The sequence below is a fragment of the Chrysemys picta genome, chromosome 19 (genome assembly GCF_011386835.1).
Source record: "Chrysemys picta bellii isolate R12L10 chromosome 19, ASM1138683v2, whole genome shotgun sequence".
Taxonomy (NCBI): domain Eukaryota; kingdom Metazoa; phylum Chordata; order Testudines; family Emydidae; genus Chrysemys; species Chrysemys picta.
The window spans coordinates 20026839-20152599 of record NC_088809.1 but is presented as its reverse complement, the minus strand read 5'-3'; the positions used below and the strand labels follow the sequence as shown (position 1 = coordinate 20152599).

Below are 125761 nucleotides of genomic sequence, written 5' to 3'. Positions count from 1 at the left end.
GCACAACGTGATCAAAGATTTCCCTCATCTATTGGTCCAGCAGCGCCCCTCCGCTCCAAATCCCTCCGGGGGAAAGAGCTGCTGGTTCGCCTGCCACTTCCATGTTTTCCCTCTTGACGACACGGGGAAGGGGCAGCAGGTTCTGATCCGGGAGCATGGATCTGGGACAGTGCGGAGGCTGGCCAGCTGCTGCAAGACTTGCAGCAAATGTTCATTTCCTCGCCGTTGACTGATCAAACCACTATCCCCTTCAAGATCAAATCCTGTCAAACCAACCTAATAGCTTTCTTTGACACGGTAATAAGCCTAGTGGAGGAGGAGGAAGCGGTAGATGTGCTATATCTTGACCTTTGATATGGTCTCACATGATCTTCTCATACACAAACTAGGGCGATGCAACCTCGATGGAGCTACTATAACGTGCGTGTATAACTGATTGGAAAACTGTTCCCAGAGAGTAGTTATCAGTGGTTCACAGTCAAGCTGGAAGGACATAACAAGTGGGGTCCCACAGGGATCAGTTCTGGGTCCGGTGCTGTCCAATATCTTCATCAGTGATTTAGATAATGGCATAGAAAGTGCACTTATAAAGTTTGTGGACGATACCAAGCTGGGAGGGTTTGCAAGTGCTTTGGAGGATAGGATTAAAATTCAAAATGATCTGGACAAACTGGAGAAATGGTCTGCAGTAAATAGGATGAAATTCAATAAGGACAAATGCAAAGTACTCCACTTAGGCAGGAACAATCAGTTGCACGCATACAAAATGGGAAATGGCTGCCTAGGAAGGAGTACTGCGGAAGGGTATCTGGGGGTCATAGTGGACCACAAGCTAAATAAGAGTCAACAGTGTAACACTTGCAAAAAAAGCAAACCTCATTCTGGGATGTATTAGCAGGAGTATTGTAAGCAAGACACAAGAAGTAATTCTTCTGCTCAGCATTGATAAGGCCTCAGCTGGAGTATTGTGTCCAGTTCTGAGCGACACATTTCAGGAAAGATGTAGACAAATTGGAGCCAGTCCAGAAGAGAGCAACAAAAATGATTAAAGGTCTAGAAAACATGAGGAAAGATTGGGAAAAGTGGGTTTGTTTAACCTGGGGAAGAGAAAACTGAGAGGGGACATAAGACTTCAGGTACGTAAAAGGTTGTTATAAAGAGGAGGGTGATAAATTGTTCTCCACTGAGGACGGGACAAGAAGCAATGGGCTTAAATTGCAGCAAAGGAGATTTAAATTAGACGTTAGGGTAGTTAATCCAGTTACCAAGGGAGGCTATGGATTCTCCGTCACTGGCGGTTTATAAGAGCAGGTTAGACAAACACCTGTCAGGGCTGGTCTAGATAATGCTTCATCCTGACTCAGTGCAGGGGGCTGCTCTAGATGACCTCTCAAGGTCCCTTCCAGTCCTACGTTTCTATGATTCTGTAATTCCCCCCTTACGCGCTGGCTGCCAGCGGCACCCAGATGTACAGGCTGAAGGGAAAATGAAAGAGAAGCAGAATCCAAGCCAGCCCATCTGTTGGATCCTTCCCCACCGCCTGGCACGGAAGGCTGGCTTTTGCTGCGAGCGGGGGGGAAGCAGGTGTGTGTGGCTGCCCCGCACAGCTGGGAGCTGAGGGACAGCGCTTCTATTTTGAGCTCTGTTGTGAGATGGTGCCTCTGGGTTTTTCAGCCACAGACGCAGGAAGTGGGAGGGGCCAGAGACGCTGATTCCTAGGCAAAGGGAGCATTTTAGCTGAACAAAAACGAACAGCCCAGTTCTTAGAGGGGCTGAGTGGTGGTCGCTCCTATTGAAGTCAATTGGGGCTGTGGCTGCTAGACACCGAGAGAGATGAAGCCCCATAAAGTTTTAGCAGGTGGGCAAGTCACTTAATCTCTATGCCTCAGCTCCTTCTCTGTCCCCTACCTCCCAGGGATGCTGGGTGTGTGATGCGCACTAGAGGTCACATACATGCTTCGCTGGAGAAAAGGGAAGACTTTTATACACAGCACGTGTTTAGCCGGTGGAACTCACTGCTCCAAGATGTCCTGGAAGCAAAGAGCATAGCAGGATTTTTAAAAAAGGCTTGGACATTTCTCTGGAGAACATGAAGGCCCACGGCGACCAGACAAACGAAAAGGTGTATGAGAAGTAAATCCTCACACTTCAACCTCTAACGGCCTGGGGTTAGGGAGAGACTGGTCAGGTGATCCCATAACTGTCCAACGGGTTTCTGGCATTGTTCCCTGAAGCCACTGGCACGTGTCTGAGAGGGGAGGGTGGACTAGATGAGCCGGTCTGGTAGTGCCTGTGGGCCATTCCCTCTCTGATGCCATGCACCATGCAAGCTCCCTCTCCCTCAGACCCCAGCTCGATCCAAACAGTGAGTTAGCCGGCTCTCTGCTGTCCCAGCCTTGTGACTTGATTCTGTGACTTCCTTCCTCTAGCTGCCTGGCCTGACCTCCCCAGTGGGTCAGAGCAGATTGTAAGCTCCTGGGGGCAGGGACTGTATCTTTACTTGCAGTGCCAAGGGCCACACGCACGCTGTACAAAGGCTAATGGTTTTTTGGGGTGCTCTCAAATGATGGAAAATACACAGAACACTTGCAAAAAGACACCGGCAGGCCTGGGGGGAGCTCGGGATTCTGGGGGCTGAGTTTTCAGGCACCACTGGGACTGAACCGCCCTTAGAAGAGAGTTTAGAGCAGCCTCCAGGATAGGTGTAGCACTGATTGTTGCAAACCTCTCTGCTTCCTTCTCACGGGCTGGGTTTCCAGACAGGCTTGGAGAAGGGAGCTGGCAATGGGACGGCAGCACCCGGGGAGGCCTGCTTAGAATTCCGGCGGCCACAGCCAGCACGTGGTAGGAAGGCAGAGGCTGAGTACGCCGGATGATCGCGGGAGAAAGACAAACTGTTTCCTTGTGCAGAAGCCCTCGGGGAAGCATGATGGAAAATCAGAAGCCTGGTGTCTGGCGCTTGCGTCTCTGCTTTCGCTCACACGCCACAACAAAGTGAACGCGGCTGTGTGTGCCAGGACTCACTGTGGTGAAGCACTGCGGGGAGGGGATCAGGGCAACGAATGCTGATGAGACAAAGCTGCAGGTGCTAATCAAGGCGCTCGCAGGGGGAGAGTCTGAGCCATAAGGCAAGTGTGATGGGCCACCCCGCGCTCTGGGTAAGGCCTGGAGCATGCTTTTCTGTCACGGCTAGCTGGGCTGCTCAGACTTGGTTTGCAGAGGGCGGACCCAAAGGCAGCTCTGATTCTCCATAGGCTTATCACAAGCTTGCCCTTGGAGGAGGAAGAGACCTGCATGGGACAGGCAGCTTCACAGTAATTCCCACCTCGCTGCTGCTTCCCTCCTGGACCTGTTCCTGAGGCTGGTTCTTCCCGCCTCCGTCTTCCTCTGCCCCAAAGTCACGGGGCTCAGGGCAGGGCCAGTGTGCTGACTGGCTAGCAAGTTCAGGGGTAAACTGGCCCCATGCTGGGCAAGGGTCACCTTGCCATGGGGCAGGGCAGATTGCCCCATTGCTGAGGAAACAGCTGGTTTCCAGAGGTGCTGAGCACCCAGAACTCTCGCTCTCTGGGTCTGGAAGGAAGAGGAGCCTTGGCGCGAGGAAGGGGGCAAGGTGAGGCCATGCAGGTCCATTGCAGCTGGGTGGCCTATGACCAGGCGTCCCCCTTTCCAGCTGGCAGCCCTGACAGAGCGTGCTCCGAGAGGCGGGCACATGCCAGCTCTGTGGAGCAAGGCCCAGCTCTTAGTTCGGTTTGTACAGCACCAAGCACAGCAGGGTCCTGGCCCACAGCTGGGGCTCCGAGGTGCCGTGATAATACGAAGGCCCAGTGCCTCTGTCCTCAGGGGGCCATGAAGAGCTGTCACCCACATGGCACAGCTGGTGAAGGGCTCTGCTGGCCATAGTGGGCGGGGTTGACACACTCATGGCAGGTGCAGGCAGCATGGGCCTGTGGGTGGGGCATGAGGCTGGGGGTCAGGAGACCTGGGAGTCTACGCAGCTCTGCTGGTGACCTGGGACAAGACACCTCCCTTCCCTGTACCTCTGTTCCCCCTCCCACCCTTTGGTCAGAGGGTGAGTTCTTCAGGGCAGGGCCCATCTCTTACTACGTGTGTGTACATCACCAAGCACACTGAGCCCCCGATCTACTTCGGAGCCTCCTGGAGCTACAGCAACACACTGAAATGAAAGCGCAAGGTCCACGAGAGGGCCCTTAATGCACCTGCCTTCCTGCTGCGCTTCTGCGGAGGCACGAAATGAGCTTAGAGGAGCCTGTCTGGCACCTGACGGTGGGCGTGAGACGCCCTTGCAGCTGTTAAAGTCAGCACTTTCCCTTCCTTTCAATCCCTTGAGCACAGGCAGCAACTTCTAGCTCTTGCCCCATCTCTCCCTCTTGTTCCCTCCTTCTTTTGGAAGAGAAGGTGGAATCTAACTTTTCTAGCCACGCTTTTAAAACCTCCCTCGAAATTTTGCCCTGTGCCCATGATGGACCCAGGAATCGGGGCAGAGTACCAGCCCCCTGCTGAAACGCGCGGGTCTGATGCAGAGAGAGATTATATGACTTGCCCAAGGAGTCCAAGGCCAAGGTCATCCCTTTGCTTTCTGGAGAAGACCTGGCGCCAGGAGTTCCTGAGGGCCTTGCAGCTGGCTTTATGTTTGTAAGTGTCTTGTTCTTCTTCGAGTGCTTGCTCATATCCATTCCATTAGGTGTGTGCGCGCCGCGTGCACGATCGTCGGAAGATTTTTACCCTAGCAACACCGGCGGGTCGGCTGTGGAGCCCCCTAGAGTGGCGCCTTCATGGCGCTGAATATATACCCCAGCCGACCCGGCGCCCCCTCAGTTCCTTCTTACCGCCCCTGACGGTCGTTGGAACTGTGGAGCGCTGCTTAGCTGTTCTCCACTTTCCCTAGCTTTTCTTGTTGTATCATAGTTGTAGTTATAGTTATAGTCTTAGAGTTTGTTGTAAGTTAGTTAAGTAGTTGTAAAGTTGTTCTAAATAGTCCAGGGGGTTAAGGGGGTCGTCTCCCCCCTTTCTCCCCCGGCTGCGGGGCCGGGCTCATGCCCAACGCTCCCGGCTTCAAGCTGTGCGCCTCCTGCGCTAAACCTATGCCCACGAGCGACCCGCACGAATCTTGTCTGAAGTGCCTGGGAGAGTCACACCAGACAGACAAGTGTAAAATCTGTAAGGCCTTTCGTCCGAGAACGAAGAAGGAGCGGGACTTTCGGCTCAGGCAACTTCTGATGGAGGCGGCTCTTAGCCCGGACGCTCCTTCCACGAGCAAGGCCCCGGCACCTAGCACCTCGGTGCGCAGTGCCCCGGCGGCACCGGCTGCGACGACCACGCGAGTGGCGTCAGACAAGCCTCCCCGGCACCGGACCTCGTCGGCACCGCAGACACAGCAAGTGCCTCGGCGCCGGTCCTTATCCCCAGGGCATAAAAAAGCCCATAAGACGGGGACATCAGTGCCGAAGACGCCAGCTCCCCCAGTGTCGGGGGTAGAGCCGCGTCCACCGGTGGAGCAACGGAAACAGTTGCCTCCGGCACCGTCGACTCCGGCGCCGAGGCCGTTGAGTCCGGTGCAAATAGCGTCTCCCCCCAGGCCGGCGGTGATACAGTGCCTCCCGTCGACTCCAGAGACCTTCGCGGCGGCGAGAGACTTAATAGCTCTCACGGAGCCGGCACCGCCTCAGCCACCGGCACCGACTGCACCGTTGACTCGCCCGGTCCAGTCGAGGGGGAAACCTGCTTTGATGCGCCCACCATCACAGGGGCTGGAACCTCGGCACCGGTCCAGGTCCCGAAGCAGGTCCCCACGCCGCTCGCAGTCCCGGCGCCGAATATCGTCTCGGCACCGGTCGTACTCGCGGCCAAGATCTACTTCGCGGCACCGCTCCACGTCTCGGCACCGCTATGATCGTCGGCACCGATCAACGTCGAGACGTAGTTCTCGGCACCGCTACGGTCGGCGCTCGACGTCGAGGGGTCGCTCCCGGCACCGGGCATACTCCAGGTCCTCGTCGAGGTCCAGATCCGACTCCCGGCACCGACGAGGTCATCGGCACCGGTCGCGGTCCCGGCACCGATCGCCGGCACCGCGCGGAGATAGATCATCTCCGGACCGGCACCGTGCGGCACCGCAGCCCACCGGGATGGTTTCATCTCTCTCGGCACCGCCATGGCCGTCTAGATCGGTGTCTCGCTCCTCGGAGGACTTGTCGAGATCGGCATACCCCCCTCAAGGGCGCGCCGATGAACAAAATTTCGGCCACTGGCAGGAGATGGCAGAGGACCAATCTCATGGACCATCTCACTGGTCGTTTTGGACCCCGTGGGCATACCACCAAGAACAAGGGGCTCCAATACCATCGACCTCTCGCTCGGGTCACTCGGTTAGAAGGGCCCCAGAATCCACCATCTCTCGGCCTCCGCCAGGAGGCATGGAGGCTTCGGTGTCCACGCCACCCGACACCAGGGACCCAAGTGCAGGTGATGCCCCGGCCCAAGAGCAAGGGGATCAGGACCCCCCCTTGGATCCGGTACCACCGGAGGCATCCTCTTCCTCCTCTCCGGACGAGGCAGTGGCGGGCACTTCATGTACGGGTCCCCCTCCGATAGATCTTCGGGCTCACCAGGATCTCCTGCGTAGGATGGCCCGTAATATGGACCTGCAGGCGGAGGAGATAGTGGAGGTGCACGACCCGATCGTGAACATCCTTGGAGCAGATGCCCCATCGAGGGTGGCGTTACCTCTGATCCGCACGATCCAATCGAATGCGGATACGATATGGCAAACTCCTGCCTCCATTCCACCCACAGCGAGAGGGGTGGAAAGAAAATACTTTGTCCCCTCTAAGGACTATGGGTACTTGTACACCCACCCCCAACCGTGCTCACTGGTGGTGGAATCAGTGAATGCACGAGAGCGCCACGGCCAGCAGGCTGCAGCGCCTAAATCAAAAGAGGCTAAGCGGCTCGACCTGTTTGGCCGTAAGGTCTACTCAGCCGGAGGGCTACAACTGAGAGCGGCGAACCAACAGGCGTTACTGAGCCGCTACAATTTCAACTCCTGGAACTCTATGGGGAAGTTTAAGGAGTTGATTCCCCAAGAGTCCAGGGAAGAGTTTGGAGCCATGGTAGAGGAGGGCAAGAAGGTGGCTCGGACCTCCTTGCAGGCCTCCTTGGACATTGCAGACTCAGCGGCGAGGACCCTGGCTTCGGGCATCGCTATGCGCAGGATCTCCTGGCTTCAGGTTTCGGGTTTGCCTCCGGAGCTGCAGCAAACCCTACAAGATCTGCCTTTTGAGGGGCATGGATTGTTCTCGGATAAGACGGACTCCCGCCTGCAGAGCCTCAAGGACTCGAGAACAATCATGCGCTCCCTGGGGATGCATGTTGTGGGCCCCCAGCGCAGGCCATTTAGGCCGCAACCTCAGCGCTTCTACCCCCCCCCGCCTCGTCAGAGACAAGACTCGGCCCGGAGGCGAGGGCGAGGTGGTAGAAGAAGGTGGACCGGCCCTCAACCCGGCCAGAACCAGGGGCCACCTCGACCACCTTCAGGCCCCAGGCAGAACTTTTGAAGGTGCGGTCGAGGACGGCGCCCCAGTCATCCCCCAGGATCCAGCCCCCTCCTTTCGGGATCGCCTCTCCCACTTCCACCGTGCTTGGTCCCTTATAACTTCGGACCGTTGGGTCCTCCGCACGGTGGAGAGGGGATACGCTATCCAGTTTTCTTCTATCCCCCCCTCCTCCCCCCCTTCCCCGTCCCTCTTCAGGGACCCTTCTCACGAGCAACTTCTTATACAGGAAGTTTCTACGCTCCTCGCTATGGGGGCCATAGAGGAGGTTCCAGTGGAATTAAGGGGCAGGGGATTCTACTCCCGTTATTTCCTCATCCCCAAGTCCAAAGGAGGTCTGCGACCCATCTTGGACTTGCGCGGACTCAACAAATTCGTAGTAAAGTTGAAGTTCCGCATGGTCTCTCTGGGGGCCATTATCCCTTCCCTCGATCCTGGAGACTGGTTTGCCGCCCTCGACATGAAAGACGCATACTTTCACATCGCAATTTACCCGCCTCACAGACGCTTCCTGCGATTCCTAGTAAGCAAAGTGCACTATCAATTTGCAGTCCTTCCCTTCGGCCTATCCTCGGCCCCAAGAGTGTTCACGAAATGTATGGCTGTTGTGGCAGCGTACCTTCGTCGGCAAGGGATACAGGTGTTCCCGTACCTAGACGACTGGCTGGTACGCGGTCGTACCAAGGAACAAGTTCGCGCTCACGTCCACATAATAGTGCGCACATTCAACAAGTTGGGTATCCTACTCAACAAGGACAAATCCACTCTAGAACCTACCCAGAGAATAGAATTCATCGGTGCGGTTCTAGACTCCAGACGCGCACAAGCCGTCCTGCCAGACAATCGCTTTTGCACCATCACGAGCCTCATCCAGGGACTCAAGGCCTTCCCAACTACCACGGTGAGGTCGTGCCTTACCCTCCTGGGTCACATGGCTTCATGCACGTACGTAACCAGGCATGCCAGACTTCGGCTTCGCCCACTCCAGACCTGGGTGTCATCAATATACCGCCCACATCGGGACAGCCTGAATATGGTGGTCACAATCCCGAACTCGGTCCTGACCTCCCTCACATGGTGGCTAGATCACAATGTGGTTTGCGAGGGGATGCCGTTTCACGCCCCACAACCCTCTCTGCACCTGGTCACAGACGCTTCATCTCTGGGTTGGGGCGCCCATCTCAACGAGCACCATACCCAGGGCCTGTGGACTGCACCTCAGCTAGCCCTACACATCAATGTTCGGGAACTGATGGCGGTGCGCCTGGCGTGCCAGGCATTTCTCAATCTCCTACGTGGCCGCTGTGTGTTAGTTCTCACCGACAACACCACGGCCATGTTTTACATCAACAAGCAAGGAGGAGCACGTTCGTCAATTCTATGCCAAGAGGCCATTCGCCTGTGGGACTTCTGCATCGCCCACTCAATCCATCTCACGGCATCGTTCCTCCCTGGAGTCCAGAACACTCTGGCGGACCGGCTCAGCAGGTCCTTTCAAACGCACGAGTGGTCTATCCGTCCGGACATTATACATTCCGTCTTCCAGAAGTGGGGGTTTCCCCACATAGACCTGTTTGCATCTCGAGACAACAGGAAGTGCCACGTGTTCTGCTCCCTGCAAGGTCGAGCTCCGGGCTCCCTCTCGGATGCGTTTCTCCTTCCCTGGAAAGACCACCTGTTTTATGCCTTCCCTCCGTTTCCTCTGGTCCACAAGGTACTGCTCAAATTGCGCAGAGACCAGGCACAGGTAATTCTGATCGCTCCAGCGTGGCCGAGACAACATTGGTACACCACGCTGTTGGAACTCTCGGTTCGGACACCGATCCCGCTTCCGTTGTATCCGGATCTCATCACGCAGAACCACGGCCGGCTGCGTCACCCCGACCTGCAATCACTCCACCTCACGGCGTGGCTGCTCCATGGTTCACCCAGGCAGAGCAACAGTGTTCTCACTCTGTCCAACAGATTCTGCTGAGCAGTAGGAAGCCCTCAACACGGACCACATACTTGGCCAAGTGGAAGCGGTTCTCCTGTTGGTGCGAACAGCGAGCCACGTCCCCGTTGCACGCACCTATCCCTCTCATTTTGGAATATCTCCTCTCCCTAAAACAGCAAGGGTTGGCGATATCTTCAATTAGAGTTCACCTGGCCGCTATATCGGCCTTCCATCCAGGGGAACTCGCGTCCTCGGTATTCTCTAACCCGATGGTCGTTAGATTCCTCAAGGGCTTAGACCGGATGTACCCACAACAACGTCACCCCGTTCCGACGTGGGACCTCAACCTGGTTCTCTCCAAGCTCACAGGTCCTCCATTCGAGCCACTGGCCACCTGTTCACTTCTGTACCTGTCCTGGAAGACAGCCTTCCTCGTAGCCATCACCTCAGCAAGGCGCGTTTCTGAACTCAGGGCGCTTACATCCGAGCCCCCTTACACAGTTTTCCACAAGGATAAAGTGCAGCTTCGTCCACATCCTGCCTTTCTCCCTAAGGTGGTTTCTCCATTTCATATCAACCAGGATATATTTCTCCCGGTTTTTCACCCTAAACCACATGCTACTCGCCAGGATCAACGTTTGCATTCCCTGGACGTGCGAAGGGCCCTGGCCTTCTATATTGACCGCACAAAGCACTTTAGAAAGACGACGCAACTCTTCGTTGCAGTGGCCGACCGAATGAAAGGCTCACCGGTCTCCTCACAACGCCTATCCTCCTGGATTACGTCTTGCATCCGGACTTGCTACGACCTGGCAGGTGTCTCAGTACCACACCTCACCGCTCACTCCACGAGAGCCCAAGCTTCCTCGACGGCTTTCCTGGCGCAAGTTCCGATCCAGGACATTTGTAGAGCTGCGGTTTGGTCGTCAGTCCACACGTTTACAGCTCACTATGCACTAGTGCAGCAGTCCAGGGACGATGCTGCCTTCGGATCAGCAGTTTTGCACACAGCAATGTCTCACTCCGACCCCACCGCCTAAGTTGGGCTTGGGAGTCACCTAATGGAATGGATATGAGCAAGCACTCGAAGAAGAAAAGACGGTTACTCACCGTTGTAACTGTTGTTCTTCGAGATGTGTTGCTCATATCCATTCCAAACCCGCCCTCCGTCCCCACTGTCGGAGTAGCCGGCAAGAAGGAACTGAGGGGGCGCCGGGTCGGCTGGGGTATATATTCAGCGCCATGAAGGCGCCACTCTAGGGGGCTCCACAGCCGACCCGCCGGTGTTGCTAGGGTAAAAATCTTCCGACGATCGTGCACGCGGCGCGCACACACCTAATGGAATGGATATGAGCAACACATCTCGAAGAACAACAGTTACAACGGTGAGTAACCGTCTTTTTTAGTGGAGTGGGGAAGAGAATTCCCAGGCAACTGGAAAGAAGGGGAATCCAAGTCTTTTTTTCCCCTGTGTTAAAATTTCTTTTATAAAGAAACATGCTGCATGTGGACAACCTCTCTGTGGGTATTATTAAAGCCTCCAAAAATAGACTTGGATCCCCAGTGCAGACAGGAATGGAGACTGAATTTTCCTGGAAAGCAGCAGGCAGGTTTATACAAACTAGCATGCAAAGATGGTCACTGACTGGCCCCGTCCCATTCATACCGCAGGGGACTGACATAGGGGACGGTGTTTGATTTATTGAAAAGCTGTGGAGGCTGTGCTTAGGCAATATACAAGAATAACAGACCAGACGAGATACGGGAGAACAACGACTGTACGCTACTAGAACCAGGCCGGCCTCTACAGATGTCAGCAAGCATTGGATCAAACCTCTATAGAGCTGTCAGCTGAGGAGCTGGCCCTGATTAATTAAGCTTCATAACAGCTTTGGGAATTAGCCAAATGTTAGCTCAGATGCTCTGACAGTCTAGATATGATGTGGGACAAAGGTGCCTTTTCTATCACCTTTCACAGCCCCGATCCCAGGACCACTGCTGCCTGGTCCTAGCCGGAACATAAAGCAACATGAATCTGCTCTGTGTTCCTCCAGGGCGGTGGGGCAGCTGGGCGCAGGGAGGTCCCAACCTCCCCCCCTTTCCCTGGCTACGCCCCTATGCAGAAGACAGGCTGGGATAGCAGTTACCAGAGGTTTGTTTGTACAAATGTAGGGGGTTGTGAAAACAACAAGGGCTGTGTGTATTCCACCTGGTGCATTGGCTCCGTCCTCCTTTGAAAATGTGGCTTTCAAGGCCTGATTTCGAGCCCTCCCTCCCCACGACTCCATATGTGCACCCACAACTTTGCCCCGGCACCCCTCACTGGACACGCCTTTGGGGCATTAACTCCCTCGCCCGCTTGTCAGTGCCAAACGCATTTGTGCACAGATGCAAACTCCTGCAGCATGGCATGCGCCAAAGCGCGGGCAGTGCACAGTACGCACCACCAGAGCCCGGCGTGAGCCCCTCCCCGAAAATCAGGCCCAAACCATCTCATGCCACTAAGAAATAAATGAAGCTAGAAACAGCAGGGTCCCGGTTCTTTCCCGAGAACCATGCCCGATTCAGCATCAGGGAGAAACCGTGATCCATGGCCCGGCCGGGACCGTATGGGTGGGGAACTGAGGCACAACTCCTCCAAAGGTATTGAAATCAATGGATGTGAGGATCTGGCCCTGGGAGATTAAGTGATTTGCCCGAGGTCCCACGGGGGGCAGTGGCAGAGGCTAGGACTGGCACTCAGCCCTCTCCAGGGCTAGCCTGACCCCCAGGCCCGAGAGGGGCCGGGCTCCAGCAGCTCCACCCCTTGGAGGCTGTTGCTAGTGCTCAGGGCGCCAAAGGCCTGGTGAGTCCACCCCCGGCTGCTTTTGGGGGCTCCTCGTGGCCATCCGTCCCCAGAGCCGAGCGCACAGCTGAGCGGGGTCCCCTCCCCGGCTGCAGCCTCCCAGCGCTGCTGACGCGTTTGCCCGGCCTGGAGCAGCTGCAGCGGCTGCTAAAAATACCCCCCCCCCCCCCCGACTGCGGGAACATGGCAGGCGCTGTGACCCAGTGGAACAGCTGCCAGCCGAGGCGGGTGCCCTGCACGCAGGGAGCTGGAGAAAGGGGCAGCGGCAGCCCCAGCTGCCTGGCCGGAGCAGAGTCCCCGGGAGCTGGGGCTGCTGGATGGAAAAGCGACCCCCCCCCCTCCCCCGCCGCCCCACTTCCCGGGGATCCGGGCAGACAGCGGATCTGGGCTGGGGGCAGCGCGCCCTTGGGATTCGCACCGCGGCGAGGTAAGGACCCCGGGGACGGAGCGCGCTCCGGCCCCATAGACAGTCCTCGGGGCAAGGCAGAAACCCAGCGCGGGGGGCTGCGGGCGGGCGGGGTGGGGGGGCTCAGGGGCTGCTGCGCCCAGCCCGATGCAATAAAGTTCCAGATGGCGGGGATGGGGGGGGGGGCTGTTTTTCCAGGCAAGGCACAAATCAGGAACCAAAGTTGAAATTGTGCAATTGGGGGGCGGGGGGAGAAGCAGCCAGGCCGGCTGAGTCCAGGATCCCCCCAGGACAGGAGCAGAGGAGGAATTCAATATGCCCTCCCCAGGCTCAGCTGTGCTCTGGGAGGGCTACAGGCGCCTGGCGAGGGTGGAGGGCAAACCAGTGCCAGTGCATCGCTCCCCCGCAGTGCTGGAGATGGGCTGCTGCATCCACAGTGGGGCAGACAGCCGGGGGGAGAGGGGTCGGCCTGGCCGCAAAGGGCTGGGTGCAGGGAACAGCTTGCTGGAGCCTTTCGAAGCGTTTCAGGGGTTCCAGGGCGGCTGGCAGGAAAGGGGGAGACGGGATGGATTGGGAAGGTCCTGGGAATAGCCGGTAGTTTCCCTGGTGAGATTCCCACACCGGGGAGAATGGAAGGGATGCTGCCTCTGTGCGGAGGAAGAAGTTTAACCTCAGTCTGACTCCCTGGGCCCCTTCCGGCTCCCAGATACTGGACTGCTGAGCCCCCCACCCCCAGCAGTGCACCCTCTCCCTCCTGCTGAGCCCCCCATCCCCAGCAGTGGACCCTCTCCCTCCTGCTGAGCCCCCCACCCCCAGGAGTGCACCCTCTCCCTCCTGCTGAGCCCCCCACCCCCAGCAGTGCACCCTCTCCCTCCTGCTGCTGTTTGCTTGGTCTGTAATTCAAGAGAGAGCTTGTCAGCCTGGAACTGGGGAGATGCTGAAATCTGAACCGGGAGCTTCTCCCAGACCCTGTGTCCCTGACACACAGGGGAATCCACCCTCCAGGCTTCAGGGCTGGTCGGTTTCACAGGGGACCCCCTCCCTCCCCCAGGCCCAGGGCTGGTCCGTCCAAGCTCTCGGTGAGCTCCATATTACACGGAGCTAGTTGCTAACGTTCCATCTGGGTGTCGCTGACTTTCCCTACAGCATATTGTGGTGTGCGCGGGTGGGCGTAGCAGCTTATTTTCCTTCCAACACCGCCATCCAAACTCTCATGCATATTCACACGCCGACATCCTGACACATGCTCCCCGGCTACGCGCTGAAGGGCACACGCGGGCTGCCTGTGCTCACCTGCGCTCACATGGACACTGGGTCCACGCTGAAGTGCACACGCTCTCTGCATAGGCCCAGGCGCTCGCTTGCATGCGCCTGATGTGCAAGTGCTCGCTGTAAAGGCTGACCTGCCGAGGTCACCGCGCGCATCCCTCTGCGGATGCGCCCGTGGGCCGATGTGCACATGTTCACTGCATACGTGCGCTATTTATGTGCAAGCTCTAACTGCCAAACTCCCCCGTGCACGTGGTACTCTCCCTCGGAGTGTGAACCTGTAGCTAAAACCTTTGGCTGCAAGGGGCAGTAAGAGGGTGTCTAACCACGGTGGGAATTTGGCCGATATAAAAGTCTCGGCTGGATTGAGCTAGTTACTACTTTTAGCTCAGGGCACGGCAGTCTTTGAGGTCTCACCTTAGAGTGCACTGTTAGGGGCACCGGTCCTGTGAAGAGGAGGGAGTTTTGCCTAGTGGTTAAAGCACAGGGCAGTCAGGAGACCTACATTCTATTCTCAGCTCTGCCATTGGCCTGCTGGGTGACCTTGGGCAAGTCACTTCCCTGTCCATGCCTCAGTTTCCTCCTCTGTTGGGCGGGGCTAACAGTCAAAGGAGGCTGGTGAGCCTTGATTGGTTACGAAGCACCAGAGGAACGGAAGGCCCCATGGAAATGTAGGGGGCTAGGAGAGTTCAGATTATTTCATTACAATTCCAGTTTCGCTCTGCCTGTAGAAATCCTCTTGTTTCACAGCAATAACCTGGCAGTTTCCTTTGCTGGGAGAGCAGGAGATTGGCCTAGTACCGAGAGTGAGAGCTGTGTAGATTGCTCCTTGTGGCCGCTGTGAAGGGAGGAGGAGAGGTATGCTTTGGGCCTTTCAGATTCCCAGAGCCCAGGAACCGCTGGCCTTGTCCTCAAGCAAAACAAGCGGCTGCTTTGGACTCGGCATCGGCAACTCAGGGCCCAGTCTCGCTCTGGAGACAGGGACCAACTGGGGAAGGAATCACCACCCTGCCGAGCTCCCTTGCCGTCTCTGAAAGCAGGACCCCACGGGAAGGCAGTTCCTGGCATGGTCCTCCATCCCCCACTTCTTCTTCCAACAGCCTGCGGACCCATCCCAAACTCTGGCCAGGGGGGCTACATATCTGGGAAGGAGGAGCAAAGGAGGCTGGGCCTGGCATTGCCACACACCCTCTGCCACTCTCCCCAAACGCATCAAAGGCCCCTCTCAGAAGCGAGTGGGACTTTGTCTGAGGAGAAACCACACAATGGAACGTGGTTACCAATGCTGGCCAGAACCATGGCCCTCCAGCCCAGCTCCCTAGACGAGGATCTCCCTGCCTCTCGTATGGTGGCTCGTGAGCTGCTCATGAACTGGGGATTATGTTGCCTTCTTGTGGGAGAGACCCACCAAGAGGATAAAAGCTTAAATACTGCTGCTAGCTAAGGGAGATTCTCCTGCAGCGTTCACAGCCACAGGTTTTGAGTGGGGGAGAGATCTAGCAGAGCAGATGTGCTACCAACGCTGAGGCCTGGTCTACCCTTAAAACTGAGGCTGATGTACCTTCATCGCTCAGGGGAGTGAAAAGTCTCACCTAGTGTAGACACAGCCAGGGCAGCAGAAGAACCTTTCCATTGACCTAGGGAAGTGGTGTTCCTACAGTGATGGAAAAACCCCTTCTCTCTCCGTAGGCTGCGTCTACGCTTTGTATACCAGCATAGCTCCAGTTGCTTGGACTCTAGAGCCCCAACCAGCCCCCCATTCCAAGCCCCCTTGATTGTCCTGTTAACATAAAGCCCCCTAGTCCTGCATCTCAACCACACCTTTGCAGTGAAGGAAGAGAGCGAGCCTGTTGATAGGGGTTGCCCTTGAGCCAAGCGAGCCTCAACCTTCCCAGGGGTTCAGCGCCCTGTCTTCCATCCAGCCCGAGTCAGGGCTAGCCTCTGTGGTTCTGGCTATTGCTAAACCGCTGGGTCATCTGTTTGACTAGGCAGTGCACTGGCTGCAATAGTTTGGCTCCCCAAACTGGAAAAAAAGCAAGGCTGTTGCAAGGAAGGCGAGGATCAATCATCCGAGCTTTGACGAAAGCATCGTACCTGGTTAAGGACACTCCTGCATTTCCCCATAATCCTTGCGGAGCTGTAGCCTAAATAGAAGTAGGGCCTTTGGTCCTGCACATACCACCCTTCTGAGTTATCAGGGGCACATCTTGATTTTCATGAGGTTTAAATCTTCCTAAAATGCGTTGACCTCCTCCGCCCCCCTCACTCCCCCCCGCCCTGGGCTGATCTAGCTCCATTCATGTTGCACGTAACCCGGTGGTGATGTGATGGGTGGGGGGCGTGTGATGCTGCTGATGCGGGGATGGCTTGTTGTGATCTGACAGTGTGACATGCATGGAAACATGGCAGCCTATGATGGTGTGAAGCTGCCTGGCCAAGGACTTGGTTCAAGGAGACAATATTTGCTCCAGGTGGCGACCAGCACCCTGGTTCTGGTGGCTGAATTCCAACCTGGGACCCCAGGAATATGAACCAGGCATGACTTGGGGGAAAGCACCTGCCGCAAGCCTGATGAGAGATCAAAGAAAGTCGTGCTGGGAGGAATGTGTCAAGAAAATGCAGGAGCAGGAGAAATACTTTATAGTGCGTTCCATTTGAGCATTACCAAGTGCTTTACAAACATGAATTAAGGCTCACAGCCCCTGTGAGGTTGGTCAGTATTATTATTCTCCTCTTACAGGTGGGGGAAACTGAGGCACGGAAAAGGGAAGGGGCTAGTTCAAGATCAAGTCAGTGGCTGAGCCAGGAATAGAACCCGGGAGTCCTGACTCCCAATCCTCTGCCTTAGTCGTTTTGGGGAAAAGAGAAGAAGTTAGCCTGGAAATGTTGCTGCTATTAAAGTCCGATCCTACTTCCTTTAAGACAAAACAAGACAAACACACCCAAGAGGGGAGAGAAAAGAACAGTCAAGATTGAAAATGCAGCTTCTGTGTCTAGCGTTGACTTTCATGTGCAACCTCACTGCTGGAAAACCACAGGCATGGCACAGCTACTCCGAGGCCTGGCAATCTCGTACCCGATCGGGGTGTTTCAGGCGTTGGATTTAGCTGCCTCCCGGGTCACAGGCTTACAGCAGTGTTGTAAAAGATCCAGTCTTGGCTTAGACAGAGGGTAAAACGGAGAGAGGAAAGAGAAGACGTAAGGTGGGGAGGGAAAAGGACACACACTTGGAAAGGGGCTGTGACAGTTTCACATCCCAAGCAGTGGTAGGGATTTAGCCGGAGCTGCTGCAGGTCGTAATGTCATTGGGCTCGCTGTATCTGGCCTGGTTTGGTCAGGACATCTCTCAGGATCAAGGCGACGAAGACACAGCAGTATCATAGTGTGTCTCGGGGTGCTAGGGGACGGTGTGGGTGGCAGCCGTGACATTGGCGAAGTTTGCTCCTTCCCCCTCTCTTGTCTTTCAGGCAGCCAGCATTCACGTCTGTCCATCTGTTTATTTTCTCCTCTAAGGCTTTTTTATGAGCTGGACAGAACATCCCCCTCATTGCTTTGTTCACCAGTTAGGCCGAATTTCCGACACACCAATTTTGGTTCATTGATTTCCAGTCCCCCGCTTTTCTTGCTTACCAGGTGTGATTTTTAACACTCTTTGAAGAGGCCTTTGGGTTTGGATTAATTCAATCTGTCTCCCTTTTGCACTTTTTTCCATCAACAACTATTGTTGTAGGCTATTGTGACACTTTATCAACTTTGTTCCACTTTTCATAGTGGAGCTCACAATCAGGGCAAAGTCGTAGACCCCTGCGGGTCCCCACATCTGTACCTCGGGGGGGGGGACCCTGACATGGTGGTAGCGGTGGGATTTTATGCTATTGCATACATAAAGGTTGCTAGCCTTTCCCTAGATTCATGACACAGTTATTACCACATAATCGGAGACGGTGCTGTTAGCCACAGCTGGTCAACACTGCACTGTCATGGGGACTGGGTCAGGGCTTGCCAGCAGGCAAAACTGGGCTCACCCCGAGGTCCCTGTTTATTTCTTTTCTGAATCCTCTGCTTCCCCTAGACATAAAGAAAACCCTTTTCTTTCTTAACTGTCTGTGCCTGATGGGAAACCTTGGGCTACAACCAGACCTCTGCAGACAATGGCCACATCGAAGTCAATGGAAGTTTGATCATTGACTTCAGAGCAGACAGGGCGTAGCCACATGAGTATGTCTCCATATGCGTCTGTCCGACTGTGTGTGCATTGTTGTTTGCCTGTCTGTGTGAATGTGGCCAGGTGCGTTTGTCTGTGGGCAGTGTTGATGCATGTGTTTGGGCTGGCATGTGTGGATGAACATCTATGTGTGCCACGTTCTGTGTGTGTGCCTGTGTTGTGAATGTGTAGCCACGTCTCCATGAGTCCCAGAGTGTATCTGTGTTCACGCGCACATCCCTGAGAGCGTATCCACATTTGTCTCCAGACACGCGCGTGCGTGTCTCACCGTGTGTCCACGTCTGTAGTACTCGGCGGATCTGCTTGCTCAGGAATTAGCCTCCGTCAAGTTAATCACATAAATGATCAAACCCTGAAATGAAACATTAAGCCGTTCACACAGCAGAGTGATGGCCCCAGCTAAATACGATTCCACTTGTCCGAGCGACCACAAGATAGATTTCCCAGCTCTGGGAGGTGTCAGTTTAGAAATGCCCTAAGCTGTGGCTGGTGAATTCCACTTCTTCATGATCCCCAACAGCCCGTACTAGTTTATCCTAGCCATTCATCTAGAGCTGAGATAATAATTGGTTTGGTTTGAGTGCCAAACTGAAAAATTTGGGGTGGGGTGGGGGGCAAGGGGAGAGAATCATTTCAGTTCAAACCAAAATACAAAATTTTGGTGTGTTTTTTATTATTATTATTATTATTTTATTTTCTTGCTGAAACAAACCTAAAAAAATAATTTCAGGTTGAACAAAACACTTTGTTGGACGCAAACCAATTTTTTTGTTTTCCGTCTGGGTTGTTGTCAGGTGTTTTTCACCTTTATTTAGTTTACTACATTTTCAAATGAACTGTCAAAATGCTCTAAAATTCTCTCATTCCTGGCCTACACTTGATTCTCGGGGGGGCTGCTACCAGGTCACTTTGGCCCTGATGGAGAAACAGATACAGATCCCTTGGGATATGCAGCTATCAAACACTTTCACATTTGGGCTGCCCCATTTTGGTCTGCCCCCAGCACGGGGCCCAGGTTCAGTGCTTGTCTACATGGGAACTCTCAGGAAAGTTAATCAGAATGAATGTTTAAAGTGGTGTCAAGTATCAGAGGGGTAGCCGTGTTAGTCTGGATCCGTTTGTTGCTGTTTAAAGTGGATTAGTTAAAAATTGCAGAAAGTAAATGTGAATTCAGCTAAACTGAATTCAGAATAAGAGCATGCAAACAGGGTTTAATGTGGTTTAACTAGTCTACTTTAACTTCACACCATTAGTTAATTCAGATTAATATTGCTGAGGAATAACTAGCCTCATGTGGACATGTCCTCACGCAGTTTAGTAGGAAGGCCTTGAATTAACTTGCAAGAAATTGATCCAATGACTCGGACATTGGTTCGGGGCTCTGGGTTCTGTTCCTAGCTCTGCTGTTGGGTAGTGTTGGGCTAATCATGTCCCCTCTCTTTCCTTTATTTTGACTGTTTAGATTGTAAGCTATTGGGGGCAGCGACCATCTCCCACTGTTCTTGGACAGGGTTACTGGCTTAGCAGGTAGGTGTAAGCAGTAGATTCGTCTGTTCTGATTTTAGTAAGGCTTTTGACGCAGTCCCACATGACGTTCTCGTAAGCAAACTAGGGAAACGGGGTCTAGATGAACTTACTATAAGATGGGTGCAAAACTGGTTGAAAGACTGTTCTCCAAGTCCGTTGAAGGCAGGACAAGAAGTAATGGGCTTATTCTGCAGCAAGGGAGATTTAGGTTCGATTGTCGGAAAAGCTTTCTAACTATTAGGGTGGTGAAGCTCTGGAATCCCTGTCACTGGAGGTTTTTAAGAACAGGTTGGACAACCCCCTGTCAGGACTGGTCTAGGTTTCCTTGGTCCTGCCTCAGAAGAGTGGGCGGGACTTCATGACTTCTTGCGGTCCCTTCCAGCCCTCCATTTCACTGATCCTATGTATCTATGCACACCACCTAGTGCAATGGGGCCCTGATCTAGGTTGGAGAGTCTAGATGCTACAGTAATACAAATCCCGTTCTTTCCCTTTGGCTGGAATTGATTTGTGGCAGCCTCTTCTGACTCATTGCCTGTAGCTGGGGAAGGGGTAGGTGGAGGGGGAAAGCTGAGGTGAGGTTCCCTCTGGACAGGGGAGGAAGGCCCGGTGAGAGGCGCGATCCTGAGACCTGCTGCTCCTCTTTGTTCCTGTTTTCTGCCTAGTTTTTTTTCCTGGTCATCTGATGCTAGGCCTGCCTTTCTTCCTTTATCAGAAGCTGTGCATGAGCTGTGGTGTCGGGCAAGTCAAGATGCTGCTAGCTTAGCATTGGGAAGGCGCTGTCAGGACGTGTGGGCTTAGCGCTGTCTTGCCCACCCTGGCCATGACTTCCAGTGCAGCCTTTATGAAGTCAGGCTAATCAAGTCTCATGCTTCATGGCAGAAGCTGGTTGCCTGCAGGGGTCAGGAAGGAATGGGGCCCCCACCGTGTGTAGCACTGCGCAATTGGCCATGGGAATAGTGGAGGACCTAGTGGGATAATGTGCCTGCAGCCAGAAGCTGAATATTGAACTGGGTAGACCTATGATATCATCCAATATGGGAACAAGGGGGCAAGAGTCTGGATTAGATGGGCTTCTGGACTGATCCAGCAGTGGAGGGGGGCAGGATGGCAGGCCTCATGGATCTACGGAGCGATCTGGTATGGGAGAGAGGTAGGATACTGGTCTCTGGATCAGACCAGTATTGTTTGGGTCTGTTACAGTCAGTGTGTCTTTTAGGTGCAGTACTAGGGTAGTTGTTACAAGAGTTGCTCTGTTGCCCTTTGACGAAAGTGTTCCATTCTCAGCCTCACCACCCTCAACCTGTTGTGCAATGCATTATGTGCCTGGCTGCTTCCTCCACCCCAGAGGTGGCTGCATTTCCATGCTGCTGAATGTAGTGAGTTTGTCCAGTTTGAGTGCGTTGCAAGGTGCTTTAACTGGTCATTACAGTCTCCCTTTTAATTGTTTAAAAAAAGGGGGTTGTGACTTAATTTCCTGTCTCATTTCCCTTCAGTGTAGCCGGTTACCAGACTCTCCGGCTCATTCTGCTCCCTTTGAGCCACTAGGGCTGCAGAAACATTGCTAAGCCCTCTACTGGGGGTACAGCCCAGCCAAGCCTTGAGCCCCCTCCTCAACCTCCCTCCCTGCAGCCCCCTGCACCGGGGCAAGGAGAGTGATGGAAACGGGATCCCTAGGGGACCAGCGCCAGCTGGTGTAATTTAAAACTGCCCCCAATGGGACTGTTAAGAATCTGCTACCGAGGTGGCAGTGAGGGGGGAGGTTGGAGAGAGCCAGGGCTTTGTCAGCACAGGTGACGGAAAGGGGCAGAGGTAGGAGGAAGGATGGCCCAGTGGTTGGAGCACTCAGAGCATTTGGGAGACCTGGGTTCGATTCCCTGTTCTGGACAAGTCACTGAGTCTGTGGCTCAGTTTCCCATCTGTAAAATGGGCATAACAGCCCAGTGGGGCTGGGATGATGAACACATGAAAAGGCTGTGAGGTGTTCAGATACCGTGGGGCCAGGTAAGAGCTCTAGCTAGCTAGGCAGGGCTGTGTTTGTTTGTTTGGCGTGAGGCTGCCTGGGATACTTTGGGAGGGTGTGTCTTGTTTGACTGGGTCGCTCTTGGTCTTGCAGTGACAGGCTGGGCGGAGGAGGAAATGCTTCCTGAATGGGGCTGAAACCGCAGCCGCTGGAATATGCAGCCCGGGGGCCTTCCTGGCAGTGCAAACGCAGTGGCCTGCGCCAAGGAGCCGATCGCCACGTCGCGTGGGGGGGCCACGGCCGGGAGGCATGGTGACAACTTTCAAGGTCGCCGTGCTTGGGGCTCAAGGGGTTGGGAAGAGCGCCATCGTCCGCCAGTTCCTCTACAACGAGTTCAGCGAGGCGTGCGCGCCCACCAAGACACGGCGTGTCTACCTGCCGGCCGTGGTCATGAACGGCCACGTGCACGACCTACAGATCATGGACTTCCCACCCATCACATCTTTCCCAGTTAACACGCTGCAGGTACGTGTGCCAGGCGCTGACCCGGTAATGCCAGCCAAAGGCAGATGGGCCTGTCAGTAACAATGGGAGTCGGTTCTGAGTCTCCCCCCCGAGGTCACATGTGTTCTGACTTATCAACAGAAGAGACCCAATGCCATGAGTCTCCTGCCATTTGACTTGGCATATGATGGGTTTCCGTTAAGGACACTAATCCACAGCCCTGCAAAGATGCAGCCCAGGGATATTTTTGCAGTAGTTTTCCTCTTAGGATCAGGTTGTGTCGTGCATGTCCGGGGCAAGATTTGCTGGTAAACAAATGTGTAAGAAGGGGGCTGCTCGGGGAAGGTTTGTTCTAGTGTTCTGAGCCTAGGAGTGGGAATCAGGACACCTGGGTTCTAATCCCTGAATCGCATCATGGCCTCGGTGAGTCGCTTCCATTCTTGGTGCCTCCGTTTCATGAATTGCTTTGAGACCCTTGAGTGGAAGGCGCTAAACCAGGGAAGGTGTCGTTAACATATTGCAATCTGGCTGATTCTCATGACCGTTACAATATATGGCCGGGCACGATCTGCAGTGTCATGGGAACTGATGCCTTTCAGTGCTGGAGAGATTAGGTCTCAGTGAGAATTGCAATGAACTTTAGGAATCACATAAACATGCAGAAAACGCATTGTGACCCCCATTATCCAAACCCCAAATAACCCACCTGCGGCTCCGCGCGTAGCCCCCTCTCCTGGCACAACATGTGCCCCTCTCCCACAGGCCTGAACCCCCATTTTTGATGCCCCCGGAACATTTTGGATACTGTACATCGTTCCAGAGGAGAAAGTAGGAAGCTAGAGCACTGGACTGGCATTCAAGAGGCCTGGCTTCTATTCCCGGTTTCGCCACTGGCCTACTGGGTGACCTTGGGCAAGTCACTGCCCCGCTCTATGCCTCAGTTTCCCCATTTGTAAATTGAGATAGTGATACTGACCTCCTTTGGCAAAGCACTTTGAGATCTACATAAGCGCTAGGTAATATTATTATTATTATTATTATTTATTAAAAGGTTGGTGTCTTCTTAACTTAGCCTAGGCATTTGAATGACCGTAGAAATTGTGGCCTGTTCAGTGAATCACCGCAGCATGTGCTTTCCATTAGACACCTGCTTAAATCTCACTGGATATGTCTACCCCGCCGCTTGGAGGGGTAATTTCCAGCATGGGCAGAGGAACACGCACTGGCTTGGATCGAGCTAGCGCACTAAAACTAGCAGTGTAGCCGCGGCGGCATGGGCTAGTACGATCCTGTCTACGAACCTAGGTACGTACTCCTGTGGCTAGCTCCTCCTGCCGCCCCGGGGCGGTGCTGTTGGTTTTACTGTCCTAGCTCGATCAGAGGTCTTGGACATCCACTAGAGTTGGAAATTCCACCTCCAGCTCCAGCGTACGTGAAGCCACTGACTTCAATGGGCTGAAATGCTTTGCTGACACAGGGCCTAGGAGAGAAACGCTCCTGCCCTAGTTCAGATCCCTCCTCGAGTGGGATAGAAGCAGCCCAATAACGTGACGTTTGGCCAGACTTGGATCTCTGAAGTCAGGCTCCTGAACAAGTAGGTTTGATTATCCCAGGCGCCTAACTCCTTGTGTGAATCTGGACCTGCGTCTCAGTCCCTTGCTGTCCCTTCCTACCTTCCCCGATGTGTCGTATGTATTTGATCTGCCGGGTATGGTGCGTTTCTCTCGCCGTTCTTCACGTAAAACAAACCTGGCGTCTTATGGGGATGCTTGGCTGCTGTAACAGAAACAGGCAGTTCCTAGGTGGGATATTCTGCCCTCCAACATCAGCCGGTGAAATCAAAGGCTGTAACGGAGGGCATCCCAACCAACCGTCTGAGGGAGTGATTGAATTCGTAGTGTACCAGGGCATCATGCTGAAACTGTGCAGTACAATTTCATTGATCTCCCAGCAGATGCAGAACGTAAAGTCGCCACTAATGTCTCACTTGTTTGCTGAGATATTAACTTTATGCCTTCTGTCTGGGGAGGTCAGTACATTTTCTTGGGCGATCAATCAGAGAGTGAGGGTGATTTCAGAATCTGTAGGGGACTGGTGATGGTTATGGAGGTAGTCAGGGTAGTGGCTCCATAGTTAAGGTGGCAGGACAGAATCCATGCTCTGATTCTCATCTCCAATGTAGATACTATGGGGATGGGTGCTTTATAATTAGCTAAATGCATATCGATTACCCAAGGGTATAATTGTCCCAAAAATGCCCTTTGAGGCTGAAATTTCATGTGCTTAATTTCAACCCAAAGCTGAAGCCTCACAATGTCCCTTCTTGCAGATTGGTAAAGCGTAGTCTCAGAGAAGTGTAATAAGAACATAAAAACAGAACAGCCATACTGGGTCAGACCAATGGTCCATCTCGCCCAATATCCTCTCTCTGACAGAGGCTAGTGCCAGATGTTCACAGGGAATGAACAGAACAGGGCAATTTTGAAAGATCCATCCCATTGTCCAGTCCTGTGTTGACTCTTCCCAACCTATCGTGTTCATCTGTGTCTGATCATTCTGTTCTTTACTATAGTTTCCACCAATTTGCCTGGTACTCCTGAAGTTAGGTTTACTGGTCTCTAATTGCCAGGATCACCTCAGGAGCCTTTTTAAAAAATCGGCATTATGTTAGCTATCCTCCAGTCATCTGGTACAGAGGCTGACTTACACAGTAGATTACATACCACAGTTAGTAGTTATGCAATTTCATCTCTGAGTTCCCTCACAACTCTTGGGAGAATACCATCTGGTCCTGGTGACTTATTACTGTTTAATTTATCAATTTGTTTCCAAACATCCTCTACTGACACCCCACTTTGAGACACTTGCTCAGATTTGTCACCTAAAAAGAATGGCTCAGGTGTGGGGATCTCCCCCACATCCTGTGCAGTGAAGACAGATGCAAAGAATTCATTTAGCCTCTCCACAATGGCCTTGTCTTTCTTGAGTGCTCGTTTAGCACCTTGATCACCCGGTGGTTCTGCTGACTGTTTGGCAGGCTTCCTATTTCTGATGTATTTAAAAAGTTTTGCTGTTAGTTTTTGTGATCTTAGCTAGTTGCTCTTCAAATTCTTTCTTGGCCTGCCTTATCATACTTCGAAATTTGACTTGCCAGAGTTTGTGTGCCTTTCTAGTCTCCTCAGTAGGATTTGACTTCTAGTTTTTAAACGATGCCTTTTTGCCTCTAACTACCTCTCTTAGTCTGTTGTTTGGCCATGGTGGCATTTTTTGTCCTCTTACTGTTTCTTATTTGGGGTATACATTTAGTTTGAGACTCTATTATGGTGTTTTTAAATAGTCTCCATGCAGTTTGCAGGCATTTCACCCTTATGACTGTTCCTGTTGATTTCTGTTGGGATAGCTTCCTCATTTTAGTGTAGTTCCCCTTCTTGAAGTTAAATGCTACTGTGGTGGGTTTTTTGGCATTCCTCCCCCTCTCCCCCCTCCAAAGGATGTTAAATTGAATTACATTATGGTTGCTATTACCGAACAGTACAAGCTATATTCACCTCTAGGACCAGATCCTATGCTCCACTTAGGACTAAATCAAGAATTGCCTTACTCCTTCTAGGTTACAGGACAAGCTTCTCCAAGAAGCATCCATTTATGGTGTCTAGAAATTTGATCTCTGTGTCCTATCCTGAGGGATATTTGCCCAAGGGAGTGGATAGCAAGGGCCCTGTGTAGGAGGAGAAGCCATTCTTGACTTAGTTTTGAGTAACACTACAGAGTTGACGGAGATCTCTGGCTGTGGGGAGGAAGCATTTCAACATGAGTGACCAGAATCTCATTCAGATTGTGAAAGCCACAAAATGGGACCAAAATAGAGATAATTAAAGGCTGCTCAATTTCAGATGAGCTGCTGTTGAAGGACGTGGGCCATGCTGTGCAGAATCTAATGGAGGGGTGGGTATGAAAGGAACATATGCCTAAGGATTACACACGAGGCTCTCTGCTATTAAGATACAAGACAGTAATTTTTCATGGGGAAAGAGCCTGGGAAGAATCCAAACAGTCCCCTCCCCAAACTTGAACTGAATCTGTTCTGAGTTGTGAAAAAACATCATGTGACCCTTTTCTTCATTTCCCACTGGCTCTGGCTCCAGTTAGTCCCAGGATAGGAAGTGCTGGCTCTTTATTTATTCCAAGCATTTATCTAGAGCTCATCCCCATAATATCTGCACATGACGTAGATTAGAGCAAAAGCAATTTCCAAATTTAAGGCCTGATACAGTTTTGGATCAGAATAATTGTTTCAAGCAGAAACATCATGTCTACATTGCAATCACGGGGCATAAGAACGGCCGTACTGGATCAGACTAAAGGTCCATCTAGCTCAGTATCCTGTCTACCGACAGTGGCCAGTGCCAGGTGCCCCAGAGGGAGTGGACCAACAGGCAATGATCAAGTGATCTCTCTCCTGCCATCTATCTACACCCTCTGACAAACAGAGGCTAGGGAAACCATTCCTTACCCATCCTGGCTAATAGCCATTAATGGACTTAACCTCCATGAATTTATCCAGTTCTCTTTTAAACACTGTTATAGTCCTAGCCTTCACAACTCCTCAGGCAAGGAGTTCCACAAGTTGACTGTGCGCTGTGTGAAGAAGAACTTCCTTTTATTTGTTTTAAACCTGCTGCCCATGATTCCAGGTCATATAGACATACCCGACTTAGCTTTAATCTAGCTAGCTTGAGCACCAGAAAGACACAATAGCATGGACTTCAGCAGGGCTAGTCACCTGAGTAAGTATCCAGGGTCCCGGCTTGGGCTTTTACAGCCTATGCTTCTGCAGCTTCCTTGCTATTGTTAGCCCTGGTCTACACTGGGGGGGATCGACCTAAGATACGCAACTTCAGCTATGAGAATAGCGTAGCTGAAGTAAACGTATTTAGGTCTACTTACTGCGGCGTCTTCACGGCGCTGAGTTGACTGCTGCCGCTCCCCCTCGACTCTGCTTGCGCCTCTCACGGCGGTGGAGTACCGGAGTCGATGGGAGAGTGCTCAGGGATCGATTTATCGTGTCTAGACTAGACGCGATAAATTGACCCCTGATAGATCGATCGTTACCCGCCGGGTAGAGCTAGCTCGGGTATGTCTACCCATGCTGCAGCCACACCTCTGATTTCAGTGTGGACAGGGGCCCAAATTTTTAAGGTAGTTATTGCAATGCCTAACTGATTTAGGAGCTGGTCTCATTTCCACCCAAGTGCCTAATTCCCTTTTGAAAATTAGACTTCGGCTCCTAAATCAGTTAGGTGTTGCAACGCTGAGCGCAGCAACTCCTAAATAGCTTTAAAAATCTAGGCTGGTATGTCTACCCGTAGTGATGCTGGTACAGTCCCTAGAGTGGAGGCATTATTGCTTTATAGCAGGATAGCTTATATCCCTTCCTACATGGGAATAAGCTGTATCTGCATGAACACCGTTATACCGATAGAATTATGTTCACACTAGGAAGTTGTGCCACTTTGACTTTACCAGCATATTTAGAGAGGTATAAATGTGTGTGTAGATGAGGCTTAAGGAGCTAATACACAATGAACAGCCCTACCCCTAACCGGGGGGGAAGAAAACGGAGAGCGGTCTAACTCAGTGTTTCTCAATGATTGGTCCTTGGAGCGATGCCAGTCCCTGACACAGTAGCAAGCCGGTCCCTGGTATCAAAAAGGTTGAGAAACATTGGCCTAACGGGTAGAAGAGGGAAGTGGTCCTAAAAGGTGCCTTTCACTGCACTGCGCGTGAAACAGCTGGTTGAAAAAATGCCAGTTATTTTTTTAAGGGGCATTTAGGAAAAAAATGGGGGGGGTTGTTTTGTTTTTTGTTTCTCCCCAAATTTCCCACAAAACAGTTTTGGTTTTCAAAATCTGGTTTTGGCTTTAAAAAAAAAAAAATCAGTTCTCACCAAAAGGTTTCTATTTGCAAAAACCTAGTGGCCTCTGCCCCCCCAATTTTGTAGAGACTAACAAAAATGTTAACCAAAAATTGTTTGGTTTTTAGTTTCAGGGGGCGGCGGGGGGGCGTGGTTGGAAAAAGCTGGAAAATGTTGACCAACATGAAAAACTTCTGCTGTAATTGGGTTGTAAAACCATTTTGCTGAAAAATTTGGAGCAGCTCCGAGGAGAAATCAGGAGTGGACTTTTTACTAAAAGAGGTGCTCTAGTTCGAGCAGGAATTAATTCAATGCAGTTCTCCGGCCTATGTTATACTGTAGGTCAGAGTAGACGATTACTGTGGTCCCTGCTGGCCTTAAACTCTGTGAACTTCAAGCGTGTGCCAAGAGCCAAGCACAATGCCAGTGCCCCAGTTCAATCCCCTTTGGGCCCTAAATCAACCCTCAATGCCCTGCACCCAGACAGATATAAATGGGGTTCAGCTGGGGGGTTCTGAGGGAGGTGCATTCCTCCTCCCTCAGCTGGACAGGTTCAGCGCGGAGCATTGCTGTGATGCAAGGAGGTCAATAGAGTAAAGGGATAAAAATGGAAGGATTCCCCCAGACCTGCACAAGAAAGGAGGAGGATCAAAATTCAACACTGCACAAGGGAACAAAAAGGTCAGCGCAAGAGACAGACAGAAAAAGCAAAGGGTAATTTATTGACATGACGGATGATGCCTAACATACTCCATGTCTCGGCGTGCACCACAGAGGGCGGACGATGCAAACAAATGGAGATTTCCAGGGAAGGAAGAATGGGCCCTGGAATGATCTCAAAGGAGTGAAGGGAGGTGGGAAACACTACGGCTGACACTGCAGAGGAGGGATAAATGTAGAGAGGGGTAGGAGTGCATCACCTGAATGGGAAAGAGGAGGCCTGGCTGTTGAAGGGAGAATGGATGGCTCAGGAGATTGGTCACGCGTTACAAAGGCTTTTCCTTCTAGATCACCCTATTGGTCCAGTTTGGTACTGACCAGAAGTCATTGCTTGGAGACTATCAGTAGAACATGGAGTGGGTTAGAACCGTTCCAGAGGAACAGATGCCCCCATCAGAACTGGAACCTTTCCTGGCAGGCTCAGAAGAGAGGCAGAGGACTAAGGGAGGTGGGGTCCCTCCAGGGCAAGGTTGAGGGGCATGACTAGCTTGGCGTGGGTTCTGGGGATAAAGAATACCTGCTTTCCAGCAGGCCGTGTCCATTGCCCCAAGGCTTCTGAAATGGGTTGCTCCAACCCTCCTGGGACTGTGGGAAAGTTTAGACCTGGAGCCAGACTTCACGGCTTGGGCTCATCGCTGGTCAGAGGCAGAAGTTGAAATGCCAAAATGTGGAGCGAGGGGATCTGCCCTGTATTCCTCTGATTGAAAGGACCAAGTCCTGGAGAGGCCATGGGAGAGGCTGTCCTTAAGGGATTCCTAGCCCAGCGAGGAAGACTCCTTGTCTCCATGGTGGCTGCTTGTTCATATCACAACCCACCACCACATTCCCATCGTGCCACTAAGGCCTCTGTGGTTGCCACTAGTGCAAACGGTTATTTGTGTAGTGCGGAGCCAATGGCTTGGTAAGTGAATTTGAACCTTATCTGGAGGCCAGGCCTTTCTAAGAGAAGTACCCTTAGATCACAGCACCATAGGTAGCCACATAAGGGCCTGCTTTTCCATCAGTCCCCTGTCATGCTCTCCTATCTGCTGGTCAGACCAGCATCCCTGCCTATGGTCCTATGTGGTCTTCCTGGCTCCTTGCTTGGAACGCTGCACTTCAGCTTCACCTCCTAGCTTCCCAGTCTGCGCTGGGGTTAGTGAGACATCACAGATCTTTATATAGAGGTGAAGGAGGGGGTCACCCCAGCTGTAGGAAGGACACAGGCAGGAGATTGCCCAGGATTCATTTGGAGCATAAAGAGGGCAAAGGAGGACAGTGGATGGGCTCCACACACAGTACCTCACATGGGGGCCAGCACTGCAAATAGAATTCACCCCAAGCCCCCGTACACCAGGCATGGATCCTGTCACCCTCCCTAGTTGCTTTAAATAGTTTCATTTGCCTCTCTGAAGCAGAACTTGGGGGCACCCGGGCCAAGGCTGCTACATCACCAAGCGGAAAGCGATGCTCAGCAATCTATAAATATGCCATGTTTATAATCACACAAAATATAGGGCTTCTGGCAATGCATAATTCAGCAGGGCTGAGGCTGCGTGGGGAGCAAGCGAGCAGGAGATAAGCACCTCTCCCTGGGTATCCTTAGACATAAAGAATAGCCCCTTATCCACTAATGCCCTAGGCAGGGGATGGCAACAGCTTCTCCCAGAACGGCCTTATTGTTGCACAAACAAGGCACAATTGTGAGAAGAATGTACCGCTCTCTCTCTCTGTGCTGGAGGAACATGGATTCGGCAGCTGAGAGTACACAGCTCTGTGCTGCCTTCTGGCCATCAATCCCCGCCCCTTTAGAATGCTCGCTGATGGATCCCCGCCTCTTTGGAATGCTCAGCAGCCTATCAGGATGGTTCCATCCATCCACTAGGCTTTATAGCCATGGGTGACACTCCACGCGGGGGTAGCGAGGAAGGGATGGCGTGCATGCTCCTCTTTCACAGGCGTTTCATGAAGGGACAGACAGGCAGCTAGACCTGACGGTCGCACACTTTTTGGGAAGTGCTTTTGAACAGAAAGAGCAGCGTGGAGCTAATTCATAGCAAACTTTCTCACTCATGCCACAAAGGAAAACAACAGGAAAGCAACAGCCTGATCCACCGGGGCGTCCAGGCCCAGTTTCACACGTGCGTCACAAGGGGAGCACAATCTGGCCGCTAATGCTCCAACAATTGGTGGGAACCTACTTTCTGGAATAGCCTCTTGGGGAGGAAGAACTGGCCAGCCTGGCACCTGCACTGACAGACCCTTGCTCCGAGTTCACTCAGCTCCCTTTCAATACAGGGACCCTTTCAACGGTCAAGATACTAAAAATATGTACCGGCCTAGTGCTCCTGTCACTTACACCAGAGTAAATCCATTGTCTTCAGTGGCATTACTTGTAGAAATTGTCCTACTGGCTCAGACCCAAGTCCATCCACTCCAGTGTCCTATCTCCAATAATGGCCAGTACCAGATGATTCAGAGGAACCCTATAGCAGGCAGGTTTACTCTACGGCAGTGGAGAATCAAGCTCAAAGATTCAAGTTTATCCTTTAGTAGGACCTAACTGACAGGAGTGAAGTTACACCATTTATATATTTGAGTCCCCTGTCAGAGAAACCAGCTTAACCTTTAGAAACTGGCATCAACTTCGCATAATCCACATCAGCCCAACTGCTCCTCAAGTTCTTTGTGTTTTCTCAAGTTCTTTGTCTCTGGCAGTTGGGGCGTTTAGTCTCCCTGCCAGCAATAGCTACTTGCCTCCGGTGTAAGGCAATCAAACGTTCACTTTCCTTCCATCAGCATTGCCACATCTTCCTCCTCCCCGATGTAGGATTATTTGGAATTCTTGTAATTCGCTGGTGCCTTTCACCTCCAACCTTCATGAATAAAGCTTCACAACTCCTCTTTGAAGCAGCAGAATATTGCCAAATGCATTTTATAGAAAGGGAAACTGAGGCATGGAGACGTTATGTGATTTGCCCGACTAGTTACTCAAGGATGCATTGCCACTGGAAAAGTAGAATTCAGGGACTGCTAGAATCCCTGCTGTAACCACTAGCCTCTACTGCAGTTCCCCCCCACCCCCGCATCACTGTAATATTTGCCATGCAACTTACCATTGCTCATTTATCTATTAGAAATCAGCCTTTAATCCAAGTGCCTAATCAATAAGCTACTGCAAACAGCAACTGATCATTAATGAACTAATCATCAGTGCTTGTTTTTTTTTGTATTGCCAATAATTTTATTACAACACTTAACTGCAGGCATCATTAGGCGAAGCAACTTTAAGCGAAATCTAGATAAGATAACAACACCCTAGTGAAATCATGATGGACAATGCTGAACATGACTCGAATGATGGCATTCAGGCAAATTGCATCCCAGCCTCGATGTAATAAGCTGTAATATACTGATCTCCCAGACATGTTGGAACTCTTCCATAAAGATATTAACCTACAGCTAATAAGCTGCCACTATAATAGTCTTTATCGCTTTGGTAACAGTCACTGAAAAGTCACCCTGTCATTTTCATGCAGACCAGGGGCCGTGGGGGTGGCACCATGAATGAATAGGTTTCTTTCATCGCTAATTCCAGTGATTCATTCAAATCTTTGAGGTCTGTAAAGCAGCACGCCAAAAAAGTGGCCTTTGCCATTTCTTCCATTCCTAGCTCCTTTTGTTTGCTTTATTCCCAAATATCATAACCATAAAAGGGGATGATTGTACGAAAATGTCTCACCACAGGAAGAATTACTATAGTTTCTTCTAACTGTATTTTTATACTCTACAGTCAAGATTTTGCAGTTTCTCCTGCATAGCGTGCTGTCCCAAGATATCTATCGTAACAGGGTCCATTTTGTATGGAATCCTAACTCTCTACCCATTTCCATAGTGTCCGGGACGCCTTCTGCTTCCTCAGTCCATTAGAGCAGCTGCCATGTAAACATGGGTGATTCCTGTTTTGTTAGGAATTGTGGGTTGCATCCCTGTGCAGTGAGAGAGGTGCCCAGTGGTGCCAGTTTGTATGGCTCACAAGAGGAGCCCAGGCTGCCAGTGATCAGAGCTCTACAGCTTTGTGGTTCTGCCGTGGATTGGATTCTTGTGTACTACACAAGGGCAGCAGGCAAAGACGGAATGTCTCCTATGTTTGTTTCCTGGGACTTGCGTCTTTCCGATCCTTTGACAGCAATTGTATTTCTAGAGTCACCTTTGAGCTGCGCTTGTGTCCAGGAGAACAGCATTCTGGAAGCCCCGATGCAACCTTTACACGGGGTTGGATTGGGCACTGGGAATTAGTATTTCTCTCGGGTTTTTTCTTGAACAAATGCAGTGTTAGCGGCTGCTGAATGGTGGCATTTAAGGAGGTAAAAGCCGGGCATATTTTCACTCATGCATCATGCACAAAACACTGACTGTTCTGTATGGGAAGCTCTTGAAAAGCCCCAGCTGTTCAACAAATGTCTTTTTTTATTAACATTTTATAGCCCTAAGCTGTATATGTAGCATGGCTCACCCACACTGAACTAGTCTCCTACAGCCCTAGGTAATGCAGGGAGGAACACAAAGCCATGGAATGAGGGCCTGACTTTGTGTTGGCTGGGGTTGTGCCAGGGCATCTCAATCCTAACTTGCAGCATCCCCTTCTGTTATCATCCTGGACCACCCCCAGCTCTGCCAATACATCCAGTGCTGATCTATGGCATGCCCTGCTACTCCAGTCTTGGGACCACCCCACAACAACCACCACCAGTTTCGATCTATAGCTCCTTCTGCTATTCCAGTCCTGACCGCCACAGCCTACACAAACTCACCTCAGCCAATGACTCTCAGTTCTAACATGAAATACCACTGGATAGTCCAATTCTGGGCTCGTCTGGCCTCGGGCCTTCTGGTTAGCAAAACCTAGTATCCTAATCTTTGCCTTTCCTGCGTAAAGAGCTGTCCTGGCCCAGTCATTCTGTGATGTGGATGAATGGCCGCTCTAGACCAGGAAATGTATTTGATCTCTCTCTAGTTCAAACAAAATGTGTACAGTCTAGATTGCCAGAGGTGAACGCAAAAACGTTCAGTGAGTTCATTAAGCAGAGGCAAGCACTATAAATCTAGAAACAAGCTAATTCAGAACCATGGACAGATCGTGCGCTAATAGTGCCATCAAGTATCTAGCAATCAAGGTGAAATTAGTGCTGTTGGAAAGTACCTAATTAACAGACCTGGAGACTGGGGTCCTTCACGTGCAGGCTTTCCCTACATTGCCCTGCCAATGTGGATATAAAGGGGAACAAACTTTTAGGAGCTAGGCTTCTCCCCTCCAACATCAATCGCAAATCATATAGCCCAAACAGCCCACGAACATAAGTAACTTTGATAGTTTTTCCCCTGAGTCAACTTTGAACCCATTCTGTAGAGATGAAAGAGGACTTAACCCTGCGCTGGTCCCTGATCCTGAACTTTGCCCAGGGTGAGGTAGCTGGAGATACTGGTGAGAGGAGTTTTGTTGATGTAGTTTAGTCGGACCTTGTGTATAAAAACAGGCCATAGGACTTCCCGGAATTAATTCCTGTTTGGACTAGAGCATGCTTTTATTTGCCACGGAGCAAGCCAGAGAAGACCGAGAGGTTAAAGAAGGAGAGGAGAGGAGGGGTGAGGGGTTGAGGAAGGTTAGTAACCAGGATGGGATGAGCTTGAGGGGGCAGGTGGAGGAGAAACACAGTCACAGAGCAGTTAGGTGATTACCCCTTGTCACACAGTGAGTCAGCAACAGAACCAGGAATAAATCCCAGATCACTTGAGTCCCAGTCCTGGGCATTAACACTAGAGCATGTGCCTGCTATAATTATCTGCTACTTATTCCACCAGGGTGCAGTGAGGCTGCTGCTGGGAAAACGCCCGTTACGCCTGTAATATCACCCATCCCAAAGCAACAGTAACTGCAGATCTGGACTTGTACAGCAGGCCCTAGGGATGCTCGAAATAGAGGAGTACAATGGTGCTGGGGTTTGAGGCACCAGCCATGTTTGCAGAAGCAGGCGTGGTATTGCGTTAGGAGCAGTGCCCAAGTCCAGCAAAATCTCGGCATAAAATCCAGTAGCAGAAGGCCTGGCATGGTCACAGGAGTGCCCTTGCACATGAGCTGGCAGAAAGGCTGGAGAGATACCCCAAGGGGGGGCTTCTGCACCTGAGCTTTGACCAATTCCTGTGTGCCTGTTGCAGGAGTGGGCGGACGTGTGCTGCAGGGGGCTTCGGAGTGTCCACGCCTACATCCTAGTCTATGACATCTGTTGCTTTGACAGCTTTGAGTACATCAAAACTATTCGACAACAGATCCTAGAAACGAGGTAAGTGCCTGCTTGCCTTACTCCTGGCCCAGCTGAGCTGGGGAAAGGGCCGCGCTCACAAAGCTAACGTCGCCTCTCAATTGTGCATCCTCTCCAGGAATATATTGGGGGCAGGGAGGAGGATGGAGGGTGCTGAGTTCCCTTCAGTGCTGATAGCCCTAGGGACTGAAATCTTCTAGCAGGTGCAGGCTAGATCCACCTGCACTAAATTCACTCAAGCATAATAGAAAAGCAAAGAGCAACAAACAGCTCAGATGGGAGCTCTCCAAGCTGCCAATGAGATATTAAGAGCCACAGCGGGGCCAAGTCTAGTCATTGGCAAAGCAGCTTTGAGTTTCTTACCAGTATTTGTAAGCTGCGCTTGCTGTGACAAGGTAGGTGAGTGACTGGGCAGTTTGCTACAGCAGGATCTGCCATACCCCTCCATGCAGAACAAAGTTCCCTGCTGACAGCCCAGCAGCAGCCACCAGTCTGTCCCCACCGCGTTACATAAGGGAGGCTCCGGATTGTCATCTTCTGCCACTGGGACAGGCCCAGCCAGGACCTGAGGATGGGGAGGGATCCCCAGGAGACAGAAATAAAGATAAAATAGTGAGCTAGTGGGAAGCAGAAGAGCAATTGTAGGAAATTGGAAGGGGGTAATGGGTTGGAGGTTAAGGAAGGCCAATGAAAGAAATTGACGTGTTTCTTCTTTTCTGTTACCAATTCCCCCCACTACTCCACTCTGTCTGTGTCTGTCTCTGCCCTGCCTCTCTGCAGGGTCATTGGCACCACCGAGACCCCCATCATCATTGTGGGCAACAAGCGGGATCTGCAGAGGGGCCGGGTGATTCCCCGCTGGAACGTCTCCAACCTGGTGAAGAAGACCTGGAAGTGCGGCTACATCGAGTGCTCGGCCAAGTACAACTGGCACATCCTGCTGCTCTTCAGCGAGCTGCTCAAGAGCGTGGGCTGCGCCCGCTGCAAGCACGTCCACACCGCCATCCGCTTCCAGGGGGCACTGCGCAGGAACCGATGCACCATCATGTGAAGCCCGTGCTCCCACGACTGCCCCCAGAGACCCTTTTGTAAAACGGAGGGGCGAGCACAGGAGGACGCGAGCAGCTCTCTTGACAAAGGAAGCCGTGTCAGGGAGGGTGCCCAGCTCTCCTGGATGAAGCCTCAGAGTGAGCCACCCTCCGCCCTGCCTGTCCCCAGCGTATGGACGGCACGGCCGATTCAAGGAGGCGGCGTCATGCTCCAAAGTGCAAAAGGCTGTTAGGCGCCTTCCTCTCCTCCCGCCTCTGCATTGGATCATGGACTGGATGATGTGGTGTCCAGCGAAGAAGGGAGAGGGGCAGCTTGGAGAGAGCAGGGATGGGTGAAGTATCGCTGGTTACCGTGCAGTTGAGGGGGGAGGGGGTCTTCTGCCATCTCAGAGCAAGACGGTTATTACCTGCCGCTTGGTTATTACCTGAGGATGACCTAGTCTGGACAAGTGGCAGATTTGTATGGGTATCCATCTGTAATGCCAACGGCCTACCACGAGGTGTGGCATGGCATCCCCTGCTGCCTTGGTAACCAGAGATGTTTTCACTGCAAACAGGGATACAAAGACCCAGTCAGCCTTAAGTCAACAGGTCCTTCACCCTTGTGCCAGGAGAGTAGCATGGCATCAGGGAAGCTGAACCCTCCCTTCTTTTGCCCATTGGATCAGGGACAGAGCAGCCTGACAGCGAGAGGCATGGCTGAAATGGATTTTTTTATTTTTTTATTTCAGGACAGAATTTTCAGATGGTTCAACACTCCCCTCCCTCCCTCCCCCCCCCCCACAACCCCCCCCAACTGGTCCTTCCTCCCCTGTTTCCTTCCTGTGTTGTGTTTCTACAAGCTCCGAATCTTTTTTTAAATATCTCAACAGCGTGAGCGCATGTCTGAGGCTTGCCTTTCTTGGCATGTGCGTGTCGGCGTGTTCATTCTCACGCGTGTGCTGTGCACGAATAGCCCCTCCCCCCCTTCTGCTGACAAGACACCCGGGTTTGGCAGTTAGCTGCATCATTTTTGTTCTTCCTTTTACATGGATTTTTTCCCCCCAGCACTAGGTTGAAAGCAAAATGATCCTGAATTCTAGTGTTAGTTCCACCATCCCTGCCCGACTCCTATCTGACTGTACCAGATTTGCTGGACAGGCACTGGAGTTCTACCTCTTGTTGCTGGAGCTGACCCCTGTCAGTTTTGTACAGATTTAAAAATGATCATCATAATGAAACCAAACTAGACAATGGCCTCCTTGAAGGATAACTAAAATACTGTATCGACCTGTACCTAGTGTTTGAGAAAGATCCTACAGCTAATATAAACACGATGGTTTCAATGCTCGAGGATCTTTTGCGCTCCTCTGTGTAAAGAGGCATAAGCGTAAATAAGTATCAGGACTGATGGTTTATAAATTGAGCCGACCCAAACACACCTACATCTTACTGTCATGGCAGGAGAGATCAATGAAAACTGAACTTCAGTTAGAAACGCCTGTTTTCCACAGTTGTTTTACCATAATTGACCTGCGAAATTCACCCCAACGTAAGGCTACTTTGCAAAGATTGGCTGACATTTCAGATGTCAGCATCTCCGTTTATATGCAAGTATGTACAGTTTCCGACTAGGCAAGGCTATCTCCTTACACGGTTTAAAAGGGCTGATCGGTAGCTGCAGTGGATCTCAGCTTCGTTCTCACACACACATCCCCCCCCCCCCCCCCCCGGGATAGCCGGGGGCCGTTGTAATAGAACAAATGAAACCTGAGAGGGAGAGTTCTGTGTTCAGGCTTTACTAGAAGGAGGTGCTGTGATACTTTCTACACTGTTACACTTTTTGGATTCTTCTATTACTTTTGTCCTAGACAATCTTTTCCCTAAACATAACCCTGGCCAGAAGCCCTCGTGCCATCCAGTGACAGACTCCTGAATTACACTATAGCAAGGCAGTCAAGTTGTTTAAAGGTGACATTCAAAAAAAAAAAATGAGAAATTGGATTTGTGCCTCCCCTCACACACATTTTTTTTTCTTTTGGCTAATTTATGATTGATAAGAGGTCTGCCTTTTAAAAAAAAATGATTTTCTGCTTGTTTTATATTTTAGAAATATAGGTCTTGTCTACCCTATTTTTCCTTGTCTACCCTGTTTTTCCCCTCTTTAACTTGCTCAAACACATGAGAAACTCCTGGGAGAAAAGATTTCTTGGTTAAAGTTTAAGGGAGGAGGAAGCGCCCAATCCATACCTGAGACCAACAAGTTCTCCAGTAAAATCAGACCTGCAGCTTCTAAAGGTTAAAAAATGTTTAAGCTTTCCTTATCTATAATAAAACAAAAAGCCCAATGTTTTCCCATTGGTAGGTCCCATTTCACAGTAATGCTATTACTATCTTGGTAACACTTTTTATTAAGAAGTCATTTCTAAAAAAAATGAACTCTAAAGTTTCATTTTTATGACCAAATCCCTGGAATCTTGCTGTCATGATCACCAAAGTCACTTGCTGGAATACAAACTATATTGAGAGCACTTTTGCAATGTGATAGGCTGTGATTTAGCTGTCTAATTACCATTACCACTAAAGAGAGGAGCATTGCTAAGTCATTATCCACTGTGCTGAAATTGTATGCCGTGTACAGTTAGGTTTGCAAAATGGAATGCCATATAACATGTAGAGAGAGAACTGAAACAAATCTTTGGCTACCTAGGTACTTACACCATAGCCACTTGGAACTTCACAGTAACAATGAGTAATAGATCCTCCTGCTCCAAAAACACAGGCCTCCATCACTTGAGCTAAAGGCAAATCTCTAGTATCAATATAGGGTCTATGACACACAGCTGAGTCCAGCCAGTAAAGAGTAGTAGTACATATTCACAGCAATCAATACATTACTCTATGAATAGTCAGTTGTAAATTTTAGGCTTATGATTCTACTGAGACTTTGGAGGACTTGGTCATGGTTTGTGACATCAGCAGACCCTTTTGCTGGAATTGTAATTCTAGAATTAACTGTTGCTTGTTATTTATCCTGTACGCTGCATGTACTACAATGTAATAACATGCTTTGCTACAGGTGGTTCTAATGTCATCTCTTTGGTACTTCGTACTTATTAACACATTAGGTCCATATTCTTGTTCGCTAGCCAGCTTTATCCCTTAAACTTTTTTAATAAGAAAACTCATTTGTAAATGCTAATAAGAAAGCATTTATAAATGTGCTATAATGTAAAACTATCACGTCTTAAGTCAATACATAGATTACTATAACCCTGTATCCTGCAGTTTATAACAGAAATTGGTCTAATAAAAGATATTACCCCACCCACCTTATTTTTCTAATATCCTGGGACCAAGACAGCTACAAGACTGCAAACAGTTTATAACACACTTAGTTATAGGTTTTATAGCACTGATTAAGTATTTTGAAAAATGTTATAAATGTAATTATATTCTACAGTGACTCAGAGAAAATTATATTAGTAATAATAATACTTCTCATTTATATAGCATTTTTCAGCTTCAGAGTGAACTGCAGCTCCAAACACTGAATCCTCACAATAGTCCGGTGGCGTGTAGTTAATTTACAGGTGGGGAAATAAGGTAGAAAGCTCAAGTGATTTGCCTAAAGCAACAGAAAGAGCTCGGAGCAGAGCTGGGACATGAATTGAGGAATTCCAGGCTTCCAAGCCCACGCTCAGACCCCAAGGTAGTATTGGTTGGTGTCAGTATTGGGCTGTGAAGCCACAAAACAGGAGGGAGAAGATGACAAGCGCAATAGCATTTTTAATAAATATTGTAATAACTAATCACATAATTATTTATGAATTAACCTATTTCTAAAAATACCCTTAATACAAAGTGTTACCGTTCTCTTTCTTTAAACAAGGTTCTAAGAAGGAACATTTCCCCATATACATTTTTACACACACAATTGTGCTTCCTTGGCAGGAAAATTGTTCCCAAATCTTCCTGGTGAGTGTCTTTCCTGGGAGGGCTCAGGAGAGAGCCACATTTCTCTCTGCACTGTGCACCTGTTATTCATTGGTCTACATTGGAGGAAATGTACGTGAAAGCCTCTAATTAGGAGTCTCTCTCTCTCTATTCCCTCCCATCCCTGCCCCCAGATGTTCTTCATCTGACCTGTTTAGTTTGGGGGTTTCTTGGACTTGGTTTTCCACTTCCCCTTGGATTTCTTGTTGGAGATTCCCAATGTGTCTGTAAAGCCTGTAACACACTACACACCCCGTTATCTGAAATCAGATTAAAATCAGGTGCATTTCCCCTTCTTCTGTACCTACGTCTCTGTCATTATCCTGCGATGTCTGATTACTTTCTTATATCTACACTCCTCACCAGCACCAAGTGACCAGCATGCGCAGCTCTGCGTCTAGAAGCATAGGAATTGCTAGACTGGATCAGGACCAAAGTCCAGCTAGTCTAGTATCCTGTCTCTGGCAGTGGCCAGCACCAGTTGTTTCAGAAGAAGATGCAGATGTGGGAAAATCTGCCTCTCCACCCACCTTGCATTAGATCTGATCCTGGGCTCTATAGTTGAGGTTGGCTTAAGCCCTGATATATGAGGTTTAATATCCCTCCCCACATTTTTTGTGTCATTAATTGTGTTAACTCTGCTAGTTTGATACCCGTATAAAGATCCAATCAAATTTTCGTGAACTTTTCAAAACCCAACTTCCTACAGTTTTGTTTTTCTTTTAAAGAATCCCATTCCAGCTCTCAATCGCAGCAATTTCTTACTAAGGCAAATTAATGATATTGGTTATTTTTTCCTTTTGACCAGAAATCAATCTAATGGTGAATCCACCAGGTTACATTTAAAAATAAAGCACAGATCTTTTAGATGGGTACATTGAAACTGCACTGGTTTGAAATCCAACCACAAGGCATTGCAATTTACAGCTAACACATGGCTTTTAACTCAGGTTTAACTCAACCGCAGCCTTTAAACTTGAACTGTTAACCTGGGTTAGCAGTGATGACATGGCAGTTTGGCTCTATTTTAACTTGAACTAGCTAACCCAAGTTAAGAACAGTTCTTTTTTTTTTGCACTGTAGACATACCCTGTGTGGAGGAGGAACTGATTTTAAAGAAAAGTTTTACATTGAATGAAGACTGTACCTTTTTTACTCAGCAGAAATTATTTCTGTCTGCTTTCAGTCATACCCAAGAGGAAGGATAGCGGAGTTTTGGCTGGTAAAGCACAGCTGGTTTGACACGTTGACATTTATCTCTCTCTCTCTCTCTCTCTCTCTCTTAAAAAGGTCAGTTTTACAAAGCTGAAAACAATTATGAGCCAGATCAGCTGGGAGGAAGAATTCAATCAGGAAAATGTGAATGATAATTGGGATTTAAGAACACTTTACGAGCTGCCCCAAAAGCCATAAACCTACAATCAAGTAGGAAGGTGGGATAGGCTGTGAGGGCCATGTTGAGCCGGGCAGCACTAAAAATCACACCTTGTGTGTAAAGGCAGAAGTACTGCCTGAGCCTGATTCTCCATTGCTACAGGCAGCTTGGATGGTCATTTGCAGCTGGATAAGGGGACGTTGGTGTTTTACAGCAACTGTGCACAGCTGCAAATGGGATGAGATGGAGAGAAATCAGACCCACTGGTTTTTGTCTTGACCCGATTTCCAGCTGGATGTGAAGGGACCTTTGCCCTGTGATGGCCCCTCCACACCACAGGGCGCGACCTTGCGAGAATTTGAAAACACTAGCTATGTAACAACCCCCAGCCTGGCGTCAATGATCACATGCCAGGAATAGTGAGCGCACAGCTCAGCTCTGCAGAACTTGAGAGAAGATGGTTCCTGAAGAGAATTTTAAAATGAGGCTAGGGAAACCTAAGGGGACAAAATTCCCCCAGCCAGGCTGCAGCCTGGACCTATCTCCTTAACCCAACCAGGCAAGACCTCCCACTAGCTAGGCCTGGAGCCTGTGAATGACGGCCTGGTTAATAGTAGCAGTTGTTAGATGCATTACAAGTTGGGTATAACTGGCGCTAATTGAGGCAGAGGTTCCCTGGGCCATTGCCAGCCCAGCCTTTCACCTACATGACACGTGCTCTCACCACCTGAGCCGACTGAAGACTGTTGTATTGAAGACTCCATTGTGAAGCCCTTACAAGCTTGGAACACTAGATGTAGGGTGACGGAACATCAGTGATGTCTCTGTAAACCCGTGTTGCTACTTAGGGATGAGTCCTCTAGAATGTAAAAGAGAATGAGCGCCTTTCTGTAGGTTTTTAATGAACCATCCCATAGAATTTAATAGAGAAGTCTATCCTCCAGTGTTCAGAAAAAAAGAATTCATTTTGTTTTAGATTTTTTTTTAGAGTAATTTCTGAAGGATCCTCTTAATTTTCTGGGTAGTGTAAGGCCCAGTTGGCCAATTTAGGAGAGGCCCCTATGGCTCTGCTCCAAAGGCAATGGAAAGACTTCCATCCACTTTATTGGGTTTTGCCTCAAGCCGTAGGTGCTGGAGCTCAGAACACAGTGATGCCCAATCCCTTTCCTACTCACTCTAATCACCTCACTTAATTGAACTGCCCAACTGTCATTCCTAACTGCCATGGAACCTTCAGGAGCCCCACATTCCACCTGACAACTTCTCCCCCACCTCCCCATCGTCACTACCACCAACTGCCATGGAACCTTCGGGGGCCCCACATTCCACCTGACAACTTCTCCCCCACCTCCCCATCACACTACCACCAACTGCCATGGAACCTTCGGGGGCCCCACATTCCACCTGACAACTTCTCCCCCACCTCCCCATCACACTACCACCAACTGCCATGGAACCTTCGGGGGCCCCACATTCCACCTGACAACTTCTCCCCCACTACCGTTGCCGGATGTCTGGTTTTTGACCGGAACATCTGGTCTAAAAGGGAACCTGGCAGTGTTCAGTCAGAAAAGTCCAGTTGGCCGCAGCAGGCAGCAGTGCCCGCCCTTTGGCCGGGGGGTGCACTAGGGCCAGGGTACCCCTCCTTGGCAGGGACAGAAGGAACAATCATGTATCCCCTGGGGCGGGAGGTGCCCTGGGGGCAGGGATGCCCCATGGCACACGGATGGCAATGCCAAGCACCCAGCGTCTTGTTCCAGCTAACTTGGGTGGCACTGCCCCTGGGGTGAGGGGAGGAGAGAGGTCCTGGGCTGCGGTGGGGGGGGCAGAATGGGGCGGGGCCACAGGGGAAAGGGGCAGAACAGCGTGGGGCCATGGGTGGAAGGGGCAGAACGGGAGGCGGCACCGCAGGCAGAAGGTGTGGGGAGGGGGCCCCCCACTTGCTCTGGCCCAGGGCCCCACAAAACCTTAATCCATCTCTGCTTCCATTCATGTCATTGCCCAGCGCAGTGCTGCATGCACCATGGCTATGCCTGCGAGCAGGACAAATACCCAGCATGAGGTTGGGGGTCCGTCATTCTGTCCCCGTTAATCCTCATGGCCTCTGCCTCCGGGGGGTGGGAAGAGGCTGGAGCCACATGGAGGAGCTGCTCTCTGCTCAGCTGCTGACGCCCGACAGAGAGCAGTGGCTGGCTTCCAGACCGGGCTCCAAGAGGCAGGTGCCGCCACCCGGGGGGGATCCTGTCTGCCCCCCCTTCTGCCCCGATTGCCCTGGCCCTAGCCCCTCACTATGGGGACTGACCCCTCCCCGGTCTCTGGCTCTGGGGACCAACCCCCACCGTGCCCCGATTACCCCAGTCCTAGCTCCTTGCTATGGGGACAATCCCTCCCTGCCCTGGCCCCTTACTCCGGGCACTGACCCCCGTTGTGCCCTGATTGGCAGGTGGGCAGGCTCCGCATCAGCTCCGCCCAGCCTGGCTCTGCAGGCAGCAGGTGAGTCCCGGGAGAAAGGGGAGTGAAGAGCGAAGAGGAGTGAGCAGGGGGCGGGGCCTTGGGGGAAGGGGCGGGGCAGAGGTGTATGGTTTTCAGCAATTAGAAAGTTGGCAACCCTATGTCCCCCCACATCACTACCGCCAACTGCCATGGAAACTTCAGGGCCATCAGGTTCCACCTGATAGCTCAGTTGCCTCCCCCTCAACGGCCACGGGACCATCAGGGCAAGCACATTCCTGCAGGCAGCTCACCATCTCTTTCTACAAGTGAATCTCCATGCTCGATTAACCAGCACCTGAGCAGATGAGAGAACCTGCCAAAGAGTTGTCATCCCCCGTTTGTCTATTCCTCCTTTCAGGTGTTGCACTTACCGGGCCCTCCCTATTCACAGCTGGCCTTCCTGCTCTCTAGAGGGCTAGCTCTGTTCATAAGGGTCTCTTTAGCTGCACACAGCCACCACTGAATGCATGGAGGCTTATGAACACAGAGTAGGTCTGAGCTCCTTTAAAGCCCTCTTCAGCTGGGAACAAGTGGGACCTGATAATGGAGCTGTGTATTTTCTGATAACTGCCACATTAACCCACCTCCCCGGATCCATGCCCCCTCCAGCTAGCCTGTCAGACACAGAGTCCTGAAGAAGGACCCCCTGTATCATGGGAAGCTTGTCTTCAAGCTTTAAATCCAGAAAAATGAGTTTCCAACAGGTATAAGACAGAGCTCCAACCCTTTCTCCAGACATCTGCTTCCGCATCGGTTCCTAATCTCTCACTGCCTCATTCTCCTGCCACTTGAAACAATCACTAAATTGCCTCCTGATAATGAACCCTGCAGAGAGAGCTGTTGTACCCTTCCTGAAAGAGGAGGAGGGGTGTGATTGGTGATGAGTCATGGAGGAGAATTACTGTTAAAAGTTTCAAACCCATGTTTCTAAAGACATTACAGAAGCTACAGCAACACTAGGGAAAACCCCTTTCAGAGAGGGCTGCGTGAAAAATTTCCACAAACTGTTTTTCAACAGAAAATTGGCTTTTCAACTAAATGAAATTGTTTGCAAAGAGTATTGGCTTTCCACAGAAAATTGTGATTTGCCTAACTGCCCCAAAATTGGAATATTTAATCTAAAAAACAAAATATTGTGAAATGCTGCCATGCCATGGTGCCTTGTGGGAGTTGTAATTCAGGTGTCTCAAACTCCTATTCTCTAGAGGCCAGGCTCCCCAGTCAGACTCGTGTCCCACGATGCATCTCCAACATGTGACTTCCAGGATGTGCCAACTACCCTCTCCAAGAAGGGAGACAGTGGTGTTTCATGGGAGATGCATTTCACAATCAAAATGTCTTGGGTCTCAGCAGAAATATTTTACCAAAGTCTCAACATTTTCTGTTAAAAGAACCCTGACTTTTCCACCCAGCTCTACTTTCAGACCGTTTATCAAGGAGCTTGTAGTTCTGAACTAAGGAAATTAATCTGTATCCAATACATTTAAATTAAATACAAGTCTGTGACGGCACTTCTCCATTTTTGTTGGTTCTGTATATTTACGACACTCATCCAACATGGTTGGATGGTATTCAAGGTTTGTCAAGGTATTCAACTGACCTATCTCGTGAGGCCTGGTCATAAACTAACAGAAACCACTCCAAGTGAATGTTTAGCTGATCAGCTAAATAATTTCATTTCATTCTTAAAAGATCCTTCTTGCCAAATAGTCTTGTTCCATGAAAACAACAAGGAGCCCAGCGGCACCTTAAAGACTAACAGATTTATTTGGGCATAAGTGAAAATTACTCAGTTCCTATCCCAGGGACAAATACAGCCCTGGCATTAAATTGATACAATTCTCAGTGCCTTCCCATTGTACCTGCTCACACCAGGACATAATCTGGTTCTTGTCTCCATTATTACACTTTAAAGGGGGGGCTTGGTTTTAGCTGTAGGTTGCTAAGGGGTGACATACGCTTGATGAGATATGCAATGACAACACTGATCCTTCAAATTCATCCTATTTCCTGACTGCTGGGGAAAGAACATTTTCATGGGCCTGGTAGGATTTTTCATGTTCAGAGAGATCCCCTCCGTGATGCCTCTTTCTCTCTTCCATATTCTTTGTTTTCACTGGGCTGCCACCATATTCCTTCCCCTTGTCCTTAGACCCACCATCTAGCGGGGAACCGATGAGTTGGGCAATCAAGCAACATAACCCAGCGCTGTAATTCTCAGAATCAGTGATCCCATACCACGTCTCATACCCACAGTGGAGTTGTTAATGTGTTTCTAATTACAACAACAGAACATAATGAAAATGGAACACGTGGCAACTGTGTGGGTAATGGAAAGTGTAAAATATCCCAACACCAACCCATTGCAATTAGGGTGGAAGACGGTGCCCCCGACACATCGCTCAAGTCAGTTTCAGCCCTGCAGCCTTAAGACTCTTGTAGAGGGTGTATTGAAATTCTCACTGAATCTCTAGTCCATTGAGATGGAAGCACTGCTCCACCTAGTATTACCTGCGCAAAGGGTTATTAATGTTCCTTTCACCCTCACTGAATACAGTTCAGATCTAGATCTTGCTGAGACCACCTGAAAAAACAACATGGGTGAGCTGTCCAATCAAATCACTCAGCACATGGTTGAACAGCATTCCTGACCTCATTTGCCATCCCCCCACGTCCACAATCTTAAATATGGAGCTGGCCACATCTGGACCTGACTTGGCCTACTGCCTGGACCTGACCTATTTCCTGCTGCCTCCTTTAGTGAACATAAATTAAAAAATTCAGAACATTTTTTTGCAAAAATATTCCAAATTTTTGGAAATCAGCATTCTAAAAATGTGAAAAATTCCCACCCGCTCTCATTAACAGAGACCAGGCAAACTCTTGCATTCTTGTCTTTATGAACTCATGGTTCTTATGTAATCCTCTCTTGGAAGGCCTAGCCGTACGTCCAAAGTTAGGGATTTCTAATGACCCAAAGGAAAAACAGGTTGTTTGAAAACAATTTATCCCATGTAAAGTGCAACAAAGGGTTCACCTAGTAAGCTATATCATCCCTGGGTTATAGGCATCATTGCTATCAATGGATCAATCTTTGCATATCCCCATTGAAACAGAAGTTACTGAACCAGAAGAAGAGTTTTAGGAATGTCTCAATTGCACAAACACTGAGAGTCATACAGTGATCAAAGGTTTAGGAATACAATGGCTAACTGGAACAAGCAGCATGATTAATAATCACCTCAAATACTATTTTCAAGAGTTATAACAACAAAGACAATTCACACATAAACTACACAGAACATTCATGGGTATCAAGACATTATGGGTGGTCTCTATAGGTCTCTTTCCTGATATCACAGGGCATCTCTAGCGCCGGCATGTTGGTTAAAAACAAGCCCACCGTCTGAATCTATTATTATATTTCTTTCAGCTGTGGAAGTAGCTCCGACACAGCTTTTGTCATTTCAAGTAACTTCCTATTTCCAATGCATTGATGGCTACTGGTTTAACAATAATAATGACAAGCTTAAAATACGTGCAGGCAACTGTGGCCCAGATCCTGAGCTGAAGTAAATCAAATTTCCATCCGCTGAGTATTTGGCCCCGGTAACTTCATGAAAAAAAGGGGGAAATGGTCTGATTAGGGACTTTGACACAATTCACGTGCTATACCACTTCCAGTGTTTTAGAAAACTCCCTTTGAATTCAACAAGACTTTTGTGAACAGAATGAGGGTGGCATGTTGCCCATTGCCTATAAAAGGCAGAGCAATCTTGGGGGAACCTTTCCAAAAGCAGGGCTCTATATTGCCTTACAAGTGCACTTGGGATTCCCACTGGGATCAATACAAGATTCACCCATGGATCTAGGACGATAATAATAATATTTTACCTTCCTCTTGTGCCTTTCACCTGAGGATCTCAAAGTGCTTTACAAATATTCATTAAGATTCTTGGTGCCTTCAGAGGTAAGCATTATTAGCCCCATTTTACAGATGGGGAAACTGAGGCAAAGAGAGGTTTTTTTTTTAATTATTTGAACCCAATAGACCTGCTCTAACAATGAGACCATGCTCTTTCTCCTCTCTGCATGAGCTAAATTGGCCTCTGTATTTGCAATTTATGGGCCAAATTCTCCTCTCAATTGCACAAGTACACCATCCCTGGAAATCCACCAAATTAACTGAGAGGGGAATTTGGAAGTACATCTGTCAAAGAAAACTATTACAATGGATTTGGGGTGGGTCTCGGGGGCAAGGAGAAAATGATCATACATATCACTGGCATCTCCCCCTGCTGATAGTACTTTTGCAGTAAAAATATTTACATTTCCATCTGCTGGTAAAAAAAAAAAAAATTTGGCTTTCATTGAATCACACTATTAGAGCTTTTCTTAGGTTAGCAGTTTCCGCCCTTTGTTCTATGTTCTGTTCTTAGTTCCAGACTTGGGACCAAGTTTTCAAAAGATGCCTCATGCCAAATTGCAGGCTCAATTTTCCACTTTGAAGTGTTAGTGCATGTTCAAAACCCAGGAGAGAGCACAAAATTGTACCTGCAGGTTTTGAGGGTCGTGTCGAGGCCTCTCTGAAAATCTGCCTTCTCGTCCTTCAAAATAAATGTCAGATTTCTTCGGCTCAAATCAACAGGTCCCTTTTTTGAGCCACTCAGCTGAGAACTTGGGAGAACTTCAACTTCATCAGTTCACTGGCTTTGCATCTGTTGGGCCGGAGTCTCCTCTCTAACCCCGTTTCTCCAATGGGGTTGGAGGAGAATGTGGCTCCCCGTAGAGCTACAAACACTGACAACTGGGACGCAAAATTGGCGCCAGCAGGCAAGACATCAGACCCAGGATTCCTCATCTTCTTCTGTGAGCCACACTTTGGTATCTGCTAGGACTGTCTTCTTCCCAGCTTGTGGGGAGTTACTATGTTCTGAAAGCCAAGCCTCTTCCTCGGACCCAGCATTTCCTGTGCTGTTCTGCCTTGTGCTATCCAGGCTGTCCTGAGTTGGCCGGGTCTGATGCTTTGAGCTGTGGGCTTTTTCCTGGGCTTTGACGCTGGCCGCTTTCTGTGCCTGTCGATAGGTCACTGGAGTGGGGATTTTGGATGGCCGTTTCTCAGGTCTGTTGTCCCTGCGTGGGCGGATTTTGGGGCGTAGTTTTAGCTTGTAGATGGATGGCACCCGTTCGGGCTTCTTCAGGGATCTTTTGGGCTTACCTTGAGGCAGTTTGGACTTTTCAAGACCACCCACAGAGGCTGGAGAATTGATAGATGCCTTGGGGCCATCAGAGGCTGCCTGAGAAGCTTTGCTATTTCTACTGACTACAGCCGACCCTGCATGGCTTGTGAGAGATGGCTGCCTCCTTGACCAGTTGCCTTTGGTTTCATTGGACACGTTCTCCTGTAACAAAGCCCCTTCTGGCTCTAGAAGCTTCTTTTCCACCTGGTTTCCATTCACCAGAGGCGAACTTGGCTGAGAGGAAACCCTCCCAGCCCCCTTGGGTGGCATCTTGGCGATCCAGTTCTCCACGTCCACTGGGTGGAGTGTGTTGTGCCCCTGGGAGAGTTCGTCAATCACATCACCATAGCGGAATCCAGCCGGGTGCCATTTTGCCTCTCCGCTGGGCACATAGACGCCACTCCGAGGCACACCCTCGCCACATGGCAAGGTCTGCCTGGCACTTGTCAAGGAAGACAGGGAGGGCGTGGAGGACCTGAGCCTACTTATCTCACTGACGGCGGCGACGCTCGCTATGCTGCAGTCCAGAGCAAAGTCGTCCAGATGGTTCCCCTCAGGGCAGTGGCTTTCATCAGAATCAGCCTCTAGAACCTTTATGTTGGATAAGATCTCATCTTCTAGGCTCCTGTATAGCGCCCGCTCCTGGGCCGGGTTGATGGGCAAAGGTGTATACACACGTTCCCTCTCCTCTCTGCAGCCTATTGGATCGCCACCACTCCTGCTGCTGTCATTGGTGTTTCCTGGCTCTACCTCCTGCACCAGTCTGGTGTTTGGACCCTTGTCCTTCCCTGCTGGAGCTGACTGGCCGAGCCTGTCTTTTAGGCTAGTGGGAAGGTTGGTCATCAATGTCTCTGGCTTGACTGCCCCACTGCAATGTCTGTGCCCCTGAAAACCATCCTCAGCCCCGGACACGACTTTGCTCTTTGAGAGAGCCGGGGCTTTTGCCATTTCACCGGCAGGGACTTTCCACCCATTTCGGAGGCGGGGCTCCCCCTGGTAGCTCTGAACAGGAGTTGGGGGCCTGCTGAAGGCGGGGCCGGCTTTGACTGGGATCTTAGTGCTACTTTCCTGTTTTGGAGTCTGGCCCATGTGTTTAACTGGGGAGGATGGCCTCACAACCCCAGCATCCCCCCAGCCATGTGCAGCGTTGTGGCTCTGTGCAGCTCCCTTGGAATCCCGTTGTGGGGAGAGATGAAGGGGTTTCATTGGGCTGGAGGAACGGACCATCCCAGGAAAGGTCTTGACCCCTGATTCCTCAGGCTTGTGAGCCTGTGGAACGGGTTTGACTCCATACTGGGTGCTCCTTGGTGGCTGAGCTGTTCTGTCCTTTGGCACTGTCGTCTGAGGCCTGGACTCTGTACACCTGGCTTGCACAAACCTAGCTGGGTCCTTCTGATTCATCCCAGGGATTCTACTAGTCTGTCGCCCTCTCTGGGGCTCTGGGAGAGCTTCTGAGGCGCCAGAACCATCCTCCTCGCTTCCAGTCAGCTGCGATGTCAGGGAGGACATAGAAACACACAGCTTATCCCTCCCGCTCTGGGTGGAGGAGTTCTGGTGGGTAGCAGATCTTTCTTCAGCAAACAGCTGCCTCCGCGAAGGAGTAGCAGACCGCTCTGTTGCCCTATAACAGAGACAAAGCGTCAGATCGGTGTGTCAGTCGCCTCTAGCCCTAGGGAGGTGGGTACCTGCGTTGCTCTGGGCGTGAAGCTGGTTCTGTGCTGACAAGCAGTGTGAGGGTATATACATCCCTCGTTAGCAGCTGTAACCATTTGCCTTGTGATGCACTGACAAGCTGGCACAAAGGCCAGTGCAGGCCACCACCTCTGGGAGGTGCTGACAAGCTCAAAGTCAGCAAAACAGGGCCCCGTAATGTCACCAACTCCACCAAAAAACACAGGCCTGGGGGTTTAACTAGTTACATTTTGGTGCTGCTGAGAGCGAGGGGCTGAGCGCGCTGCCTGAAGTCAGAGTTAGCACAGGCAGACACCCCAGTACAGCTCGGCCAGTGCACCCCTATCCTGACATACCACCCACCCTATCAACACGGAGACATCACACAGCCGGCCAATAATCTACCTGCATCTGGAAACAGCCTTTCCTCTACCTCTTCCAGTTCTGGGCCTTGTCCTACAGCTCTGCCAGTGCCCCTCAGTCCTGACCTACAGTACCCCCGGCTGTTCCAGTCCTGGACCCTAGCACGCACAAGCACTGCCAATGACCCTCAAGCCAGCCCTGGGGCCTCACTTGAGCAGAAACCCTATAGCAGTTAAGTGACTCCCTCCTGCTGATCCTGAGATGACCCTGGTGAGCACTGAAGGCGGCCATGGCCAACTATGCTCAAGCTTGATACAGGTCCTTCGAAGTGGGAACCAAACAGGAACAACAGGGGGATTGGGAGTCCTGGAAGGCACCATAAAAGAGGCCTGACTAGCACTAAAATGCACCATTCACTGTGTAATTATCCAGCTTTGTCCAATGCCAGCCGCTCTTCAGCGTCAGTGACTATACCGACTGCTCAGCACAGCATCCGTGGGAGTCATCCGGGAAACCAAGCCCAAGGCCTTTCACAAACTTCTTTTCATTACCTGGCCGAAGGGACCCTCCTGGGTTCTGACTGCTCCCGCGGGGGCCTGAACCTGGTGCTCTCTGGCGATGCAGAGGAACGAAGCTTCCGGCTGGTGCTGAGACTCTGTGGGGTGTAGGTCCTCCACTCCACTGGGGGCAGTGGGCTTTGGGACCTGCTCACGATCAGGGTGGGCTGGGGCTTCTTTGGGTTGTCTGTCCTGGGTGTCGGGCAGACCTTGATCTCGTGCTGCACCTGTATTGCCTGCAGCCTTTGAGGGCTTGTCAGCTTGACAGCCTGCTTGTGAGCTGTGAAGAGATTCAGGGACTCAGGATCTCTGGTCACCGCACGCCGGTGGATTAACCTTTTGGGGTAGCCGTACCGGTGTGCCAGACCTAAGCAGTGCCAGATAGTACCAACCACTTCCGATTCAACTGTGCATGTTCTAACTCGCCATGGAGACTGGGGGAGACTAGAATTGATGCCAGTCCACTCCAAGCCTCATGGTGAAAATCCCTTGTGAATACTCACGATGGATTGGAAAGCGGGCACTGTGGCACACCTAGGAATTTCACATGGGTCTTTAACCTCCAGGAATAATTTATTCAGCTGGAATAAAGCAAGACCTCATTGTCTTATGACATTTCTACTGTCAGGTGCTGAAATGCAGTGAGATCAGATCTCACATTATTCTGCCGCCGTAATTGGTTCCCGGAGGCATTTAAAAGCTTGTGAAATATACAAAAAAACCCTAAATACAATAATCCCAAAGGCAGGAGCGGCTCTATGTATTTTGCCACCCCAAGCACGGCAGTCAGGCGGCTTTCCCACCGCCGAACTGCCACCAAAGTCGCGGGACCGGCAGACCTCCCTCAGGCATGCCGCCGAAGGCCGCCTGACTGTCGCCCTCACGGCAACTGGCACGCTGTCCCTTGCGGCTTGCCGCCCCAGGCACGCACTTAGTGCGCTGGTGTCTGGAGCCGCCCCTGCCCAAAGGGCAATTCCTACACACCCCCCTAGGCAGGACTGGGATATTGTAGGGCTCTCTCCCCTCTGAAGTGCTAGCCTGACCTCTAGTGGTGCTATGTCAGACAAACGGCTTCCCAGGAGCCTTCTCCATGCTGTAAGGAGTCATCTGCCTCCTGCTACAAGAACCCAGAAAGAAATGACCCCTACCAAAAAGTTCATGTGGCCCTGTCAGAGATTGATAAAGGCTGAACTGCTTTCCACCCAGCAACGTTGCCAGGGGCGAGCCTCGGGAATTGTTCAGATTGGATGTACTTCTCCTGTCTGTCTATGCTTCTTTGCTGTTCTTCGCTGTGACCCACAGAGTCTTCTACTGATGACGGCATGGGACACCCACCCACCAGATTCGAACCTCATCCAAGGCAAAGGGTCACCCCCTATGCAGACCTCCCCAAGGCTGCACACAGGGAACCTGCCAACTGAAGCAGAACAAGGACACTTACACAGCGAGGTGCACCGGCAGGGATCATGCTTATCCAGATAATGCTCCAGCGTGTCCCAGCCACCTCCAACCCGCACCATGACATGATTCCGGAGGATCTGGAACAAACAGAGCACCCATGAGCGAGGGGCTCCCCTGGGCCTGCAGCGTCCTGGGCTAGAAATGAGTGAAAGCTCAACAGATGGATGTCACCATCCTGTTGGCTTTATTCCAGTGAGGTATATACAGTATTTCACACGCACATGACTGTGGATGCATACAGGGTTACATGCACACATATATGTGATGCGTATAATAATAATAATAATTCCAGGTGCCACAGCAAACAGTGGTTTTCATGGTCATAGGTGGGGAGAGAACCCAGGACCTTTGTCTTCCAAAACAGCCTCTACCCCTTGAATGAAAGGAGAACCTCATATTCTCTGTGGGCCAGCTAAGAGATAACATCCTCAAACAGATGTGCGGCCAGGTTTTCCAAAGAGATCAGGGCCAGATTTTGCAGTGCTTGGCGCCCCAGATTTTCCAAAGAGCTCAACACCTGTTGTGTTAATACAGCACAGCCAGGGCGCATTCAATGTGCCGAGCTCTTCTGGAAATCCCAACGCTACGGACTGACCCTGATTGGTGCAGAATATCCTAGTCTTCCACTGACTTCATTGCTCAGCCCATCTCAGGAGCAGCGTTTACCTCGTACACCACAATATACGCATGCAAACACATGCACACGTTTGGTTTACATGCCTGCCTACGCATGCATACTTAGTCATGCGTATGGTTGCATACATGTGCGTGCACACACCTGCATGTCCGCTCTTACCCGGCTACATGTGGACAATGTGTAAAACAATCATGTAGTCCAAAGGGGATTTGAATACACTCAGATGAACCGGAAGGGGTGGAGGACCTGGAGCACAATAGCATATGACTCCTGCCATGGAAAAGATGCAGGTTCTCACACACAACACAATACAGAGCTTGCTATCACCATGTCTTACTCCAGCAAGATGCCTCGGGGACCCAGTGATTATTCAGGTAATTGAGAGATGTACATGCAGGTCAGACCACGATGGCATCTCTGACGGCAGGAGAGGGGTTTGAGGGTTAATATGGGTGGCCACCCCCACAAAGAGAAGAAAATCTGAGGGTCCTCTCCAGTCAACCGTAACCTGCAGGGAACATGACTTTCACTGCAGGGAACATGACTTTCACGGCAATCACTGATAAGGCTATCAGCCAGGAAAGTTAATGAAGGGGCGTAGAGACCTGAAAGAAACCAACTGAACAGAATACAGAGGGGGATGGAGAGAGGGAGGGACGACCTACGTGCAGCCCATGTTTCCCCCCCATAGTGAATGCAGCGCTGGTGAAAGGCACCAGACTGACAGCTCTGGAGGCTGGAGCCCTGTACTCATCCACTGGACAGCTGGTATGGCACTGACAGCACCAAGGCGAACTTCCCTCACGCAGCCCCATTCAGCTCAGACCCAGAGAGAGCACTTCTAGGGAGAAAGGGAAACTCACTCTCCATGGCCCAGCTAGTCCGACCAACAGGCCGGCTGGAGCAGTGGGGTTTTGAGACGTGGTCCCCTGTCCCACTAGGGAGCGGAGTGACTCATTTCACCCAGCGACATCAGAGGGTTTCAGTGTTAGGTCCCCACTGAGCTGTCCCATCCTACTTAAGGTGAAGACATGCAGATCTCATTACTAACCCTCACGGCCATTCAGCCACTTCCCTTGAATGCGTTTTGCAGTGTGCGAACGCAGCATGGTATGAAATCTCTGCCTTGCTAATGGTCACGATGCTCAGTTACTCTGACTCCGGCAGCCTCGCTCGCCATATCGACACATGCCATCTTTTGGGATGGGACCAGGCACAACGAGAGGTGAAGAGCCTGTGTTTGGTGACTCCCACCCCAAAGACACAGCATCCCAGCCCCAGATGGTAGCAGCCGTGCAGGTGCCCCTCCTACCCCCAGAGTAGATTAGAAGTTCCTGGTATCATATAGACCAACATAACAGCATCTGGAAAGCACACCCTCCTGGACTTACCCTGACAAAAATAAGGGTGTTGGAATCGCCCACGCGGTATTTTCCTTCAGACACCTTGATCATGGAGAACTGGACTGGGCACGTGCACCGGCTCACCAGGTGTTGGACCTGCAGAGTCCAAGGCAAACCATTCCTGGTCAATATGAGGAAAGTGCTACTCCCTGTGCAACCTGGATACCATTGTAGCCTTGGGGAGGAGCGTGCTAGGCTCCTTGGGCCCATTCTCCGTCAGAGAGACGGGGTGCCAGGGCTTATCCAAATCTCATCAAAGACACTCGATCCTGTAAAAACAGACTGGAAATCCCACACGAAAAGATTTCTGCTGCGGCCTTCTTGTGCTTGGGCCCTGAAAAACAGGCTTCTGGCTCTGGCTGTATTTGGAAACCGGAAGCACAAAAGCCACCACAACATTAAAAAACCCAACAAGGGTTGGGGAGGAAATTAACTGAACATTCTTGAACCTCTAACAAGGTTCAGGTCAGGATCACCTAGCGCTCGATGTGAAGATCCAGGAAGTTGAGGCCATGCTAATTTGGGCCTTCGGAGTTCTACCTGGGGCCAGCTGCTGATTGAAGAAATCGGTTCCCTTTGCCCAATTCCATTCAGTAATTTGACCCTTATCTTCTAACCTCAGTTAGTGCCACTAACCACCAGGGAGTCTGGCCTGCTGGAAACAGAGGCACAGAACTCCTGCTAACTCTGTTGGGTTTTAAATACCCAGGTGCACTGAGCAGAGAATAAGAATCTCTCACGTTCAGGTAGCATCTTCCTCCCTGAAAGGTCCCAAAGTAGATTGCATATAACAGAGGACCTTGCCCCACACTCCCCCTAGTCAGGTCCTCCTGAAGTTCCCGCCTAGACAGAACAACGAGTATCAGGGAACTCAGACCCCCATTGCCTTACAGTGTCCTCTCCCCATTACCATCTGGTCCAGGTTCTTGAAGTCACAAGGCTTCCTCTGCGGCTTGGGAAGTGGGGTATCCTCAGGGGGCAGGTCCATCTCCTCTCGGATCTCCTCCTCGATCTCCTCCTCCATTTGGATCAGGGTGGGAGCACTCATCCCGAAGCGAGAGGCCCGGCGGGCCACCTCCAGCAGGCACAGCACAAAGTTCTTCTCGTTCTTCCTCAGCACCAGGTCCTCCGTCTCAAACATCAGCACCTCTGGGGCACAGCGAATGAGCGACACGTGGGAAGAAGGAGGGGAAGGATGGAGAGAAGGAATGAGAGACAAGGGCAGAGCTAGTGAGAGCAGCAGCGCTGCTGTGTCAGGGGTGGTGAATTGTCCCAGACTGTCTGATGCAGAAAGAGCTAAGCAAGGCCTGGTGTGGTGAGACAGTATGAGCGAGAGCCAGCCTGACCTATTACCATTCTGCGGGGAGCCGACTGTGCAGACATGGGGGCAGATGTACCCTCAGGCCTACGGGGGTACAGTAAGTGGTGGGACACATATTGGATATGCCCTGCCCTGATAGGCCAAGTGAAGGGGTACTTGCGCGGAACATCCTTGATATACCAAGCAAACGTGTCGGTACATACGAGGTGTCCGTATCCTTGCATGAACATACACCAGGTATAAATATCGTGCTCATGAGATGCCAGGCAAGTGGGCATTCAGACCCACCTTACAGTGGGACAGTGGAGGGCTCACTCTGCTTAGTGTATCAAAAGGAAGACCTGGAGGTGACTTGAGCACGGTGTACAAGTACCTTTGTGAGGAGACAATGCTGGCTCTTTAATTACATCTAAGGGAGAAAAGTAGAATAAAAGCCAATGGCTGGTAAAAACAACAAGGAGTCTGGTGGCACCTTAAAGACTAACCGATTTATTTGGACATAAGCTTTCGTGGGTAAAAAAACCCACTTCTTCAGAGGCAACTGGCTGGTAGTTAAAGTCAGACAAATTCAAGTTAGAAATAAAGCACGATTTTGAATAAGGAGGGTGATTAATCGTAGGCGCTAACTCCCAAGGGAAGGGGTGGATTCTCAATCTCTTGACACCTCCAAATAAGGCCTTTCTGGAAGAGGTGCTTGAGCCAAACACAAATCACTGGGCTCAACACAGGAGTAACTCGGGGAAGCTCTCTGGCCTGGGTTATACAGGAGGTCAGACTAGAATGATCTAATGGTCCCTACGGATCTATGAATCACTAGCATGCCCAGCTCTTTTCTGGAAATGGACGCTAAAGTGAGGCCTTGAGCACAGACACTGCTTTGGCTGGGGAAGGGTTAAACAGAATCTGGGCTGCCCCCAGCTCCAGCTGTTCAAGGAGCTGAGGACCAGAGGCCGGGTTCTGTGTAAGAGAACCAAGTCCTGGATTAACCCAACCGTAGCCAGCAGAAATGTTGCTAGTTTGACCAAGGAACTAAAACAACCACGTGGGCACAACCTCAGCCAGTCAATGAGGCAGAGATTCACACGCTGCTAGAGCACACCCCTCTCCCTGACCCTAGCTGCCAGTGCTGCAGTGAACCCCGATCGGAGGGGAAATCAGGAACTACATGAAGGTAGTGCTGCGTTAAAGACATTCACCGCTGCTGTTGCATTGCGGTCTAGCGCAGGCTGCCAAAGATGTTCAAGGAGCAATGCAAATAAATCCAATCTACTCGCCACCTCCGACACATAGCGCTCTTACGTCCTTTGCCAACTCCCATCCCTACTGCAGGTTGTTGTTATTGTAGGGTTGCCAGTGCTAACTTTAAATCAGATTTGCAATTCTTTTTTTAGGGGGTGGGGAAAGCATCCCGACTCCCAACGCGTTGTTGTTATTGTTTATTCATTATTTGTATTGTGGTAGCACCTGGAGGCCCCAACTAAGAGCGGGGCCCCTTTGCGCTGGGCGCTGCACGTACACACAGCGAGAGACTAGCCCTGCCCCAAGGAGCTGACCAGCGAAATAGACAAGACACACAAGAAGGTGAGAGAAACCAAGGATATTGGCCCCCTTTGCAGATGGGGAAGTGAAACCCAAAGAGATGAACTGAATTGCCCGAGCTCACATCGCTGCTCAGTGGCAGAGTCAGGAACAGAATCCAGGCCAGTGCCTTAGGACACAATACTAGACAACATGCCCTCCCTTAAGATGCTTTCACTCGGAGGGTGGTGAAGCACTGGAATGGGTTCCCTAGGGAGGTGGTGGAATCTCCTTCCTTAGAGGTTTTTAAGGCCCAGCTTGACAAAGCCCTGGCTGGGATGAGTTAGTTGGGAATTGGGCCTGCTTTTAGCAGGGGGTTGGACTAGATGACCTCCTGAGGTCCCTTCCAACCCTGAGATTCTATGATTCATCTCAGAGTTGAATCCCCAGACAGCTACTTAGTTTGGGCGAAGTTTAATGAGAAGGGAGATATACCTATCTCACAGAACTGGAAGGGACCCCAAAAGGTCATCGAGTCCAGCTCCCTGCCTTTACCAGCAGGACCAGGTACTGATTTTGCCCCAGATCCCTAAGTGGCCCTCTCAAGGATTGAGCTCACAACCCTAGGTTTAGCAGGCTAATGCTCAAACCACCGAGCTATCCCTCCCCTCTGGAGGGAGCACGCTCTTGTGATCAAGGCTCAGGATGGGGTCAGGACACTGGGGACCTTCCTAACTGGGCCACTTTGTGACCTTGAGCAAGCGGCTTCCCTCCAGTTTCTCCTGTCTATAAATGGAGGATAAAGATGGGGGTGGCGGGGCTAACTGAATGTTTGCCAAGTGCTTTGAGCTCCTCAGAGAGAAGGCGCTAGGAAAGAGCGATGTATATTAGATGGTCAGCTTTTTGGGGGGCAGGAGCCATCTTTTTGCTCTGTGTTTGTACAGCATCTAGCACAGTAGGGTCTGGTCCATGGCTAGGGCTCCTACAGGTTACCGTAATACACCTAATAAATAACATACAGCACCCAGCACAATGGGGTCCTGGTGCATGACTGGGGTCCTAGGCACCAAAGCAAGACAAATAAATAATGAGAAGAAGAAGAATTGCCATGGGGTAAGAGGGCAGGAAAAGGTGTTAGAAATAAAGAGAAATGAAAGGAATGGAAAGAAACAGGAGGGAAAGATCAGAATCCTCTTTACCTTTAATATCCATCTCCTTCCTGCACCACTGGATGAAGTTAGACACGTTATCCCTGGCCTGGAAGGTCCCTGGCTGGGCAGAGTCATTACATGTCACCCCATATCTGGGCAGCTGGAGCTTGTGGGCCAGGCCTGGATAGTCCCGGGAGAACTCTCCGGCCACATGGGTGATGTTGTTGGCATGATAGCACAGCATGGAGCCCGTCTCCAGCACCTCCAGGAGGGACCCAACGTTGACTTCCAAGTCATAGAGTTCCTTGAGCCACTCGGCCAGGTCCTCCTTCATGGCGTAGAGATACTGCTCGCTGGACTTGTAGGGCCGGATGCTCTGCACCGTGGCCCCCTGAATCCCAGCCATCTTGCCATGAGATGTGGGGCTAAAGGGAGACAGAGAAGGGGCATCGAAGGCTTCCATGCAGGACACTGAACCATCAACCCCTTGGTTTGGTTCCAGACTTACCCAGGTACGGTGAGTTGCCACGTCTCCGTCCCCAGAGCAGGTTCTCAGGGTCCTGTTCCTGGTCCCCCCATCGCCCCGACTCTTGCCAAACTGCAGCGTGCAAAGGACACTCCTGATCTAGGCGGAAAAAGTCACAATATTTCTCCCCTCCTGAGGTGCGGCAAGTTCACGGGTGGCAAAGCTCCACTTGGTCCCCTAGCCATCGCAATTGCATTCCTTCAGGGAGAGCAAGTTCCTCCATGCAGCCCACACGCAGACGCTCCGAGCCCTCCACTGGAAGGTGTTGTCCTCACGCCTCATTCCTTGCTGCCCCAGCCCCCTGGGGGAACCTGCCTGCAGTCTCGCCCCATTGCGAGGGGACACACATTCCTGTGCGGGGAACTGACCTTTCCCCCTGAACGCTCGCCCTCTTTCTTCAACAAGGAGCAGGGGCGTTTTGGCTTCACCCAGTGCTCCTGCTGCCTGCCTCTCACCCCCCTGGGAATGTCAGAAGCCTCTCTCCTTCCCCCGAGGGGTAGCTTGGAGCTGGAGTCGATTTAAACGGGAAATTGCCCCTCCTGGACAGGCCCAGTGTTTTGTTTCCTTTCCCCAAGTGCTGTTCTCTTCTCCTTGGTGACAGAGACTTGCTACAAACACTCCCCGTTAACCCCTTAGGCTCCTGCTTTCCCAACCAACGCGCCTCACTCCCTTTTTTTTTTTTTTTTAAAGCAACAATCGTCCCAAACCAGGAGATTTTAATACAAATCTGAACTCCCCCAAAATTTGGGTCTGGAGCGTTGGCTGGCGGCCAGCTGTTTAGCAATAGCCTATGATTCTGCACCAGTTTTCCTCCAAGGATCTCAAAGCACTTTACAACCGTTAATGAATTGATCCTCAGTTCCTCCTCTCCCACCCACCCCCAACCCCTCTCTGTGCAGTACTGTAGGTCAGTCCCATCTTCCCCATTTTACAGATTGGCAAACTGAGGCACTGTGAGGGGGAAGCGGCTTGGTCAAGGTCATACAGCGAGTCAGTGACAGACACCCCCCCCCCCCCCCCTCCGGAGGCCCAGTCTCCTGCTCGAAATGCTAAACACACCAGGCCAAATCCAGAGTGCCAGATCGTCAGCTGGGGTGTAAATCAAAACATGTCCCCTGGAGTCAATAGAGCTGTGTCCATTCACACCAGCTGAGGATCTAGCCCCATACTTTTCAAAACCAGGCCCGGCAGGGCCCGGGCTCATCCGGTCTGTGTAACAGTCTCTAGTGTCACACACCAACTGGAGACTGGGCGCGATCAGGAGGGCCACCGCATTTTGGTGTCTGTTTTCCAGGACAGAACAATCACACCATGGTGCCACGCCATGTGGTTGCAACACCTGCATCACAGCCCCATGGTGTCGCCTCTGCACAGCGGGAGCCAATGGGGCATCTCCCGCTGAAGTAAACCGACCTCTGTGCCCAGAGTGAGGCTGGAAGGGACCTTGAAAGGTCATTGAGTCCAGCCCCCTGCCTTCACTAGCAGGACCAAGTACTGATTTTGCCCCAGATCCCTAAGTGGCCCCCCTTAAGGGCTGAACTCACAACCCTGGGTTTAGCAGGCCAATGCTCAAACCACTGAGCTATCCCTCCCCCTGCTGGGCAGCAACAAAATAGATGGGGCCAGCACTACCCCACCCTCCTGTGGCGCTCGTGTGTCAGTGGACGTTCAGAGAGAAGAGCTGAGGAGAGGATGCAGATATATTGATGAGGCCCTTCCAAGTAAACGAACCACGTTTCCCTGACTGGGGCCCGAAGAAGGATGTGGTCACATTACAAAGGGGGGGTCACAGAACCAGAGGAGAGGAGGGGACGCTGCTATAGGGTGTGGTTCGAGATTATATCAAGGAGAGGTTCTTCAGTGGGAGCTGTGGGAGGTAGAAGGGATCCCAGCAGGGGCAAAGAGAGCTGGGAGTATGCACGAATGGATGGACAGATATTCTTAGCCTGCTGCTCCCACTGAAATCCACTCTCACTGGTTTCAAAAGAAGCAAGCCCGGGCCCTTAGGGTTAGACCGGCTGCAAAGCTGGGCCCTCATGCCCAATGACACAGCATGGGGTGACTCACCAGGTCACTGCCTTCCACTGGCCTGTGTGTAGAACCTGCCTGGAGAACCCCCAAGGTGTCACAATGAGCCCCGGCCCAGCGGCTGGCGGCTAGGGAGCTGACAGTGACTTTGCAGCGAGTGGCAGGTGAGACTCGGCTAAGAGGTTTTCTCCTGAAATCCCTTGAAATGTAATCTTCAGGAGGAATTAAAAATGAGTGAGCAGGAGGGCAGCTGGGGGCTTGTGATACTTAATCCTGCCCCAGCATGGGGGGCTAGACTAGGTGACCTCTTGAGGTCCCTTCCCCCCCCCTCCATCACCCTGGTGTAATATGACGAAGGCCCAGACAAGGAGGGCAGGTCTTTCTCGATCTTGTTTAAAACCCAGCAACAGACTCTGTCTAATCCCCTAACCCTGCCCAATATTGGGACAAAAGATTTTATATTCCCCTGGAAGTGTATTACCTTAGCAAGGACTCCCTGGACTGCCTGATGCCAGAGAGATCAGATGGACAGACCCAGCAGAAGCATGGGCTGCCTCGGCGCCAGCCATGATGGATTTCATAGGAACACAGGATTGAAAGGCACGTCCTGGATCACTGTGGCTGGTCCCCTTAATGCCTCATACAATCCCATGCTCCATTCCTCTTGGACCTGCGCGCTGGCAGTGATCTCAGTATGCAGGACGCTCTGTCGCGCTGCCCCCAGGCTCAGCGGTGGTTCCCGCATGAGTTTGATTCCAAACACTGAACTGTATCGGGTTTTGTCTGGGGCGTCTCATAGCGACCGGCACTCTAGCTGCATTGACACAAGGCAAATGCTGCAAGACATGATTTTGCACCATTCCGACATTCAGTGCTGCCTCTGGGAGCGTGGCATTGCCATGTGCTTGGAGAGAAGGGCGAATTCCTGTGGTCCCCTTTCCCATCCCCTGCTACAAGGAAGGAGGCAACTCCAGGCACCAGTTTGATCACTCCTTGCTCCCTGCGTTGCTTGGCCCTCTCCAGGCAGCGCTCTGGGATTGGCATGCCGCTCGCTCAGACTAGAGCAAGGTGCGCAGAGCCCTGCTAAGACCCACCACGTCCAGACCCACACGGCTTGAGCGGCAGAGGTGGAGTGTGGCTGGATTTTGGTGGCACGCACGTATGTGTTCATGTGATTTGTTGCATCGTCCCTGGTGCTGGGCAATACCATGTAACATTATGCAAAGACCAAGCAGCCAATGACAAACTCCCCCAACGTGGTAGCTTCGTTAGTTTGTGCAATGGCTTAGAGTGCATTGCAAGGATTTTACGTCAAAGCTTATTGACACAACAGGTCCCCTCCCCAAACCACACCCACCATTAACTATGGCCTATCGCAGCTGGTTACAGCTTGAAAGATGAGATGAGCCCCACATCATGCTTTGGAAGGCAACAGGCTGTGGGACCAGATAACTGAGTCGAGAGCTGGGGGCCTCTCACTGGTAATGCCCAATCCCAAGGCATCTGGATCCAGCAACCACCAGACAAAGCACCCCTCGTGCTATGGGGTGAGGGACATAAGGCAAAAGGCAGTTTTGTTCCGTGGTTTCACATAAGTGCCCAGAGGCCTTCGGCCACATGGTCAACCCAGAGAATGACCATCACATGAATCAGGCAAGAAAGGGCCCTGGCTGGTCACTGGTCATAGCAGCAGGTAGAGGATATAAACATAGCGGGAGCCTTAGCCCCAACTTCATTTTATGCTGCTGTTTTCCCCTCCCCCAGCATTTTGATAGTTTACCATGTCTTGGTGGAGAAAAGAGAAGGAGGAGCAGGAGATGGCAGAGGAGGAGGCCAAAGAACTGGAAGTGGCAGAAGAGGACACAGAGGAAGAGAACATAGTCTCCTACTCCCCCCTTTCTCCTCAGACGTCAAGCACAGAGCAGGTCCAAGAGCTGAACAAAGCAGAGGAGAACTGGTTCTGGGGCTGGCTCTCGCCGTTCTCCCTCTTCTCCGGGTTGCCCACGCTGGCAGACAGGTACCGGCACTGGGAATCTGGGGCCAGGCTGTGCTCTGCAGAGGGCGACCCACCGGGGGAAAATGAGGGGAGTCGGCATACTCACTACGGTATGGGAGATGTTACTACAATGGCATGACAGCGTGGGAGGTGTCCCTCCAAGTCCTCTAGTGAACCCAGAGGGTCACTCCAACCTGCCACCATTTTCTTCCTAATTTCTAAATTCCCTGAAGGCTGAAGCCCTCTGTCCCCAGCTCATGCACAGTACCAGTAGAAGTGTCCCATACACTGGGCCATCAGTTGTGGCCAGGCTGCGCTAGAGGGACTGTTTGCATGATCTACTCGATCCTTGGCCTCTCCACTGAGACCGATGGTTGTCAATGCCAGGTCTCTGAAATGATAGGGAGCTCCGTGTGGATGGACTAGAGCTATGCAAAGAACCGATTTTTCAGTTCAGTGGCTGAACCAAAACACTGGAAAACAGTTTGTTTTGGGGCAACCCAAAAAAGTAGTTTCATATCATTTTGGGGTTGTTTTTTTTTTAAACTTGTTAAAAATAAAATTGCAGTAAAATGTTTTTAAAAAGGTATTTTGCATTAAAAAAAATCTAACTAGCTCAAAACTGTCAAAATAAAATGTTTTGATTTGGAGGGAATTTTTCCCCCTTTTTTCTTTTCTTTTGTTAACTGAAACAATTTGACAAATTTAACCCAAATTCATAGAATGTTTCAATTGTCCCAAATCTGCATTTTTTGACAAAGAAATTTTTGGCAGAAAAATGTCGTCGAACTGTTGTTACTTTGGAATACCGGGGTGATTCGGCTTGCATAACGCATGTTATTAGTCACCTGAAAACTAGCCAGCCATTTAAACACGCGTCATTTCATCACCTTGAAACTGACGCCTCTTAAACTTGCCACACAAGAAACCCCTGGTCTGCTGCTATCATCCTGCAGGGCTGGGGAGAGAGACCAGCCGCAGAGCAGGAGCCCTGGTGACTTCCTCTCATCTCCCTTTTCCTTCCTAGGAAGAGATCTCAGCAGGAGCCCATCTGTTGCTTGCTGGACAAGAAGAGGCCCCCAGGCAACACGTGCTCTGAGTGCGAGATCCTGTTCTGCAGAAAGTGTGAGGGGCTGCATTACAACCCGGGGTTCATAGAGCACTGCATCCTGGGCCATGGCAGGGAGGAGCCAGAGGGCTCGGGCCTCATCAGCCCCATTCTGAGCGCAGGTGGGTTGAACAAACAGCGGATAGGCTGGGATTTGACAGTTGTGAACCACCAGGTGCATGGGCTCCAACCTGCCTCTTGTGCTGCAGGCATGGCACCGGGGCTAGCCCTAGGTATGTCAGGGCCTTACGCAGAGGATCCTTGTGCTTCCCCTTTACCCCCATCTCAAAGCAGATCCCTCTCTCCCACCCTCCCCCTTCCCTACATCAGTCACTTCCCCTCCCTTTGCCCCCATTCTCCCCGTCCTCTTGCTAAGGAGTGGAACCCAAGCCAGCCTCCATGTGCAGTGTCCGAGAAACTCAGTGTGAATTGCATACCCTTCTCTGGGGCTGCCTCCGAACCAGCCTGTCTCTTCCTGCAGCCCCCCCTGCTCCCAGAGCCCTGGGCTCTTCCAGCAGACTGGCTGCCTCCTGCAGTAGAGCTCTTCCCAGAATCATGGCATCCCTCAAACGGTAAAGCCCTCGCTAGCCACCTCTCCAGCTCCAATGCTGGTTGGAAGCTCAGCCTACGTGGGGCGTAACATCAGCACTGAGGACACACAGCTGATGCCAGCGTTGCACAGGGTTAAGGCCACGGTAGATTCCCAAGCCGGTGCAGCTGGCTGGGGGTTGGCACGTCTAGAGCAGCGTCTAGAGCAGAGGCAAAAGGAGATGGGATGTTATGAGAAAGAGAGAGGCCACTAGACCACTGACAATTAACCACAGAGGCGGTTGAAAGTCAGAGCATTCATCATTCAGGTTGTCAAAAAAAAATAAAAAAATCTTCCCTGCCCCTCTGCAATCATAACGTGTGATCGTCCCTTATTCCAGATTCCATCAACCTGGCTGTCGCTCCAGGGGGAACAGAAGATGAAGAAATAAAGAGAAAATGAAGTGGTGACTGTAATCATTCTCCTTTATTCCCCCATAAATCGCCTGACACCGCAGACAGCCAGAGACTGCATTGGCATCAGTATTCTTGCTCCTAAAAGAAGGTGAGGGGCTGCCTGCATGACGACTTCTCTACCTGGCCCGTGTGCGCAGTGATCTTCCACAGCACACAAGAGACTTTCCAATAGGACTGCTTGAAAATTAGCCATTGGAACTTTTTCCTCGATGGAAAATGGGGGGGTTTCAATTAAACAAAAATGTCTGCAGAAAGCATCTGTTTTTACTCAAAACAATTCGGTGCGTCACTGCAAACGTGAAAATCTGAACACTTGGGGCCAACCAACAATTTTTTATTTTTAATTTCAACAGGCTTTGGCAAAAAAAAAAGTTTGGTTTGCAACATTTTCAGTCAAAAATTTGTGGGGTTTGGTTGCCAAAAATTGAGACATTTTTCAGTTTGGGGTTTTTTTGTTTGGTTGGGGGTTTTTTTGACAAAAAGGCAAAAATTTCCACCCAAACCCCCTCCCAACAAACTCAAATATTTTCCAACCAGTTCTTCCCTCGCCAGCCTCCCCCCAATGGAAGAGAAAAGCAATACAGAGGGTTTCTTACACACCTCAGACCAATATCTCCACCTCCTCCTCCTCTTCCACGCTGGCATCTGATCGCTACATATAAGAATAAGGGTATTATAGAGATTGCATTAGCAACCCCAAAAGAGTGACAGGCACTTTCCAACCAGAGACAGAGACAGTCCCTGGATGGGAAGCATGTTAAAAAAATCCCAAGGATGCCGAGGGATTAGTCAGGGTGATAAAAAGGGCTACAACTCAGCATAATGGGATGCAAGAGGCTATGGTAGATTCTATTAGTGGAGGAAGGCATTTGACAGTGGACGGAGACACATACATCCTGCACAGTCAGTGCTGGGAGTGGAAAAAGGCTTTGGAGCCAAACAAGTGTCTTTCCATTGGCTGCGGTGGACTTTGGATCTCGGCCCAGGGTTTGATCATGTCTGTTTTCTGTGATTGGCACCCCTTCACTCACTGATAATTCCCCCCCATCAGTCCCATTTCCACTGACCGGCCATCAGCATGGGTCATGTCTATACGGGGAAGCTGCTGAAATTCTCCCATCATTAGTCTAGCGCTGATGCAAGCTCTCCCAGTGCTAGCAGGGATGGGAGCACTAGCCTTAGTGTACCAGACGTAGCAGACACCAGTGCTGGAAGGCAATAGCTCGGCCACCGTTGCTAACACAGGTAGCACTGCACTGTTGACAGATCATTGGGGGAAGATTTCAGAACATCCTTAGCGTAGAGGCACCCTGACTTGGAGAGCGGAGCTTCATTAGAGCCACTCATCAGCTGGTCAGGGAGGCTGAAATTCGCCCGTGTAGAAGGCCTACACACCCCTTAAATCACAGCTAAGCCCTCAAAATAGGGTTGTGCATAGGCCTTGTGCTTGTTGTGACAGATGCTATTTCGCCAGTGTTCGGGGATTGAACCAGGGACCCCAGAACAGCGCTCGGCAGGAAACGGTTTTCTCATCCCGCAAAAAAAAATTGAGATTTGGACATTTTTTCCCATCCCAAATGGGGACGAAAAGTCAAAAATCTTCAAAAATTTTATGACCTTCAGTTTGGGTCAATTGAAATAGTTCACTTCAATAATTTCGAAACTTTTTCTTTCGACCTTCCTCCCCCACCCCCACTATAATGAGCTGAAATTGCCAAACAAAAAGTTGTTTCGGACTGGGAAACCAACGCTTTGCATTTCAAAAACGTTGCAACGGGACAGGTCGACAGCTTCCAAACTTTGTTTTCCAACATTGGTTTGAGCCAGGAGCTTCTTGGAAACCGACCCTTTCCCACCAACAGCTTTGGCTTTAACGAATCAGCAGTTCCCGAGGAAAAAACATTTTGTCAAAAAATTCCCCAGAGCTAAAACCATGAGCTGCTGCAGCACGAGCTAAAGAACCAGGCTCTGTGCCTGGGGCTGTAGGACCCGGGTCGTCTGTGGTGGATTGGGCAAGCCACACACTGACCGGTGGGTTACATTGGCCCTCTGCAAAGGAGTCAATTTCAGCCTAAGGAAGTGAGACTCTCCCAGCGGCTCTTGTGGTCACATTGTGTGTATGAGCATGTGTGTGTGAGAGAGAGATTCTGTTACTCTCTCGCATGCTTTTCTCTGCCACCTGGAGTTCTGGATGCTTGTTCCTCGAGAAGGTCTTCACCCTCCCTAGGACTCAGTTACTTTCATGTAGGTGCCGTAGTGAGTTAAAAGCTGCAGAGCAGTGATCTGAGAATAGGGGTGCAGTTTAAGGGGTGCTAATTGGATAGCAGGTGAAGCGCCACTAGGAAACCCGGGGGGGCACTTGGGTTCTGGCTGATGAAGGCACAAGAAAAGCTGAGCTCTCTAAGCAGACAGACAAGCTGAGTTTTTCTCTCGGTGCCGCCCTCTTTGGCCCTGCCCACACTACCATGCTAGCGGCGGCAGGTGTTGATAGCCGAGGTCCGGCAGCTGTGCGGATCGGCCCTAAATTCTAACCCTAGAATACGGACCTTGCTGGGGATGTGTGTTAAAACATGATGGTGCCATGATCTCCTTGTGCGCACAGGACCAAGCTGTGTTATAACCATGTTACAGCCCTGGGATTTACACAATTGCTGGTGTAGATGGAGCCATCGTCCCTGTAGGGAGAACGGCAGGTTCTGGTTATTGCAGATCTCACAGCTACATAGACAATTCTCATCCATAGAAGATGAAATGCTACTGTAAGTGCTTGTCTCTGGACCGGCCACATGCACTGGCCTGATGGGACCAGGCTGTCTCCTATGGCAGATGGTGCCTGATTCACAAACTATTCTCCTTGCTTTTCTCCTCTATGCTCTGCCGTCACCAAACTCTGTCCTCACCCAGTGAAGGACTAGGCCTAACACACCAGCTCTCAATACCTACCTCCAGGGATTCTCCCCAGCCACCCACATGCTTGGTGACATTTCTCCTAAGCGCATGGCCCTCTGATCTCAGCGGGACGCTACCAAAGCAGTCAAAGTGCTCATTAATCTGAAGCCACCCCTCCAATCCCACTGACCGGCGGAAGGAAGAAGGCGCGTACTCTGTCTATTCCACCACTCGCCCTCCAGAACCTGCTGTCTGCTGCACAGGTGCTAGTGGGTCTGTGTTCCTCTGCCAGTCATTTCCAGCACCCCCTCTCCCCAGTCCTTGTCAGTGGCAGCAGCATGAATGGACCCGATCCAGGACTGTTTCACTGCCTTCAACGGGGTTCTGCTTCGAGCTAGAAACTTAATGTTCAGAAGATCACCGCACTCCCCAAGGAAATTTTTGCCCTGGATGGGGTGGATATTTCAAGCCTTGCTTGTTTCACTGGTCTTGGGTCTTGCAACACTGAAAGACCTGTGAGCTGCTCACCATCTTGCTGGTCCCACACAACCGCAACCCGTGCTAGAAGTGCAGGAAAGACATTTATAAACAGGCAACTTCCGACCTTTTATATTTGCTCGTATATTTTCCTAGTTGCCTAGCAGGCTCCCTGGTTGGATTAGAATCACCCTGACTGGCTGTAGGTATCCTGATGCCATGGGTCTGGTCCCAGGGGAGCAGGTGAGTTCCAGGGATATTAGCACAGCAGGTATTTGGAAGCTCATCCATTTGCTGGAAGAACTCCAGGTCTAGCTGCAGGTGCTTGGATGCCACCAAGCTGGGTTTCTGGCTGAGAGATTTGCTCCAGAGCCGGCAGCAGATGGCTGGATAGCATGAAGCCAGCCATTTAAGTTAGTGACTTAATCTGAAGGCACGTTAGTACTATGCTGAGAGTCATATACTGGCTTTGCAACCTGGGCTCGGTGGGAATGCAGCAGTGTCAAACCCAAGCGTATAAAAAATAATGGATCAGGTCCAAAAATATTCTTGAGATTGGCATGAAAATCATGAGATTTTTAAAAATAATAAATATGGGGTTCTTTTGGTTTGCCCTGATGTTTGAGCCTCCAGGATGCACTTGCTTCATGTCTTTAAGCTTTTCTCTGCAATTACAAGGACTAGAAACTTAATTTCTTTTAATTTCTTCTGACTCTTTTCTATAAAAGTCATGGCTCCAGGAGCTGAGGGTTTAAGAACACCATTAATTGTGAAAGTTGGCAACACCAGAACATGAATAGTTCCCCAGACACTTGCTTTCCTGCCCCGTAACAAAGGCTTGCAGGATTACAGTGTCTAGTTTGGATCATTTGCTCAAAACCTCCATATATATATATATAATGGACCTTTTATGGGCCATAGATTTAGCCTCACATGTTTTGGCTGTATCAGTGTAACCCTGCCCCCACCCCCAAGAGCGAGCACGCAAGGAGTTTGTGACTTGACACAGAATTGAACTCTGCCAGCCAACACCACATTGGGGAAGGAGGTCCGAGTGGCCCAAGAATCTCAAATATTCCCGCAGGCTCGGGAATGCTGCATGCCTGACATACTCTGAGAAGCAAGGTCGCGGAGGAGAAAAGACCCATTGTAAAACAAGCTCTGAGACAGGGCTGCCTGGTGGCTTGCCGTATTGCATGAAGTAGGAGCTCCATCACACCCAGCCCAAGGAGCTAAGGTGGGAGGATCTCAGCATAGACAACTGGGGCCGTGCTAATTAGCAGGTGCCCTGTGTATATTTCTTCTGCCCTGTCCCACAAGGGAGGTCAGGAGAAGCAGCTCCTTTTATTTTCCCTACTACTTCTTGGACTTCGTTGGAGAAGCCTCCTCCTTCCATTTCTGCTTCCCCACGTTGATCCAGCTCATGTGATCCACTTATTGCTCAGGATCAACCCTACAATAACAAACCAGTGCATGTAGCCTACTGCTTTTGCGTAGCCCTACAATAACAAATCAGCGCGTGCTGCCCTGCACTCCAACAACAACAAACCAGTCCGCATGTAGCCCAGCGCTTCTGAGCAACCCTACGATAACAAACCAGGGTGTGTAGCCAGCACTCTTGCATAACCATACAATAACAAATCATTACATGCACTGGAGAAAAAAATATTTCAGCTCGGGAAGAGATTTCCATTTTAAGCTCCAGGGAGTTATTGTGAGTGACACCGAGTGGAAAAATGGGATTTAACATATTCTGACCAAACAGCTCAGCTGTGTCTTTTAAGGCTCATCCTGCACTGCGGGATACCCCACTTTCATCAGAGCCACATGCTCTGAATTAGACCCCCCTCAACCCCCAGAAATCCCTTAATTCCTCAGCAACAGTTCGGGACATTCCACAAGACTTGTTCTTGAGATGATTTGACAAGTCAGGATGTGTATAGCTGCAGACAACATGCTGCCATGAGAACAATCCCAGAATGCACAAAGCCTGACAGCTGAACATTGCACCATGGGATGCCTTCCCAGAAAGCAGTCTGGTCTGTACCAGGCCCAGTCCTATTCAACATATTCATAAATGATCTGGAAAAGGGGGTAAACAGTGAGGTGGCAAAATTTGCAGATGATACAAAACTACTCAAGATAGTTAAGTCCCAGGCAGACTGTGAAGAGCTACAAAAGGATCTCACAAAACTGGGTGACGGGGCAACAAAATGGCAGATGAAATTCAATGTTGATAAGTGCAAAGTAATGCACATTGGAAAACATAATCCCAACTATACATATAAAATGATGGGGTCTAAATTAGCTGTTACCACTCAAGAAAGAGATCTTGGAATCATTGTGGATAGTTCTCTGAAAACATCCACTCAATGTGCAATCAAAAAAGCAGACAGAATGTTGGGAACCATTAAGAAAGGGATAGATAATAAGACAGAAAATATCATATTGCCTCTATATAAATCCATGGTACACCCACATCTTGAATATTGTGTGCAGATGTGGTTGCCCCATCTCAAAAAAGTTATATTGGAATTGGAAAAGGTGCAGAAAAGGGCAACAAAAATGATTAGAGGTATGGAACAGCTTCCGTATGAGGAGAGATTAATAAGACCGAGACTTTTCAGCTTGGAAAAGAGACGACTACAGGGGGGATATGACAGAGGACTAGAAAATCATGACTGGTGTGGAGAAAGTAAATAAGGAAGTGTTATTTACTCCTTCTCATAACACAAGAACTAGGGGTCACCAAATGAAATTAATAGGCAGCAGGTTTAAAACAAACAAAAGGAAGTATTTCTTCACACAACGCACAGTCAACTTGTGGAACTCCTTGCCAGAGGATGTTGTGAAGGCCAAGACTATAACAGGGTTCAAAAAAGAACTAGATAAATTGATGGAGAATAGGTCCATTAATGGCTATTAGCCAGGATAAGCAGGGATGGTGTCCCTAGCCTCCGTTTGCCAGAAGCTGGGAATGGGCGACAGGAGATGGATCACTTGATGATTCCCTGTTCTGTTCATTCCCTCTGGGGCACCTGGCACTGACAACTGTCGGAAGACCGGATACTGGGCTAGATGGACCTTTGGTCTGACCCAGTGTGGCCGCTCTTATGGTTATCTGGAAAAAGCACAGTGCTTTGTGGATGCCTGATTCACAGGGAAGTGCCTTAAACCAGCATAACCAAACACGTGGCGGCACCCTTTGGCTGTGGTTATTCTGCTTTAGTTACAGTGGAAGAACAGGCTCTGAAATATTTTCCCCATGTAGAGAAGATCTTACATAGCTCAGCAGCTAGCGAGATCCCATTCGGCCTGGCGCCTAGATGTTTATCTAGCGCCTTCTTGCTCTAATTCCAACACCCTGACAGCGCTCCCTGGCGAAGGAATGGGTCCAGGCTGTAAAAGCAAGTGACAGGTGAGGAACAGCGAGCTCTACTCATTGGGCCTCCTGCATTAACACAATTGGAGCCCATCTATGGAAAAGGAGAAGCACGTTTCTCAATAGACAGTGGGACCTGCATGGAGGTGAATGGCAGAGCCTGACCGCAAGGTCATCGATACAATCACAGATCTAGTGCTAGGGAAACACCCCTTCACAAACAACCAGTGTCAGCCCTTATAGAAGCGGTTAAGAGCCTGGCAGTTCCTAGCCTTTGTACAGCACCTTGCACAATGGGGTTGTGGTCCATGATGGAGGCTCCCAGGTGCTAGGATCATACAAATAAATTATCAGAACCCCTGAACCATACAGCTCACCTCCGATCAGGGCTGGAATCAGCACCCTTTACCGTCAACATCTTGCCTCCTGCCACGCAAAGTACCTCCAACGCCCAGAGAAGAGGACTGGGTTTTGGTTCGACTCCCGGGTCTGCCACAGACTTGCTGCGTGGCCTTGGTCAGGTCCCCTTACCTTTGGGTACTCCTGTTTCCCCATTTGTAGAATGCACCTAGCGATACCCACCTACCTCCTGGGATTGGGGTGTGTTGTCGGGATGGAGATGGGGTGTGTAACTATTAGCACACTGTAGTTCAGCCTTGGCCTAATTCCAACCCTGCGTGAGATCCTATTTGTCCTTCGTCAAATGAGGCGCGTCCATGCCACCTCCGGGAACATGCCCTTTCATTAGCAATTCCACGTCTGATTTCCCTGAAATTCGGGGAGCTGCCATCCTTTCTGATTAACATGCTTGGCCTTTCTTCCCAGCCTCTTATCTGAAGAAGAAATTCCTTCCCAGCCCTTTCATAGACCGGTGATTGTTCTGTCCCTTCCCCCTATTGATCTCCCCCACTGCCGCTGCACACTGGGAGCTGGTGGAGGTTGGGCTAGGGGGCCAGATCCCTCTGCAGGGTAAGTTGTTTGAGGGCTGCGAAGTTGGAGCAGGAATGAACTTGGCCCGTCCTGCCCTCTGCACGTATTGCGACACCTTCCACATTCTTCTGCGCTTTATATCCTGTCCCCCGCCGACATACCTGGGTGTCAATAGGCAGCAAACAATAAACACCACTGGCATGTTACAACACGAAGAGAAACGAACAGGGCAAATGCCCCTTTGTCGCTTCAGAAAGGGGGGAGGAGTGACTCCTTAGCCAGAGCTGGTGTGGGCTAGGAAGTGGTCAGTATTGTGTCTCACCACCTCATCCCCAAACAGAACCGGCATCACCCGAGCTCTGCTGCTATGGACGGCCGTGAGTTAATCCTCCATGCTCCTTATTTCAGCTCTGGAGGAAAACGAAATTAACAAATCACAATGCCGGAAGAAATCCTTGCTAATCAGGGGCCTGCTCCTGTGAGGTGAGATCCTTTAATCCCCACTGAAGGATCGCATCCCAAGGCAGGCCCGGGCCCTTATTTAGTATAATGCCCTTCATACACACTGTAGCCTGAAATGCTTTGCAGAGTTAAACCAGCTCTTCATTGCAGGGACTGGGTTTTAGTACAGGGAAGACGCAGCTGAGCAGGCAGTGACCAGGGCGAAAAAGAGCCCCTGGGAAATCTGCAGGATCTGTTGTTGTGCCAGTTGCAATTTGAACAATCAAAGCTGTTTTGGACAGCTACAGATGAAAAGCTTCTGACAGGTGCCTGCGACAATCAGATCAGAAGGAAACTTTCCCCCAGTCCTGGAAAATAACCCACTTTGTGCCTTTATTGTGAACACTGAATTTCATCCTACTTTGGTCCAAAACAGTATGTCTCCAGGATTCCACTAATAAAGCCAGCCCACTCCACTCCCTTGCCGGCAGCTAAACTGTTAAAATAAACTCAGCAATGCCAACCACAAACATTCAAAAGAAACCAACAAGCCAGACACCGCCCCCCAAAAATCTCGAGATTGGCTTAAAAATCGTGAGATTCCTTTTATTTGCATTCTGGGTTTTGAGCCTTTTAGAGTTCACTGCGGTCACATTCTCAAGCTTTTCTCTGCAGCAAGGAAGGCTAGAAACTTGCAGTTGTTTTTAAATGAAAGCTGAATTTCTCACAAAAATCACATGCCTCCAGGAGCAGGGGGCTTTAAGAAAAACCAGCTGTCGGGAGAGCTGGCAATATTGTGAGCTAAGGGTGAGATGCCCAGAGCTGCCTAAGGGGTTGGATACCCAGATCCCATTCATTGCAATAGTCCCTGTGATTGAGGGAGAACAGTCACACAGTCGCAGGGTTCGCAACAGAGGTATCATCGTGTTCCCTACGCTTCAGCAGAAGGCTCGAGCTGGCATGATAAATGTGAAGGGGCGGCTGGTACAGCATTCTCTGCAAAGGCTGGAGGACTCTGGAAATTGCTCTCCTACCAGAGTCAACCCAGCTCAGTTTGGTGGTCTTCTGGGCACGCTGCGGTTTGATAAGCTTTGGAGAGAGGGCCAAGGAACTGGGATTTGGCTTTTATATGGGAAAGGCTGCTTTACCCTGCATTGTTATCAAATCCTTTAATTCCTGCCCAGGAGTGCCCTCTGCTGGACCAAACCAGAATGCCTGGCCAACCCAGAGCTGCGTCAATCACCAAAACTGGAGAGCCACACACTGCAAGCGAAAGCTGGAGAGGCTGGAAGCCAGGTCATCTCCAAAGAGGGTGTGAGCCAGGACAGCTGCTGGTGAGCCTTAGACAAGGGTCGAAACGCTTTTGATGGCAGACTCCAGCAAAACACGTGTCCCCCTCTACCTCCTCTGAGACATGCACTCACCCTCCCGGGGCCTTAAGAGTTGAGCGTCCAAAGTGTTCTTGAAAGAAAACAGGGCAACATCTCTGCAGGCCCCTCTCCCAGCACAGGAACAAACCCTGCTGGGCAACTTCTGCAGCGTGGGCAGGATGCAAGCGTAGTGTTACCATCCTGGTTTCTTGATTTCCTGGGCTACCCGGGCCAGCTCCCGCTTAGGAATCCAGAAAAGACACATCTCCAAGAAGATGGAGAGAATAGCTCAGTGGTTTGAGCATTGGCCTGCTAAACCCAGGGTTGTGAGCTCAATCCTTGAGGGGGCCATTTAGGGAGCTGCGGCAAAAATCTGTCTGGGGATTGGTCCTTCTTTGAGCAGGGGGTTGGACTAGATACCTCCTGAGGTCTCTTCCAACTCTGATATTCTATGTGGCCGCATCACAGCCCAGCCCAGCCTAGGGCATTACTTGGGAAATCAATACACAATCACTGAATGAGATGGAGCAGACCTATTATGTCCCATGTAATCTAAACCTCCCCCAACCCCCGCCACTATGTCTATTTTCCCAGTCTAGATTTTGGTTTCCAGGAGTGTAACTTTCACCGTTGCCCTTAGGAGACAACTCTTCTTTTCAGATGCTCCCACCTAATTCAGAAGCACAAGCCGATGACATTTCAAAGGGTTTTAATAGGCATGTACAGTGGTTTGTGCTTATAGTATAGGATACTCTCACAGCTATACAGACTACCTTCTCCACTAAGCAAACGGATGCCAGGTAAACTGCTGTAATTTACAACTTCTTCTGGATCTCTCAGTGAGTTACAGTAGCCTACGCTAACCCCTGAATTTGGCCCGGAGAACGATCAGAGTTGTTCTCATTTGTCACCCAACGAACCCAGCAAGATTAGAGCCGCTGGAAAAATGAAAAATCATTTGGAAATTATGTTCTGTTTCGCAGGTTCAACCTGGGCCCATTTTTCCGATAAACGGTCTAGTGAAAAACCCAGTTTGGGGTAAACGAAAAATGTCAATAGCAGTTTTGATAAAAATTCCCGTTAAAAATATTGTGAAAAACAATATGAAAAAACCCAAACCAAAAAGACATGGAAAAAGTCAACAGGGTTTTATTTTTTAGGATCTCCCCCTCCCAAAATGTTTCATTTTACGGGAAATATGTTGGTATTTTTGGACCAAAAAACCCCTCGAAATATTTTTAAAATTTCTATCATCTGGACCCTGGCACATCAGGTGGTAGTTCTGGGATTATCCAACCTCGCCAGGCTGTTTGCAAGTGGAGATGTCTTTGAACTGAGAAGCTGGTCTCGTCTTCTCTAGAGCTTTGTAAAATGCCCATTTTAGCCCTTCTGTTTGGGGGGGGACATTGGCTAACCCACTGAAGAACACTCTGGCCAGAGAGATCTGCCCACTGTTCACCTCAAGGTCGGGACTATCCCTGCTCGCCTGCGGCAGTCACTGGGATGGCTCTGGAGATGGGAGTTCAAGTAGATCATTAACAAGAGGTATCTGGGTGAAGGACGACGTGGTAAGAGAAACGTGTATCTGAATAAAAGCCCTCCCGGTAAAGAGCAGGGCAGAAGATGGGGATCAGCCGCCATCTTTTCGATGCCACGTTCAGGGCCGGATTGTGCCCTTGTCATCAATGCGTGGAGGGGGGTGGAAGGCACAGCATGGCCCCTGGTTATGTCCGATCGTGTGGGAGATCAGAAGAGAGTCTGACTGGAATTCCTGCCCCAGCAGCCAATCCACGGCAGCTGGGTGGCCCATTTCCCCATCGCCACCACCTGCAGCTTGGCCTGGTCGAACTTCCAGTACTGGTCCTCCCTGAAGAAGTACACGAAGCCATCCTGCTGTGTCAGGGCGCCATTCACCCCGGCCGGGACCCCGTTCCAGTCCCTCAGGCTCCTGGGGTAGTAGGGCTCCACCTGCAGGGACTCCTCGTTCACCACGTAGTACTTGGGGCCCTTGAAGAGCACCAGGTGGTGGAGCTGCTGGAAATAGAGGGCCGCGTCGGGGTGGCGAGGAAGGTTGCTGGTGCTGCACTTCTGGGGGAATCCCGCCTCCAGGGCGGACCCTTTGTATCGCCAGCATCGGCCGCCTGGAGAGAAGCCAGAGACAAAGCTGGTTAGGATCACTGAGGGGGGAGGCTGTGTAGGGGCCAGGACACACGGCAGGGAAGTCAAGAGCCATGATCTATCAACAGCATTTTGACAATGGGAGCTGGTTTCTCAAAGGTGTGTAGTTAATAAATAATAGACAGATCAGCAGATGCCAAAGCACTTTACAAAAGGAGTGCAGCACCGTTCCTTTCATTTTACAGATGGGGAAACTGAGGCACTGAAAGGCAACTGGATTTGCACACGGTCACCCAGCAGGCCAGTAGCAGAGCTGGGAATAGAACCCAGGTCTCCGAAGTCCCAGTCCAGTGCTCTATCCACTAGGCCACATCAAAAAGGTATTTGGAGGAGGACAGATGATGTTGTGGTTTCAATGTAACACTGCACCCCAAGTGGGCTGCCGGCAGGAGGCGGCTCTGGATCTAAAAGCGGGAGCCTTTCCTGCCGAGCGAAATGACCCAAGGCTGCATGCAGCAGGCTCGTCTGTGGCCCAGCACTACGCGGCGGGGGGTCCCACGCCCTGAGCTGGGATTCAGATCCGGGGCCGGCTCCCCCGTGGTGAATTGCACCGAACTCAGATAATCTGCCTCGGAAGGATGAACACCTTGTGGGAGGTGCCCACATCCAGCACTGCCCACCTTAGTTTGCAAACAATAGCTACGAGAGGTCAGACCTGCCTGCCCCCATTCCCCGCCGTGGGCATGGACCCTGAATCCTAATGCCTGCATTTGGTAGCGGACTAGTTCTGCAGACACACCCAGGCGCTCTGAGATCATGGGCAGAGCTGGGGAAGCTGCTTTCCACAGGAATATTATTAGTTCCCGTATCCAGCTGCAGCAGAACCCCTGAGTCCTGGGACCATCAATCTATCCATGCCCCCCCAGTGCTGGTCACACAGCCGGCTGCACTGTTGATGGCTGTCAATCAAATGAAAACAAACTGGCTATCAGTCAAATGAAAACAAATGGGCGGGGGGGAATCAAGGACAGGGCTACAAGAGGCTGACTCCGAGGGAGGAAGGAGATGGGCGTGTAGATTTCTTAATGACAAACAACCAGCAGGTGTCAGTGCTGTCCAATTTAGGACAGGTTGCCCAGCCCTTCATCAGAATCCCTGAGCGATTCCCGGGGGGAAGAGGGATCCTTACAGGTTTGGGGTTTATTATTAAAAGAAAACAGCCCAACTAATGTCCCCCTCACAGATGAATCGACGCGCAACAACAGAGGATCCTAAGGGGCGAACGTGGAATGCAAAGAGCCTAGATGCGCTCAGGAAACCTGTGATCAAACCCAGCTCTGGGCTCACAAGGGAGAACGCACCCTAAGGTACTTATAGGGTGACCAGCACCGTAATACCTGAGCGCCTCACAATTTCTTTCATGCATTTCTCCTTCCGACACCCTGGTGAGGCAGGGCAGGGTAGGGCTGTTATCTCCATGGTACAGCTGGGGAACTGAGGTGCAGAGAGGCTAAGTGACTTGCCCAAGGTCTCAGGAAGTCTGTAGCAGAGCGGAGAATTGAATCCAGGTCTCTCAAGTCCGAGGCTACAAACATCTGTCTTACTCCGATTATATTTACTCGGTGCCAAAGCGCGCGTGTCACTTGCCAGACACACAGCAGATAGGGCAGCCATCCCGACAGGCCAACCAGCTCAATAAACTGTAGGTCTTCCACTCCCATCGCCCCACCCCTGAACAGAAGGGGGCGGAGAGGCTGGCTGAAGGGGCTGGCAAGGGGATACAGGGCCATTCACATCTTCCAGGCAGGGACCGAAACCCACGTGAGAAGAGCCTGTCTCTGACCAGGATTTATGGAGCGGTTTGTGCTACCCGTAGACAGAGGAGTGCACAGTCCCTCTCCCCAAGGGCATGCAGCCTAAACGAGGCAGGCCCCAGTGGATGAATGCCGCGGAACCGGCCTCCTTAGAGATGGACTGAATGGGCTGCTGGCTAATCTCCTCTCTCAGCCATTGTGAGGAGATCCCTCCAGGGCAGGGATGAGGCAAGATCACCCTGCTCTTCCTCAAAAAGAAGAACAGGAGGACTTGTGGCACCTTAGAGACTAACAAATTTGCCACAAGTCCTCCTGTTCTTCTTTTTGCGGATACAGACTAACACGACTGCTACTCTGAAACCTGCTCTTCCTGTTCCTGCTGCTCGAGGCCCCAGGGCTGCCATGTTGTGCAAAAACCAACACAATACACAACCGGCTGGGCACTTGCTATTCCCACTGCTTCCCGTAGGGGCCGCCGGTGCGCAGCAGCTCAATGCCAAACCAAACGTTCGGGAGCAAAACCAAGGATCTCAGGGATGGCCGGACCAATGCAACCAGTGGTGAGTGCACTGACCAGCCCTTACTGGGATCCTCCACACCGAGTGAACCCTCCACTACCCCTCAGTGCACCTCCAGTTAACGAGCCCCGAGCGGTGCCGTGCACTGAAATCCCGGGGACCCCGGAGATCAAAGGGAAATGTCCCCCGTCGGCGTTTTGGGCTGTAAACTGAGATCTCTGCAATCGCTGGCTAAAGGCACTGGACTCTGGCTGTCTACTATGGACCTGTTACCGTAGTGTCCGAGCGCCCCACAATCTCTGATGTATTTCTCCTCCCCACACCTCTGTGAGGCCAGGCCGCACAGTTATCCCCATGGTACAGATGAGGCTCTGAGGCACAGAGAGGCTAAGTGATTTGTCCCGGATCATGAAAGAAATCTGTGGCAGGGCAGGAATTGAACCCAGCTCTTCCACCACCTGCTCTAACCGCTAGACCATCCTTCCTTGCAAGGGTGCTCATGCGCAGGGAGAACCTCCCTGACAATCCTTGTAGCTATGGCCTGCCTTTGCAGCCCTCTTCTTTTCCACCGCGACGCCTGCAAAGCGCTATCAGCTGCCAACGGCGGGTGGGTTATCGTTATTAATTTGTATTATGGTTGGGCCCCCTTGTGCTCAGCGCGGTACAACTACATTGGCACACAGAGTTGGGGTCCTGATCCCTCCCTGGTGATTATGGCAATGCAAATAAACAGTAAGAACAGCAGCATCTCCTTCCCCTGCAACTGCAGGCCCTCGGCACCTGGGCTGATTTCCCACTGCTCCATCGGCCTCAGTTCCGGCTGGCTGGGCACTCGGTTACTGGACTATGGGTTATGGCAAGGGAAGAAAAACAAAAACTCTTTTCAAAGAGCCTGCCCGGCTCCCAGGCTGTTTCTGACCCTAGCCCTGCAAGGAGGGGCGGAAGCGAGGGGAGGGAGGGAAGAGGGACTGCTGGGCCCCACCCTGCTGTAAGAACAAAGCCCCCATTCTGAACAGCCTCCAAGCTTTTACAATTACAAGCCAATGTCACACTGACATCCATTCTCTTTTGCAGCCGAGTGTCTGGGCCTGCACGAACAACCCTGAGCTGCCCCTTTAAATGTCCAGTAAGTCAGCCCGCTGCAGCAGTTCACAGTCAGATGGGGGACTACATCGCGGTCCCTAACACCACGGCCAGAGTCCCTGTAACACTCGGGGCTCAGAGCTCTGCACTGGCCTCTTGCTAATCAACAACGCTTAGCGCTTGTAAAGTGCTTTCCACCCCTACATCTCAAAGAGTTTCACAAAAGAGGGTGAGTGTCATTCTCCCCATTTTACAGATGGGGAAACTGAGGCGCAACAAAGCAAAGGGGACTTGCCCAAGGTCAGCGGCGAAGGCAAGAACAGAACCCAGAGTGCCGACTCCCAGTCTAGAGCCCGGTGCACCAGGCCATGCTCTGGACGGACAGACAGATCAAGGACATAGCCACAAGGGGGAAATTTTTGCTCCTCCTCATCTGGCTCTGGCTACCTTTGAAGAAGTAGAATTTCCCGTCTGCCTCCGACACAGCAGCCGCGTCAATGCCAGCTGGGAGCTCTGCCCATCGGGTCTGGAGCAGCTGTGGGTCGGTGGCGTTGTCTCCCTTCGTCACAACCCAGTAGTGGTGGCCTTTGAAGATGTAAAGGTTGTGATCTGCATCTGTGCAGAAGGGGGAACCGAGTTAGAGGGAGCATGGCCTTGCGAACCTGAGCAGGGGGTCCTATCTCTGCAAGCCAATGGGCCCCCCTCTGCGCCCCACCCAGAACAGAAAGCAGCAGGTGCAAATCCACACAGCAAAGGCCTCTCTCCTGTCCCTCCAACATATCTGCCTCTTCCCCCAGAGATCCACACTCAGGCTCCTCACTCATCCTGGGGAAGCTCATCTTCTCCAAGGCCAGCCCCAGCCCCACGTGTGCCAGCTCCAGCTCTCTGCCCCGACATCTCCACCTGGGTGCCTTGCAGGCACCTTGAACATGCCATGGCAAACCCGCCACTTCCTCCCAAGCCCTCTGCTCCCTGTCCAGTCACAACCCCACCTGCCCATCTCCTCACCACGAGGCCATCTTTGACTCACCTCTCCTCTCCGCACATTCAGGCTCCGTGCAAGCCCTGCCAGCTCCTCTGCTACGCCATTCTAACCCCCATTCCTACCCAACAACACTGACCCTTCGGTCCTCTCTCCCCCTGATCCCTGCAGCCACCCGCCCCTCCATGGCCCCCAGCTTCTCTCAATCCATAGACACTGCTGTTGTGGAAGGAGTCTTCCTCTCCTGTCGCTCCATCGAGGCTACTCCCCTTCCTCGCCTGCCTTTCACCAACAGAAGTCAGCCCAATAAAAGATACCACCTCACCCACATTGTCTCTCTCCTCCTGCGTCAAGTTCAGTCTTCTGGCCCTCACCTTCAAGACTCTGTATCACTGAGATAATTTCCTACTACATCCGCTCTGCTGTCCCTCTGTACTCCTCCCTCCTCGCACCTTCTTCCTCGCTACCATGTGTACTTAGGTACCCACTGGGGAGCGTGCTACAGGTCTACCCCTCTGTGCCTGATCTGCAGAGGATAGGAGTCTGTCACAGTCTGCTTTTAGTTCTGGAGGTCCCCGGTTCAACCCTTGGTGTGTCGGCCAACACAGCAGTTCTCCCACTTGGCATGTCTCTCTCTTTCCCTGCACACCTCTCCTCAGGACACACACGTGCTACTTCCTCAACCCTGTCCATGGTACCCTAGACTTGATCCCCCAGGGGGTTATTACCACTGCCTCCACCAGCACCAACTGGAGGGGAAACGGCCCAGTGGGTCTAATAAGTCTGTCTTTTCCATCTCGAACGCCTACAAAAAACAAGCAACAAGGGAGGGAGGGCTGGGCGGCGCAGCGGGGAGAGGGCTCCAGCTGCGTGTGGGAGACTCACCGATGGTGATAGCGTCGAAGAAGGACTGGCAGTAATAAGAGCCAAGGCTCCCCTGCAGCTGATCGTCGCCTGGAAAATCAGGGCTCCAGTCCTGGAAATGAGCAAATAACTTCCCAGGAAGCCGCACGGCTGAGCCCTTGGAAGGCTTTCCTGCGATGGAAAGGGAAACCATGAGATGGGTAGAGTGGCTGCACAGGGGATGCTTCCATAAGAACATAAGAACAGTCAGACTTGGTCAGACCAAAGGTCCATCTAGCCCAGTATCCTGTCTTCTGACAGTGGCCAATGCCAGGTGCCCCAGAGGGAATGAACAGAACAGGTGATCATCCAATGATCCATCCCCTGTCGCCCATTCCCAGCTTCTGGCAAACAGAGGCTAGGGACACCATCCCTGCCCATCCTGGCTAATAGCCATTGATGGACCTATCCTCCATGAATTTATCTAGTTCTTTTTTAACCCTTGTATAGTCTTGGCCTTCACAACATCCTCTGGCAAAGAGTTCCCCCAGGGCTTCGGCAAACCCAGGAAAAGGGGTGGTCTTCAGATACACTTAGACATCACACGAGCCTTTTATCTGGATGTGAGGTTACGAACAAGGAACTAGACCAAGGAACTAGAGCTGGGTAAACCTTTTCAGCTGAAACATTTTTTTCAGCAAAAGATGCAGATTTGACTACCCCGAAACAGTTTGGAAATTCACGTCAATTTCACTGACTCGTTTAAAAACAAAATCCACAAACCCTGAAACATTTCAATTTTCCAGTTTGAAGCAACTTTTTGTTCCAAAATTTCCTTTAACGTCGTGGGTTTTTGTTTTTGTTTTTTGTTTTTGTTAAGATCAGAAATGTTTTCAAATGGTCAAAATCTAAATGAAACTTTTCAATGTCGCCGAAACAATGTTTTGTTACTTTTCAAGTCACCTGAAATTCGGACAGTTTTTGGTTTCGATCAGACGACGATTCCCTGCCCCCACCCATCCCTGACCTTTTCAGAATTGCCAGAGAACCAGAAGCTCCATCATTCACCCGGTTCTAGCTGAAACAAGAGGGCGTAACAGAGAGCGAGTCACAGACTGGGCTTGCTGCAAGATCTGAGGCCTGAACCAGAGGGTGTGAACCAAAGTCAGGCCATGGATTAAAGCGGATGCTCACAAGTTCATTGTGCAGTACATGAACTTGGCAAAGTTGTTGCTAGTTGACTAGGCACTAGATATTTACATAAAGATATTCCGGCTAGTACAGATACACCCCAGTCTAGTACAAGAGAAGTTGGTTTGACAAAACAATGAATAGGGATGTTTTGTCCAAGATACAAGGAACAAGAGGAGGTAACAAATAGATGTCATGAAACACGTCAGGTGGTACGTGAGTTGTTTATCCCAGTTGTTTGTCTCCGTCTATAAATGTCAAGGTACCTTGTCTTAACCCTTTGTCCAGCCTAGGGGGGCAGTAGAAAGTCCCGCTGCTGACTGAGCTGGTCTATTGTAATGGGCATACAGGTGTTAGCGTACCTGCAGAATCTACGGGGCGCTAGTACCGTACTTGGTTGACAATAAACCTGGCCGAGCGCCTTCGCCACCAAACCGCGTCTGTGGTCTTTCTGGGTAGCACTCTCGATGCCTGCGGGGTCAGCCACCTGGGCAGAGCTTGGGGCAGCACATGGAGAGAACACACACGAAGCCAACAGATGACAGAGGGGAGCCAGGAGAGCCGTGCTCACCGTACAGGTTCTGGACAGCAAGGATGTCGTCCCAGCTCAGCACAAAGTCCTTGCCCAGCTTCTTATAATAGGGAGACATCAGGGCGCTCCTGACGGGTGAGTGCTCCAGCCCCAGCGTGTGCCCGATCTCGTGCGCTACCACCACAAACAGGTTGCGACCCTTGCCGCTGTGCAGGGACCATCGCTCGTCGCTGTCGAAGTGCGCCTCCCCACGGCGGGGGAAGAACGCGTGCGCCAGGGCGCCCCCTGGTGGAAAGAGAGGAGCGGAGGCGGTTACAACTGACGCAAAGGTCACATGCATGTGCCAGTCCTGTTCTACAATTGGCGAGGGACGTCTGGGCACCAAAGGGCAAAGGATGCAGTCCGTGGTGGCACTAGGAATACGTAGACTGAGCAATTGCTTAGATTTAGCATTACCCCTAAAATATCAATCATCTTATTTAACATGGACTTTTTAACAAGTATATTAGTACGGGCTGTGCTGGTAAACTTTTTGGGTTGCGGAAATAACGCAATTAGTATTTTTAGGGGGTGGGCAAGGTGTAAGGGGGGGCAAAAACATTCCTGTTTGGGGCCCTCCAGTGGGCTAACACCACCTCTGGATACAGTGGCAGCTAGTGAGAGAACACTGGTGGGAGACAGACAGCCCCAAAGGTAGAAGATCAGGGAGTGTATTAGGCAGGGAAAATTTGCTTCCTCAGTGATGGGGAGAAGCTACCTATAGAAGCAACTCATGCCAAACCTCCTGTTCTGTCCTTGACCTCTCCACTGAGTCTGCCAGCAAGAGTCAATTGTGGGTTTGGGAAATGGAAATTAGCCCAACAGGAACTGGCATCCAATCCCAGCTAACGTGACATTTTGGTTACAGCTGACCTTGGGTGGATTTGAACCACTCACCTTTGGGTAAAGCCTTGCTGGCTCCCTTCCACTAGCTAGTCCTTTCCTTTCATGCACCACAAACATTCAAGGTGGAATCACTACAAAACCTAATTTCCCCCTGCTGATACTCACCCCTTCTTGTCAACTATTTGGAATGGGCCACCCTGATTACATTGGCCTCATTTGCACTACAAAAATGATTTCCACCCCTTCTTGTCAACTGTTGAGAATAGCCCACTTCCACCTTAATTGAATTGGCTCGTTAGCACTGAACCCCCACTTGGTAAGGCAGCTCCCATCTTTTCATGTGCTGTGTATTTATACCTGCTCCTGTATTTTCCATTCCATGCGTCGGATAAAGAGGGTTTTAGCCCATGAAAGCTTATGCCCGAATACATTTGTTTAGTCTCTAAGGTGCCACAAGGACTCCTCGTTGTTTTTGCTGATACAGACTAACACGGCCGCCACTCTGAAACCTGTGGAACCTAAGGCACCAAGAAGTGATGTGTGTATCAGGGTCGTTACAGGTCTGACAGCATTTAAATAAAATCCTTTATTTGCAGGGATAATAAAAAAAGAGCTCAGTCCAAAAGCAACCGTTCTTTTAAAACTAAATTCATTGGTCATTTGCATAGTTTGAATTAATTGTCCCTAAAATACATTTTTAAAATGAACAGGAGTACTTGTGGCACCTTAGAGATTAACAAGTCTCTAAGGTGCCACAAGTACTCCTGTTCTTTTTGCGGCTACAGACTAACACGGCTGCTACTCTGAAACCATTTTTAAAATGTGAATTAAAACCAGGCCTTTAAAAAAAATAAAAATAAAAGGCTGACGGTTGGATATTGTGGCCTAATCTCTTTAGCAATAGTGAGATTAAAATGATTTCTGTTATTCACTTCTAAATACAGGCGATTTTATCTGTAGAGCGTGTTGTTCCATTGAAATTGGCATGAAGATCTTTATCACGTGGGTTAATCGCTTGGGCGTGGGAGTAGGCATGCTGCAGTAACTCGGTAGGAGCTATTATGTTGCATTGGCTGAAGGCTACGGGGATTGAAATGCCCCTGACATAACAGAGCAGAATGGTTTAGCAAGGGATGTGATGGGCTTGGGAGGAAATAGCCCAAGGTGTGAAAAGTTTGTGGTCCCGGATTTGTATGAAAGTCCGCAGCGCAGTTTAATAACGGACGTCACAAATTCATCACACAAGAACAGAACAGCAGCCATGGTGGCCCATCTAGCCCAGTATTCTGGCTCTGAGAGAGGCCGGTGTCAGATACTTAAAGCAGTTGGAGGTTTAGGGACACCCAGAACATGGGGTTGCATCCCTGACCATGTTGGCTAATAGCCATTGATGGACCTGTCCTCCAGGAACGTAGCTAATCCTTTTTTGAATCCTGTTATACTTTTGGCCTTCACAACATACCCTGGCAAGGAGTTCCACAGATTGACTGTGCGTTGTCTGAAGAAGTACTTCCTTGTGTTTGTTTTAAACATGCCTCCTGTTAATCACAAATTCTAAGGAATCACAAATTCCTTAAAGCCAGGACAGTAGGAATAAATATCTGCAGCTAACCTCAGGTTTCGAAGGCGTGGAATTTGTAGCCTCACCCCAGAAATGAGAGGCCCACACCTAGGGTGACCAGACAGCAAGTGTGAAAAATCGGGACGGAGGGTGGGGGGTAATAGGAGTCTATATAAGAAAAAGACCCAAAAATCGGGACTGTCCCTATAAAATCGGGACATCTGGTCACCCTACCCACACCTTACCACTAGCCAGCTTCGGAGGAGAAATAAAAAGTAGGGCACAGATCCATGCCTGGTGTATATTAACCTAGATCCGTCAAAGTCAAGGAGCCACGTTGATTTACACCATTTGAGGATCTGTCCCAAGTCCTTGAGAGCCTGTGTCCAGGAAAGATCTCAGGGCACACTTTGCAGCACTAGTGTTGTTCAGTACTTAGACAGGAGTGAGACAAAGGCACTTGCGTAGTTAGTCCCAGTGTCCTACCCAAACTCCAGCTAAATAAAGATTACATTCTACCCCCCTAAATCCCTGCCTCCGTTTCCATTGGACAGCGTGGCCCCAATTCTGCTCTCACTTACCCTGTGTAAACCAGGAGGAACTCCATCCAAGCCAGTGGAGCTTGCACCAGAGTGAGATCAGAGACACAGAATCATAAATGCAGGGCTGGAAGGGACCTCAACGAGCGATCGAGTCCAGGCCCCTGTGCTGAGGCAGGACCCAGTAAAGCTAGACCAGCCCTGACAGGTGTTTGTGCAACTTCTAATGATGGGGATTCCACAACCTTTCATGGAAGCCTGTTCCAAAGCTAAACTCCCCTGAGAGTGAGAAGATTTTTCCTAATAGCTAACCCAAGGCTTCCTTGCTGCAGATCAAGCCCGTAACTTTGTGTCCTACCTCCAGTAGACATCGAATCATAGAGCCCCAGGGTTAGACGGAACCGCCAGGGTCATCTAGTCTAACCTCCTGCCAAGATGCAGGATTTGTTGTGATTAAACCATCCAAGACAGATGGCTATCCAGCCTCCTTTTGAAAACCTCCGGTGCAGAACTTCCATGACTTCCCTAGGCTGTTTGTTCCATTGTGCTAAGGAGAACTATTGATCACAGTTCTGTTTATAACCGCCCTTAACATATCTGAAGACTTATCAGGTCAGTCTTGTCTCAGGACTAAACATGTCCGGTTTTTTTAGCCTTTGCTCACTGGTCAGGTTTTCTAAACCATTGATCATGTTTGTCACCCTCCTCTGGACTTTTTCCAATTTGTCCCCATCTATCATGAAGGATTGGACACAGCGCTCCATATGAGGCCTCACCCGTGCTAAACAGAGAAGGACCCCCCATGTCTTACATAGGACAGCCCAGAAGGATGCGTCAGGCCCATCCTTCTCCTTCAGCCATCGCACGCTAGTCCTGGCCAGATACACTAAGCCGATCTGCCCATGGGGGCAGCACTGGAGGATCACAAGCCTCTTCCCCTTCCCACCCCTCCCTCCCTCGCTCGCTGCCTGGTAAGAGCCCCCGGTGTAAAAGAGAAGCTTACGATGAGGGAGCGATTAGCACCTGGCCCATCGAAGGCGTTGCTGACTCCATCGTTGTGGTCGCCGTGGAAGAAAGCCAGGCGGATGTCAGCAGGGCCGTCCAGCACCTCCCAGAACACCAAGGATGAGACGTTGCTCCAGAGATCGAAAGCTGCCTTCACCGCCAGCCGCACCTGGTGCTGGGGCAGATACCAAGGCCAGTTCACGATCCGGTAGGTCAGGTGCCGCTTGTACCACTTTCCACCTGCAAGAGGGAGGGTTTATTTTATGCCTTCATCATGCTTCCCATCCACAGGTCTCCAAAGGAAGGCTGGGATCATTATACCCATTTTACACATGGGGAAATTGAGGCACTGAGAAGAAAGGTGATCTGCCCATGTTAGAGCTAGGAATAGAAGCAAGTGTCCTGTCTCCTGACCCAGCACCCTATTCACCTTAACCCACCCCATACTTCACCTTCACTGAACAGTGCATTCAGGAATCCTACAGATCCTGATCTCAGGTACAACAGAGTTAATCTGGAGTAGGTTCCTTTAATGGAGTGACTCTGGTTTTGCATCGGTGTAAATGAGATCAGAATCCAGCCCTGTTGATCTGAAGTTTCTTTCAGCTCAACACACCTCCCTCCGGTTCACACACTGGGCAAGATTCAGATCTCAGCCACGAGAGGATAAATCTGGAATAATTCCACTGCCTTGAGTGGGGTTACTTTGAATTTACACCAGTAAAACTGACAGCAGGATTTGGCCCCACTGAATCTCTTCTCAGCAGCCAGGATCTCCATTGCCTACCACCCCCCAAAGTTTGCCAGACAAGGGAACAATCATGGGCAATGCAACGGAGCACCCAGGGCAGCGAGGAGATGAAAAGGTCTATGCACTTCGATCTCACAGGGCCTGATACCTAGTTTGTCCCTTAGCCAGTGTATTGTAAACATAACGGAGCAGATCATCCTTGCGGTAAATCCCACTGTCTTCAATGGGACTCCTACCGAGGGATGAAGGAGCCGAAGTAAGGGACGAAGTCTATGACGCTCCTGGCGTCTACTTGGTCTAGACATAGTGTTAGAGGGTGTGATTCTCCTCTCACCAATCAGGAGCAGCTCCACCAGCGAGAGGAGGAGTCTGATACTTTGATTGCAAGCTCTGTGGGGCAGGGACCTTCTCCTTGTGATGTGTTGGCAGAGAGCCTAGCACCATGGGCCTCCCAGGTGCTACCGTAATACAAATAACAATAAAGAGAAGCATAAAGTCCAAGTGTATGTAGACCCCATGGAGTCCACTAAGGGCTTCGCTGTTGCTACTGATTTTACGTGGAAGGCAGGCAAATACCACGGCGTAGGGAGCATGGACAAAACAGCTGACCGAAGGGCATAAGATAAAGCCACCAACTCAGTCTGAGCCGTATTCTGAACCCCGTTGCATTGAGGCACAGCCACAAGAACTCCACTGGCTTTAACAAGGTGACTCCAGATTACACCGAGATCAGGATCTGGCTCTCTCTCACGCCCTCTTGTCCTTGCTTTTCTTGCCACGTCTCCCTTCTAGCCGGCTGGTCACCCTTCTTTTGACAGCCCATGAATTGGAGCAAATCACATCTCCAGTGGCACATGCGCACGCCGCACCCCAATGTGTAACGCTCACCTCCATTTACACCACCACCGAATCGGACCCCAGGCTCCCCCACCAGGGAGCTGCGCTCCTGGAGAGCCGAGCATTTTGAAGCCAAGGGGTGTTTTGATCGAGTTAGGAAAGAAAGTGGGACACCCAGCCTGAACGAGGGCGTTTGCCCCCCAAAGCCAAGCGGAGTAAGTGCACGTAGAGGGCCAGACCCTCAGCTGGTGTGGACGGGTGCAGCTCTATTGAAGTCAATGGATCTAGACCGGTTTACACGAGCTGCCGATCGGGCCCAATAACTAGTTTTACCACCTGTGGGGTTCAGGGAATGAAAACAAGGTTGCTGCTGAAAACAACGGCCCTGCAGGCGGAAAGAAATAGCAAAGGTGTGGGCAGGGGAATGACCTCAAACACATGGGAGAGGCTGGGGGTGTGGCCGGTAAGGCAGCCCAAAAGGAATGCAAGATTTCAGGCACACGTCGCTTAACTGTTCCCGCGGAAAGCCAGATTTCGGTCACAAAGCTCCGACTCCTGGACAACCTCTGGGTGGGTCTGAAACATGTTCCCAGGAAGGAACAGGAGCTAAGGTCACGCAGGCGGCAGCACCGGGTGGGAGCGGCAGCTCTTGGTATTGGCCAGCAGAGATGAATTCGGCAGAGCAGGTTTCTCCTTGCACAGCCTGCTTGGCCATGGGGCTAAGATCAGCTACGGCGTCATTAGGCAACAATGCTGCTTTTCAAACCCAGCAGGCTGGCTGAGGGTGAGAAGCAACACGGGAGCGTTTACACTCATCCGCCACCAGTGCACTAGCACTTGTGTAACGTGTTTTTAATCCAGCGCTTTCCAAGATAGGTAAGAATCATTGCCCGGCCCCTTTACAATTGGGGAAACCAGGCAGAGAGTGGTCCGACCACTGCCCTGTTATATCAAACAGGATCCTTTCACTTCCCCTCCTCTTCTGGGTTTACCTTTTGTCCCTTGATACATGCTTAGATTGTAAACTCCTTGGGGCAGGGACTATCTTTTCATTATACGCCTCTGCAGCACACTGGGGCCCTGATCCCTGACCAGGACCTCCCCGAGCTACCCTCATACAAATGATGAGTTATGGCTGATATCTGTGCAGTGGGGACAATGAGACTCACCTCCTTGGTGAAGCCCTTTGAGATCTACTGGCGCAAAGCACTCGATAAGAGCAAAGGATTGCTATTATTTCAAAAGTCAACGCTAATTTGGGGGGCATTGGTTTCTAGGTGTCCAACATAAAGCACTCGGCAACCTCCGTGTTTCCACTCAATCGTGGGGGAAACAGAGCCGTTTCCAAGAGACTTCTCCATTGGATCATATGAACTGGAACCATAAACTCCCTGAACATTGGTGTTCACACCTCAACTGCTAGAAGAGCGCCTCATCCTCCCTGATTGAACTAACCTCGTTATCTCTAGCCTGACTCTTGCTTGCATATTTATACCTGCCTCTGGAAATTTCCACTACATGCACCCGACGAAGTGGGTATTCACCCACGAAAGCTCATCCTTCAATACTTCTGTTAGTCTATAAGGTGCCACAGGACTTTTTACTGCTTTCTCTGAACATTAAATCTCACCAAATGAGGGTCAACCCATCCTCATCATCATATCCACTCATTATACTCCACACCCGAACATAGCCATTATATGAACATCATACCCTCATATCTCAATGTCTGTACTTTGCCCCATCAACCTTTTACCCCCAATCGGGGATATTGGGGTTATGTATTCCTTACGCCACCCGATCTTAAACCGAACTTCGCACCCCTCAATAATCTGTACATTATTCCCTGATAACCAGAAACTTCTATGCTTAAACTCTGTACCGTTCACTTTTTTTTTTAAACATCATCTTAATAAAATTTTTAAATCCGAACCACCAGCTGTAGAGACCAGAATCTCTGGCGAAAAAGTTGCATTGGAGAGGGGGAGTCCTGCCCAGGGGTGGCTCCAGGCACCAGCACAGCAAGCGTGTGCCTGGGGTGGCAAGCCGCGGGGGGCGGCCTGCCGGTCGCTGTGAGGGTGGCAGTCAGGCTGTGAGGGTGGCATGCCTGCAGGAGGTCGGCTGGTCCCGCGGTTTCGGCGGTAATTCGGCAGCGGGTATGCCAAAGGCGCGGGACCAGCGGACCTCCCGCAGGCATGCCGCCGAAAGCCGCCTGCCTGCCGTGCTTGGTGCGGCAAAATACATAGAGCCACCCCTGCTCCTACCGGGGTTCAGACTTCCATGAAGACAAATTGCCTGATGTTTTGTGCAGTCTCATGAACATTCCTCCGCCCCCACTCTGAGTTTCAACCTTTGTTTTTCTAAGGGATTTTTTTTTTAAATTACATTTCTAACATAGTGGAAACTGTGCTAAGTAAACTAGATTGTAGAGGAGCTGCGTTGATTTACAGCAGCAGAAGATCTGGCCCAAAGAGGCCTAGGTGAACGTATTCTCCTTGCCCTATTACAATACTAGGATGGCTGGGGGTGAGAACTAGCGAAAACATTCCGCAGGATCAAACTTGCATTTTGCCAGCACCAAGTGGACCTGGAACCTCAGAGGTTTCACGTTCTCATTATACTTAGAACTACAATTCTTGAGCTTGTCAACCGAGCAGAGCAAGGCACAAAACTATCCAACGGCTGGAAATTGAAGCTAGACAAATTCGGACTGGAAATAAGGCGTCCATTTTTAACAGTGAGGAGAATTAACCACAGGATCAATTTACCCAGGGTTGTGGTGGATTCTCCATCACTGGCCATTTTTAAATCAAGATGGGACGTTTTTCTAAGAGATCTGCTCTAGGAATAATTCTGGGGCCATTTTCTGGCCTGAGCTAGACAGGAGGTCAGACTAGATGATCACAATGGTCCTTTCTGGCCTGGGAATCTATGAGCATGTTCTAAATTTGGCACCATGAGTTCTTTCGGTTCTATTACAAAACACTTTACGTTGTCCATTGCAACGTAGTTTCATAGCGTTTTAGCCACATACTTAGCTACATCCTCGGCTAGTGTCCATCTAGCCAGCCACCCCTTACTGTGGGAGCTGAACATCTCACAATACATTTACCTTCACAACCCTCCCATGAGGGAAAGCAGTGCTAGAATCCCCATTTTATCCATTGGGAACTGACACAGAGAGGCTAAATGATTGGCCCAAGGTCACACAGGAAGTCTGTTGCAGAGTAGGGAACTGAACCTAGGTCTCCCAAAGTCTAGGTAGTTCCCTAACCACTAGGCCATCCTTCCTCTCCGAAGCGCAGCGTAGCATCATTAAGTAAATGGATCTATGAACATCAATGGACCGAATCTCCTCTGCACCAGCTGTGGGGCTGGCTCATTACTCCCAAGCAACCGAGGAATTCTACACATACACATGCAAAAGCCAAAGGACGAGAAGCATTTACTGTCAGTTATGGGGGGCGGGGGGGATTCCTGGTTCCACATGTGATTTACATAAGGGCTGAGTGGCCTAGGTTATGACATGTGCCAGCAGTAATAACCAGCCGGCCAGCTGGACGCAGGCCATGGGAACTGTGCATTTGGAAATACTTCCCATAACTCTGCCTTATGGGGCATCCCCCAGGAGAATGTCTGCACCTCTACTGGTTGGAAAGCGGACACAGGCGCAAAGCATTTTACACCTGGTATAAACTGTCAAATGCAATTGAGAGCAAGGGATTTTTAAACACCGAAGCGGACTTTCCTGAGCCTTCTGCTGCCAGCATCACTCCGGCTGAGAACAGACATAATACATGACCCTGATGGCACGGGAGCCCAAAATGCAAGATTGTACAACCCTAAGGAGATGCTACTTTAAAGAGACATCGGCAGAGAGTTTAAGCCAAATGCTCAGGGGTGGGGGAGGACAGGGAAAGAAGCTTACAAAACTATAAGTTGGAGACATTTGCAACATTGGGCTGAATCTGCCTCAGTCACAGACAGAGAAATGGACCGGTCATTATTCACTCTGGTACAACAATGGGAACTGGGGCCCAGATCCTCAGAGGTATTTTAGGCACCTAACTACCTTTGAGGCTCTGGGCCTTGATCCTTGAAGATTTTAAATCCAGATTTAAACCTTGCCCTGCAGCGTTTGTAACCCATCCTTGCAACAAGACGCTGGTATGTGAGGAAAATTAAACCAGCTGGGGCCGGATTTCGTTGCCCCAGGAGAGTTAAACGCACAAAGGGAACGAACGGGACACAGCGTTTAAACCATTGTTCACTTGGACTAACCCAGGCATAGTCTGTGATCAGGAGCGCCGCCAGCTTTTCTGCCACCCTAGGCGGTGGAAGGTCCCGCCCCGAAATGCCGCCCCCCACAGAGGCGGCGGAAGGTCCCGCCGCCGAAATACCCCCGCGGTCGCCGCCCCCCAAATTGTAGTGCCCTCGGCGACCGCCTAGGTCACCTAATGGGTTGCACCGGCCCTGTCTGTGATGCAGCAGTGTTTTATCCACAGCATGTTATAATCGGGAGCTCGCATTGCAGAGCACACGGGTGAGACTGTCGCCTAATAGAAGATCCCATCGCGACTGTTCCCCTTTTTCCAACAAAGCTCACCCCCGGCTCAGACAGATTGCTTCCTGCTGAAAGCAGGATAAACAATGAGCTCACCAGAACGCTTCTGGAGGGTCTGGCTTCCCAGCCACTGGGCCTAATCACTCTTCATCCTGCCACAGCCACTCTCGGCAGTTCCCCTGGGAGGATCACATGGCGGCTTCTCTTCCCCTTCCCCGCCCACACGTCAGCACAATTCATAGATTCTAAAGCCAGACGGGACCACTTGACCATCGGGTCTGACCTCCCGTATAACACAGGCCAGGAGAACTGCCCCAAACTAATTCCGGTTGGAACTAGAGCAGATCTTTTCGAAAGACAGCTAATCTCGGTTGAAAATCGCCAGTGATGGAGAATGCATCTTGGAAATATAAAATTTGTTTTTATGACACTATTATTAATTATTATTTATCATTACAGTATTTTTATTACATTATGAAAACGGCAACACTCTTCCAAGATCTCACTTTCGTAGCTTGTATCACTCTGAATAAGCCTGTTATAAGACAAGGCTCCTATGTTTCATCAAGGAGTGTCAGATGTGAAACAGCAGGAAGGTATTTAAGAAGCCAACTCAAAGAGTTCCTCCTACACAAGCAGTCAGGTCTTGAGCAGTCCAGGCAAACAACGCACATTACAACAAAGCTTAAACTTGTTCTTCATAATAATTTTAAAAACACTAGCTGCCTATTTCATTTTAAAAACAGCAAAAAATATCCACCTCCCTTTCCATTTCTTATAAGGAGTGTTGAAGTTTAGATCTCTTCAGTGGGATAGAGATGCTTGCTTTGATCTGCTTAGCTCTTGGAAGTCCAGGGGCTCTGGGCTGCTGGCCCCGGGCTGCCCGGGGTCCCTAGGGACAGCTCTGTCCGCCATTAGGGAATGTTTTCCTGAGAACCCCCTGTAACATTTCGCGAACCCCTGTTTGGCAACCACTGCTTTAGAGAGATGATTTCTCCTGCGCTGCATTTCTCTTCTCCTGCGGGTTTAGTCTCAGTTGTGCCCTTAGACGTCCCTGGGCCAAGTCCATCCCTGGAGAGACGCCTTTGGCTTCAGTGGATGGATTAGACCCCAGCGGTCAGACTCTGGTCTCAGATTCACACCCCTCATGACCATTGACTCCATATGCATCACCAAGGGCAGCATTTGATCCTCGGAGCCACCGCTGAAGCAGGGGTTATAGTAAGTGGGAGCAGGGGGAGGCCCAGCTAACAGCAGTGGCCTCTCCCTGGCTTGGGGTAGCAGTGACCCACCCACAGCTCCCCCTCCTCTTTCATTCTGCTTTCACCATTGCAAAGTCCTTGGGGTGGCCAGCACCAGGCAGGATCAAGTTTCTAGGGGCACTCACGGAACCCAGCAGGTTCCATGGCGTTTGCACAATTCACACCCCGTCCTGCTGGCATCGCTCCGGAGCCAGCCAGGCCCAGCTGTCCCCAGACACCGAGAGAGACAGCTCCCAGCGTCATTTATACCACCACCACCAGGCTAACGGGGTTCACACACCCTTTGGCAAGGGAAGAATGCGCCTCTCTGCCAGGTTTTCCTCTCAAGGCACCATGGATTCCACAGCATTCCAATTCCCGATCCACCTCGGGGCTTAGCTCCAGATATGAAATGCCTAGAACCCTGCAAGGCAGACACACTGGGATTCCCTGCAGCTCCCTGCGCATGGGTCTGTCAGATAAGGGCCTCTCTAGTCTCCATGTACACTGAAGATCTCATACGTGTAAGGGTTCCCTGCCAATCCTTCCTCTCTCTCCACACCACGATGGCTGCTGCCCTCCACCCCAGAGGTGGCTGCATTTCAGTGAAGAATGGAAAGATTGCTAACCGTGATCTGTAAAGTGTCCCAAGACTCTTGAGGATGCAAGGGACCACTTCCCACCTGCAGTGTGTCCTGCTGCCAAGACTCTGGCCAGACAAAATGATTTAACCTGGATTCTCCATCCAGCATCTCACATGGGGGCCACAAGAGGGTAGCTACTGTCAGTAGTGGGTCAGAGCCTGCATTTATGAGGCTGGTTTGGGACGCTGCTAGGCAGGTCTCCTGGCACCAGGTGGGCAGAGCACCTAAGCAAGGCAAAAATGCCTGAGACCGAGGATGGAGTCACCGGACTGGACATTTCAAACGCACACGCGCACATCATATGTCATTTCAGCTTTATCACCAGGGATCAGATAGAAATAGACGCACTGGAAACCAGCGTCAGGAAAGGATCAACAGCTGCCACGTACAGCTTCAGGAGGCCCAAATTAACCCTGGGGGTCTGTACCAGAGACAGGCACTGCTGTGAACGCTGCCAAGGCTCTGTCATTGAATGGTGACACTGACCCAGCCCAAGAAAGACAAAGGGAGAGAAGTCACATAAAACAGTGCAAGGGGCATCATAAGAACATAAGAGTTGCCATACTGGGTCAGACCACGGTCTGCCTAGCCCAGTGTCCTCTGATAGTGGCCCATATCGCCACTTCAGGGGGAGCGTACAGAACAGGGCAATTCTGGAGTGATCCACCGTCTTCCACTCCTGCTTTCTGGCAGTCAGAGGTTTAGGGTTGCCCCGAGCATGGGGTTCTGTCCCTGATCACCATGGCTATTGATGGACCTATCCTCCATGAACATATCCAGTTCTTTTTTGAACACGGTTATTCTTGTGGCCTTTACAACATCCCCTGGCAATGAGTTCCACAGGTTGGTTGTGCCTTGTGTGAAGAAGTACTTCTCGTTTGTATTAAACCTGCGGCCTATTAATTTCATCAGGTGCCCCCGGTTTTTGCATTGGGTGAAGGGGTAAATAATACTTCTCCATATACTTTTTCCACACCATCCATGGCTTTATAGACCTCTATCATCTCCCCCCCCCCCCGCCCCTGTGGCTGTCTCTTTTCTAAGGTGAAGAGCCCTCATCTTTTTAGTCTCTCCTCCGACAGAAGCCATTCCATAGCCTTGATCATCTTTCTTGCCCGTCTCTGAACCTTATCCAGTTCCACCAGGTCTTGCTGCCTCATCCCAGGAGCAAGGATGCACAGCCCAGATTTCCTGGGAGAGAACAGGGCTGTGCGAGCCAGAACAGGGAGGGTGCATTAAGCAGGGCTTAGAGCAGGGGACTGAGGGTCAGGATTCTCAGCGGTGCACCAAGCATTCTCTGCCCCTGCTCTCCGGACTCCGGCATCAGGCAGAACGCTGCTGCTCTCCTTCGGAGACGTGTAGAGTAGCACAGACACACAGCCCCCTCCCCAGACAACCCCATGGCCAGAGGTGAAAGCAAGCCAGCACGGCGTACCTGCAAGAGCCAGTACACAGCCGACCGTACCAGCAGGAGGCAACTTCCCCAGGCTGGCAATTTAAAAGGGCCCTGGGCTCCAGGCAGCAGCAGCCAGAGCCCCGGGCCCTTTAAATTGCCACCAGAGCCCTGGGGCTCCCGGCCGCCACCAGCTCTGGTGGTGATTTAAAGGGCCCAAGGCTCCCAGCCGCCGTTACCGCAGCAGGAGCCCCGGGCCCTTTAAATCTCGATTTAAAGGGCCCGGGGATTTAAAGGCCCTCCCCTTCCAGTTGAGGCCCCATCCCCTGCTCAGGACCCCAGCCCTGCGTACCAGTAAGTCCTTTAAGTTACTTTCACCCCTGCCCGTGGCTCTCAAGTCATTCCAGGATCCTGTTCCAAATCACCCCCCTCGACTGCATGGACCTGCTCTTGTCTATCTCCTGGTCTCTCTACAGCTTTTCCTGCTCTCTCTTCTTTAGCATTCTCCTCCCCGCACCTTCTTCTCTGCAGCCCACTCCCTCTCCATGTCCCTGCCTGCCTCGGTCTCCTCTGCAAACCTGCCTTGCCTAAATCCTGTTTGCTTCCCCGCCCACAAACGCTCCGTCTTATCTGCTGGAGCCCTGCCAAGATACAGTTTGTAGGAAAGATGCGAAGAAGAGTCACGTTTTGTTGCAGAGAAGCCAGCTGCGTGTAACAATCCTGCCCGGCCTGGGGGAAAGTGCTGCCTCTGGCGAATGTTCCCCACCCCACCACCAACCTCCGCTGCTAAAACAGATGCAGACATGTCACTGGCACTTACCTAATCGCTCATTAACTTTTCCCATGTCCCCGGCACAGCTGCGCCCAGCCGCTCTCCCCACAAAGCACGTTACTGACGGGCCTATTTGGAAGGCAGCTGACGGGAGATGAGGGGCAGGGTAAATGGGAGTGCTGACCCGTCTGGCGCTAGGCGTGCCCAGCTTAGAGGCAAATCCAGCCCTGTAGCGATGAATCTATGACCAGACGGTCTGAAGCAATTGACGTAATGGACAGACATACACCCAGAATGCTGACAGTGCTTTCCTCCTCGCAAGGTGCTTCGAGAGTCTCCCATGGGAGGCACTACAGAGGTGCAAACCCATATACAGGCACTTAGGGCAAAGCATCTGGATTTGCAGAGTCAATGCAAATCTGGAACACTCGCTGATTTAAATGGGAGCTGCAGTTGCTTAGCGACTTTGAAAATCAAGGCACTTTGAGCATCCCCCTTTGCACATTGTGCCCATTGTTATTCCTGGTAGGGGCACAGGTCCAGTTTTAAGGACCGTGGTTTTGTTGGAAGCCGTCCTAAAAGAGAGCCTCCAAACCTGGCCTAAGTAGCCATCAGTCCCAGAGATGTGCCCAGCCTGCCTTAATTTCCCCTCCTCCAAGCAGCCTTCCCTGAGCGAGCTAGAAACAATGAGAGGTCTTGGTTCTTATCTGCAAGGCACTCAATGGCCTGGATCCAGGAGCTGTCATTTCCCTGCCAGAAAAGATGTTTATTTTACAGTGAGATAAATAGGCTGCCATAATCCTAATGCAGATAAGGCCATTGTGATGTAGCCCAGCAAGGTCATCTCTGGGTGGGGGGACCGTGTTGATCTCAGATAGCTACACTGTGGGGAAATCTACCTGTGCCTTATCTCCACTTGGATTTCACAATGAGATGGCACCAGTGCATTAGTTATCTTGCTTTAAAAAAAAAAAAAACAATCACCAAACTTCAGAACGGGGTCCAAAGTTGACCCCAGGCCTCAAGCACTGAGGAACTTTCTGTTATAAGGGTCATACCCATCTGTGCAGGAGACAGAGCATCCTCACGGGCCAGTCTGAGACATCCCCAGAACCGACAGCCAACTGCGACTGGACGTCGTCATCACCAACGAGGACCGGAAGAAGATCATCATGGTGGATGTCAGAGTGACCTTCGAGAACAGGACCCCGGCCTTCCACCATGCCCGAGCTCGAAAGGTAGAGAAATATGCCCCTCTGGCCGACACCTTGAGAGCTAAGGGTTACCAGGTCCAGACACACGGACTGATTGTCAGAGCCTTAGGCACATGGGACCCCAGTAACGAGCGAGTGCTGAGAGAATGCGGAATTGGTCAGCGCTACGCTCGGCCGATGCAGCAACTCATGGTGTCAGATGCCTTCAGGTGGCTGAGGGACATCTCCATAGAACACATCTCCGGACATCGGCAATACCAGGAGGGATGAGGGCAGTCAGGAAAGTAACAAATACTTTCCTTGTGGACTGTATTTTCTAAATGGACAACCAACCTAATTCTCAAATTACTGAGGGATAATCTCCACTCATTGATATATTTTGCTTTGCACAACCAAATCTCCATACAACTTTTCATGGGTGATGTACCTGAGTATTCGGATTCTAATATCTAAACTGTATTGTTAAATCTATTTAAGTGATTGGGGAACAAAATGGCAAATGAAATTGAATGTGGATAAATGTAAAGTAATGCACATTGGGAAAAATAACCCCAACTATACATACAATATGATGGGGGCTAATTTAGCTACAACTAATCAGGAAAGGGATCTTGGAGTCATTGTGGATAGTTCTCTGAAGACATCCACGCAGTGTGCAGTGGCAGTCAAAAAAGCAAACAGGATGTTAGGAATCATTAAAAAGGGATAGAGAATAAGACGGAGAATATCTTATTTCCCTTATGTAAGTCCATGGTGCTCCCACATCTTGAATACTGCATACAGATGTGGTCTCCTCATTTAAAAAAAGATATACTGGCATTAGAAAAGATTCAGAGAAGGGCAACTAAAATGATTAGGGGTTTGGAACGGGTCCCATATGAAGAGAGTTTAAAGAGGCTAGGACTTTTCAGCTTGGAAAAGAGGAGACTAAGGGGTGATATGATAGAGGTAAATAAAATCATGAGTGGTGTGAGAAAGTGAATAAGGAAAAGTTATTTACTTGTTCCCATAATATAAGAACTAGGGGCCACCAAATGAAATTAATGGGCAGCAGGTTTAAAACAAATAAAAGGAAGTTCTTCTTCACACAGCGCACAGTCAATGTGTGGAACTCCTTGCCTGAGGAGGTGGTAAAGGCTAGGACTATAACCGGTGTGACAAAGATCCTCCTCTATCTTGGTGGGTCCTGCACTTATTGGCGGATTTTCTTGCCTTAGAGATTCACCATGTGGGTTGGGGAACAGCCCAGAGACCTTCCCCTCTGGAAGAACCCACAGTCCAGGTCAATTGGAAGGTTTGGGGCGAACCCGGGCCCGCCCTCTACTCCGGGTTCCAGCCCAGGGCCCTGTGGACTGCAGCTGTCTATAGTGCCTTCTGTAATAGCTACATGACAGCTACAACTCCCTGGGCTACTTCCCCATGGCCTCCTCCAAACACCTTCCTTATTCTCACCACAGGACCTTCCTCCTGGTGTCTGATAACGCTTGTGCTCCTCAGTCCTCCAGCAACACACCCTCTCACTCTTAGCTCCTTGCGCCTCTTGCTCCCAGCTCCTCACACTCCTACCACAAACTGAAGTGAGCCCCTTTTAAAACCCAGGTGCCCTGATTACCCTACCTTAATTGATTCTAGAAGCTTCTTCTTAATTGTCTCCAGGTGTCCTAATTAGCCTGCCTGCCTTAACTGGTTCTAGCAGGTTCCTGATTACTCTAGTGCAGCCCCTGCTCTGGTCACTCAGGGAACAGAAAACTACTCATCCAGTGACCAGTATATTTGCTCTCTACCAAACTCCTGTACCCCACTGGTCTGGGTCTGTCACACAGGGTTTAAAAGAGAACTAGATACATTCATGGAGGTTAAGTCCATTAACAGCTATTAGCCGGATGGATAAGGAATGGTGTCCCTAGCCTCTGTTTGTCAGAGGGTGGAGATAGATGGCAGGAGAGAGATCACTTGATCATTGCCTGTTGGTCCACTCCCTCTGGGGCACCTGGCATTGGCCACTGTCGGCAAACAGGATACTGGGCTGGATGGACCTTTGGTCTGACCCAGTACGGACATTCTTATGTTCTTATTCACCTAAATGTGGGTTATTGCTGATTATGTACTCTATGTAGCATATGACATTTCAAAAACTAACTTTGTATTTGTGGATAATCTAAGCACTACACCCAGATGTACAGACACTCTGTTCCCAACCTACTACGGACTATATCATTTTTTTAACATTAGCTTTAATAAAAATTTTAAATCTTAATTCCCACGGGACCCTCACACACTTTACCCGCTTCCACTCCAAGTGCCAGGTGCATTTCCCTGACCTGCCTTCTCAGATACAAACACATTTGCTTGAACATTTAAAGCAAAACCAAACCCTATCCAAACAAGACGCTCCACAGCACACACACCGCTCTCCCCAGGGAGGAATGAACTATGCAGGCCAGAGGTTACCCATGTTACTTAATGCACAGTTGGCGGATGCTCAGATACGACAGTAAAAGAGATCGAATAGAACCCGCAAGGCATGACCTTGCAATACTGAGAACAATGCCAAAAAAGAGTCATTTACAGCAAGCTATTGTCTGTGGAGAGAAACTTGGGACAATTTTCGGAATCAATGTTCAGTGCGATTCCTTCCAAACAATCCTAGTGCCGGGATCAACTCAGCACTTGCTCAGCCATTAACCTCCAAAAGGCTGGAACAGGCAGATACATGTTTTCCAAAATTTCCTTCTCACTAACAAGCCTGTCACACAATTTTAATTTCAGTCAGCTATTTCCTTGATGTTGATCCGGGACATTATGGTCCAATAGGTGCAATTATACTTAGCAAACAGACACATGCGTTCAAATGTCCTTGAAAGGGAGAAAAGATCATTCTATCTTCTTGTCCCCTCTTCTCTAAGTGTAAAATTACTGCAGTACAGCCAGGAAAAGAATCAAATAAAAAATACATCCAACTACCCCAGCCAAGCCTAGAGCTGGACGCTTGTATTGGCTGCCAGAGTAATTTAAAACAGACATAGCAGGACATGCAGAGATGATCTGGAATAAATAACAGGATCTCAGGGTTGCTAGACGTGGTCAAAAAATTTCCAAAAGAAGAGTTTTCTATTGGAAAATGCAGCTTTGTCAAAATCAAAATATTTCATGGGACCACGTCAATTTCAATAAGGAATATGTTGAAACAAATCGTCATGGTCATGGGCTCTCATTTCGAGAAAGTCAAAATGTTGCATTTTGATAAGATGCAAATGTTTCATTTCAGATTTACCATTTTGATTTGTTTAGACATTTATATTGCATTAAATATTCTTTTAGTATTACAATATATATTTATTATAATACTTTTAATTACATTATAATGTTTTGACATTACCAAAATGAAGTGTTTCAACATCAGCGAAATGGAACAATTTGATGCTCCCAAATAGAATTTTTTTGGAATTTTTGTTCCATGGGGAAGTTTGGCTTTTCATTATGATTCAGGACAAGGAAAAAAAGAATTAGGGCTTTTGATTAATCGCAGTTAAGTCACACGATTAACTCAAAAAAGTTAATCCTGATTAAAAAATTAATCGTGATTAATCGCACTGTTAAACAATAGAATACCAATTGAAATGTATTAAATATTTTTGGATGTTTTTCTACATTTTCAAATATATTGATTTCTATTACAACACAACAAAGTGCACAGTGCTCACTTTATATTATTTTTATTACAAATATTTGCATTGTAAAAATGATAAACAAAAGAAACAGTATTTTTCAATTCACCTCATACAAGTACTGTAGTGTAATCTCTTTATCGTGAAAGCGCAACTTTCAAATGAAGATTTTTTTTGTTACATAACTGCACTCAAAACCAAAACAAATGTAAAACTTTAGAGCCCACAAGTCCACTCAGTCCTACTTCTTGTTCAGCCAATCGCTAAGACAAACAAGTTTGTTTACATTTACAGGAGATACCGCTGACTGCTTCTTATTTACAATGTCACCTGAAAGTGAGACCAGGCATTCGCATGGCATTTTTGTAGCTGGCCCTGCAAGATATTTACATGCCAGATCTGCTAAACATTTGTATGCCCCTTCATGCTTCAGCCACTGTTCCAGAGGACATGCTTCCATGCTGATGATGCTCGTTACAAAAATAATGCATTAATTAAGTTTGTGATTGAACTGCTTGGGGGAGACTTGTATGTCCCCTGCTCTGTTTTACCCGCATTCTGACATATTCATGTTATAGCCGTCTTGGATGACGACCCAGCCCATGGTCATTTTAAGAACACTTTCACAGCAGATTTTGACAAAATGCAAAGAAGGTACCACTGTGAGATTTCTAAGAATAGCTACAGCTCTCAACCCAAGGTTTAAGAATCTGAAGTGCCGTCCAAAATCTGATCGGGACGAGGTGCGGAGCATGCTTTCCGAAGTCTTAAAAGAGCAACACTCAGATGCGGAAACTACAGAACCAGAACCACCAAAAAAGAAAATCAACCTTCTGCTGGTGGCATCTGACTTGGATGATAAAAATGAACGTGTAGGTCCACACTGCTTGGGATTGTTATCGAGAAGAACCCATCATCAGTATGTACTCATGCCCTCTGGAATGGGGTTGAAGCGTGAAGGGACATATGAATCTTTAGCATGTCTGTCATATAAATACCTTGCGATGTCGGTTACAACAGTGCCATGAGAACGCCTGTTCTCACTTTCAGGTGACATTGTAAACAAGAAGTGGGAAGCATTATCTCCTGCAAATTGTAACCACACTTGTTTGTCTGAGTGACTGGCTGAAGTAGGACTGAATGGACTTGTAGGTTCTAAAGTTTTACATTGTTTTATTTTTGAATGCAGGGTTTTTTTGTACATAATTCGACATTTGGAAGTTCAACTGTCATGATAAAGAGATTGCACTACAGTACTTGTATGAGATGAATTGAAAAATACTATTTCTTTTGTTTTTTACAGTGCAAATATTTGTAATCAAAAATATAAAGTGAGCTCTGTACACTTTGTATTCTGTAAAAAGCAACAGAGGGTCCTGTGGCACCTTTGAGACTAACAGAAGTACTGGGAGCATAAGCTTTCGTGGGTAAGAACCTCACTTCTTCAGATGCAAGTCTCTTGCATCTGAAGAAGTGAGGTTCTTACCCACGAAAGCTTATGCTCCCAGTACTTCTGTTAGTCTCAAAGGTGCCACAGGACCCTCTGTTGCTTTTTACAGATTCAGACTAACACGGCTACCCCTCTGATACTTTGTATTCTGTGTTGTAATTGAAATCAATATATTTGAAAATGCAGAAAACATCCAAAAATATTTAAATAAACGGTATTCTGTTATTGTTTAACCGCACGATTAATCACGATTAAGCTTTTTAATCGCTTGACAGCCCTGAAAAGAATCTAAATTTCACAATTTCCCATGGAACAGAAATTTCAGTTTCCAATCAGCTCTAATTGTTGTTGAGGTCAGATATGCAAAAGAATGGGGAATACTCAGCAGAAGGGCCCATCTTCAGGCAGCTTCTAGGAACAACACATCCTAGGCAGCAGCAAGACGAGGTCACTTACTAGGTCTTCTGCTCTTGTTTTGCTAGGAGAGGCTACCAGCACCTCAGCCAAGTGACAGGAGCTCTGGGAATCAAGTCACAGTATGTAAAAGTTCAATCGCATGTAGCCTGGGCAAGCACCCAGGTTTTATTGGCCAACAGCCTGCATTATTGCACTCAGCCCATGAAAATCTCAGTGAACAGCGAAAGCACCTACCCTGCTGCGTGTAGCGCTTCCTGCGTCTCGTCTTGGCCCATCTACCGGAGAGCAAGACATGCACCCGCTCGGCCCAGGCAGCGTGGCTTTCTGCATCACTCACACCACACCGCGGCAGGTTCATCTGGTGCACCGTGGAAGTATCCAAGACCCCGCTGAGTGGCAGGTGGGTCACCCACTGGAACTCCCTGAGAAAGAAGAGGAAGAAACATCAGAACCAACGGGGAACTGAATAGACACGCAGAATGATAGCAAGCAGAATGGAGCCGCCCAGCCCTCAACCACTGGTTCACACGGAAGAGCCGCTGGCATTGGTGCATTATGGGAAATGATAGTGCTCTACACCTATAGGACCAGATCCTGGTCCCACTGAGTCCTATGGCAAAGCTCTCATTGTACTGGGAGCAGGATGCAGCACTCCTCATCCACAGATCTGAAAGCTGTTTAGAGACGTGGTTACCCACACTGCACAGAGGGGAAACTGAGGCACAGAGCAGCGCATGCGACAGCAGAGCCTGGACTAGAACCCAGGACTCCCAGGCCTGTGCTCTAACCACTGCACCACATGCTAAAATGAGTCGGCGCATCCCAGTTCAGTGTCTCACAGGCAGGTACCCACATTCAGCTCCTAGCAGACAGGTGAGCAGCACGGTTGGCTCCGGCTGGCAGACTTAGCAGGGGAGGCCCCGGATGGAATGGATTTTAATCAGACCGGGGTACACGCGCTGAAGTCAGTGCAGAAACCCGGGGGCACACCGGTGTCTCCGAGATCAGAGTGTGGCCCAGGGTAGCTGGAACCGGAGGCAGCACACACGGACCCCTGCCATGTGACGGCGTATTAGCCTTCGGTAACCCTGTCCCCTACCAGGGGATTGGGCCCAGGCAAATAAAACAGTCAGCTCCCAGCACTCCTGGGAGCCACACGTTTATTGCTGCATCTGCTGCACTTCAGGCTCCTGGAGCCGTTCACGCAATACAGCCAGAGGTCGACAGAGCTTTTGCATGGGCTGTTGGCGCCATTTTACTAGTGTGAAACTCCCCTCTCGCTGACGTTCCTAGGCTGGGCACCTGGGGAAGGGAGGGAGGGAAAACTCTCTGGAGCCAGGCTCCCTCGGAAAGGGCAAATCTCCTCCGTGGCCCCGAACACAATCCATGAGCATGCACCGGGGTGGGAAGCCCACCCCTGGCACCGATCAGGTAACTAAAGCCCCAGGAAGGGCACAGCTCCCGGGAGACAACCTATCCTTCAATCACAATGGACCCTTCTGGCCCCGGACTCTATGGCCCCGCTACGCATGACAGTGCGTCCTTGCGAACAGAGCACCTGACTAGCGCTCAGGAGACCTGGGTTCTACTCCTGGCCCGCTGGGTGACCTTGGGCAACCCATGTCTTGCGCCTCAGTTTATCCATCTGCAAAATGGGGGTGAGGATACTGGCCTCCTTTGTAATGTGCTTTGAGATCTACTGCTGAAAAGCCCCATAGAGGAACCAGGTGGTGGTGGTGTTATAAGTGTGGCGGTCATCCCAGGCATTCATGAAATCTTCCAGCCAGCCCTGAACTGCAGCATTGCTGAGGATATTATTCTAACCAGGCCATAACAGGCAAACTAATCAGCGCAGTAAGATATTGGGCTGAATGGTGCAGGTCAGCGCATCGCTGCTGGGAGCTGGGCATGCGGCTGTGTAGTTTAGAACAACCACTGTGCTTTCGCCTGCTCGGAAGGTAGACAGGCCACAGGAAAAGACCTTTGCTGGGAAGAGACTTTAAGGTTAGGGTGACCAGGTGTCCGGTTTTCAACCAGAACACCCGGTCGAAAAGGGATCCCGGCAGCTCCGGTCAGCGCCATTGACTGTCTAGGTTGGCGGCGCTGCGCAGCAGGGCTGGCAGCCTCCCTGCTAGCCTCCACGCCGCGCGGCTCCCGGGAAACAGCTGCCATGTCGTCCCCCGAATGGGAGCTGCGGGGGTGGCACCTGCAGACGGGGCAGCGCGGAGAGCCACCAGGCCGCGCCTCCACGTAGGAGCCGGAAGTGGGGGGACGTGGCGGCTGCTTGAGGTAAGCGCCGCCCGGAGCCTGCATGCCTGACACCCCCCCCATGCCCCAATCCTCTGCCCCAGCCCTCATTCCCCTCCCGCCCTCCGAACCCCTCAGCCCCAGCCCAGAGCTCCTTCCTGCACCCCAAACCCCTCATCGCCAGCCCCACCCCAGAGTCTGCACCCCCAGCTGGAGCCCTCACACCCCCGCCCATGCCCCAAGCCCCTGCCTCAGCCTGGAGCCCCCTCCCACATTCTGAACTCATTTCTGGCCCCACCCCAGAGCCTGCACCCCCAGCTGGAGCCCTCACCCCCACACACACCCCAGCTCCCTGCCCCAGCCCCGAACCCCCTCCCACACTCCAAACCCCTCAGCCGACAGCCCAGATCTCCTTCCTGCACCCCAAACCCCTCATCCCCAACCCAGAGCCTGCACCCCCAGCCGGAGCCCTCAACCCCTCCCACACTCCGAACCCCTCAGCCCACAGCCCCACCCCAGAGCCTGCACCCCCAGCTGGAGCCCTCACCCCCACACACACCCCAGCTCCCTGCCCCAGCCCCGAACCCCCTCCCACACTCCAAAACCCTCAGCCCACAGCCCAGATCTCCTTCCTGCACCCCAAGCCCCTCATCCCCAGCCCAGAGCCTGCACCCTCATCCGGAGCCCTCAACCCCTCCCACACCCCAGCCCCCTGCGCCAGCCCGGTGAAAATGAGCAAGTGAGTGAGGGTGGGGAGAGCGAGCGACAGGAGGGCGGGGGAGTGGGCGGGGTGGGGCCTCGGCAAAGGGGCGGGACATCGATGGGACATGGGCGGAGCAAGGGTGTTCAGTTTTGTGTGAGTAGAAAGTTGGCGACCCTACCTCAGGTCAGGGTACAGCTCACACAACCCAGAAGCCAGGGGCTGGATGGGGATCTTGGTTTGTGGCATTTGAAATTTCTAGACAAAGGAAGATTCTTACCTCACTGCTTCTGCGAACTGCGCAGAAGTGGGTCCCTTAGGAGCTGTCTCATCGAAGTAGCCATACTTCTCCAGGAACATCTGCCATCAAAGGAAAAATTGGAAGACAGAAAAGTAAGTTGTAGCTGAAGCACAACTGGGGAAAAAAAAAACCTGAGAATATTAACAGTCGTTCATCTGCACTTGATTGCTTGGGATACAATATTCATGTTTGGAAATAGTGCAGCAAAACCAGGCCCACCTAGGAGTACACCGCTGTGTGGATGTTGCTTCCTGTGATCTTAGTGGGGACAGAAGTCACCAAACTGCTCTTCCTGTCCCAAAAGCACCAGCCTCACCATTTGAGCTAAAAGGGACTCTTCTTTCTCTGCTGGCAGTATAGGCCTTATGACATTATTGGGCCATTCCGATTCCAGCCAGCAGAGGGAGGTAGTTTGGAAATACTGCAACATGCCTCTCAAACAGAGCGCTCTGGGCACAGCCTGCCGACCACACAGCCCGTAGCCAAAGTTCCCCAAGCGTGCTGAAATGGTTCTACACCGCTGAGGGACGAGGAAGGCGCCGGATGTTGATCAGCTCCCTACAAAGTCAATGGCAAGACTCCCATGGACTTCAGTGGGGGAAAGGATCGAGCCCAGGAGAGATCTGGGGCCACAGTACAGCTGTGTGCACTGTCTTCTGCTGCAAAGGAACCGGATGCAGCCCTGGAGCGGGAACATGCTCTCGTGGTGTTCTCTGCTCTGCAACCAGGGAGTTCTGGTTTCCCGATTGTTCTTTAATTATTCATTATTTTAAATAAAGGGACCTCGTCAGCTCAGACTTGGTCCAACATATAATATGCATAGAAAAGTTCCCAGGAAATTGTCTCCCATCCCAGTGGAAACAGTTTCATTAGACAACCAACCTTTCCTGCTACCAGAGAGCGTAACTGATGGGAAACCGAAGTGAGACCGACTGGGCTGTTTTCATGATCCGAGGCAAGAGAAAGGTCAAAAGTGTAGACTGCACCAATGAGGAGGAGAACATTTGGGGCCAAATCATCACCTGGTGTAAATCAGTGCAGCTCCTTTTACTTCAATGGCGCTACTATAATCACCCCCGGTGTCAGCAATACATTTGTGTGGGTGGGTAAATCAGGGTGGATGTGGATATTTTCGTTTAAGCTATATATTTGTGATGTCCTGAGGACCATGTTGGATTTGCAAGCTATCATTTTAAGGGGAGAAGGGGCTCCTGGTCTTGCTGGCAGGCTAGAGGGCTCTGGAGTGAAGTTTGAGATGAGAGTCAGGCTAGAAAATTATGCCTCCCTGCCCCCAGGGAGCAGCCTGTTTTGTCTCGCCTGGTTTGGGGTTCTTGTGTCGTTCTTTCTGAATTCTGAGAAATAAAGTTACGTTACGTTGCAACCTTCCAGCAAGAGTATTTACGTTTTTATCTAGCTTCTTTGTGTGTATGCTGTCAAACATAACAAGGCCCTTTTAAATACTATTTACCTTACACCTCCCCGGTTCCTGGACCGGTAAGTTACACTCTGTCACATTAACATCCCATCCTCTTTGGTGTCTACCATGACAGGCCGTAACCCTGCACCCATGAGGGACAATGGGAGTTTTGCCACTGAATTCAACGTGAGCAGGATCAGGGCCTAGTTGTCTCAACTCCCTTTGGCGAGTCCATTCCAACCTTCAGTTGCTATGGCTACGAGCATTAGTCTTGCTATCATCTCGGATTTCTCCCTCCATCACATTTAGCCTGCTGCTCCTACTATTCTGTGAGATGAACAGTTCCCTCCCTTCACTCCTTGGAAGTGTTTTTGTAGCTGCCTTCCTTCAACCTTCTCCTTCCCAGGCTATAATCTCAGCTCCTTCAGACTCTCTCCTCTGAGGCCTTCTTCTCCAACACTGCCCTTCGCTACAGCTTGTCTAAGACAGGCTAGAACCTTCGCCACGAGATCTGGGTCCAATTCCCAGCTCCGCCACCGACTTCCAGGGTGGCCTTGGACAAGTCACTTAGGCCCAGTCGACACTCAAAGCTTTAGCGGCACAGCCATGTTGGTTAAGGAGTGTGATTTTTGCAGACAGAGTTACATCCCTAAAAGCCTTCGCACAGAGCCAGTTATACCGGTATCGCTCATTTTGCTCCGCTGAATCAGAAAAAGCTATACTGGTACAAATGCTTTTAGACCACAATTGCATCTACACTGGGGGGGGGGGTTGCCCCTTTAACTAAACCAGCATAGTTAAAACAGCAACATGTTTTAGTGTAGACAAGACCATGGTGTCTCTGTGCCTCAATTCCCCATCTGTACAATGGGGATCCTGCCCTGCCTCCCAGGGAGGTTGTGAGGATGAATCCATCAATGGTAGCGAGGCGCTCAGGTCCTAAGGTTTCCAATGATTGTTCCTAGGTGCTTGACTTTCAATTCATTAGCACTGAAGCTCATCTCACTGCACGCAGCCCTCACGTTTCTGATCCAGTCGGGTGACTTTGCGGTTTGGCTCGGTCTTTGTGAGCAGTCGGTCTCAGGGAAAGCCAAGCCGTGTCCATTACATGCTATCCTAGCATGCTACAAAGACAGCATTAATCCAGCTTCTAGCCAAGACGCAGCAGAGACCAGCAGACCCCCAGAGGCACTGCACTATTCCATCTCTGTTCTCTCCGGTACTCCCCTTTCTTTATCAGCATTCCAGATTGGGGCGGGGGGAAGCAGGCGGACCACAGATTTCATCATCTAGTCCTGCCAGAGATTGGTCTTTAATCAGAAAAGCCAACGTCTTTCTCGTTGTGATATATAGCACCTGGTATAGCCAACACACACAAAATGTTAGAGACACAAGGGGGGGCGAGGTAATATCTTTTATTGGCCCAACTTCTGTTGGTGAGAGAGACAAGCTACCGAAAGAGCTCGGTGTAGCTTGAAAGCTTCTCTCGCAGCAACAGAAACTGGTCCAATAAAAAGTATCACCTCACTGACCTGGTCTCTCTAAGATCCTAGGACTGACACGGCTACAACAACAGCACCATAGAAAAAAATATGTCTGAGGAATAGATGGTTTCTCGCGCCCCTCCCCCCCAATTTTTTTTTTACACCTATACCTTTGTGTTTGTTATTCTGCAAATTCATTTCAAATTGTTTCATTGCATAAAAAGGTGCTATACAGCACAAATGGAAAGCCAACGTCCCTGATACAAAAAGCGGCTGGTCTTATTACAATACTGTTTTGCCACAGCGTCTTTTTAATCAGAGCGTCTAAAAGCCCTTTACAAACATCTTTTTTTTTTAAAGTCATGTTTTAAGCACATTTCCGTGTGTGTGTTTGAATAATACCTCAAATTCTTAAAACGGGAGGGAAAGTTAGTTTATTTCGCTCCACAAAGAAAGTTGTCTATATGTCTATCGTTGAAAGTTAACTACGATTTAAGTAGAGTATGAATTTAAAGCACAATAGCTATTCTGGAGTAACTTTTGTGTGTCAACAAGGTCTCATGCTGTTTGTGAAGCTCTTGTCTATATGGAGAGTTACTCTGGAATAGCTATTCCTGATTAACTCTCGGTTTGGATGCTTGTACTCCAGAGTGCCATATTCCAAATCAGTTTAATCCACAAAGTGGGGTTAATCAGGAATAGCTATGCTGCTTCAAATTCACACCAGGCCTACTCTGAATTAACTTCCCAGCATATACCAGCCCTTAAAACTTTCTGGATTTCACTCAGCTTTGAATGATACAGAATGATTATTCCTTGCGGGCGACATTAACTCCTGCGCGGAGAGGTAATTAATAGAGCCCTGCAAATCCAAAAAATAATAATAATTAAGGGAGATATCCCATCTCCTAGAACTGGAAGGGACCTTGAAAGGTCATCGAGTCCAGCCCCCTGCCTTCACTAGCAGGACCAAGTACTGATTTTGCCCCAGATCCCCAAGTGGCCCCCTCAAGGATTGAACTCACAACCCTGGGTTTAGCAGGCCAATGCTCAAACCACTGAGCTATCCCTCCCCTCTGTGGATATCCACAGATATCCACGGACCTTTTTTGCGGATCACGGATTGGCTGCAGATACAAACTTCTAGTAGTGAAGTGGATGCATAGGTTTCATGCTGGCCTATGAACAAAGGGGTAAGTTCTGCTTTGTGTGTGTAGTTCTCTGGCTCTGCATGGCAATGATCAGACATTGAACTCGACAAGGGTCCAGGTCCTCAAAGGTATTTAGGCACCTAATTCCCACTGAAATCAATGGAAGGCAGGTGCCTAAATACCTTTGGCGATTGGGGCCTAAGTCCCTGCCCCAGAGACCTTTGACTATAACAATGGAACCCAGGAGTCCTGACTCGCAGCCACCTCTGCTCTAACCAATAGACAACACAGCCTCTAGAATTGCAACAGCTCTGAACTCCCCACCCAGAGAATACAAATAGGGAGATTTTATGTCACTTGATCAAAACGAGAGGATTAAATCTCATTAGAGCTACAGTTTAAAGTTACTATGCAGAGCTAGAAGCCGTCATTAAAAGTGTAGGAAAGTTTTACCCCCTCCCCCCGCCGGTCGCAGAAGGGGAAATGCTATTTTCCATGCAATATAAAAACCAGCAGGAAATGAATAGCAGAGCATTAAAGGAAAATATGCCCAGCACGCCCTCCGCACTGGAGAACGGAGCAAAACAAGAGGGAAATTCTTCTGGCTGGTGGGAAGCCAGGGCGGCTCACAGAAGGCCGCAAGCGCCCCAGGGAGCAGGTCAAGCCAGGTCAGGAGGGACTTGCTATGCACAGGGCTGAGGCTGCTGCGGGGGGAGGGGATCCATGGGGTGAAAGTGGCGAAGGTATTTGAACCCTTTTGGGCCCTGACGCGGATGTTCACTGACAAAGGAGCAAGCCCCGAAAAGGTGACGTGTATTATCCCATTTTGCAGACAGGGACACTGAGGCAGGGAAGCGAACCAGTGTAGCCTCTCTGTGCCTCGGTTCCTTATCTGTAGCCCTGCCCTGCCCCACAGGGGCGCTGTGAAGATAAATACACCAACGAGCATGACGCACTCAGGCCCAGCTCCTCAAAGGCAGATAGGCACCTAACGTTCATTGATTTCAACGGGAGCTCGGCAGTCGGCACCTTCATACCTTTGAGGATCTGGGGACTCAGATACTAAGGCAATAGGGGCCTTGTAAGTACCTATGATAGAGATCCTGCTTTCCTGGTCAGGGCCTGACCCAAACCCCACTGAAGCTTGGCCAGGGTTACCTGCAGCTGGAAGGAAAGACAAAGCTCCAACATCCTGGCCTCGCCTCGGATAACACTCCAAGGGAGCAAAAATTACTGCCGGGGAAAACATCCCAATGGAGATTTCAGGCTGAGGGCAAGATGTTTCCTCACTTTAAAGTGTCCATAGGCAAGAAGCAAATACAATTCGAATTTCCTCCCCTTGGAAACCACAATTAGAAGCAGCACATTTTAGTTGCAGGTTGAATCCTTAACCCCAAGACAGCGGGATTTCAGGCAGATCGTAATTGTTTTAGATCAGAAACTCTCCGAAAGCCCTCCTCCTTCACTTGAATGATAGTTTCAATTGGATGCCACGTCCTTTGGACCTCAGCCTCTCTCTGGCTATCGGTCTCAGAAATCTACAAGGAACCTTTTTTCATATTTCCCTTTCTTCCAAATCCAGGTATCAGCACTGGAATCAAGTCAATTCTATGAGCCCCCTGATAAGTAGTTGTGTTGGGGGTTATACATTTTGGAATAGGAAGTGCCTCAGTTTCCCCAGATTTAAAATGGGTATAATGCCCCTGACCTCCTTTGCAAAGTGCTCTGAGATCTGCTGATGCAAAGCGCTGTCTAAGAGCCAGCTGTTATTAAATGACTGCCACGCAAGTGAATCCATGTGCATTCCAATTCGGCAGTTAAGCCAATGAGTTCCTTGCTGCAAGATCAGCGTTACCAATGGTCAGCACAAGAAACAATTTGTATAGTGGGGGGACTGAGAGCCATTGAACCAAACTGTAAACCCCGGATATGATGGAAACCACTTCAAGCCAGGGGGTGCGGCTGCACCCCCAGCACCCCTACTTCCAGCACCTATGCTTAGGGGCAGCTAAGACACGCAGAGGGCCAATAGCTTCATTGAAAGTCAATGAAGGTGCTCAGCACCTCTGAAAAGAAGGCCCTTAACTCCCGTGCCTCAGTTTCCCTCCAACAGGGATAACGATACTTACCTACTTCACAGGACTGATAAGGATTTAATTAACGCTTACAAAGCAGGGTGAGATGCTTGGGTGAAGAGTGCTATGGGAGGGTAAGCCCTGGACTGGTAGGATCCATGCTCACTGCTTATCTCTTCACTGCTTTCTAAACATGTGATTTAGGTGGGTGCAAAGACTTCTTGTTTGTCTGCTTCCCACACGCCCAAGCTGCACTCTTGACGGCATAACCTCTTGGAGCGAGTCCTCATTCGAAACTTCAAGTACAGCTCTAGTTTCCTCCGTCATCGAAAAGGTACACAAAGCAAGTTCAACAGAAAACGAGGACCAAGATTGGTTAAAACAACACCCTGCTTTACTCTTCCACTCCTGCCTATGAAATTCCTCCGGAAGGAGCGCTCTCTCCTGCATGTCCCTCCAGACCCACTCCCACTCCCACATGAAATTAACCAACAGACAGAGAATGGTTGGAATGAAGATAGAACACGTGTACATTTTGACTGTATATTTTAAGCCTTTTCCAAGCTCTTCATACTTGGTTTGTCTTTTTGACCTGCCTTTTCCGGGCAGGGACTGTGGGCTAGATCTTCAGCTGGTATAAATCGAGTATCTTCATCAATTTCAATGGTCCAGACCTGCAACGGCACTATACCAACCTGGCCCATTGGCTTCCCGCTTGTTTGGAAAGCACCAAGCAGAGCATGGATGGTACTAGAACAGTAATAATAAATAGTATATCCCTATAAAAAAAATTAAAAAAATACAGCCACCATGAGGAGGTTGAAATGTGCAGTTTCAGGCCTTTGTGTCATCCGTGACATGTTATTTTCCGCTGAGCAATCAAAGAGATTCTTCTCAGATGTTTTAATATTAAATAAATAAATTTCACATCAGCGTAAACTAGAATTTCCCCTTTGCTCGTGAACTGTATGCCTCCCCCCCTCCTTTCGTCTTCCGGCCTCCGCGCTCTGGTTACTGTACCCTCCCCTCACTCAGCACGGACACTGGGAACATAACTGCCATTGTCAATGAAGACAGCCTTCTCAGCTTTGCACTGAGCGACTTGGGACAGAGCCTGCATTCCCACTCGGTGGCCCAATGGTCATCTCACTCATACCCGGGAGAGGCAGAAGTTATTGTGGTGCAAGTGACATCAGAAGATGGTTTAAGGCGCTTGGGGGAGTTTTGCTAGAGTGTAGAATGAGACCCGGACCCTACAAATGCCCAAATATCTGCCCAACCAGTTTGCACATGTTGCTCTTTTTATTAAAAATTAATCTTTGCGGGAAGGGGGTTGTTTTTGTTTTTAAAGGGCTATCAAGAGAGGAAAAAATAGAATCCGTCACCGTTAGTCAATATAAAAATCTGCATAGCGAAATCTGACTGATCCCAGAAGCTTTCAGACATTTGACTCCAGGGTGTTATTTTCAAGAATAAGCAATGATTGTGTCATGAACCCGCTGTAAAGAAAGTTTGATTGTTCACACTGCACATTCACATCTGTGACTCATGTAATCGCCTCACAATTATTCATGTGGAGGTTCACGTTGAAATCTTTGAACTGTGTGACACCTCGGTGCTATCACTGGCCATTGTTAGCAGCTATGATCTAATGAACCTTTTATTCCTCCTTAGATTACAGGATCAATAAAACGATGACTGTTATTCCTTACAGGAAATTGACTAATTACCTCTCCCTCCACGCCTGGGCTACTTTTCCTCCTGTTAAGGTAGGAAATATACTGGTGCCAAATTGAAAGAATTATTCCAGCAGCAGAATTTTTTAAAACATTTGAATTTAAATCTTTCACAAAGAAAGTTTGTGGGGGTGTCACTCTTAGTAGAAATACAATAGCACCTTCAGACCAGCGTCCCATTGAGCAAGACACTGCATAGATACTCGGCAAGAGATAGTCCCTGTCCCAAAGAGTTTAGGCTATGTCTATGGGCATGTCTATACTACAGCCAGGGCTGGCGCTTCCATTTAGGTGACCTACGCGGTCGCCTAGGGTGCCAGGATTTGGTGGGGTGGCATTTTGCCTCCCTTTGCGGCAATTCGGCGGCAGGGGGTCCTTCCGCGCTCCGGGTCTTTGGCAGCAATTCTGCGGCGGGTCCTTCACTCGCTCCGGGACCCGCCGCCGAAGTGTCCCGAAGACCGGGAGCGTGGAAGGACCCCCCCGCCGCAGAATTGCCGATGACGACCGGGAGCGCGGAAGGACCCCCACCTGGGGCGCCAAAAACCCTGGCGCCACTCCTGGCTACAGCTGTTATAGCAGGACAGTTACGGCGCTGCAGCTGGGCTGCCATGGTGTAGACGCCTCCTACAGTGACAGGAGGGGTTTTTCCGTCAAGGTAGTTAATCCACCACTGCGAGGCGGTAGCTAGGTTTACGGAAGAATTCTTCCACTGACCTAGTTGTGTCTACCCCGTGGGTTAGGACTCAGAGTGTGGAATTTCTCACAGACCTGAGCCACGCAGCTAAATCGGTCTAATTTTTAAATGGAGAGAAGGCCTAAGTGATTTGCACATGGACAGTCTGTGGTCAAGCTGGGCGTGTAAACTAATCAATCCAAGTCCAGTGCCTTCCCCATAAGGTCTATTCTATATAGGTTCTTATATCACACTCATCACCATCTCTGAGTCACCGTTATTAACAACGTTGGCGGAATTTGATTTTTTTTATCATTTCAACAGATAATAGTGATATTTATTTTTAAGCATTTTTCTCAATTTAAATGATCACACTTGTGCAAAAGTATGCATTTTAAGCACTTTTCCCCAATTTAAATGTTCACAGTTGCATGAAATTGTGGGGGGGGGGGTCTGACAATAATTATTTAATGACAGTAGACTCTGAAATTCAAAAAGTTAAAGCTTTACAGCCATTCACACACAAATTGTCAACATCACACGTCAAAAAGAGAAAGCAAACAGCCTTAAATCAAGCTGGAATTAGTTTTCAAGCAGCATTTTTCTTTTTTTGCCGATCTGTAAATTTCAATTATTATCCAAACACTTTTTCCTCTCTTTGTGTATATATGCTGAAACTGACATTTATCGACATGTGCTGATAAAACCTAATCCTTCCAAGGCTTGCTCTGATGAAAAGCCTGTGATGTGGCCAACGTGATAGAAACACGGTTCAGTAAAGTGGAACATATTTGATTTCTGCCACTCCAACATCCTCTGTTTCCTACTGTGGTAGGAGTATGAGGTTACCCCCACAAGAGTGAGGGTTTTGGTAGGGATGCAAAACGATTTAAAAAAAATAATCACAATTAATGGTGAGATTAAAAAAATAGTCATGATTAATTGCAGTTTTAAACAATAACGGAATACCAATTTAAATGTATTATAAATATTTTTGGATGTTTTTCTACATTTTCAAATAAATTGATTACAATGCAGAATGCAAAGTGTGCAGTGTTCACTTTATATTATTATTGATTACAAATATTTGCACTGTAAAAAAGATAAACTAAAGAAATAATATTTTTCAATTCACCTCATACACTGCAGTGCAATCTCTTTACCATGAAAGTGCAACTTACAAATATGTTTTTTTACATAACTGCACTCAAAAACAAAACAATGTAAAACTTCAGAGCCTACAAGTCCACTCAGTCCTACTTCTTGATCAGCCAATCGCTAACACAAATAAGTTTGTTTACATTTACGGGAAATACTGCTGCCTGCTTCTTATTTACAATGTCACCTGAAAAAGAGAACAGGCATTCACATGGCACTATTGTAGCCGGCACTGCAAGGTATTTATGGGCCAGATATGCTAAACATTCAAATGCCCCTTCATGCTTCAACCACCATTCCAGAGGACGTGCTTCCAAGCTGACGACTCCGGTTAAAAAATAATGAGTTAATTTATGTTGGTGGCATCGGAGTCAGATGATGAAAATGAAGGTGTGTTGGTTCACACTGCTTTGCATGGTTATCTTTTTTACAGTGCAAATATTTGTAATCAAAATAATATAGACTTAGGGTGACCAGATGTCCTGTTTTTAAAGGGACAGTCCCGTTTTTTGGGACTTTTTCTAATATAAGCGTCTATTACCCCCCATCCCCTGTCCCGTTTTTTCACAGTTGCTATCTGGTCACCCTATATAAAGTGAGCACTGTACTCTTCAAATTCTGTGTTGTAATTGAAATCAGTATATTTGAAAAGGTAGAAAAACATCCAAACACATTTATAATGCATTTAAACTGGTATTCTATTACTCATTAACAGTGCGATTAAAACTGCGATTAATCGTAACTTTTTTTAAAATCTAATTAATTTGTTTTGCGTTAATCGCCGGCGTTCACTGCGATTAATAGACAGCCCTAGTGTTTAGTTCCTTTAAAGGCCGCACCAATTCCACTGAAGCAGCACGATACAACAAGGGAGAGGGAATGCACACTACCTCTCACAGCACAGCAGGCTAATCCCAACACTCAATAACAAACAAAAATACGAAATCCACTCCTGCCCGTGCTGGCAAGATCAGCTTTATACACACGGACAGAGCTGCTAGATTGGAGAAGCTACTATACCAAGCGAAGGCAGATTTAGGAATATTTTGGAGGATTTCTCAGCACATATAAATACACCTCGGGAAGTACATTCAATTTGTGCTCAAGACTGAGCATGTGAAGGGGGAGAGAAATGGGAGCAAGACACCACAGCGATATTGGGGGAGGAGGTATAAAAAATTCCTTAATGAGAAGGTTTCAGCTATCCCTTACATTCCCTCTCACTTCTCTGTCACCCCTTTCTCTGCCTTTCTTTTCTAAACAGTCTTTCTGCCTATTTCCAATGGCCTTAGGGTGTTTCCTTCGTCAAGCTACAGGGATTTTGTCCTTTATTGCATTGTTCATAGAGAGCCAGATTCCGGAAAACACTTCCGCACATGCTTAACTGTAAGCATGTGATTAACTTTAATTGATGCCAATGGGACCGAAGCACACATACCACTGTTTTAAGAAAGTCCCGCTGACTGCAAGGAGAATTGGCAAAGTGCTTTCCTGAATCACCTAAACATTGGCCAGCGCCCTCAGCATGGGACCGGGACCGAACTCTCCCAAATTCGAATCCAATCTGAATCCACACCCTCCTTTTCTCCATGTGCATAGAGGGGATAATAATGGTTTAAAATTCAGACATTTCAGATGTAGCTTTTCAACTTTATTTTTTATTGCCATTACAGTCACTACTAACACATAGAAAAACAAAGGCCAAGCCAGGAAATAAAGCGATTAACAATTTGCACATCAACGTATGCGCCTAGTTTATATAGTCCAGTGTTACCAACTCCTGTGGTTTTAATGGCAAGTCTGGCCAGATTTGATGTTTTTTCTTAAAGCCTCGGCTTCTGGAGTCATGTGATTAATTGAGGATTATTATTAACACCACCACCAGGTAGCTTTTAGATAACACATTCATCAGCAGATCTCAGAGCACTCATCTCCACTTTCATGTAAAAACAAAAAGAAATGTTGAAGGTACTTATGTGGCCTGCAGGACTGTAGTATCTGAGCATGTCACACTCTAATGTATTCATCCTTCCAACCCGCTGTGACAGAATGCTATTATGCCCATTTTACAGATGCGGAACTGAGGCAGAGACAGACTACGTGCCCAAGGCCACACAGGAAGTCGGTAGCAGAGCAGGGATTTGAATATAGGATTCCCAAGTCCCAGGCCCTAAACACTGGAACACTGGTCCATCCTTCCTGTTTTCTAACCCTCAGGACTGAGGAGAGGTGCTTAAAAATGTCACCCACAACCACACACACACCCCGGCTCAAAACCCAGATGGGAATAAAAAGAATTCCAATTTTTTTTTTAATCTCATGATTTTATGCCAGTCTCACAATTCTAGGAGCTGGGCTCACGGTTCTGGAGCAGTTGGGGTTGGCAATGCTGATAATCACCTGGGGGATGGGGGAGGAAGCTTCTCCCAGATCTTGCAGGTAATACATTAAAACCAGGATCCTGCAGGATTGTATGCACCTGCCTAACTTTAAGCAGATGCTTCATTTTAAGCCCATGAGCAACTCCAGTTAATGCAATAGGACTACCATGGTTTTAAAAATTAAGCATCTGTCAATCTTCGCTGAATCCGAGCCCAAATGTGAAGAACCACAAACCCCTAAAGGCTCCCTGTGTTCTGTACCAAAATCTGACACCTCAATTCTCCCCACCGACCAGGAGAGGACACACACGTGCAGTGACATAAAGACAAAAAATAAACTTAAACCCAAATACAACTGCAAATGGACCCAGATAAAGGAATTGCCCGATTTCCTTCGAGCCAGTTTCAGTTTGTCTCTCAAGTAGCCCAATTTTTTTTAGGGCGAGGGATAGCGGGATCTCCCCACAGCCCCCCCCAGGATCCCCACAGTCCTCTTGCCCCTCCCCATGTCCTTCGGGATGCCCCCAGGATCCCCAGATCCCTCTGGCCCCTCCCCATGCCCACCAGGATGCCCCCAGCCCACCAGGATCACCCAGCCTCCCGGGATCCCCAGAGCCCGCTGGTCCCTCCCCAGGATGCCCCCAGCCCCGCGCACCCCAGAGTCCCCCCGGGCTGGGCAGCGCCCCGCTGCGCCCCTCACCTCGGCGTCCCCCCGCTCCAGGCTGGCCCCCGGGCCGGGCCGCGCCAGCAGCAGGACCCCCAGGGCCAGGGCTGCCAGAGCCGCCGCCGCCTCCATCCCCGTGCGCTCCGCCGGGCGCTCTGGCGCCTCGCCCCTGCCGGGCTCGCCAGCTGGGGCAGGGCTCGGCACGCCCGGCGGAGGCGAGCTGCCTGGGCGGGGCTCGGCTCCCCGCCCCCGCTGGGGCTGGCCCCGGCCCGGAGCCCAGCACCCGCCAGCCCGGCTGGGGAAGGCAGCGCCGGGGCTCTGGCGGATCCGCCAGCAGCGAGCGGGGAACAGCTGGAAACGCTCCGCTGGGCACGATTTTCCTGGGTCTGTGACTTGGGGGGGACCAGACAGCAAGTGTGAAAAATCAGGACAGGGAGTGGGGGGTAAGAGGCGCCTAGAGAAGACAAAGCTCCGACCATCTGGACTGTCCTTATAAAACTGGGACATCTGGTCACCCTATCTGTGACCCCACAAAAAAAACTTTGACCAAGTTCCCCTCTGGCTTCAGCCGCTGCGCCCCATAAACCCGCCTCGCCCCTCACTCTGCTGTGGGTGCCCCAAGATGCCACCTCACTAAGGCCCCGTCCTGGCAGCCCTGTGCCCCGCCGGGCTCCTTGGTGCTACCACATTAGTCAGCTCTGGGCAGGCGCTGCCCTGCTGAGTTGGGATGGACTGAAGGGGATAAGATGCGCCCTTTGGAGTGTGGCAGGGCCCAGCACGGCCCCCACTGGCCAATGCACCCAGCTCCTCTGCAGGGGACTTGGCCTCAAGCGGCTGGTTAGTTCTGCCAACTGCTTTCCCCCCCGATTCCCAGTCTAGACCCAAAGAAGAGCTCGGTGTACTCTGGCAAGCTTGGCCTTGTCTCGCCCCAGGTCCAATCAAAGATATTACCTCACCCGCCTGGTATCTGGGGGAGACATGATGGGCCGGGAACAGAGCTGGGCAAATAAGGGATGTTTTGGTTCCCTGGCAATTCTGAAATTTAAAAAAAAAAATGGTTTGGGGTCAAACCCAAGCAGGGATATTTTTGAATCAAAATGTTGAAACATTTTGTTTGAGATCAACTGGACTGTTTCGGATGACTTTTGATCGTGATCCTTTCCCAAAATTAAAGGAAATTTTGAAACAGCGAGTCATTTTGAACAGCAAAATCACAGGCTAGAGGGGTTTTCTTTTCTGTTCTTTATTTATTTTAAAGATCCGGGGGGAGGCGGGTCCCAAAACAATTGGGCACCATGGACACAAATTCACAACACACTGTGGGGTAGGTGAATCTGCAAAAAGCTTTGGCTAAAAATGTGGCCTAGCTCTACTCTGGTGGCACAGGGCCCTGCCACGGCTCTGCAGACAGCCGTGGGCTTTGTGGGGGGCAATACTGCGCCCACTCCACCTTGCCCCCCCTTCCTCAACAGAACAGTCTGGCAGACATTCCCTCTCCGGCAGCTCCTCTCCAGCCACTGAGGGACCTGAGTGGAAGGGCAGTTTGCACCAAGATTTGTATTTATTTCTCTGGGCCACTGGAGTTCCAAGTATCTCCATTTAGTACCTTGGCTGCAGACGTGTTCATTTAAGCCAGGCGTGGCTCCAGCCCCTTCCAGCTTCTTAATGAAGATGTTAAATAAGACCAGCCCGAATCCCAGCCCATCCACACCTCGGGGCGCTGCAGAGAGTTAGTAGCAAGCTACCAGAATTCACACCACACGCCAGCCTTACATTATTATTATTTATGTATTTCTATTACCATAGCAGCTAGAGTCTCTGAATTTGAGACCCCTTTGCTGCACACACATATAGGAGGAGACAATCCTGATGAGGTTACAGTCTGAAGAGGAAGTTTTATCAGCCCCTTTTACAGGTGGGGAAACTGAGGCACAGGGAGATTTTTTTTTTTTTTAAATGGCCAGTCGAAGGAGGTCAGAGCCGAGAGGAGTGCAGTCCATTGAGTCCCTTACCCATGAGACCATCCTTCACCTGAAGGAATTCCTAACCAGCCTTCATGACTTCACCCAGCCCTTTGTTCCAACTTTTATCCACCATGGACTAGTAACCCGGGAACAACAGCGACATGGGGTTAAGAAGCCCTGATCAAAAGTCTGACTCCATGTGTCTTTTGCAATTCAGGGTGTGTCCACACTGCAGCTGGAGGTCTCACTTCTCCCTTGGGGAGATATACCAGCATTAGGTCTGATTGAACCAGCGTGCTAAAAATCACCCGGGAACAACAGCTAACCAGAGAGGGGCTAACCCCACCCCAGGGACCATCCTGTTTGAAATCCTAGGTCCGGCCTGGGGGCGGTTTACCCATTCTACCCCCCGTGCCCAGCTGCAGTGGGCACGTAATGACTCATAGAATGTTTTCCTTTTCCCCCTTTTCTAGACCTCTCCTCGATGACTCCCTCTGAACCCGTCCTGCTCCCATCTACCCGTCCCTCCCTGCAGACGCTGGGCTCTCTTCCCAAGCATTCCGCCCAACTGCAACTCCTAGAAAACTCATGTGGATGGAGAATACACAGAGACCTAGCTCAGTTCGATCCGTCTGTCTCAGGAGAAGGACCCAAGAGTGTTGGGCCACCTAGGGTTGACGCCGGAGTAGCGCCGGTTTATAATGGCTACATCAATGCCCATCCCAATTGAAAACAATAGCCAGCCTCTGATTGTTCCCGTGTGCCTTGTCTGATGTGTGTCTGTCGTCCAGATTGCAGACTTGCAGGCCACAGAAGTGATTGAAAGGAAGAGAAAGGGGAGACTCAGGTGCTGTGGGATATAGGGATGTTTTTCCATCCAGAAGAGGCTGAGCGATAGCTGGCCCAGAGACAGGAAATGAAGGGAGTGGTGAGGCTGGAATTGGGGCAGACGCACAGATACCGTGGCAATGAGCCTGAATGCCTGGAGGGGCAATATCATCAGAGACAGGGGCTGAGAGGTGGGAGGGGGTTGTACAGTGGGAATATTTGGTGTCAGTTTAGAATCATAGAATATTAGGCTTGGAACGGACCTCAGGTCGTCACCTAGTCCAACCCCCTGCTCAACGCAGGACCAATCCCCAGACAGATTTTTGCCCCAGATCCCTAAATGGCTCCCTCAAGGATTGAACTCACAACCCTGGGCAGGCCAATGCTCAAACCACTGAGCTATCCCTCCCGCCAAGCAGATAGAAAGAAGCTCAAAATGTTCCTCAGGGCACTTCTAAGGAACAGTCCCTTTAGCAGCAAGAAAAGAGACTGCCTGCACATGCGTCCATGTGCGAGACAGCTCGAGGAAGTCACTGTCCATCTGCTGTTTCACTTGAGAATACAACTACGGGAAAGTGACTGGCTTAGATCCAAGCAAAGCAGGAAACTCCATCCTCACATTACCCCGCTGCGCGGAGGTGTCTGGAAAAGCACCTGCATCAGGGCCCCCTAATGACTCACGAAATGTTTGAACCTTCTAACTGAATTTCCTTTTTGTGATTTTTAGGAAGCTGGTGTCTGACCCATGCCGGAGCTGGGTCAAGGAGCCGGCCTTGAGCTTAAGGCTGAGTCAGGGGCCCGCGTTCAAGTCTGGATTCTAGAAAGATTTTGCCCCCTAAAAACAGAAACGTGAGTTCAGCTGCTCCTGTGAGAGCGATTGTTCTTTTGAGAATTTGGACACAGCTGAACCTGCCCTAAAGACTCTTTCAGGGTCAGGGTCAAACTCAGAACTGCAATGTAGGGGGGGAGTTTACATCCAGGAATTTGAACTTCTCCCCCAAACTGAAAGACACTCAGGTTCAAGGCTTCAAACAGTTTTCATCATACAAGATCATAGAATCATAGAATATCAGGGTTGGAAGGGACCTCAGAAGGTCATCTAGTCCAACCCCCTGCTCAAAGCATCCCAAAGAATATTGCAAATTACCTACACCCAGGAATTATTTAACCTAGCATGGAAATGCAGCCACCTCTTGGGAGGAGACCAGCAGCCAGGCAAACAACACACTATAGAGCAGCACGAGGAGGGGAAGTTTGGCCACGGACACCCGTACAGCAGCACCACGACTTCTTGAACATCCATATAGGGCCTTGTTTCTGTAAGATCTTAACTACAGGGAATTCAAATTCTCTTTTTCTCCCCCCAACAGGTGATGAGACTTCCAGGATTTGAACCTCTGATTCTAAGGTGGCTC

General features: G+C 50.2%; 3 protein-coding genes across 7 annotated transcripts; 1 reads left to right on the top strand and 2 right to left on the bottom strand.

Moving 5' to 3' along the window:
* The first annotated feature begins 12562 nt into the window (after window positions 1-12562).
* On the top strand, window positions 12563-40498 carry RASL10B (RAS like family 10 member B). Of its 3 annotated transcripts, none has more exons than XM_005284456.4 (5): window positions 12563-12779; window positions 19715-19779; window positions 21896-22267; window positions 35076-35200; window positions 35960-40498. In XM_005284456.4, exons 3-5 carry the CDS (start codon window positions 22052-22054, stop codon window positions 36228-36230), a joined length of 612 nt encoding a protein of 203 aa, XP_005284513.2. In that variant the 5' UTR covers window positions 12563-12779; window positions 19715-19779; window positions 21896-22051; the 3' UTR covers window positions 36231-40498. The 3 variants fall into 3 exon arrangements, with proteins under 3 accessions (XP_005284513.2, XP_005284514.2, XP_065429046.1); XM_065572974.1 differs by lacking the exon at window positions 12563-12779 and adding an exon at window positions 16669-16736 and having other exon boundaries at window positions 35960-37105; XM_005284457.3 differs by lacking the exon at window positions 19715-19779 and having other exon boundaries at window positions 12567-12779.
* Window positions 40499-47207: 6709 nt separating this feature from the next.
* Window positions 47208-60512, bottom strand: GAS2L2 (growth arrest specific 2 like 2). Of its 2 annotated transcripts, XM_024103484.3 has the most exons (7): window positions 59902-60038; window positions 59442-59818; window positions 56314-56552; window positions 55392-55499; window positions 53344-53440; window positions 51897-52182; window positions 47208-50932 (listed from the first exon to the last, which is right to left on the bottom strand). In XM_024103484.3, exons 2-7 carry the CDS (start codon window positions 59797-59799, stop codon window positions 48913-48915), a joined length of 3108 nt encoding a protein of 1035 aa, XP_023959252.1. In that variant the 5' UTR covers window positions 59800-59818; window positions 59902-60038; the 3' UTR covers window positions 47208-48912. The 2 variants fall into 2 exon arrangements, with proteins under 2 accessions (XP_023959252.1, XP_005284536.2); XM_005284479.4 differs by having other exon boundaries at window positions 59442-60512.
* Window positions 60513-76237: 15725 nt separating this feature from the next.
* Window positions 76238-121852, bottom strand: MMP28 (matrix metallopeptidase 28). 2 transcript variants are annotated; one of them, XM_005284455.5, is made up of 8 exons: window positions 121591-121843; window positions 108795-108874; window positions 105802-105989; window positions 88635-88856; window positions 84666-84911; window positions 82946-83095; window positions 81526-81693; window positions 76238-77686 (listed from the first exon to the last, which is right to left on the bottom strand). In XM_005284455.5, exons 1-8 carry the CDS (start codon window positions 121684-121686, stop codon window positions 77292-77294), a joined length of 1545 nt encoding a protein of 514 aa, XP_005284512.3. In that variant the 5' UTR covers window positions 121687-121843; the 3' UTR covers window positions 76238-77291. The 2 variants fall into 2 exon arrangements, with proteins under 2 accessions (XP_005284512.3, XP_065429045.1); XM_065572973.1 differs by lacking the exon at window positions 88635-88856 and having other exon boundaries at window positions 121591-121852.
* Window positions 121853-125761: the final 3909 nt, after the last annotated feature.

Coding starts and splice junctions, on each gene's coding strand:
- MMP28 (XM_005284455.5), bottom strand. CDS start 121,686: ATGGAGGCGGCGGCGGCTCTGGCAGCCCTGGCCCTGGGGGTCCTGCTG. Junction 108,875..121,590: donor TGGAGCGGGGGGACGCCGAG/GTGAGGGGCGCA, acceptor CTTTGATGGCAG/ATGTTCCTGGAGAAGTATGG. Junction 81,694..82,945: donor CTTCGACGCTATCACCATCG/GTGAGTCTCCCA, acceptor CCTTCTGCACAG/ATGCAGATCACAACCTTTAC.
- RASL10B (XM_005284456.4), top strand. CDS start 22,052: ATGGTGACAACTTTCAAGGTCGCCGTGCTTGGGGCTCAAGGGGTTGGG. Junction 22,268..35,075: donor TCCCAGTTAACACGCTGCAG/GTACGTGTGCCA, acceptor TGCCTGTTGCAG/GAGTGGGCGGACGTGTGCTG. Junction 35,201..35,959: donor CAACAGATCCTAGAAACGAG/GTAAGTGCCTGC, acceptor GCCTCTCTGCAG/GGTCATTGGCACCACCGAGA.
- GAS2L2 (XM_005284479.4), bottom strand. CDS start 59,856: ATGGAAGCCTTCGATGCCCCTTCTCTGTCTCCCTTTAGCCCCACATCT. Junction 53,441..55,391: donor ACACCCTTATTTTTGTCAGG/GTAAGTCCAGGA, acceptor TGTTTGTTCCAG/ATCCTCCGGAATCATGTCAT. Junction 50,933..51,896: donor AGGAGGGTCCCTTCGGCCAG/GTAATGAAAAGA, acceptor TCTCTGTTATAG/GGCAACAGAGCGGTCTGCTA.